This window comes from Conger conger, chromosome 12 (assembly GCF_963514075.1).
Source record: "Conger conger chromosome 12, fConCon1.1, whole genome shotgun sequence".
NCBI lineage: Eukaryota > Metazoa > Chordata > Actinopteri > Anguilliformes > Congridae > Conger > Conger conger.
Genome location: NC_083771.1, coordinates 27,931,323 through 28,074,374, shown reverse-complemented (window position 1 = coordinate 28,074,374; position 143,052 = coordinate 27,931,323). Strand labels below are relative to the sequence as shown.

The 143,052-nt window shown below is 42.6% G+C and overlaps 7 protein-coding genes across 10 annotated transcripts; 5 read left to right on the top strand and 2 right to left on the bottom strand.

The window, feature by feature from the left end:
• Window positions 1-6,789: 6,789 nt before the first annotated feature.
• On the bottom strand, window positions 6,790-10,287 carry LOC133105679 (apical junction component 1 homolog). Its single transcript, XM_061215946.1, has one exon. It carries the CDS (start codon window positions 10,285-10,287, stop codon window positions 6,790-6,792), a length of 3,498 nt encoding a protein of 1,165 aa, XP_061071930.1.
• Window positions 10,288-42,881: 32,594 nt separating this feature from the next.
• glis3 (GLIS family zinc finger 3) lies at window positions 42,882-68,929 on the top strand. The gene is made up of 8 exons (XM_061262117.1): window positions 42,882-43,221; window positions 47,292-47,487; window positions 49,289-50,462; window positions 58,217-58,378; window positions 58,988-59,098; window positions 60,543-60,684; window positions 67,610-67,783; window positions 68,739-68,929. The coding sequence occupies exons 1-8, from the start codon at window positions 42,882-42,884 to the stop codon at window positions 68,873-68,875; spliced, it is 2,436 nt and encodes an 811-aa protein (XP_061118101.1). The 3' UTR covers window positions 68,876-68,929.
• A 4,012-nt stretch (window positions 68,930-72,941) lies between these two features.
• On the top strand, window positions 72,942-81,298 carry tert (telomerase reverse transcriptase). Its single transcript, XM_061262818.1, has 16 exons — window positions 72,942-73,448; window positions 73,776-74,985; window positions 75,559-75,748; window positions 76,148-76,301; window positions 76,392-76,559; window positions 76,920-77,081; window positions 77,222-77,317; window positions 77,602-77,687; window positions 77,766-77,882; window positions 77,993-78,064; window positions 78,161-78,340; window positions 78,840-78,966; window positions 79,072-79,133; window positions 79,561-79,685; window positions 79,881-80,003; window positions 80,339-81,298. Exons 1-16 carry the CDS (start codon window positions 73,230-73,232, stop codon window positions 80,440-80,442), a joined length of 3,195 nt encoding a protein of 1,064 aa, XP_061118802.1. The 5' UTR covers window positions 72,942-73,229; the 3' UTR covers window positions 80,443-81,298.
• A 372-nt stretch (window positions 81,299-81,670) lies between these two features.
• Window positions 81,671-86,341, top strand: ska1 (spindle and kinetochore associated complex subunit 1). Its single transcript, XM_061263643.1, has 7 exons — window positions 81,671-81,802; window positions 82,369-82,460; window positions 83,424-83,548; window positions 84,149-84,246; window positions 84,369-84,497; window positions 84,721-84,890; window positions 85,472-86,341. The coding sequence occupies exons 2-7, from the start codon at window positions 82,370-82,372 to the stop codon at window positions 85,618-85,620; spliced, it is 762 nt and encodes a 253-aa protein (XP_061119627.1). The 5' UTR covers window positions 81,671-81,802; window position 82,369; the 3' UTR covers window positions 85,621-86,341.
• Window positions 86,342-87,017: 676 nt separating this feature from the next.
• LOC133141884 (mothers against decapentaplegic homolog 4) lies at window positions 87,018-100,964 on the top strand. Of its 2 annotated transcripts, none has more exons than XM_061262687.1 (12): window positions 87,018-87,231; window positions 88,820-89,310; window positions 91,199-91,373; window positions 91,921-91,950; window positions 92,370-92,576; window positions 92,907-93,032; window positions 93,402-93,509; window positions 93,940-93,990; window positions 94,096-94,279; window positions 94,691-94,859; window positions 96,066-96,204; window positions 97,237-100,964. In XM_061262687.1, exons 2-12 carry the CDS (start codon window positions 89,071-89,073, stop codon window positions 97,446-97,448), a joined length of 1,641 nt encoding a protein of 546 aa, XP_061118671.1. In that variant the 5' UTR covers window positions 87,018-87,231; window positions 88,820-89,070; the 3' UTR covers window positions 97,449-100,964. The 2 variants fall into 2 exon arrangements, with proteins under 2 accessions (XP_061118671.1, XP_061118672.1); XM_061262688.1 differs by having other exon boundaries at window positions 87,018-87,244.
• Window positions 100,965-104,763: 3,799 nt separating this feature from the next.
• Window positions 104,764-119,762, bottom strand: myo1hb (myosin IHb). Its single transcript, XM_061262357.1, has 31 exons — window positions 119,607-119,762; window positions 118,970-119,085; window positions 118,685-118,883; window positions 118,475-118,555; window positions 117,967-118,146; window positions 117,092-117,190; window positions 116,755-116,868; window positions 116,286-116,357; window positions 115,888-116,007; window positions 115,470-115,537; window positions 115,161-115,266; window positions 114,135-114,215; window positions 113,959-114,050; window positions 113,622-113,716; window positions 113,195-113,241; window positions 112,756-112,836; window positions 112,083-112,188; window positions 111,625-111,742; window positions 110,877-110,990; window positions 110,412-110,488; window positions 110,251-110,319; window positions 109,958-110,042; window positions 109,382-109,544; window positions 108,985-109,068; window positions 108,711-108,804; window positions 108,241-108,296; window positions 107,189-107,324; window positions 106,755-106,825; window positions 105,996-106,093; window positions 105,713-105,812; window positions 104,764-104,859 (listed from the first exon to the last, which is right to left on the bottom strand). Exons 1-31 carry the CDS (start codon window positions 119,730-119,732, stop codon window positions 104,833-104,835), a joined length of 3,075 nt encoding a protein of 1,024 aa, XP_061118341.1. The 5' UTR covers window positions 119,733-119,762; the 3' UTR covers window positions 104,764-104,832.
• A 19,126-nt stretch (window positions 119,763-138,888) lies between these two features.
• Window positions 138,889-142,729, top strand: LOC133105531 (heat shock protein 67B1-like). Of its 3 annotated transcripts, none has more exons than XM_061215688.1 (5): window positions 138,889-138,971; window positions 139,185-139,588; window positions 140,974-141,037; window positions 141,366-141,492; window positions 141,948-142,729. In XM_061215688.1, exons 1-5 carry the CDS (start codon window positions 138,934-138,936, stop codon window positions 142,536-142,538), a joined length of 1,224 nt encoding a protein of 407 aa, XP_061071672.1. In that variant the 5' UTR covers window positions 138,889-138,933; the 3' UTR covers window positions 142,539-142,729. The 3 variants fall into 3 exon arrangements, with proteins under 3 accessions (XP_061071672.1, XP_061071673.1, XP_061071674.1); XM_061215689.1 differs by having other exon boundaries at window positions 138,890-138,971; window positions 141,369-141,492; XM_061215690.1 differs by lacking the exon at window positions 138,889-138,971 and having other exon boundaries at window positions 139,083-139,588.
• The last annotated feature ends 323 nt before the right edge of the window (window positions 142,730-143,052 follow it).

The following is a 143,052-nucleotide window of genomic DNA, read 5'->3' as shown; positions in this document are numbered from 1 at the left end:
GGCTACTTCCTGACCTGAGTGCAGCTTTTGATACAATAGATCTTTGACTGTGGAATGATTATTGGTGACAGACAAGGTGGTTTGAGCGGTAGTTTTGGTCTCAGAAACTGCTGATCTCCTGGGATTTTCACACACAACAGTCTCTAGAGTTTGCAGAGAATTGTGTGAAAAACAAAAAAACATCCAGAGAGCAGCAGTTCTGTGGGCAAAAACATGTTGTTAATAAGAGAGGAGTAGAAGGGCCAGACTGGTCAAAGCTGACAGGAAGGAGACAGTAAAGCAAATAACCACACATTACAACAGTGGTATGCAGAAGAGCATCTCTGAACACACAGCGCATCAAACCTCTAAGTGGATAAGAGTTTTAGGCCCCAGAAAAGGGAGAAAATGTGTACTTTTATACAAAATTTAGATGGTTGTTTTGTTGAATCAAATATTGTAGTGAAATACCTTGATTTTGACTATTGACCCATAAGATTAATGGAATTTGGAAGACACTTTTGTCCATAGCAACTTACAGTTGATTAGACTAAACAGGAGACAACCCTCCCCTGGAGAAATGCAGGGTTAAGGACTCAAGAGCCCTACGGCTGTGTGGATCTTATTGTGGCTGCACCGGGGATCGAACCACTGACCTTGTGGGTCTCATTCATGTACCTTAACCACTACGCTACAGGCCCAGACCTATCTTTTGACAGGCACATAAAATACATATCCCGAGTGGCTTCCTTTATACAATTTCTACATTAGGCACTTTTTATCAGGATGCAGAGAAGTTGATCTATGATTTTGTCTAGGTTAGCCTTGCTAAAGAATCTCCAGCTTGTGCAGAATGCAGCCATACACATCTTGACTAGGACTAAGAAGTATGAGAATAAATTAATAATTTAATTGTTGAAATGCACCAAAGCAGACCCTGCAGTCTTCCGTGACAAGAGTCTGAAACCCCTGCTTTTTAATTTCAGCTTGATTTATTATTCAACCCTGTCAAATGCAGTAGATCCACAAGATGGCGATGTTCGTTCAATAATATAGCGAGCTGCTTATGCCCTAAACTATAATTCTCACATTAAATTATCAAATATGTTCAAACCAACAAAATTGTGTCTTTACTGAGCATACAAGACCAAATTAGGAGCCATTGTGAAAGTTATCATTTCTGGACTGTACTTCATTATTAGAAATGGTCAGTAAGTGGTAAGATGGGACATCCACACCAATTAGAGATTTCTGTCTGGACAGGTTTTGGGGGGTATGTTTTAAGACCCCTTGTTTACAAGACTTTCCCTTGGGCAGTTTGTGCTATGTCAATGAAAAATGAGTGCTGTAATTTGTTAACATTCTGTATTAGGTTGTTTACAATTTGTTGCCACATGGTCTTCCGAATATAGTTAATGTCAAAATGCAGGCTTCCCATGATATTAGACTAGTTTCCTAGTTTCTAGTTCCCAGTATTTTACATAGTAAACAAGTTAGACTGACAGGCCTGTAGTTTCCTAGATCAGTACGGTCCCCATTCTTATATATTGGTATTATATTACTTTGTTTCCAGTCATCCAGTATTTCTCCAGTTTCTAAAATCTGTATAAAAATACTTGCCAGTGGTTTAAAAATGATCTCACTTAACTCTTTGAGCACCCTTGGGAATATGCCATCGAGGCCTGCTGCCTTATTTGTCTTTAGTTTATGTAATTTATCCAATCCTCTATCTCAATATTGGCACTCTGAGTATTGAGTAGACATTCTGGCCTACTAGTAACCTCCTCCCTGGTAAAACTCTCAACAAAGTAGCCATTTAAGGCATCAGCAATATCTTTATTCTTATACAGCAGTTCTCCTTTGTTATTCTAAATGCACTTAACCTCCTCTTTAATTTTCCTTTTCCTACTACAGTATTGAAATTTTGCATTTTGCATCATCTGAAATTTTCCTTTCAAATAGCCTTTTGGATAACCTTAGTTATTGTTTTACCTTGCAATATGCAATATGCAAAGGTAAGCATGCAATATGTTAATCAATTCATTAATTTGTTTATATCCACAAGCTTTGGGATTGTATCATTGCTTTTCACCAGGCTGTCTGAGACCCCTGCACATTAATCATTAAACAGGCACACAGGATAATGGCGAAAGCCCATTAGACCAACCAATCACGACCAACTTACAGCAGACTCAATGAAGACCATGTTTGTTTAAATTGCTGGAATCACTGGGAAGAGTGTGGGTATAATCCTTCTTCATCCTTAATCACTAGCATTGTTGGCAAGGGCATATGTCAAATAATGATTATTATTATTATTATATAATTTCTGATATCACTGTTCCTCACCCTTCCCTTCTTGTTCTCCCTCACTGTCGAGGCAACACAACCTGCAGAAGAAGGCAGACAGAGTATCAGCCATGCCATGGAGCACATGTTTCTTCAAGTTAACCAGAGTGCCTGAAGGAGACTGCGTCAGCGTGCATCATAGCCATTTTTCAATATTTGTATTTGCTTCATGAAGCATAGTGCCTGTGTTATAGTCTATTAATTTTCCCCTCCTTAACTCATGACTGTTCATGGCTCCATTCAAATGGAATTCATGGCTTTCACACTGAGCTCCAATCCTTTTTTTCACTGTGCCGAATATCCTTTTTGAAGACCTGCTTAGTCCCGTCACCCCTCCTCCCCCATCCGTGCTGACGGATGTGACCTATATTTTTGGGACCCCCAGGGTGGTTAGGTTTTCCCGTGAGTGCTGTTATAATAAAGACTAGAAAATCATGTGTAATTATCACCGGTTCGTCTGCATCAATGCATTTCATTTGTTGGAGGAGACGGTGGTTGGGGGGGGTTACATTGTCGACCCCAGCCACTACAATGATATTATATTATATATAAATAAATTGATTCAGGGTTAGGGTTAGGGTTTTTTACATGATTTTTAACACATAGGGCACATGTTCAAATCTTTGGGTGTAACTCTCATTTTTCTGCTTCTTAAACCAGTGGCAGTATGTTGTATGCATAATTGAACTATGTACACGCACACACACATGCAAACACAGCCTTATCACTCTCAAACACACATATACTCACTGCCCACCAACCCCCACTTATTGCCCTAAGAGCATCTTAAAAGGACCCTCTTGTCTGAAAATCTCAAGACACTTGGTATCCAGTTTATGGAGATCAGAATCCATACCACAGACTGACCCAGGCTTCAGTGTGTCTCTTTCTCACTCTCCCCACTCCATTTATTAAACATGATGTATAAACAACACACTCAAACATAGGAGGGGAGAAAAAAACATGAAAATAAAAAACAACAACATTTTGTAAGTCAACAGGGTTTTCTTCAAAATCCCCCTGGTTTCTTATGGAACCTGCAACTCAGGCATCTGAAAAAAACATGATCCCCTTTGCCACAATAGATAAACATTTTAAATGCAATAAATAGAATATATGTATTTTCTGAAACAAAATATTATACTTTTTCTGTTTTTCAAAAATATTAAGATATCAAGCAATTTGTTTCATATTCAGTAAAATAATCATCATCATGATACAAAGTAACATGCAGTCACTGGGGCCACTGCCCTCATTGCATCTGTACAAGGCTGACTTGAAATAATATCTGTAGCATGTGCTTTAAGGGTCAAGCTGGTTTTCTTTCCTGCACCAGTACAGATATATTCATACAGCTGTGTTTGGGAAAACGTTTTCCTTAGTTCTTCAGAGAATTTTTAATCCAAATTTCATTAATTCCATTACGTTTGCACAGTTCTTCATTTGAGAAAAGTATGTGGCATTGTAATCATGCCATGTTATCATACAGGTCTGGAAATGAGTTCATATCTAAGCCATCTTTGATTACAATACAAAATAAAGAAAATAAAGATTTCTTTTTCATTTTTGGTTAAACTGCAGATCTCTTGAAGTGCTCAGATTATGCACAAATTAGTGAGTGTCTCCAGTTAGTGACTTGGCCTTTTGTATAAGATTTTCCCTAGGGGTACGAAGATAGCCGATAGCTGTTTTCTGTTATGTTTATGGATTCACCCTGTCTTTGCAACATTAATTAATATTAAGTTTAATTAACTCTGTAGTAAATACTTTTTCTAACATATACTGTACACTTTTATAGGTTACTTTTTCTAGTCTAATAATGCCTTTCAGAATCTGCCATGTCTCTTGGTATAGTTTGGCACGTGCACACTGAAATCATAGCTTGTTTCAACACCTTAGCTCACACAGTGCATCATGTACAGCACACAGGATTCTGGGATAGCTAGCACCCCGCTAAGCACCTTCCAAGCAGTGTCTGGTAATCCTTCTCCTTTTGCAGTTTTTTCCATTCTAAAAGAGCAAGTTTCCCGGTTTCACCCTATGTCTGCTTAGATTTATTTTTTATTTTTTTGCTTTGAAAGATCCATAAGGTTTGAATCTAAACGATTAAGACATTTGAACAACAAGCACACAATTATTTATTTAAATGTTTTTTAAAGCAAATGAAAAATTGAATCTGATCAATAGTTAAAAACCTTTTTCAGAGCACTTCATTGTTGTTTTTATAATTTGTGGTCTGTTTTTTATAACCTCAAACTGATTGTGCCATACTGTAATCAACCTCAAGGGTAATACACCTTCAGATATTTTCCTGATTTACTCAAAAGTATATAATCTCCTCTGGAATTATTAAAAGTTATTATTTTAAATTTCAGGATGCGTCTAAAATGGGTTCAAGTGAGAATCACCATCTAAAATCACATATGACGGTACAAGTCACGGCAGCCTGTGTAACCTGGTAATGTAGTTCATGTCTTTTAAATCGCAGTTCAAGTTTTCAGGTATTATCACTCAAACCATAACTCTTTATTTTCATTCGGTTGAGCACTTTAAGAGTAAATTCAAGTGAGCGCTCGCAGACCACCTGAATCCCACCATTGACAAGCGCAGGAGCTTCCAAACCTTGTCCTGCCAGGTCTTGACTCATTTCACCCAGCATATTATAGAAAATTAAAGCACAACTTGCCTGAGAACTGATCTCATTAAGTCTTTAAATGAATATAGAATATGAATTAACTGTAACACAAATATCTTTGAGTTACGTAAATTTGGTTTAAAATTTTTTATCCTAATTATAGATTTAATTAGCAGTGTTTTCTCTGCAAATAAAAAAGAAAAGAAAAAAAAAGAATTGTAATTATGGTGGGGCCACTGGGATGTCACACGACCAGGGTTGGGAACAGGGTTGGGTTGAGAGAAACAATAGAGGTTACAGTACAGTACATCAGTCTTGGCAGCATGACAGTAAATTCATTTTAAGAAGATTAGTGCAGCATAGCATTCTTACTTTACTTTCTTAGCTTACTTTATCAGTCTATAAATGCTTACTTGGCATGACCACCAAGATATAGCAAAAACCATTGCTTTTCAGTGGACCTCAGATGCATTTCTTGGATTGACATTATGTTTTCATTTGAGAATACTGCTAAGATGCTTAAGCATTGGTTTTTGTCTCTTATCCAAAGCAAAAAAATGCTTTGTTAGTGCTACCATTACATTCAATGGCTAATTAGCAAACTAAATATGTTTCACAATACAAAATATGCTCTCCCCTAGTAGAAATGTATCATATGAAATGATTTCTCCATGACATGACACAAGATGCAATGTGCATCAATGTTTCCTCATTAAGCTGGAAATAAAGGACTGTAAATTAAAAATATATATATGTTACATGGTTGCGTCAGGCTGGATTAACATATGTGCACAAGTGACTGAATTGGAGGCTTGATCTATGTGTGTGTGTGTGTGTGTGTGTGTGTGTTAATATTGAATTTTGCAATGGTAAAAGCGACCTGAAATTCCATACATTTATCTGTCAGGACTACATTGTACTGCCTGGCTGAGTTTGAAAAATACTACAAAACAAATCTCAGTAAACTTGATCTCTGACTTACCATGTACATGTATGAGTTCCTTACAACAGCAAGAACTACATTTTATACCAAGTTGAAACACAATCAACTGTCTCTGGTAGAGACTGGAAGCCCCACTTGTATGATGGAACAACATGAAATGCTGTATGTAAATTCTAAAAATGGAATGCCCATTCAGTGACCTTTAAATGGAAATATAACAGCAATACAAGATTTTACCTCCCAAATCATCCACAGGGAAATGACCCGCTGTGATATTTTAAATTTTGCTGTCAGTGTTGCTACTGTGCAGAGTGGCAAAAAAAAAAACAGAGTACAGACTAGATCAATAAAACACACTTGACAGATGAGATGAAGGTGAAACTGATGGATATGAAGAAAATTAGGTTAGTGATGTATCTGCAATATCAGTGTGGGCCATAAATCACACAGAACAGTATAAAACCAGGTTGACCACAGCAAACACTGCACTGTGCTTCTTACTTTGAGTGCAGTGTATGATTTTCCTGGTGCAAATAATACCACTCACCCAGGCATGACTACATAAATGTACCTCTTTTTTTCTGTAGTAAAAACAATTTGTATCTGCAAACATACAACAGAATGATATATAGATACGGTATATACATATAACGTACAGTTCATCAAAGGTGCATGTGATTATGAGAAAATAAGAATGCATAATGATGTGAACAGGCCTTTCAGTCTATTTTGACTCACCATTTTCCTACAGTCCAAACAGTATCTGGCACTGTGTCAAGTCTTGAACCCACCCCAAGGGTCTCTGTCAGTACTACATGAACAAGACCTGTCAAGTGAAATTAATGGACAATGTATTGGCAATACTCTTGTCATACTTGGCATACTATATAATGTCATCGAGAAGATTTGGGGTTGCCACCCAGTCGAGTGTCCTGGGCTCAGATGCAGCCATGATCATGCACATGAACTGCTTCCCGGTCCTCTTGTCAATGGGGTAGATAGTGGTTGGCGTGAACCTTTCATTGCTCTCCACAAAGTCACACAGCTGCCGGTAAACCTGGGGGTACTCGTGACGCAGGAACACCCCCCGGGTCCTCAGCTCCCTTTGGATGTGTATGAAGCATACCTCGCGAGCCTTTCGTCCCGCCTCACCTTCCAGATCAATGTTGGCGGTTCCAGGGGGCGGGGTGAGGATCAACGTCTCCATGCCACTATCCTTCCTCGAGGCTGCCGCGGCTGCTACCGCGGCCTTCCGCTCAGGGCTGTAGGAGGCCAGTGACACCTTGGCATATTTCCTGACGGTTGGAGCTTGGACCCGTGGCGAGGGCCTGTCAGGCACTTGATCGCCCACGGCGATGGAGACGTTCAGGAGGAAGCATTCGCTCGGGTCATACTGATCCCCGGCCTCCTGGAGCTCTCTGCAGTATTCTCCCAGGTTGTCTCTGAAGCTGTCCAGCTCACGCAGGGACATGTAAGTCGGGGTCATGAGGAGGCTCTCCAGGCCATACCGGAGGAAGTTTCCAGATGACCCTGCGCTGGGGAAACCCAGGAAGAGGACCCCCCTACCCCGGGAGAGGTAGCCGACTTTGGCAATACGGGAGAAGGCCTTGTGGACATCTGCTGTCTCTCGGCAGAATTTGATGATATGACGGCAGATGCTTCCCACTCGGCCATACAGGCAGCTCTCCTTGTGGATATCCCAGTCCTCCCGTCGGCAGTTGCGGGAGCAGTAATAGGTATAGCAGCTGTGGCAGGACTTGAAGTAGAGGCAGGCGTTGAAGAGGGTCTCGGTACGCTGGCACTTGCTGTTGGAGCACATCATGGTGTCATCCTCATCTGTGCTCTCGTCTGGTGAGCACTCTTCTGCGCTCTTCTGCTGAAGCCCATCGCAGCCACTGTCTGGGTCTCCTGGAGGGCCTCCGGGGATCATCTTTCTGGAAGCTGGCTGGGGCTGTTTCCTCAAAGGGCCCGGGGAGTCCCTGGACAGACCCTTTTTTGACACCGGTGGTCTTGTTGTCTTCACCTCTTCCTCACCAATCAGTTTCTTAAGCTGGCCCAGAAGGTCCTCGCTATGCCTTCTGCTGGCTGGGGGCTTGTAGTCAATGACTAAGTCAGCCAGCAGCTCATCAAGCTGCTCCAGGCTCTGCTGCAAGGAGCTGTCTTGGGTCTTCTCTTTGGTGGTGGAGTCTACTGCAGAACAGGAGACAGGTTGCTGGTATGAGGCTTTAGCAGATGGCCCATCCCCAGAGTCCAGGGCATCCCAGCTTGGGGAACGGGAAAGTATCTCCTCCGCCTTATGCTTCCTGTCAGATTTGCCACCTTGGTGGATGTCGTTGTCTGTGATAGTGATCTCTGGTGTCACAAACCAGGGCTTTGCAGAGCCTGCACTGAGTCTCCCAGCACTCTCTGTGGGACTTCTGTCAATGAGGGAGTTGTCTGACAGGGACAGGGCTGCATAGCGGCGAGGCGAGCTAGAGAGGTTGACCACCACAGGCTGCCGCCTGTCATCGGTAGCGGGGGACAGTGTCTGCTTGCCCTGGTAGAGGAGATCATCATGGCTCTGGCCGCGTGGCTGCTGCTGTTGCTGAAGCTCTCTTGGCTGCTGCCTTTCCACCCGTGTGTCCAGGATATTGTCCCATGACTTGGAGTAGCTCCGGGGGGCATTAGCCCCCAGCTTGGGGGTTTCCATGCAGGGGTTGGCATACCAGGCGGTCAGCTCAGGCTCCTGCCGCACCCTGGGCGGGGTGAACTGCGAGGCCTGGGAGGAAGGGTGGTGGGTGCTATGGCCGGACACCTCTGAGCCATACCAATCATCCACCTGTGGCTGGGAAACACGAGGCCGCTGAACATGGCCCTCTGTGTGATACCCCCTGGAAGGGATGTGGTGTTCAGATGGAGGGGTGAAACGCTCGTGGACATAGAAGATCTTGGGTGGGACAGTCTGGACGGGGTAGGTCCGGGGATCTTCCGTGTAGTAAGTCCGAGCAGGGGGTGTTTGGATGATGTAAGGTCCTGGCTCAGTTGTGGTGTATTGTTTGGGATACGTGGCTTGCAATGGGTATGGGTAAGGGAAGGGGTACAGCTCCATATCACCATAGTAAGACCGACTTGGGGAGGCATGTATCACACGAGCCCTGGGATCCTGCTGCACATACTGCATTTTGGGGGTAAGGGATGGGCTGGGATTGCTATAAAGATCCTCCGGGTAGTAAGTCCTTGGGTGAGGCACTGGCCCTGGACTGGGATAGCTCACAGGCTCATCAGCGTAGAAGAATTTTGTCAGCACATTAGGGCTGGAGAAGGCCCTCCGCTCTCTCCCGTAGTACTCCCGCGAAGAGGGCATCCTCGGCAGGGGGATCTCCATGGGCTGAGCCTGGACATAGCCACTGGGAGCACTGCTGGAGTAGGGGTACGCAGCCCGGTATTCGCTGCCATAGGAGTCAGAGGTGGGTGTGACCGTTCTGGAGGGGGGGGCTTGCCGGGGCACGGTCAGGCTGTGGCCTCCGGCTGTGTGGTAGTGTTGCCAGGGAACCTCTTCAGAACGGGTGGGTGTTGCCGAAGGCTTCCTCCCAGCGTGGTGCAAGACGGCTGCGTCTGGCTTGATGTCCACCCGGCACCGGACATGAGGGCTGGTGGCCGGTTGCTGCTGCTGCTGATGCTGCTGCTGCCTTTCAGGCTGGCTCTCATTGACAAAGCAATCGGGAACATAGAGGGGAGAGTACCGACTGGTGTCTCCTCTCTGAGGCTGCAGCTTGATGGGATGCACTTCGTTAACGAGTGGCCGGCTTGGTGCAGCCGTGTGGATGGGCTCCCGCCGCGGGGACAACTCGGGCCTCCTGGGGGGGTCCCGTGGAGCCCGGCTGACTTCCCGCCCCCTTCTCCCGACGGGCGGGGACGCCTCACAGGGCACGCGGCTGAAGCCGGTCTTCACCCGCGGCGCACTTTTGGAGCGTGCCCGCTGCCTGTGCTCGTGCCCGATCGCCTCGGAGACCATGGCGGCATTTTGGCTGCTGACGGCGGCGATGTACTGAGCGGGAAGCCGGTGACTGATGAGGTCCGGTGAAGAAAACCGCTGTGGGCCCTGCTGGCCCAGAGTGTTCCAGGCCAGGTTTGGGTGAACGGCATGCCTCTCCACCCTCCGGTACGTGTACTCCATCAGGGAAGTGCAATATCTTTGGTCGCTCAGTGACTCCAGGTCAAAGCTACGACAGTGCCTTTTGTTTATCCGCTCCCGGTTATCCTCCAGTGTGCTGGGGAACCAGGAACCATCACATTTTTTTCCGGAAGGGCGGAAGTGCTCAGAACGTGTGGATGCGGGGCTGGGTTCTATATCTCGGTACGCAGTTGATGCCAGTAGATCAGGTGGGTCGGTGCGTGTCATCTTAAAGGGACTCTTCTTGTTTTCCCCATCAAATTGCCTTCAGGTTAAGATGACCCTGGAAGAGACAAACAAAGAAAACATTTATTTTGGCTTAATTCTTGTTTATGGCTGTATAAACAGTATCATACGTTAGTATATGGTGACCTTTGTTCACGCAGTAGATTTGGCAACACTTTCTATGAACACCTTCATTTAAACTATTTAGCTACATCATAAGCAGTACATAGCAATTTCATAATCACTACATTAATGTTCATAAATAATCATGTTAATAGCCTTAAAGAGGAAAAAAGTGTTTTCACCACAGATTCAGAAAATGATATTACCATGACATACCAACCAATTGAGAGATATTTGCTGCTATTGATATAATAGGACTTATGAAGATAGTATGTAGAGCTCATGATGGAGTGATACAAAGAAAGTGTAGCCTAACTGATTTTAAGAATATATATTTTGTCCTGTCAACTAAAAAAACGATTAATTGTAATTATATCCACTGCCAAGATGTGCGTGCTGTTTAGATTACATTAATTACTTTACATGAGAGAAATTAAGAACTCCATCTTTAATTCTCTTCAGACACTTAATTGTGGAATTAGCAGAAAATCCATTTTAATTTTGCCAACCGTAACCTAGACAAAATGGCAGACTTTATACACCAGCTTTTAAAAGCTCTCTCATACCTATACACCCACATACTGGCTGGGTTGTAAGGGAGGGAAACACTAAATTACACAGCTTCCATAAATGTCTGCCTGGCACCAAAGAGAAAGGTAAATGCATTTGAAGGCAGGCTTTAATGGAACTGAAAGGACAGCTCTGCAAGAGAAAAAACCCAATTTAAACCACAAATACACACCGTCAAAGGCTGACAACACCAGTTTACACTGCAATCATCGTTTTAGTTAATAGGCAATATGGGATAACCTGGAAAAATTCAAGAAAATTAACCACAAATGGCTCTAATGAATTTTGAAACCAACAGCCATGCTATTCAAGAGCACAAATTCATGCTTTTGCCAGTATTCAATCAATATTTGGCCATAATTGTGACACACAATTAGGAACGCAAAAGTTCATTTCTTTCTCGTTTTTAAATTAAATTAGCTCACTAAACTGCATTTGTAAAGAAACATTCTCATGCTTTAAATTGGAAAATTGCTAAATTAACGACAAAAGCTGAATGAATGAAAGCAATTATATGCATCGTGTATCAGAATCAGAAGGATGTAGGCAGTAACCACTAGGTATTTTAATGTGTGAACTTAGTTAATGCAGTTTCTAAACCTTAACTAAGTTGTGTTGCACAAAGGTTTGGTTTGATGTGTTCAGAAGTTTACACTGCATGCTTCTGACATAATGTCATGGTCAACAACTAAACACAATAAGTTAAGAAACAGCAGATGTCATTCCTATGATAATACACTGTCATCTTATTTCAACTGTTTAGTTCTAGTGTGAAGAGCACTGTGCAAAATAGATTGATAATACTTCTATCTTGGGAACAGAAATAAGGGAATAATATGTTCAATGTAGGAAAGTACTTGGGACAGTCACTTGCTAACCAGCTTCTTTTTTGAAGTAGAGATATTTAAAAATGAAGCAGAATATAGGCAGAAGGAAGAAGCAGGTGTGTGTATGTGTCTGTGTGTGTGTGTGTGTGTGTGTGTGTATGAGTGATCAGCTGGTCTCACAGGTACACCCTCTGGAGACAGGGTAGACTGCTGCATAGCAACCCCCCTCCCACACCATATCTTTCTCTCATTCCCTCTCTCTCTCCCTCTCCCATTCCCCCTCTCTCTCTCCCTCTGTCTGCAGTAGTGAAGTTATCCCACTGGCTGACATTGCACGCCTTGCAGCATCTGCATCTCCTGCCATTTTCAAGTGCACAGTGACAATGTTAATCACTGGACACAGGCAGTCATATGCTGCCAGTTCGCACTTGGCAGCAAACACTGGGAGATGCCATGAGAATAAAAATCAGCATTTTTTTTCCAAACACTGCAGTCACGTTTCCCAGAATTAGGCATACTTTACCTGCACTGTGGTTGAACGTTGGGGGTGAGGGGTGAGGGGGGTGCCTAATATGTTTGTCTCCAAGTAAACAAACCAACCATCATCTGTAAAATGAGGTCTGATATGTTGCTCAATATTACTGCATCAGACAACATTGTAAGTTGTATCTAGGCTTCTCCAAAATGTGCTAGAGCTCGATTATCTTCTAAGAAAAATAAGCACTTAGCTCCTACTCAGCTTGGTTTTTGAATGGAGTGCGAAAACTAAACTTTTGTGACCACATTCACCACAAATGTCACCAAATCCATCAAATCCATCCATCAAAAAGTTAAAAAAATTAACATGCCTCTTAGGGCACTGGGTCCTGAACTGTCTCAAGATGGGTCAGCAGGGTTATAAGATGCACAAGATGACAATAACACCATAAACTACACCTCCGATATTTTTTGGAAAAACATTTGCAACTTGTGCTCCACCTTGCAGTAACAGTGTTTGCTGAGCCAGCACAAGCAGGGAACATAAAGTATGATGTGGGTAGAGACGCTAGAGTATAGGAAAAATAGCCTTTAGCTGTTTTTTTTTTTCATTGACTCACTGCTCATGCGATAGTTTTGTCCTTGGCTTGCAGGAAAGTTATTACAGAGGCAGTGCTTTCTAGTCGCTTCAGCAGCTGGCTGAAAACAGCTGAGAGCCCTCTTCTCGTGGATGACAGGTTACACAGAATTACAGCAGCTAAAGGCTGTGCTGCTATCCTACTGCACTCTGGAAACAATGCCAGGACCATACGCTTATCAAAGTCATGTAAGAAATCCTCTGCCTGTCATCTGAGTTACATCTGAATATAGATGTCTAGAGGGCTGGAATATGAGGTTGAGAGATATGACATAAATGGACTATGTCAACCACAATCCAGGTTTTACCCAGATATAGCCTGGCTACATCCTAGTGGGCTTTTCAGGCAAATTTTGCCAATTTTTCACCTGAACACCTAGAAGGCATTCCACCAAATTTTCACAGCAAAAATGTTAACTGTGTATTCACAAAGTAAGCAGCAAGCAGTCCCATATACACATTAAGAGGATTTGACAGTGCTTAATTTGTACAAAGTACCAAAACATAAACTCAGTGACTTGGTCTTTTTGGTTTTCTGCTGCTATAGCCCATCCCCTTCAAGGTTTGTCATGTTGCATGTTCATAGATGCAATTGTGCATACCCCTCTCCCATTAACAGTTCTGTTGCCCACAGAACTGCCGCTCACTGGATATCGTTTGTTTTTCACATCATGTGAACTCTGTCAACTCTAGAGACTGAAGTGCATGGAAATCCCAGGAGATACTCAAACCCCCCTTCCTGGCACAAACAGTCATTCCACAATCAAAGTCACTTTTGTCTGAACAACACATTTTTATGCATTGAGTTGATGCCACAATTGGCTAATTAGATATTTGCATTAGGGGTGGTGTGCAGGTCTGCCTAATAAAGTAGTCTGTATACAGATACATAGTATATATATATATATATATATATATATATATATATATATATACTATATATACTATACACACATGCAGATACATAGGCCTCTACTGTATATTTTCAGAACCTAGAAGACCCAAAGGCAGTACACAGTCATTGGTTGTACTACCACCTTCACATCTAAGGTAGGCAAGGTCATATCCCCCCACTACTTGCTTAGAGTAGTAGTAGAGCAACAAAACCATGTCAAGGTCATTGAGCTCTGTTAATGACTAACACTAATATTAAAGAGTTGAGAAAATTCCTCCAAATCATACTGTGGAACATTATATTACATTAATGGCATTTGCCAGACACTCTTATCTAGTGCGACGTACAGTTGATTAGATTAAGCAGGAGACAATCCTCCCCTGGAGCAATGCTGGGTTAAGGGCCTTGCTCAAGGGCCCAACAGCTGTGTGGATCTTATTGCGGCTACAATGGGACTTTGAACCACCGACCATGCTGGTCCCTGTCACGTACCTTAACCACAACACTACAGGCCTAAATCGCATCATAGGCATTCCAAAAAAAGTGATAAAGTGTTCATAGCCCTTCCTTACTGAGTTCCCATTACTTTTAGGTGAGGTGATGTGCTTCAGCCATTATATTGTTGGATAGGGATCCTGTGACCTTCTTGTGACAAGCCAAGCTCTTCAACTCTTCAACTAAATGGCACCGCCATCCATAAACCACAGGTTTCAATTTGGCATCATTATTGCTGACAGGGCCCTGGCTGCCTGCCCCGTGAATGGCAAATTGTGTCCAAATTATGTACTGGTCAGAGAAGGACCATTTCACTTTCACTGCGCTCAGAGGTCAGAGGACAGTCCCACACACAATTACCACACCACAGGTGAAAAATCCAGGTTCAGAAAGTAAAAGTCCTCCCCCAGCATTTAGTTCCAATCAACTGGAATTGCTCATTAGCACAATGCCTCAGCTAGGAGGTAGAACTAATTAGTGAAATCAGCTTGAGGTAACGGGTGGAAGAAACACATGACAGGACTTTCACTTTTTGACCCCTGGGCTGTACCTCTGCACTGCACACCCTGGGGCATGTTTCAAAATACACCCCAATGGGCATTTCCCACTCAGTGACAGGCACTTCCTAGAGAGCATGAGTTAACTTCTTAGCTGCATCGTCCTGCATGTTATTTACCTCAGTTTAAGACCTTTTGCGATTTAAGATCAGAGCTAGACAGGGGTCAAAAAGTTAAAGTCCTACCGTGTGTTTCTTCCACCCATTTACTCAGCCTACCAATTTTACTAATTAGTTCTACTTAGTTCTTCCTCCTGGCTGAAGCATTATGCTAATGACCAATTCCAGGTGACTGGAACAAAATATGGATTTTCCATCTCTAGTTATCATTGCTCTTTTTGTTTAAATGAGCACTAGTATGGAAAAAATATGATTTTAATTAATATATTGCAATTTTATTTTAAATGTTTTTTTCTTCACAAGCACATTTTGGCAGATTTATGGAATTGATTGCTGAAACCACCAAACTGAGGAAGAAAAAGAAACGTAAACATTTGACAACAATTCTAAGAAAAATCTAAATCTAAAAGCTAAGAAAACAACTAAACAGAAAATGAAGAAAAAACCAAATCTTTCACTGAGAAGGTTGTGAGGGAAATCTTTGAGCCTCTATAAAAACGCTGATGAGGAGAGGATGAGTGAAAAATCATGGTTCATGACCAACACTGTGGAAAAATATCCGTGAGGTGTGAACCAACCTTGCCGAGACGCGTAATTAACCGTACACCTCCTCCTATGCGTTACTATAACATTAGCGTTAAACAGCGTTAGTTCACCTATAGCAAAAACCCATTCATGTTAACCCTGGCTGGGACTGTGGGTTTGCTCATGAACCACAAAACGGAGTGCTAAAAACGGCGATGGGATGCAGCGGAAACTAAACCAAGCGATCGAGCAGAAGGAAGTAAGTCATGCGGAAGATTCTGAGGTTGAACGTGGTCGAATGATCACAAGTGTGCAGGCAAGAGAGACTGAACCAAAAATGTGTGTTTTTAAAGGAACAACGGCAATGGAAACAACATGGGGTGTTCAAGTATGAGAACTACATATGGAAGATTAAATGAAATTTTCAGGGATCTTCAGGGATCAAATCTTCCAAATGTACTGTGAAATGTACAATGTGCAGTAATGTTCTTTTTGGGCACAAATGAGTACGTTTTACAAGCAATAAAGGTACACATTATGTATTGCTGGCTAGGGCTACGGTTTTATTCACCTATAGCGCACCACCCTGTCAACAAGCATTTGTACATTTTCAGCCACTTTTCGTACCTTTATTTCTGAGAGTGTGGGCATTCTTTAGGAATGCAAAAAGACCAGAAGACAGGGCGGCCTCTCTCTTCCATTGTAATGAAATGGCAGCATAAATGCCCTTGAAAGTAAACAGAAACGGTAGGAAACAAGCCGCACAAAAGCAGACAGGGCAAAGTTAAAGACCAAAAGACTTAAGGCCTTCAAGGGTACAACTGATGTAGATAAGTTACAAGCGGACGAAACGGACCTGTGCCTTTGTTCAATGTCAAAAAGCTTTGCCTTGGCGTGTAAGAATTCTGAATGCACTAATTCTTTCTTGATGATTGCTTTTCTTGTTCGTGGATTATCGGCAGGAACTATTGTTCACCAAAGAATGGCAGTAAAGTAGACCATCGTGGGGCTGAAAATTGGGTGAACATTGGGTGTGTCAAAATCAAATGACTAAACTGTTAAGTAGCAAGAGCACACTGCAATAGCAAATAACCCGATGAACCATGAAGGACCGTTCTAGATGCCAGAACCAAAACAATAAAAACATTGTGTCACTGTCCAAATACTGACAGACCTCACTGCATATAGTGCAGTCTGTGAGGATTTGGACAGTGACACAATGTTTGTTGTTTTGATTGTGACAGTGCAGGCTGTCAGCTCTAATATAAGGGTATGTACATCCATATCAGGAGAACCATGCAAGAATTGCACCTGTTTTTTTAGGAGCACAGAATTGAGTACCTGGTGACAATACAGCATCTGTGGTGCTGCTCACCATTCTGTATGTGTGCCCTTGTGTTAACAACCCTTACATGACAAGCACCACATGTACATTACCATGACGACCTTGTAAGCTGTTCCGTGTAAGAGCTTCTGGCAAATTAATAATGATAATCACAAAAGCAATAACATAAGGGCTCCACACCAAATCACTGTCATCACAAGGCGGGCCTGAGTTATGTTTAACTGTTGAGATGCCAGTATTTTAGTGATTCTTGAAAATGTTCAAATAAAAACCTGAAAAATGTCAGGGACACAAGAACAGTTTTTGCTCAGAATGAGTTTTAGTGGTGTCTCAAGGGTTAAATAATTTTGAAATACATATTTAACCCCGGTGCAGTCTCCATTCCATGGCATATTTCCATTACATGGCACAACTTCAGCTGGTTACCAAGTTGCTTACTTCTAAGAACAGCCTCAATCAGGGGTGGACAAGCAGGGTTGTATTGGTTTCATGGGGCCTATTCCACTGTCAAAATATTCTGTTATATTTGAAACACTCCTTGTACAGAGCGGACAGCTCACTGAATGGTTTGCTACACTTTGTAATGCTCCTCATGAGGTATTTCATTGGCATGCATAAGGAGCAGAATTGACATTTACAGTATAACTGACAGAAATATTACGGCTGCATGAAATTTGCCTCTCAGCTGCTACTTTCTGCTGTGGGATGCTCAGTTCAAACGTGTTTCTGTGATAAAATGTTCAGAAGCTTGGTGTGCTTGAAAGTGCTTATTGGCAATATGGTATTTGATGGCATTAGGTTCTCCAATACAAACTACGCAGGAAGTAAACTGAAATATATTGAAAGTATATGTGTAGAAAAATAAGGATCAAAGAAAATGCAGTAATGATCAATCAATTTCATTATTGATATGAACACTGATTGGTGTGAAGAATTGAGTAACATTAAAACTCCCCTAATGTGCAGGCTGCAACTGCGAGGCTACTATACACACTCTGTGAATAATTTATTAGATACACCTGCGCACCAGCATGATGATGCAAATATTTAATCAGCCAATCATGTGGCAGCAACTAAATGCATAAAAGCATTCAGATGTGGTCAAGAGGTTCAGCTGTTGTTCAGACCAAATGTCAGAATGGGGAAGTGATTTTGACCGTGGAATGATTGTTGGTGCGAGACAGGGTGGTTTGAGTAAGAAACTGTGGATCTCCTGGGAATTTCACACACAACAGTCTCTAGAGTTTGCAGAGAATGGTGTGAAAAACAAAAAAACATCCAGTGAGCAGCAGTTCAGTGGGCAAAAATGCACCGTTAATGAAAGAAGTCAGATAAGAAGGGCAAGACTGGTCAAAGCTGACAGGAAGGTGACAGTAACGCAAATAACCACATAACAGTGGTATGCAAAAGAGCATCTCTGAACACACTACGTGGCAAACCTCTACAGCAGCAGAAGACCAATAAGTCCAAATACCTAATAAAGTGCTCACTGAGTCTAGAATCTTCAAGCATTACATTACATTAATGGCAGTCGGCAGACGCTCTTATCCAGAGCGACATACAGTGTATTAGACTAAGCAGGAGACAATCCTCCCCTGGAGCAATGCAGGGTTAAGGGCCTTGCTCAAGGGCCCAACCGCTGTGCGGATCTTATTGTGGCTACACCGGGGATCAAACCACCGACCTAGCGTGTCCCAGTCAAGTACCTTAACCACTACACTACAGGCCGCCCCTAGCAAAATTAAAGTCCCAGCTTCTAGGTCTGGAATAAAATGAAAGAATATACTTACAGGTAGGGCTGAGCAATAAACCATCATCATACGACGATCAAATGTTTTCATCACTGCAATATATCATAACTTTCTTTTTTCTGTAATCATATCTGATGCATAGCAAAGATCCACAATTCAGAGGCCATGTGACCTGCTTCTGGGGAAAGAGAACAATATATTATCTGTGAATAAATTGATTGTCAAACTGATTTGGCTGACCGATTTTGTTGCGTGCGGTAATTTTGTGAAGCAGAGCACATCTGGACTAGGGGCCCCTTAGTTTTGTTTTATGCTTTGAGAGGTGTTGACAAGTTTGTGATAAAATGTTTTGTAAATTGTAAATAACGGCAGTCTCTAGGCTAGGAAGTGAATGCACAACCTTGTAGTTACAAGGGCCACTTCTCTATCCGTGCACTCTCTCCGCTGCTGCTGGAAAATTAGCGGATGTTCTCATCTCATCCATCAAGCAGCCCAGACCAGGGCTGGGTTCGATTCTGTTTTAAACACACTCCCTTCCCATGCTGTCTTCCCTTGAGGGAGATACCAACCAAAACGGAACTGAACTGCCCCTCGCAAACCTATAGGAAGTGCTACTCATTACATTCAATTATTTTGCTGATGCCTTTATCCAAAGCAATTATCCCCTGAAGCAGTGTGGAGCCTTGAGACTTGCTCAAGGGCCCACAGCTGCACGGATCTTATACATCACATATAACAGGGCAAGGTAAGAATCCTGCATAATAAGCCTTTAATGTGATAAATGGTATGGGGGGGTTCAGTGCTGAGAATTGATCAGTAATATGGTAAAAATGGCCCTTTATCCAAAGCGCAGTACAAATGATGCTTCTCATTCACCCATTCACACACCAACAGCGATTGGCTGCCATGCAAGGCAGCAACCAGCTCGTCAGGAGCATTCAGGGGTTGGTTGGTGTCTTGCTCAGGGACACTTTGACACACCCACGGTGGGGGATCGAAGAAGCAACCCTCCGACTGCCAGACGGCTACTCTTACAGCCTGAGCCGATGTCGCCCCATGTATGATATACTGGCAAACTTGCGTAGAGCACATTTGCCAAAATCAGGGACATTTGTAGGCTTGCCACCTTTTCTGTGTGGGGAGGGGTGGGTGTGGCTACAGAGCCTGCGGGGTGCAATCAGGTTTCAGCAGGGTGTACGCAGGCTACTGGGTGTAATCAGGTTTCAGCAGGGTGTACGCAGGCTACTCTGTACCAGCTAATTACTGCAATGGCGGACAAGTAGCTACTATGCAGTGAACAAAAAGGACAAACTGGCAAAATGGCTCGTTCAAAGAGTCCATCTTAGAATTGCTTTTCCTTGATGGCAACAGCTAAGTTTACCAAGGGGATGAAAGGCGAGGCGGAGTCGATGTGTTTCCTGTTGGACCTAAAGGCTAAGCAATGCCACCTCTAGCTATCCAGCTAGCTGTCGTTGCTGCGCTCAAGGCTGTTTCCTACCTTCAACAGAAGTGAGTGGGAAGGGGTGAGGATGGAGGAGGAGACTACTTTAAAGTTACAATAGGTAATTTTGGTCAAGAGAGGAATAGCAGCAACAAACATCTTCAGACCACAACACTGTTTATCCCTCCCCCTTCTCTGTAAACGTCCTGACGATGAAACGCCATTGGCTGTGGCAATTCGAACCAATGAGCTTGAATTATTTTACAGTTATGCAATGTTTTGGGACAGTGTCGGGCCGTGAACTGTATATTTTGAAACCCGAATTGAAGGACTATAAACACAGGCAGAGGGTGTCAACATGTCAGTGAGCCTTTTTCAATGATAGGACGGGATTTACAATTGTCTTGTAACAATGTTTTAACACAAAAATCGTACCTATTGTACCTTTAATTATGAACACAGGACCACACAGTAAGGCTAATAATCTTGCATAGTATGCCTTTTACTTTGTTACTAGACCGGCAGGAATATGCACATAAAAGAATCAAACTCAGTTTAACAAATAACCTTGGAGATTTTGTGTCGTAGAGCTCTGGAAGAGGAGAGATTATTTTATATTTATCATTTTTTGCAAAACTTGGCATTTTATGTTCATTTTAGTCTTTTCTTGCTTTATAGGAAGACATCAAGAATGATTGCTTCATTTTGTGACATAGAAAAATGTAATTACTTTTATACTTTTTTAGGTTCATTCCGGTGCAAGGTTTTTGTTTTAGGCCCGGTGTTTCACAAGCACACACACACACACACACAGGCTGTTAAGAAGGGCCTTGATCAGACATGACAGGGGACATTCCCTTAGTGAATAAGCCAGCACAATGGTATGAGTTACAGTGAGAGCTTAACAACGAGAGTGATAAATATGCAATGGTAAAATAAATCAATTGCCTCAGTATGACTCAGAAATGGAAAATTGGCATAATGCACCCTAGTTTTCTGAGTGTTGTTTGTGCTCTGTTTACAGGCTGGAAGGTTACTGGGATTTCCCAAGCTGCTTCCTTTTTTTTTTTTTTTTTTTTTTTTTCTTACTGCATTTCACCCGCTAACCAAATAATACAACTATTTTGCGTTGCTGCGGGAAGCTGTCACGATAAATAGATTTTTGGTCAGTATGGAATATGATATCTGATTTTCTTTTTTCCTCTTTAATGACCTTCTCTGCTCTTTTTAAGTGCATCATTTACAGTTTATTAACCACATACACTATTAATGTAAGTGTAGCTGAGGTTTGTCTGCAACAAGCTGAAAACCACCGCCTTTGCAAAGCACAGGAATTGCAGTTAGCTTGCCATGTTAAAGACCGAGATCGCTGATCTCCCTCTTATTCAGTCTGCAGGGGATGATGCAGCCCACAGGCGTGGTTGTTAATGTGATCCGTACTCATTTCTCTCAGCTCGCTGCACAAGTAAGTTCCCTCACTACGGGCCTTTCAAGAACTATTGGTGAGTTATGCACAAGCAAACTGTGCTATGGTGCTATTTATTTCAGTGCAAACCACTTACTGTAGTTTACATTTTAGTATTATTCAGTTACGGGTAAACGACTAGATATTCTATGCAAAGGCAGAACACACACATTTTTGTTACCACAGCAAATACACCTGGATAGACTGGTAGTATGTTGGCCAAATATTTGGAAAGGGAGGAGAGTGCTGCTTCTGTTAGGAAAAGGGGAACGTGTTCAGACTAACATGTGATTACATTATATATATATAGTTCCTGTTTCTAGACAAGAAAATATTGTTGGACTCCTTCTTAACTGTCAATTCCCTGTTCATTGTTGATCAAGTATCAAGCCCAGGCCTAGGTTTTTCTTGCAAAATGTAACCTTCATTGTATGCGTATTTCTCGGATATCCTTTGAGCAATATCTAGTTTTCTAAACCTTTCACGTTTCAGCATGGTGCTGGTGTGATCCAAATGAATACATTTAATACACAATCTCATCCAACCTAAAAATTCAGAATGTCCAATTCGCAAACTGCATATATGGAAGCATGCTCATATATGGCCCCGCTGCCATCTTGGGAGTATGAAGGAATCTGCGGTTCTCTTCTGTGGTTCTCCTGGCAGCTGCTTCTGTTCACACCTCAGCTACAAGCCGTGCATACGCAGAGCATGGCACAGAGCACCGCTTTTACCACGCTACCCAGCAGCCCTCATTCTGCTGTGGTCCACAGCTGACTCAACATTCGGTCTTGACTTTAGCTCACTGTGTGTTTTGATATTTTCCCCAAAAAAAATGTTCAGCAATCAGAAAAATGACCTTGCAAAAGTATTCTACATGCATATATTGAGGAAGTTAGAGTATGGACAAATATTGTTGGAATCCAGGCTGACATCCTGCATACTGCTGCTACATTTAAGAGCATGCAGTGTCTTTTTCTGCAAGCTGAGGTACCTCTTGTGCTTTCTGAGTGTCAGTTACATAACCAGAGTGATATTTTGTTTCTCCCTGGGTCACCTTATACATTAAAAAAAAAATTAAAGTAGGAGGGCACAGCACTCTGAACCAATTTGCTGCCATCCTAAAAACTAACATCAAAAGAAGAAGAGATTGAATAGAGCCAATCATAATGAGGCACGCCTACAGAGAAAGAATATGCATCATTGTCTGCAAGGTGGTCTCTTGACACAACCTGAAGGACAGCCACTGATGTCAATTGTATTCGTTTGTAATTATTTTATGCTTCATAATCATCAATCATTGTTATTGTTACTCCTATTTTTTCCTGAATTTAATCAATTGAAAGCATGTTAAGTGAGTGAGTGAGAGGATGATTAAGAGAGACTGATATATAGAGAGAAACATTGTAGAGTGTAGTGAATAGAAAGAGCTCTGGGGGAGAGAGAGGAAAGCATCATAGGATATAATGAGAGAGAGTGAAAGAGATGGGGAGTGCGAGAGAAGAATTGCACTGTATGTAATGGAGGATGGAGAGATGGGAGAGAGACATTTTAGTATGTAATAAAAAAGAGAGAGAGAGATTCATATGGGGGGGGGGGGGGCTCATAATGTTATAATGAAGCAGTGTACGGTGTTCTCTGAATATATGGGTCAGTTTTATGAATTTATAAAACAAAATCTTCATGTATGCAGTAATGTACTTTTAACCAAACCACTTAGCACACATCTTGGTCATTGAGGCAGACAGGAAGGGATTAATTTTGCCAGTTAGGAATTTGGTCTGGAACACAACTGTTCCTAAATAACCTTGAATAATTCAGTGCTATGTCATCACGTCATGGCATGCTCAACCCCCCCCCCCAATTCCAATTAGGCTTCAGCTACCGCAAAGGTCTAGCGTTACTGGCTACTGGAAAACTCTCTCGCTGCAACAGCAAACTACTGACTTAAGGGTTGCTTCTGGATATTGCCTGGTAATAGCAACCTATTCTACGTTATATTGTACAAGGGAACTGCAAGAGAGTAATACGCAGCATCTTAAACCGGCAGAGGCATTACGTCATGTTCACAGTATAATCTGGCGCTTGCTTTATGGGATACCCCGTGTATTCCCTGCACCCAATATCGTGCGTATTAGACTACAGTGCACTACGACACAGCATACCGCAGCAATCGGATGTTTTACATGACAAAATTCATCATCACCAAAACATTCAATAACCTTCAATGTTTTTGCACGGGATAATGTAAAACTCCCTTAGTTTAACGCATTCCTAATTATGAAATGTATGCTATTTTCATAGACACAGGCGCGTAGGCTAATGTAGCTGAAGGCACATGCAGTAGCACACTATGTAGATTAAGATAGCCTTCAAATATGTGTTTTGGAAAATATTTTCTTTCGCTGGCATTTAAAATATTACAATGCATTTGCCAGGGAAAACATAAGAAACACTCCAGTGGTTGTCTAATACAGACGCGCATCACCGAGACAGGTTACATGAGGATGCAAACCAGTATGTATTCCTCCAAATTGGCTTTGGGTGAAAACTAAAAAGGTCACTGATCAACAATTCAAATGCTTGCATGACGGATAATAAAACATTGCATAAGCTATAGCAAGGAGAGAGTAGTATACCCTACACTTGTTCCACAACCCACCGCCTTACCGAATCTACCTCCGTTAGATGCTTCGCCTTCAGCAGGCTACATCTGTTTATGACCGGTCAGATCACGACATCCAAGTAGGTTATGTGTAAATGGCACTGCAATCGAATAGCGTAAAACAACAGGTTTTTTTACATGCAACATCGTTCTATTGCGTTCTTACCGTTCCGTTCTTGTCCACAGTCCCAATGCATGTCTGCCCATGCATGCCACTATTAGTTTTTTTAGAGTGACCATTTTTAGGGTGAAAAACAACAACTGTAATCCTCCTTATCGGTCAATCATGTTTCTCTAGCCAGTAAGCTGCTCTGTACCCTGTCGTCTGCATCAAATACGCGAGCTTTACTAGCCGATGTCTCTGCACACTGTAATTTACAAATGCCTATAGCAGGCTATGCATTTCAAGGAGGTATGCCAATGCGCGTGTGCGTGAGTATGTGTGTGTGTGTGTGCGTGTGTGTGGAGAGAGCAGTAGTAGTAGCCGGGTGATTGACACTAATGTTCTACGAATGAAAAAAAAAAATAGACCGTTGAAACCTCTTTGCAATTACATGCAATTAGTATCTGTTCTGTAATATGGCAAGCCATCTTTCTCCCCTTATTCTCTCCGTAATTATCACACACGTTGCCAATAACAGGATGAAGGAACGATTCACGAGGCTACATGTTTACGTAGACTACATGGGCTCCTTCCATTCCATGCTGTACAATCAATGAGCACTTTATTAGGTTTGTATTGTATTTTTAAAGACTTATTGGTCTTCTGCTGCTGTCCACTTAGAGGTTTGACACGTTGTGTGTTCAGGTGTTGTAATGTGTGGTTATTTGCGTTTCTGTCTCCTTCCTGTCAGTTTTGACCATTCTGGCCCTTCTTCTATGACCTCTCTCACTAATAATGCGTTTTTGCCTGCAGAACGGCTGCTCACTGGGTGTTTCGGTTTTTTTTTTGTTTTGTTTTTTTCCCACACCATTCTCTGCAAACTCTAGAGACTGCTGTGCATGAAAATCAGCAGTTTCTGAGATATTCAAACCACCCTGTCTGGCGCCAGCAATCATTCTACGGTCAAAGTCACTTATCACAATCACATTTATTCCCCATTCTGATATTTGGTCTGAACAACAGCTGAACCTCTTGACCACATCTGCATGCTTTTATGCATTTCATTTCAGCCATATGATTGCCTGATTATTTACTTGTATCAACAAGCTGGTGTACAGGTCTTACCTATTAAATTGCTGATTTAGTGTAACTGCTTGAGCAAAACATCATTTAAAAATGTAGGTATCGAGTCATTAACAGTAGGGTCAAAAGTAAGTCTTGATGTAATCGGCAACTTAATTGCTTTGGCCGCAGTCATTCAATGAAATTTAAAATTTCAATTTCAATTTAAGCTATGTTTTTGGCTCAGTTACAATTTGCAAAAAATTTCATTTAAGAACTGTAGAGTCTTATGCGCAGGTGAGTTTAATATTAACCTCTAGAAGAAAGTGTGGAGAAAGAATGCATGAAACATGGTGGAGGTGGTATTATAGCTTGGGCATGTGTGGCTGCAAGTGGAACCACCTCACTTGTTAATGATGGGACTACTCACAACTTACAGAAACATCTTACTTGCTCAGATCCATCCAAACACCTCAAGATCCACTGGAAGGTGCTTCACCATGCAGCAGGACAATGACCTAATACTGCTAAAGCAACCAAATGTTATTGACTGGCCATAGTCAATCACCTGACCTGAATCTAACAGAACACCTGTTTCACTCACTGAAGACAAGACTGAAGCCAAACAGGCCCAAAAAAAACAGGAACGAAAAATGTCTACAGTACAGGCCTGGCAGAGCATCACCAGGGAATATACGTGGCATCGGATTGTCAATGCGTGGCAGACTTCAGCCAGCTGTTTAACGTGACGGATTTGCCATCAAGTGCTAAATATGATGGCTTTATTTAACACACATAAAAAGGGCTGTAATTCCTACACACTGAAAATTGATGTAAATACCCTCAAATTAAAGGTGACCAGCCACATACAGTATTGATGTTTTCAAATCCAATGTACTGGATACAGAGAAAATAAACAAACCAGTAATTTGAAGTTTACTTCAATTCCTGCCTTCGCAAATTGGTGTCATTATTTCTGTGGATCCAATTGAAATAAAGTAGGGCTGCTTTTTCTTTTCATTCACAAATTCAATTTACAGATATAATAAAGACGCCCGGATCATTTATTTTTTCCCTTGAATAGTGATTGTATTGCATCAGCACTAAATTGTGTTTCAGCAGCGCAAGAAGTCATGTCATATTATAATACATTTATGTCTATTTTAGGTGGCTCTCATTATCCATAGGAATTCATAATGCAGGAGAACATGACGTGCAGTCTGCAAGTATTTGGACAGTGACACAGTTTTGTTGTTTTGGTGTTTTGTTACTCCAGCACTGGATCTGAAATGAAACAATGAATATAAGGTTAATGTTCTCACTGTCAGGTTCCATTTGAGGGTATTTGCATGATGTTATCGAGTTGGGATGTCCTGTAGCATAGTGGTTAAGGTACGACTAGGACCCACAAGGTCAGTGGTTCAATCCCCGGTGTAGCCACAATAAGATCCGTATAGCCGTTGGGCCTTTGAGCAAGGCCCTTAATCCAGCATTGCTGTACGTCATCAACTGTATATGGCCCTGGATAAGAGTGTCTGCCAAATGCCACTAATGTATGTAAAGTTAAACATGGAGGAATTACAGCATACATAGTTACCCCTCTAATTAAGAGGGTACACTGCTGGCTACCCTGAATTGCAGTTCACCAGTCTTTATAACACTGGCTCATATTACAGTGGCTTTATACTGTGGCAGAGTTCGCCATTATTTTTCTCAGAGTGATTTGTTTCTGAACTCTTCTGTTCTGTTAAGTCGTTGAAATTTCCATCCACACCATCCTCTGCTTGACCCTATAGCAATAGGTCCATCTGCAGAATCCCACAGTGAGTTGGTAAACTCTCATGGACACAGAATCATTAGCAGTGCCTCAGATTTGGCCTACTTCTGATGTGAATTTCTTCTGAAGACATTTCAGAAAAAAAGTTGTTGAAAATCCACTGTATAGCCAAAGGCTTCACCTCTCTGAGCTGCGAGATTAGTCAGGTTGCTCTGGGTTCATATAAACCCCATGGGACGCCAGTGAATCCCCAAAACAAGTAATTGATCGGGTCCCTACTGGGTTTGTGAATGCGAAAGTGTGTTTTTTTTCTTTATCACTGTAGATGTATTAATCATGGAAATGTCAGGAATGAGGATGGAGGGCAAATTGTAGCCATGGGATATGTGTACAACCTTCAAGACTGCCTGAAGAGTTCACAACTCGAAATGTGTTGCAATGATAGTGGTCTGCATTTATTAAGCCAGTGTATGTTATGTAACCTTCTGAAAACACTGAAAAGGGTGTGTATTTCTTAGGTATAAAAATAAATAAATCTTTTGCAGTGGCTTCCCTCTTCATTTTTTATATTTTGAACTTTTGCCTTTTGGGAAGCCTATTTTCCACTTTTTTGTGTACACAGTGGAGTGTAGTCACCCTCCCTCAAGCCGAAGTCACAAAGCACTGATCCCAGATCAGTATTCCCCTCCCTCTGAGGGGCAGACATTTGGCATTGTGCTTAGCTCTCACGTTGTGTAACAAAGTGATAATTTCCCACTCTGATTACAGCTAACCACTCACTCTTCTATGTTGTTATCGATGCAACAATGCATAGCATTTCTGTAGACTTCAGCCAAAGGTACAGAAGTTCTGTGTTGTGCATTGCAATGGCCACACTACAGATTTATTTGACCAGTGTGAACATGCGTTAGGAACAATCAGGTAATTGATCTCCTCGTCTTCCTGGCTGTAAGGCATTCTTTAATAATTTTTAGTGGTCTATCATTTTAATGTTTTCTTCTCATTTTAATGCCTCAACCTATGATGTTATCGAGTTTAAATAAAATATAATAATAAATAATAATAATAATATAATAATAATAATAACCATGAGTATTGGTCTGACATTATGGTTGAGGATAATGTACATTGTTTACAATTCTCTGGAAAACTTCAAGGATATAGTAAAAGAGATTTTATTTATTTTTCCAACACAAAACTACAAAATGCAGTATTACAATGACGCAAGGCTGATAAAAGACTGACATTACAGAAAGCTTCTCAGTGTTTTTCTGTTTAAGAATACATCCATCCATCCATCAATTATCTAATCTGTCTATTCCTGGTCAGGATTGGAGAAGGCTATTGGAGAAGAGGCAGGAAAACACCCTGGACAGGCTGCCAATTTTAAGAATACATGTTAAATATATAGACATATTGAATGGCAGCGTGCAAGAGCACAGCCCTGTGAGACCTATAATATGCAGACTTAGGTTTGGCCAACCATGCGAATGAGCCAGATGGCCATCATCACAGAGACCAGACTCACAGTTTGAGAGGAGGTGATGATGTCATGGAGGGATGGGCCCCTGCCAGCTATATCTTAGAACAATATCACACATACTTTAGACTCCAGTCTAGGTTTCTTATGAAGCCAAGAGATGCTGCACAAACAAATTGGAGGCACTATTGTATTTACACTGTGTTTTTTTCTCTCCTGTTTTTATTTGATTCTATACCCAGATAAAAAACCATCTGAACAAGCAACAAGGTTATATGGCTGACAAGTCAGTGTTTCTCTAAATAAATTCAGTGGCTAAATCAGTGCTGCAGCTGCTCAGAAATAAAGACTATTTATAGTTATGCTAATTGAAAAAAGAAATAGATGAGTCCCAGAAGGAAGGTTACTGGGCGATTATGTATGTTCATTTAGTCACTTCTTGAACGCCTGAGTGCTGTCAGACTGATTGATGCCAGTGATAGCACAAGGAAGGCAATTCCAGACACATCCACACAGGGATGAAGAAAGCTGTCATCAAGGGTGTCAGTTTTAGCTTTGGACGGTGCTGCAGCAGGGCTGGCTGTGTCGTTGCTGTGGATCTGGGATGGCTGATGCTACTGCACTTTCATAAGCATAAGCTGCAGGGCCTAGTGCCCAGCTGGACCATCTGTAAACTACTGCCCTTTAAATATGGGGTTGTGTGGGAGACTACTCCAGTGGGGTGAATAATCGGGTAATGAATAAAGAGCTCTTAGACGATGACCTCTGCTATCCGCCCCGGGGTCATGGTGGGCCTCCGCAGAGCTGGTTAAGACCGGATCACCACCCCCTACCCCCCATCACTCCCCCAGACTCGGCCCCCTGTGATGTTCTCTCTGTCAGTCAGAGATGGAAATAGAACACACTGCAATTTACTGAAATAAAAATACACTGTCAGAAAATATATTTGAAGAAATTATTTATTATTTGTGTGATTTAAATCTACTGAATTATGAATCAATAAGGATGTATTGCTTGTCCTAATTGTTTTATTGTACTGTATTTTTCTCTATCTTTTTATTTAGGTTGTGTTCATTTGGTCTGTACTTTTTGCAATTTGCTGAAAAATTGCATTATCAATGAAATTGTGATGATGTTGATTATTTTTATAATTATTATCATTTTTATTAAAGTAGACTATGTCCACAACCTGCAAATCAGTGGATTACGTGGCATGCAGACGATGCAGCTATGAGTAGCAATAATGGCGAAAGCAAGTCTTTGTTTAGCATGAAAATAAAAGCCAGCTGCAGTTTTGTATGCATCAGGAATGAAGGAGCTGGCACATTCATCACTTCCTGTGTTAGTGAGCAGAGACAGGCACTCTGAGTCAATCAATGCTACTGCCCACCAGTTGTGCCCGGCATTGATTAAGAGGCCTGGCAAGGGGTGGCCGATCAATCTGACATCAGCAGAGCATTAGAGATTAGCTGTGTTCACACCCCAAATAGGATTATGCAGGTACTGCAGGGTGTGTTCTCCTCAGTGCCGCTGATGCTACTGACTGGGTGGCATTAAGACTCCGGAATCTGTTACACATTAAGAGATACTAATCGGAAGCCCTGATAATTTGTCTTTCAAGATTAAAATCCATGCTAGAAAGCAAAATTAGGCTACAACAGCGGAAGAGCAATAAATAAAAAACATAAGTCTAACAAATACCTAATAAAATGCTGTTTTATAATGCATGTATAAACATGGAATTGCTTTATTTTGATTACTTACATTTTCTTTGATTTGGTGTGGCACTACCAGCATTTAAAAATCTTGGAGCCGACTTGCGGCCCTTGACGAGATTCCGATCAAAGGACACTCGGCTTCGCCTGCTGAATAATTTAGGAAATGGATGGTTGGATTGACACTCAGGAGTCAGGACCCACATTGTTCCAGGCCCACTTGCGTCTAATGATGAGTACCTCCACCCCAGGCATCAACAGAGTCAGCGTTTATTTCCCATCAATGGACACCGACTGTTGGTCCAAGGGAAATAAATTAATCATAAATGAATAAATAACCCCGTGGTGCAATATTTAATCACAACTTGTGTAAACTCAGAGCTCTTGCAAGACTAATGACTAATATTAGACTAATATTTGTTTCAAAAGGTCAGCAGACAGTTCATCTGTGACAGAAGGGTGGCATACACTAAAAGGGCCATCTTGTTTCTGCAGGCTTGGAGGTTTGAAACAGGTGCTGCTGCTCCCTTCAAGAATAGACTACAACTCTGTGGCTTTAAGGAAGCTTCAAGCAATGGATGAAATATGTCAATTACGGGTTATGTAATTCCCCATGGACAAGAGAATCCCCCCAGGCCACCAAATAATATGCAGACTTAATTATCGGGCTGAATCAGTGCAGCTATATTTGTACCCAAGCTGCATCAATATTATCCAATATCAGGGAACATGGTCACAGATAAGGTGTTATGTACGGTGCAGAGAACCCAGACGCAGAGCACAGGATAATCCAAAAATTGTAGTTTAATGTTCAGTGGTCAAAAGCCAAGAGATCCAGTACAAAGCCAAGAACGAAAAGCAAAATAGTCGAAAAAACAAGCGAGGTCAAAATCCAGGAAATCACAGGGTGAAGGTACAAAAGGGCAAAAACAAACTCGTAGTCAAAAATCCAAAACAACACGTCGAAAAACCAGAAGATCAGATGAGCAAACAAAACAAGAGGGCAAGGCAGGTACAGAAGTCAAGGCAAAGGGGTGTCTATCATGAATCTCAATAAAGAGGCTTACACAAAATCGGCACATACTACGATCAACGTTCTGACAAAGAAGCATACTGAGAATGAGGTTTAAATACAAGAGGGAAGGTGACAATCTAGGCGGGGCAGAGAAAAAGGTGGGCTAAACAAATAGACAACAGGTGGGGAAACATAATAGGGTAATAACATAATAACGAGAGGGAGACGAAAACGCGGACTGGATGCACGAAACAAAACATGTAAAACATACGGCTCCGGATTAGGGAGTATACATTTGCATAGTTTGAAGACGTAGTGATAGTTAGAGACAGGTGCGAACACTTCGCTGAAACTAAACGAGTAATCAGGGATAGCATAGGGAGGCGGAGTTACAGAACAGTGCAGAAATACTAAGAGATTGCGTTAGTGAGTTAGTTAAGTGAATATTTCTAAACTACCCAATAAACGTGATTGTTAGTTAGTTAGTTAGACAGACAGTAAGTGTATTAATCGGATTAGTACTGTACAAAACCTAGATTAGTAGTAGTTAGTAAGAATCAACAACATTTAACTACCAAGAAAAAGCAGGAAGTAAGAATCGCGAGTTTTAGAAAAAATGTTGAAAACCCGAAAACTACTGTAACCACCCGAATAGTGGGACACGCAGACAGGGGAGTGACTAGACTGGTAAACATTCAGATGCAGACATAACATGGGAGGACAATAGAGAAATGTAATGGAAAACATAAACCAGGTAACTATGAAAAATGAATAATAAACAAGAATAAACATGAAAACATACAGAACAAATACAGAAACATTACATAAGGTGGACCAAAAAATAAACACCTCAAGATCAGTGTGCCTGGCCACCCCTCTCCTAGCACAGGGGTCCTGTGCAGAAGTGGTGTACAAAAATCTTGGTCCCCCTGGTCAAAAAGCCTTTTACAATTAATATCTAAGTAAACAGAAGTGAACCTGACTTTTAGATAGTACAAAGTTACAAATTACACATGTCATCTTAAAGAAAGATGACATTTTAATTACATTTTTAACAGTTTAAAAATAATAAAGAAAGAAAAAGGCCCTGTGCAAAAGTTTGGGAACCCTGCCAGTTAGTACTTTGTAACACCTCCTTGTGCAAATATAACAGCTTGTAAACGCTTCCTGTAGCCAGCTAAGAGTCTTTCGCTTTTGGAATTTTTCCCCATTCTCCCTGGCAGAACACCTCTAGCTCAGAAATATTATTCGGCCCCCTTGCAGGTACGGCATGTTTGAAATCTCTCCACAGACTTTGTCTGGGGACCATGGTGATTCGAAAACCTTCATCTGTCTTTCCTGGCGGTACTTCATGGTTGAATTTTTTGGTATTTCTGTCTTGCTGGAATATTGAACAAACGTTCTTCAACTTCAATGTCTGGACTGACCGTCAAACATTAGCCTCTAGAATTTCTTGATATTTGGTGGAATTCATTCTTCCTTCCTCTTGTACAATATTAGCTGTGCTCCCAGCTGCCCCACAACCCCAAAGCATAATAGATCCACCTCCATGCTTAACAGTTGGCAAGGTATTCTTCTCTGCACAGGATTCACCCTTTTTTATACCTTGTTAGTGGACAAAATGTACTTACTTTAGAAGGCATGGAGTTCAGAATAAAAAGTTCAGCCCTGGAATTATACTCACCTGACTCATTGAAGCCCTAACGAGTAAATAACCTGGGTCTGTGCCTTGGTAATCATCCTTTTTAAAAAGTAACAAAGAATATTTTATAAACAGTAAAAAATGAAAATAAAAAGCAATCTTGTTTTAAAATTCTCATATTTAACTATGTACCATTTAGAGCTTAGGTTTGCTTTCGATGACGTACAGATTAATTGTAACAGACATATAAACCAGGAGTGCCCAGATTTCTGCACCCCATTGAACACATGCATGGCAAAAAGTTGAAATATCTAGATCTAATATTTTTGCATGATATATCAAACCCTAACATTATGCTAGACAGTATACCCCAGTCTAACGCACTCACAAAAGCAGGGGTGGCAGTGGCAAGGGAAAACTCCTTAGTTGGCGGAAAGACGAACAAACCTTGGCAGGACCCAGAATCAGTAGGGGGAGCCCATCCTTCTCTGGCTGGCTCACGGTGACTCAGATAATTAAGGTGAATCAGTAGGTCAGAGGCAGCATATGTCCAAATCTGTGTTGTCCTGTCGTTATCCCCATTAATCTGCATTAGACAGCTCCATATAGGAAACATCAAGGAAGGTGTGAATTCTGTGATGCTCAGAGATGGTGCCTGCCATCATACAAATACATTTTTCTTGAGTATGGTGAGCACATTTACATATACATCTAGATAGGTTTTTCATGTAGATGGTAAATAAATGGTAAATGGATAGCATTTATATAGCGCCTTTATCCAAAGTGCTGTACAATTGATGCTTCTCATTCACCCATTCATACACCAACGGCAATGGGCTGCCATGCCAGGCACCAACCAGCTCGTCAGGAGCATTTAGGTGTTAGGTGTCTTGTAGTAAGGGACACTTTGACACCCCCAGGGCAGGGGATCGAAATGGCAACCCTCCAACTGCCAGACCACTACGCTTACCGCCTGAGCTAATGTCGCCCCAGATGGATGGGGACAGAGGCACTTAAAAATGGGCAGCGCTGCTGTAAGTGCGGAGAAAGGTGGTAGTAATTCTAGGGGTTGAAAGCTGGGGGAAGGGCTCATGTAGGATCAATGTTTCACTGCCATTTGCTTCATTGATGATGGGGTCCAAAATCATTGGTGGCGCTCCTGTAGATGGGGGGGGGGGGGCACAGCCAAGGGCTACTCTTTTTCTGCCTGGGCTGACCAGAGACTGTGCTTGTGAGACCCAACTTAATATAATATAATAGACCTGGAAAACTTACATTCAAAAAGCAGTAGAAATGGCCTGTAGAAACTGTAGAAATGGCCTGTAGAAACTGTGTCCACGCCAAAGCACACCACACGTGCATTCAGGGCCACAAGTGTTCGCGGCGAACTATGTTTGCAGCAAACACTTAGGTTGTGGCCAAAATGGCTCACTATTCAATGAATAGCAAACTACATTAGCCGTCAGCCATCTTGTTTTAATGTCCAAATTTAAAAATCACATTTTACTCAGATGTGAGGGCACTAGAAATATCCCACTATTTAATTTGTGCTGTACATTACTACAGTGCATTGAACTTGCAATGGATTTACTTGTATAAAACAAAGTACCATTTTCTTTGATATTTACCTCTGGTGTTTTGCCCCAGTACTATAATTACTCTTACAAATCTAGGTATGGCGTACTTACCCAAGTGGATTACATTAGCTAGGTTAGCAGTTTTATAACTTAGGGTATGAAATGCAACAGACCCTGAAAAGAACGGTTCATGCTCAAAAACCTACTGATTTGTCGTAATTTCTCCACAGGAAGGTGAAAGACAGATAAAATTATAGGAAGTGTTTGGTTGCAATTATTGCTGCTATAGGTGGTGAAACCAGCTATTAAATTTAAGTGCTCAATTTTTCACAGGGGTGACATGAATGCTTTAACTTTTACATTACATTACATTATTGGCATTTGGCAGCCGCTCTTATCCAGAGATCTGAAACGATTCACAGTGAAAAAATATGCAATAATATAGGAAATCTGGAAGGGTGCAAATACTTTTTCATCGCATTGTATATACACTAACAAAACAATTATTTTAATGACATTATTCCTTACATTAACATACTATGTTGTAATAGGATGTAAAAAGAAACTGCTTCTAATGGTGAAAGCAATTCATTATTTTTCTCCATGTTTTGACCTTTGAACCATGTGATGATCCTCACAATTTCTGACAATTAAAGCTGCATTCGTTCATTGTTCAGTGGCCTGGACATTAGTTATTGAATTGCTATTCCTATGTTTACCACAAGGGGTCAGAACTTACTAACGTCAGCATTGGTTTCCTTTGCCCCAGAGTATTTTGCCATCTATGCAAGCAATTTAAATTCACAAGATCACTTTATTCCAATCATTTATGTATTCAAATGTATCCATTAAGCACATTTCCTGTGCTCAAGGCACTGCCAGACATAATTATACCTTATTGCTACTGATGTAAGATTTGATTATAGACAAGATTTGATTATAACATGTATGTACATTATAATCCAAAGTTGAAATAAAGGACTTGAAATAAAGGATTAAAATTTGTGGAAAGTTTCGTCAAAATACACCAATTTAAAGTTATTAACATTCAAGAATTCAGAACTACTTCCACTGATAATGCCTCTAAGCTAGAGCTGTTGGTCTGGTGGTCTGGGGATAAATTCCATCCTGCCCCACTCCCCAATAGGCCAAATGAAAATTTTTGCACTTCTCAAGTAACTAGTACAATAACATTTATCTCTTTACCACACTCAATCATGTCCAGTTTTCTAACATTTGAATGTGTGGATACACCATAGGCCCCAAAGAACAGGTCATAGGAGGAGACCAAACCATGCATTATGTCATCTGCTTTTAACTCATAGGTGCCACACTAAGTTCTATTAAAAATTTCTTAAACCTTGCTGGCAGTGCTTAAAAAAAAAAGGAATAATGAAAGATACCATTTTTCGGTTGTGATTGAATTGAAAGCTTAACCCCATAATCACTGCATTTAGACACCAGTTTTTTGGGGGGGTTTTTATAGGCTGAATGGACAGCACACGTGCTTGTGGTAATCTCTACCCGTCTGGCATACAACCAGAGTTCCTCTCCTCTCAGTTTCCAGGCACACTCTGCCACCTTCCCACATCACTATAAAATCAACAATGTGGTTGCCGTGCCAACCAAGTAGAAGGACTGACTGTTCAAACACTCCAGCGGCTCGCAAACATGCAGCACACAATGTGATCTGGGCCGGGACAACCTAAGGAGGGAAGGATGTATTGGGGCAGGTCGCAGGCCAGTGCAGCACTGGCAGATCACCGTTATTTCAGATGGATAAAATTGGTGAGGCACCTATGGGCAAGAAAGGAGATGAAGAGATGTCATGAGAGTATGAGACTACATATTGAGTCCTTAAGGGATATTGTCATATCAACATTTCAACCATAGGCACAGACGGACTCTGAATAATGATTTCACCATACTTTCACTAGGCTACGTCATACCACAATATGTGCAATAATTTGCGCAAGTTCATTTGAAGTTCAATTTCAAATTGCTGTTGCATTTTGGTTTACTTATGGTTTAATATTGGGACAGTAAGCCTAGGATTAACAGGAACAATGGTAGCCTACTGGTATGGCCCTACTCTATGTAATCTATCTTGAAATAAAGTAGTCAACCATACTAACCTGATCTGTGTAATGTAATATGAAGAAAAGTCTAACGAGTCCATGGTTCAATTAATAGTATTATTTACATATGTATTGCGACTTGTCCCCTAATTTTTATTGATTGACCATGCAATTCAAGGATAACAGACTAGGAAACTGGGCAGATTTGGCTGTCAGCAAGCGTGTATGCGGTTAACCCTTTCCACTTTGCCCCCTAGTGGGAAATTTCCACCTATTTTTACTATAAATGTCTCAATATCTCAAAAACGATCTACTGCACACACGAGACATGTACCATTCAGAAATTCAGAACACATTTATGTTGATAACTTGTTAACTTATAACTTACAACAATATTTGGTAATCATACAAGCATTGAAATTCCACAAAGTTTCCCAAAACTGAACCAAGTTGCCCTCAAGTGTTCCCATATCTCTCCAAATACAAAACATATACATATATTTTTGTCTAGACACTTTGAATGATCAGAAAATGCTTATTTTTCTTTTTAAATGAAATTTTTGATGTAACAAAATGTAAAGAGATGCATGTGTTTTATTAATAAATATGAGTATGTTTTTATAAAGCATGCCCAAAGTGTCCAAAAAGCTACGAAAAATGATTTCTCACCCTAATGCTTTCAAATCAACCTGCATCACATTTAAATTAGAACTTTATTTCAAAATTAGCTTAACCAGAGCCTTGTTAGCCAGTACAATTACAGGTTTATCTATAGCACTCCAAATCCTGTAATTGTCTGTTACCACCTTATACTACATGGAAGTGGGGTTGGATTTTAGTAGTACAATATCAAAAGTACAATATCAGAATGTACACAGACCGAAAGGGGGACACTCTTGACTGGCCCCCTGAGTCACTTCTTGGCTGTATAGGTGTCACAGCAGCAGCATGGAGGCGACATTGGCTCAGATGGCAAGAGCAGTCGTCTGGCAGTCGGAGAGTTGCCAGTTCGATCCCCCGCCCTGGCTGTGTCGAAGTGTCCCTGAGCATGACACCTAACCCTTAAATGCTCCTTATGAGCTGGTTGGTGCCTTGCATGGCAGCCAATCGCCATTGGTGTGTGTGTGTGTGTGTATGAATGGTTGAATGAGAAGCATCAATTGTACAGTGCTTTGGATAAAGGTGCTATATAAATGCCAGCCATTTACCATTGGCCATTTGACATCTCTCCTGCACCAGCCTCCATAGAATTGCTACTGGAGCCGGTGCAGAATCTAGTTCCAACCCCTGGTGACCCCCTCGTGTCCCTCCGCCTCTGATATGGCCCTGGTTCAATGTCAGGCAGTGCTCATGTGTGCAGTGGAAGTTCTGCAGCAGCTCAATCCGGCAAGTCATTTGCCCCTATTGGCTCCTTGAATCTCAGGAACCATTGCAGAGCAGCATGTTTGGTACAGACCCGGAACTCCCTTCCCTGTAGGTAAGCCCTGAAATGCTGCACCTCTGCCACCGCTGCTAGTAGATCCTGCCAGTAGTTGCGTTCTGGTTTGTAAATACACATAGTAAGCAATCACTCCCCCCCCCTTCTGTAGTCTATGGCAGGACCCCTCTGATGTCACACTACTTGCATCAGTATCTAAAATAACGTTGGGGTCCACCAGGCCAAGAACGGGGGTTGTGACCAGGGCAGTTAGGAGACGGTGGAGGGCCCTTTTTTTTCTTGCTCTATTCTGTCAACTGTCATCCCACAGAGGTGGGGGGGAGCTGTCTTTGTTTTCTCACCAACACAGCAAGGGGGGCCCAAGGATTTTCAGAGGAGCAGATGACACCTGCTGCTGCCATCTTTCATTTTCTCCACTTCCACTCTCCGTGCCAGGAGCTGGCACCGTGGTCGTCGCCGGGTAGGCGTGACTGTGCCTGTGCTGATGCCGTGCCTGGTGACATGTGTCCATGTGCACTCCCTGTCCTTTGCTGCACACAGATATTGGAACTGAGCCAGGAGAGCACACAGCTGGCTGAACTCCCCTGGGCTGAGCCCCTCACTGCTGCTGCAGTGGGTGAACTCCTGCACTGCTGCACTGGGTGAACTCCTGCACTGCTGTTTTGCTGTCTCCATGGTCGCTGGAGGGAGGTTGGGGCAGGCACCCGCCCTTGAAGATTGTACCAGGAAGCAGCAACAACAACAAAAACAACTATTCAAGTTCAAAAATGAAAAAAAAAAAAAAATCCAATTGCATTCATGCATTTCATGAATTAACCATTGATCAGGTCAAATATAAAGATTGAGTGCAATTCATATGCATTGAATTTGCTAGGCACTAATAGAAGAGAGGAAATAAAGAAATTAAGCTTCCTGTCTGAACAACCTTGAAGTACAGCTGTGGCATGTGTGTGATTTCAAATCCTATGTTGAATTGGTGATTGGAGGACGGTGTAAAAGTGCTCCATAGTGACAGAAAGGACAAAGTGACAACCTTTGTTGCTGCATTTTTTTTTTTTTTTTACATATCCTGTCAGGCAGTGGTTAAGGGATTTTCAATGTTCAAAAATGCTTGTTCTTTGAAAGATATTTAAAGAATAATTAAATGTAACCAAGGTCAAAGATTAATTTCATTTCAGGCAACATCATTTTGCAAAGTCTAAAAATGCTAAATTCAATTCACTGGTATTTGTCTAGCATTTTTTTTAAGATGACAATGTCAAAATGATCCTTTACAGCAAAACGGGAAATTGGAAGAATTGAAGCATGAGCCACTTCAAATTGCTGCTGCTTTAAAAAATGTTTATTTCTGCAGCATTGTTTCTTGCTATGAATAGGCTACTTAACACGAATCTGCCTGCTTTTTTCACTTGTGTATCTGCTTTTCCCTTGCTATCCCTACGAAGACTTGATTCAGGTTGTATGTATGTAACCCTCGGGGCTTTGAAAATAACTTCGCAAGTGCTAAACGGAACGTAATATCCCTCCACTAGTTACAGACTACACGAAGTTTATAAATGACTAAATAGGATCTCATGATTAATACCCGCCCTCTAAGCAGTGAACAGAATGCGCATATTCTCCGGGGCTCAGAAATGCAGACAGGGTTGTGGTTTCCCATCAAACACACGGGGTCACAGAAAACAGAATCAGAAGAAAGCGTTGATATGGAGACAATGTAGAACGCGTAGTTTGGTAGATATGAAGCTAATAGCTGGATGCAGTGAAGTGGTTGACAGTGTTTTAAGAGCCAGTGAAGTGAAGGTACCCTGCGTCTTCTCTTTCCCGAATCCACAAATCGTTTTGACATTTCAACTTTAGAGATACAGAACGCACTACTCATGTTACAAGCCCAGTTTCTGTCGAGGATATAATGGTTACCAGGTGAGTAGCGTGCGTTTGACATGCACACATCGCCAACTTTTTTGGACAGTAGCCTAATCGAGATACAATAAATTGTAACTGACTGACCTATACGGATAAATGAGCTGTCATGTTATTACATGCGTTTTTACATCCTGGTAAAATCAAAAGCCTCAAATGTTTAGCTACCCCAAAGAGAAGAGTGGGTATCTTTTTTTATTTTTTTATTTTTATAGAATCTAAATCCATCGTTCATTTAGCCTAACGTAGTCTTCCCCCTGTAAATTTTTTTTTTTTTTTGTATAGCTATTATTTTTCATAATTGATATGTAGGCATACCCTCTTCCACAGCTAGCCTACTTGATTGCCATGTCCTTGGTGGCCAAATGTTATTCGTTTACGCTATTTACGCTTGGAGTTGCTACGATAAACTTTTAGAAGCGGCAGTCCTGTTCGCGGAATGGTGAGTAAAGCGACTCTTATTTGAAATTAGTGCATTTGAATTGCTTGCTTTAACTGTGTAGTGTAGGGATTCAGAATTGCAACTAAGAAAATAATATGACTGTTGAAATGGTATTGTTAATTAATTAAATTGTAATATCCTACGCAGATTTAGGGCATTTTGCAACATTAATCATGTCTCTGCTAGGCTACGAGTGCTGATTTGCGTCCTACAATTAATTTTCTTACTGCATAAAAATCCATATATTTCCGTATATTATGGAATGCAACTTTAACCCCAAGTCGCCTAACTAATACAAAAAATAAATAACTAACCCAGATATGATGCCGACGTGTAGTGAACAATGCTACTAATGGTGTACCTCCCTTAAGCTTACCTTCAATGCTGCGTTCAAAATAATGTAGCCTACAATGAAATTCTGGAGTGATATGCGGTTTAGGTTATGTTATGATTTATGGTGGATTATTAAAAGGTTACTCTTTATGCTTACTGTTGTTCGTTTTCGTAACCACTAGGGGGTTGGGTGTGCCGTTAAATCAAGTGAAGCAGTGCATTTATAGTGCAACATTGGAGCACTGATGGAATAGTAACCAGTAGAGCAACAAGCTGCACTATACATGCACTGTGTCTTGAGTTCATGGCACACCCAACCCCCTAGTGGGTACGAAAACGAACGGTCTGATTCAGCAGATGAGCTGTGTATGATGGTTAAGATTTCTGGCAGCTGGAGTCAGTGTTGTTCTCCATGTAGTTGGAGAGGTCCTTCAGAGGGTATAGTTTGCCTGGTATCTGGTAAGGCACTGTCGCAGTGTATGTATGGGCCCCACAGTCTGGTATCTGTTAATGCACTGTACCCATCCCAGTTGATGGGGCCCCGTGGTCTGGTATCTGTTAAGGCACTGTCCCAGTATGTGGATGGGCCCCACAGTCTGGTATCTGTTGAGGCACTGTTCCAGTGTGTGGATAGGACCCATGGTCTGGTATCTGTTGAGGCACTGTTCCAGTGTGTGGATGGGAGCCTTGGTCTGGTATATGTTGAGGCACTGTTGCAGTTTGTGGATAGGACCCATGGTCTGGTACCTGTTGAGGCACTGTCCCAGGATGTGGATAGGAGCCATGGTCTGGTATCTGTTGAGGCACTGTTCCAGTGTGTGGGTGGGCCCCATGGTCTGGTATCTGTTAAGGCACTGTTCCAGTGTATGGATGGCCCCCACAGTCTAGGAGCAGTGGAGGTACTGTTCCTGCATGCAGACAGACCAAAACAGACCCATCTGTGCCAGTGCAGGCTGTGGCAGGGCAGTGCTTATTTGGCTGTAGTCTTACTGAGCACCAGCGACCCCCAGTCTTAATTAGACGCCTGCAGTCGGCATGGGAAAGCTGCACATTAAGTTTCCTCCAGAGTCAAAAGGAGTGACTTGACAATTTTAGGGGGAGCATGTGCTTATCTAACCCTCTCCCAAGTTGAAAGAGGAGAAATTCTGAATTCCAACTAATAAAAAACATTATAACTAAAAAAAGACAATGAAATGAAATGTAAATGAAAATATGAAACTAGTGTCCTGTTCTGGTTATATAAATCAAAAAACAAAACACTGAAATGGTGTTTATTCAGGACTGCCTGCTTTAACAATACCAGCGTTGATTAATGTTAATGATTCGTACATTTCTGTTTGGAGAACAAATACCATGAACAAGCTGATGTTATCTTTCTTTGTGTAGGGTGACACATAACACTTATTTATAGCTTCTGCTGTCAGCTATGATGAGGCCATGATGGATACAGAAACTACAGAAATCATATGCACCTGACTGACTTCTGTCCTGACTGCCTGCATTAGCTGGGCATCATTGAGCTTGCTATTAACTCAAGTAGCTTAACTGCGGGGTGCAGAGTGCCGTGGACCCTAATTATATTAAAATGATATTTTTTGTTTTATCTGTTTATTTCTATTTTTTTTTAATCCCTCCCCATTCTTGAGTTCTTCCTAATGTTTAATAAGTGATTCAAAACACAGTTTGTGTTCTCCTATCTCCTGCCAAACACCTACCACAAGTGTATATACTGTTTGGTTTGGGTTATAATATGAATATTATTGGATTCTTCCTGAAACAGGTTTATTGCTGATAATTATAGCTGATAAGTATGCAGTGGTATAGTATAGTGTTTGGGGAGCTGTAGCTGTGTAATTCAGAAGTTGCATTGTTTGGTCATTGGTTGGGGTGTTATACCCCTGACCACAGTACTTATCTTGCATTGCTTTAGTAAATATCTAGCTGAATGAATTGATTGTATCATTTCAAAGTGAAAACATGTAAATTGCTCTGGATTACAGTAAATGTAATGATCCTGTCTGCCCCAGTGTGCGGGCCACTGATGGTGTGACACACACGGACACCGGGAGAAGATGCAGTTTTAAAGGAGCCTCCCAGTAAAGGCAGCAGCTGCACTGGACATGAACGGGGTGACCCCGTCCAGCCTCCCCCTGTCCCTGAGCGTGATCTCTGGCCCGGAGGTGCCCCCCATCAGGGTGCATGACTGCTCCCCGCCCCACCGCACCACGGCCAGCCCCACCATCGCCGCAGCTCTGCCCTCGCCCAACTGCGGGATGTATAGGAACCCCACCCTGCTCCCTACCCTGGGCCTTAGGAAGAAACTGCTGACCAACGGAAAGGACCTGAACATGCTCAGCGTCCCTCCGCTCCCGCGGAAACAGGCGCCCGCTCTTCCTGTTCCCAACTCCTCCTCCCCCACTCAGAAGCTCCAGTCACATTTCTCAGGCAGTTATGTCAAAGGTAAGCCTATTGCTTAGCAACCTTGGAGCATACCATGTCTTTTTATTTTTTATGGGCCTCACATGGTATATTCCAAAAAGTGAATGCACACATATTTGTAGTATTTATGAATCAATACAAATTGAATTGTATTTAAATAACGAATACCTTTTTCAACTAGGCTACATTGCATTATTGTTTCTTTTTGTGTGTCTTTATATTCACATGGGCATTGTTTGGTTACACATCTAAAGTGGACTACAGAGCCAAATCAAGACAAAAAGATGACTTGACCCAAACAATATGGAGCTCACTATATGCATACATGTAGAAGTAAATCACAATTACAATGGCAGCTGCACAGGTCAGGTGAAAATGAATGGCAATTTGGAGTATGTTTCACTTTGATATCTGAGTTGCCAAAGCAACATGAGTTTCAAACAGGACAAATAGTCAGTGCCTGAGGTGGAGCAATGTCTATAAGTATGACAGCCTTCAGCCAGCCAAACATGGAACAGACTGCACCAACAAAGTGAAGCAGTAGTCACAAGTCTCCAGCTGCTGAAACAAAAAAATGAACATTACATTACATGTCACATCATTTGGCTGACACTGTAACCTGTGACTTACAGTTGATTAGACCAACAGGAGACAATCCTCCCCTGGAACAATGCAGGGTTAAGGGCCTTGCTCAAGGGTCCAAACAGCTGTGTGGATCTTTTTGTGGCAATACCGGGGATCAAACCACCAACCTTGCGGGTCCCAGTCATATACCTTAACCACTACGCAGGCCACCCCAGAACCCCAGTCTCAACAAAAACTATATGTTTTGTGAGCTTCTCAGAGCTGGTATTTTTGGCAGGGATGCCAGGCCTGCCAGAACTGTAGTTCCTCATATTCCAAGATTCCCATACACACTGCACAATAAATTAGTGGTTTCATGAACACAAGGTTCCAGTCAAATGCCTTCCTTGACCTTCCACAATCAGCAGATCATCATTGAATCATTATGGGACTTTTTGGAGAGCGGTGTACTTCCTCCCTCAAAGAACTGGAGGCTATCCTTCGAGAAGAATGGTCTTATATCCCATTACACACAGTTCAGAAGTTGTATGACTGCATTCCAAGAAGGATTGAAGCTGTGGCCCTACTCCTTATTAGTTACTTGATATTCATATATTGTTTGGTGTTTCCATTATTTTATCCTATATGTACACTGTATGTGTGTGTGAATTATATATACCGGCCATTCAGTGACTACTTTATTAGGTAGACCTGTGCACCAGATGGTTCATACATTTGTCTTATAGGACAATTATGATGCTATTCAATGCATAAAAGCATACCGACATGGTCAAGAGGTTCATTTGTTCTGACCAAACATCAGAATGGGGAAGAAATATGATCTGCTGTAAGTGAGTTTGACCATGAAATGATTGTTGGTGATGGGAGTGGTTTGAATGTCACAGGAACTGCTGTGGGCAGCACCGAAAACGCCTTGTTAATGAGAAAGGTCAGAGGAGAATGGCCAGACTGGTTCAAGCTGACAGGAATCTTTTTAATTTGACTTAAAATCAAGGTAATTTTCAGTGATCACCTTCATAGTGGTGAAGCCTTTTTGCCCTGATGGTAGTAGTGGTTCTGATATACCTATGTCCCCATTCACATGCTATGACTGGTCACTGAATGGTTTCATGAGCTCCAAAATTATGTTAACCACATGCCATGGCCATGCCATGGCCATCATTGTAATAAAACAATTCACACGTGATTAAAGCGCACATTCTCAGCTTTTATGTACGTTTTTAATACATAGCCCCTCTTTCCGGGGCTTTAAAGCGGTTCTCTCTGCTTGAGGTGTTGCCTGGAAATGTTGAGAATCAATAAAAGTGTTTAATCTACTGTAACACAAAACAAAAAAAAGGTAAGTACCTTGGACCCTGCTATAGAGGTTCTGTCGGGAGGCCGGGGCATTCTGAGCTCTGCTGTAGAAACCGTGGTTGGTGATGGTTCCTGCCCAACTGCATCACTGATTCACACACCCTCCCTTCATACTTCACTTCACTTCAATATGGCTCGGGCAGCTCCTGCCGTGTCTCCTCCTGGCCCTTTCTCCCCATATTTATTGATATTTAACCAAGCAGAAAGCTTGTTCAGAATGAGCCATGGAGGCTAAAAAAAAGAGGGGAGAAAAACTCATCAGTAATTAACAGAGCAGAAAGTGTCTCAGAATTACAGGGTTTTTTTATGTGAATTTGTTTTCATGTGTATTCATGTGTTTTACTTTTACAGCTGTAAAGGGATATTTTGTTGTGTTGGTATCTGTTAAAAGACAACTGTTTCACCAAAAGGGTGCTTAGCTTTCACAATAAATCAGACTGTTCGGGAACTGCTACTAAGTGAAATAATGTCACTCTCCCTTTCCCAGTCATCCACCCGTCACAAAGTTAAATGTTTTTAACTTACTGCTTTAGCCGATAATTAGAACTTGATTATCGGCAAACGCATTATGATCATAACTGGGATTAAGAATCTCAGATGATAATCTGTACAAAATTAACAATAAGGACAGGAGTGTGTAAAGTGTGGTGACTGTTGCACAAAATATTGTTGTGCAAAATATTAATAAAAAAATATTTTGTAAGTGCCTAAATGCTCATGTAAGTGTAATTAAAGCTCTCAAGAGTGTGGAATATAGTGATTCATATTCACTCAATGAGCACTTTATTAGGTATTAGACTTCTTCGGCAAACATTCATTGATATTTACAACAATTCTTACTGTTTCAACTTTGTTTTTAAAATTGCAACAATGCAATTATTGTTATTAAAAATTAAATTAAATTAATTTTAAAATTAAAATATACACCACAGACAGAAAATATGCCAAAATAAAAGTAGTGATATTGTTTTGAGGTAGCTAGACAAAGTGAGCACTCTAGGCCAGTGATCTCCAACCCTGGTCCTGGAGAGCTACAGGGTCTGTTGGTTTTCATTGTCTGTGCATAATTAATCAATTAGAGCAGTTGATTACAGAGTTAAAACACCTCACCTGGTCACCTGGGTCTCACCAGGGTGTTCATTTGAAGGTGAAAACAAAAACTAACAGACCCAGTAGCTCTCCAGGACCAGGGTTGGAGACCACTGCTCTAAGCTAGAGACCATGTTGAAATTCTATTGGCTCATAATATGACTGAATGAGGTAATAAAGCAGTGTTTTGATTGGTGGGATGTTTACTCTTAAACTGCATTATACACTCACTGAGCACTTTATTGGGCATATATTAGACTTAGACTGGTCTTCTGCTGCTATAGCCTATCCACTTAGAGGTTTGTTGCCTTGTGTGTTCAAAGATGCTCTTCTGCATACCACTGTAATGTGTGGTTACTTGTGTTACTGTCACCTTCCTGTCAGCTTCGACCAGTCTGGCCATTCTCCTCTGACCTCTCTCAATAACAACGCGTTTCTGCTGGACTGAACTGCTGCTGTTTTTGGCTTTTCGCTCTATTCTCTGCAGACTGTAGAAACTGTTCTGCATGCAAATCCAAGTCGATCAGCAGTCTCTGAGACACTCAAAATTCCCTTAGATCACATTTCTTCCCCATTCTGACACTTGGTCTGATAAACAGCTGAACCACGTCTGCATGCTTTTATGCATGTAGTTGCTGCCATATGATGGACTGATTAAATACTTGCATTTGCGTGGTCACTGAGCGTATATTTACTGTATATCTGTTTTTTCCTTCCAACCTATATGATGTATGCACTGTGTGTTTCATCTTGTTGTGGGTTTTTCCAAAGTCAGTCTGCAAGACTCAGTGTAGAACCAGTGTGCCAATTGGCATGGTCCCTGCAGGTTTAACATTAACCCGGTTGATGTAAATTAATAAGAAAGGAACTGGGAAGGTGGTTTTTCATATTTCAACACTGCAGTCTTAATCATTAACATTTCACCTGGCACTACTGCAGACCACATTAGAGGTGAAGCACATTTGCTGTTCAGCACTTCTGTTTGACATTTACCTATTTTAGGGAAGTTGATCACGGCATATTCACTGATTTTAAACCTACTTTGCTCTTCCTCCTTGCAGGTAACCCCTCTCTGGGACCCTGTTACCGGATGTTAGGGCATCATGGGGGTGCTGCAAACCTGATGGTGACCAACAGCCCCATGGCAGGACACAGCACTGGGCCCCTCCAGCCTGGCCAGGCCAACGTCACAGGTCCCCAAGCCCCATACTGCCTTGCGCACACCGGAGACCTGGCCCCGCCCTGCACCAATGCCAGGTCAGGGTAATATCAACCGTCTTTCTTCTCACTACCTTTTAATAATAATAATAACATTGTGTATGGAGCACATTTCCTGTTTGACAAAATTATAGAAATGTGATGATTGTTGGGCTTTTCTATTTTGATGCCATGCGCTGGCCTGCTTCTCGGGCATAAAACGATTGTGTAATACTCAATTAATACCTACTTTCAGGATAGGTCTAATATTGCTATACTGGTTATATAACATGGGAGGAGAGGCTGATGAATCACATCTGATGGCTTGTACAAATAGTTTGCAACATTTGCAGCTTGTTTAATTGAGCCTATTATGTATTATGTGGAGAGCACAGGTGTATGCTTAAAGGATGTGTGCTGACATGGCAGCTGGTGTTGGCATTAGAAAGCGACGCCCTCAGCATCACGTTACAGCTTCCTCTTTGATAGTGTTGACATACCCGAGGAAACAACCCAGCTAACATAAAATGTCCTCGCAATGTTACTCTTTTCTGTTAGTTGGGAATACACTAGAACTCATTAGATACAAACAATTTTGATGTGATTTTAATCTTTATGGATTCTGGAAAGGGCTGCTCTGGTGCTCTAGCAATATGACCACTCTGTAAAAATTTAATCAGAGGTGTAGGAGTTGACCACTCCAACTTTGCTCAAACTTTGTGGAAATGTTCTTTATTTATACGATAAAGAACATCAAAAATTGGATTCTAGAGATATTGGCCCCAATCTCCACTCACGAGTGACTTTTTTGGTTTCATCCACCCCTTATTTAAGAGCCAAGACATTATCTAATAGAGGCACAACCTGTTAATATCGCTAGAACGACAACAGTAAATCCATTTAGGCTGTTGGTTAATTAATTACCAAACTAGCAGTAATATGAATCTCATTACTACTTCCATCATTGTTGTCAATGATAACTGCACTACAGCCACCATTTGCAAAGCTGAGAAGTGGTTTACAAGACTTTGCCCATGTGTCAATACTGAATTCATCAGCTCCAATTTCTGGAAATACAAGCTCAGTGCCGATATCACTGTCAACCTTGCTGTAGTAACCTGTACACTGAAACGTCAAGTGCCTTAACAAGGGCCGGCTTATATTGCACATACAACTTTGTTGACATAGCACTGTTTCCCTGGAAAGGGTCAGACAAATGATGACTCAATTAGTTGAAGACATTAATGTCTGTCATATATTAATCCTTTTTGTTCCACAGCCAGGTCAGAGCTCTGAGGAATGTCAAAGGAATGTGAAATATGTTGAAAGTTAATGAGTGTGGCTTCTGGAATTAAATGTAACCAGTCTTATAAAGCACAGAGCGTCTCTGAACATAAAGGTCGTCCCACTTCTCCAGAGTAGGAGGAAGAGGAAGAATGATTTCACTAAACATTCCTTCCCTCCTCCCTGCGCATTCATTTAGCAGACACTCTTATCCTGAGTGAATTTCACAAGAGATCATAAGTGTGTCCGTCTGCTTTTTCATGGGAAACAGGGTTGAACCTGGCTGTGAACATTCCCAGATGACCAAATTAACATCATTAAAGCAGTAAATACAAACAAATAACATCCATAACAAAAACAGAACCATTAAAAAAACAAATGTAATTGACTGGATAAAAATACATAAAAATGCTATGGGATGTACAATAGAGGGGACCCAAGGTACAGTCTTAAGAGGTGAGTGTTCAGCACTGCTTCTAAAGACAGTTTCAAGAGTTGTTGGGCTTCTGATAGGTGGACGCTGGTGGTCCATCATTTCATCCTAATTTAAAATGGCCCTGGCGTTTCTGGCCCCCAGGTCAGTCCTATCCAGGGAGTCCCTGGCATCTACCACCCTGAGCTTGGCAGAGAGCGGTCGGCAGGAATGGCCTTATGGGTACCGTGTACTACCACCCCTGCCTGTCCAGCAGGACTCCAACCAGGGGAGTGGGGGCGGGGAGCGGTCGGGCGCGCGCCCCAACAGCGGCAGGTCCGGGGCCACCAGCATCTCCAACTCCGCCTCCCTGCCCTCCTACCTCTTCAGCGGGGATGCGGCCAGCGGTTCCCTGGTGCCCAGCCCCCGCCTCTCTGCTCGCTCCAAGAAGAGGGCGCTGTCCATGTCCCCTCTGTCGGACGTCATGGCCCTCGACTTCAACTCCGTGATCCGCACCTCTCCCACGTCGCTGGTGGCCTACATCAATGGCTCGCTGCAGTCCCCGGCCCCCCGCCCCGCCCTCTCGCCCCTGCAGCCCGAGGTGTACGGGCACTTCCTCGGAGTGCGGGGGAGCTGCATACCGCTGGCCACCCCTGGTCGTATCAGCCCCGGCGCCTCCGCCCTGCCCAGCCCGGCGCTGGCTCTGCCCGCCCCTGTCGGTGACTGCCTCCGCATGCAGAGGCTGGAGCTGAGGGGGGCGCTGGAGAGCAGAGCACAGCTGGTCAACATGATGGTCCAGCACCAGCATTGCTCTCTACCGTCGTCATCTACAGAGCAGAAGAACACGCCTGCCGAGGCCTTCCCCGCTGCTTTACCGCATCGACAGCAGGAACTGCCCATTTCCAGGATCCCCACCCCTACCCCATCCCCTCCCCTGGGCCCTCCGCCACCGTACCACTCCCACCAACACCTGCATAGGCCGCAAAACAGCTTCCTGGAGCACTGTCAGATGCCTTCATCCGACCTGCTGCTGCCCCCGGGGCTCGCCTCCGACCTGCACTCCCTCCCTCCCTGCCCCCCGCTGGAGGAGGAGCCGGAGGGGGAGCCCGAGGACGCCAGCAGGGGGCACTGTTGCCGCTGGATGGACTGCAGTGCCGCTTACGACCAGCAGGAGGCCCTGGTCAGACACATCGAGAAGCTGCACATTGACCAGCGCAAGGGCGAGGACTTCACCTGCCTGTGGGCGGGGTGCCCACGCAGACACAAACCCTTCAACGCCCGCTACAAACTCCTCATCCACATGAGGGTCCACTCCGGAGAGAAGCCCAACAAGTGCACGGTATGCAGGCGTCGTGGGCGGGGGGCTGGGGGCGTGAGGGAATTTGGGGTGTGGTTGGGTTCAGTTGGTAATCTGAGTTAACTAGCAGTGAATATCATCTTGGTGAATTGGAAATGAATGGGAATCAAGGGTTAAGCCATGAGCTATGAGTTTTTATACGATTACATAACAACATAAGAATACATAAAGATAAAAACAGGCCATGTAAGAGATGGCAGTAGTGCTTTGACCTGCATTACCGGCACTGATTAGAGCTCTACCGGATGCTAAAATTACGGTGGGAAGAATGTAATGGAAAATAAAATCAAACCATGTTGGACAATAATGATTGTTGAAAGGGAGAGTTAAGGCTGTGTGATCCGTGTTGTGGGGGGTCATTGAGTATTGAGCTGTAGCTTCTGTCTGTTGCAAGCTGAGCTGCCAGGGTAAGGGTCTGTGAGTGATGTAGTGCTTTTCAGGCTTAATAAGCACAGTAGGGCAGCTGCCAGTCCTGGGGAAATGCAATGTTGACATATTTTTAAAACAGTTGTTTAAAGTATAGTATTAATCTCATTGTGTGCTGCGATGCTTGCTAACTTGGGTGCGTTTACAAAAAGAAATATAGCGTCATCAGTGCAAGTCTTGTTCTTTTTGAGCAAGCCATCAGCTAATTAGTGCATGCGGTAATTGACATGGGAGCTAACTCAATGATGTAGTTATTAATTCGGGACAAAGGCATTGTGGTTAAGACCTGGCATGCTCTCCGCCTGCTTCCTGCCACAGTGCACATACAGAGGCAGAGGGCTGTCACGGCAGTCAAGCTCACTGATGAGAGAGGCTGGGCTTGTGTCCACTAATAAAGGGTCCTGCTTTGTACTGAAGGGTTGGCTCTGCTTCAACTATTACATTCTATTCTGTTCTGGCTGCTGAACTCAGCTAGGGTTCTATACTGTACAGGAGACTGAGCTCAGGAAGGGTCTACACTGGAGACTGAGCCTAGGTTGGGTTCTACACTAGAGACTGAGCCCACATAGGGTTCTACACTAGAGACTGAGCCTGTGTAGGGTTCTACACTAGAGACTGAGCCTGTGTAGGGTTCTACACTAGAGACTGAGCCTGTGTAGGGTTCTACACTAGGGACTGAGCTTATGTAGGGTTCTACACTAGAGACTGAGCCTGTGTAGGGTTCTGCACTAGAGACTGAGCCTGTGTAAGGTTCTACACTAGAGACTGAGCCTGTGTAGGGTTCTACACTAGAGACTGAACCGATGTAGGGTTCTGCATTAGAGATGCACAAGGCATAGGATGGACCCCCCGCCCCCTACCGAAACTGGTGAAAACGTAGCACGGTAAAATGAGTAGAGACCAACAATTTCCAATCCTCGCTTCATTTCACTGCTCTTGAACTTTCAATCATTAACAGTGCACATACTTGTGGTCAACCTTTTGCTCTAAACATTTACTTATTACTCAGAACCAGACCTGTTTCCATGGAGGCTTAAATCATTGGATGGTTTGGTGCACCATGTAATCGTACACTAAGGAGAAAAATATTCAGAGTTATCACCCTGCCAAAAAATATTAAAACTATGCAGTTAACTGCCTTGGTTCATAGAACCTGATAGCTGATCAGCACAGCAGCTGAAGTCCTTGTTTGGACATTATCTAAAGGATGATGGACTGTAAATCCATAGAACAATGGCTGACAGATAGCAGAACGTGTCACATTGTGCTCACATAGACACACTGAGCGTGCCACAACATGTCCTGCCTGCTCTTACATTTTATTGGTCCCTGAAGTTAGGCTTTCTGGATCTTGGCTGGAATGACAAATAATCTTGCACGGCCAAATAAAAGATTAACAAGATCTTAGCGTTGACATAATTAATATGTAATAAACCATGCAAAATATAACACAAATATAAATGCTTGAGTATATGAGGGACAATAACTGTATGAAAATCAGAGGCTACCGCAGAAGTCTGGCTCATTCATGAATTAAACAAACAGTATCACAGCATGCATACATGAATATGTGTGGCTAGCTCCATTAGACATAAGCAGACCTCAGTAACTTTGAGAGGAGCTAATGTTGAGGTACATTTGGCTGGAATTTAAGTGACCTAAGTTGTGGGGTGCTGTTTGTTACAGGCTAAAATTTGGCTGCATTTTACATTGGATAAAATTAATTTTGGTCTATGATATGTAATCCAATATCATGCACAGAATGCTGTTTGATGGAACAAAATATTTTTTTGTGTACTGAAAGGGCATTTTGTGGAGGAAATGCAACATATGGGTCCATATTTTCTTCAGGCATAGGTGGCTAAGTCTGGAAGTACCATCATCTTTCTGCTCCATGGATGACAAACTAATGCAACCTCTACAGGATCTTCATTAGCCTGCTTGCTAGCGCTAGAAAGTAGACAGGCTAAAGAAAATAATGAGGAATCACTGGGATTAGTTATCTCGCCTTGCTCAAACAACACAAGTACACAATAGTCTGCAACTCAGTATTCCCTTTGCACCATGCAGTGACAATATTATTCAGCTAAGTTATAGTTAATTATAACTATAATTCTGCAGCATTCAATTCCCTGTGGTGTTTACATTGTTAACCCCCTGAAATAGCCAAAGACTGCTTGCTAGAACTAGCCTGACTGAACTTAATAAGCAGCCAGAATCTTTCTCTCAATTGTCCGACCAATTTGAAATGTGAAAGCACATTTATTTAATCAAACTGACAGCTTCAGAAAAAAAGAATCGCTTATTGGTTAGCATTTTTTGTTAAAGGTGTACAACTCCTGTTAAAGGTCTGGGTGTATTTAGTGCTACCCTGTATTTTGTGCATCCCTTGAGCAGATATGTTTGGTGTGCTAAGAAATAAATTGATAAAAAATGTGTGGACATTTGATGAATAAGATAATTGAAATTGAAAGTTGAAATTCCAGTTACTCTCTTAGAGCACTTGTTTATAGCACTAAAGCAGCAGAAGCAGTACATGAGAGAAATAATTATCTGCTGTTGACTGGCAAGAGGGAAATGTAAACTAACCACCGGAACAGAACAGAGTACCAATCCCATCAGTTCTCTAAAGAGAAAAGATATGTTTGACTTGTATGTTTGTTTGTGGTTGGTCCCTTAAAAGTTTACTACTTCAACAGCTGCAAAGCCGCTTCTAGCACCACGGGGGGCAGTGTGGTGAGGAATGCAGCCAGGCTTCTCTCTTACAGTATACCCACTGTTGGCTCAGTTCACCGCATTCTTATTAAACCCCTTTTGTGCAGAGCCAGATTGTGCATTACCATTTTAATTATTATTACCTGGTGGACTACAGTTTTACAGGTTACGTGACTAGAGTACAGGTTGTTGGATATTTCAAAATCATCAGTCTATCTCATCCGAATTACCAGTGTAACCAGGCCAGGCCTTTGTGGAAATGGGTTACATATACTGTAGTCATAATAGGCCGTTAGACCACCACCTTTTTTTTTTAAAGAAACTGACTATATGTGCCATTTGCTGGTGACGACATTCCCTTGGAATTCAATGCTGACATCATCTTTGACACGTTTCACTTTGCTCGTGAAACATTATCAGCTCTGGCCACTGAAGCTGCCCTTTGTCCTCTATGTCACTTCCTATTGGTACAAATGCTGTCCGGTCTTTAGGGGCGAAATTGGCTCCGGTGGTAAGAGCAGTCGTCTGGCAGTCGGAGAGTGTGTCGAAGTGTCCCGGAGCAAGACGCATAACTCCTAAATGCTCCTGACGAGCTGGTTGGTGCCTTGCATGGCAGCCAATTGCCGTTAGTGTGTGAGTGTGTGTATGAATGGGTGAATGAAAAGCATTAATTGTACAGCACTTTGGATATAGATGTAAAGGCGCTATATAAATGCCAACCATTTACAGCCAGATTTGTGGGCAGTGAGCAAATTTCCACTTCTGTCTCTGCAGGTATCCTTATGTGTGTGTTAGTACTCACAAATGACACAATCTTTAAAGGAGGTGCACACAGTTACAGTAGCCTGCCTGTCTGACCCTGTTCATCACTGCATCTTTTCAGTAATGTAATACAGTGAAGACAACCACTGTTGTAATGTGTGGTTATTTGCGTTACTGTCATCTTCAACCAGTCTGGCCCTTCTCCTCTGACCTCTCTCAATTAGCTGTATAAAATGTAAGAAAATATTCTACCTTTTAAATTTTTCTCTTTGATTTATTTGCGGATGATTCTGGTGTCACTTTCCTGTACAGGTGTCAAAATTTCATTTAAGTCAGGCTCTAAAATTAGATGTTTCTCACAGATTTTTTTTTACATTAGACAGTAAGAAGGCAACAGACAAAGTGTGAACTTTTCTATTACAATAAACAAGGTCATAAAACCTCAACATGAGGGTTCAAAGCATCTAGTAAACATTTTGTTTTTACTGGCTTAAATTTTTTTCTTTTTTTCTGGCATCATGGCGCTGAGATGGCAACAGGAAGAGCTTGGTGCCTGTTGTTATTTACTCCTTTTTGAAACTTACTTATTTAACTTTTCATTTTCATTTCACTCTCACTAGTAGGGTATCCATATTTTTTGGTATGGGAGTTTTCACCATTTTGAAGCATGCTTAGAACAGAGTATGCCCTCCTTAGGCAGTGCCATGGCTAATTATGCACCATCATACTACATTTATGGACACCATTGACACAGGCACAGCCAGAATGCCAGGTTGTATTTTCCTTTATCTCAGACAGTCACTATATAGTCTGTGGAACGTATAGGAGGATTGTGCGGCTCTGGGGATCTTTCATCAAACAAATGGGACCCATCCTTGCTCTTAAGTTGTAACACTACCCCAGGGCTGCACTAATCCAATCAGCTGCCTGCACAATGAACAGCTTGAAATTCTGGTCCTGCCTGAGCCCCTGAATACCAGGCTGGTCTCTCTCCTTCTCTGCCAGGAGTTTCAGCGCCACTCACACACTGTGTGGAGGGAAAACTACTCATTTGGCGCCAGAGAAAGCTATTTAATTGGGTTTTTCTCTCCAACATTGAAACATCTCCCCGAGGAGGAATAGAAAGGATGCAACATGTTTGTCCAGATTCACAGAGAGTAATCTTTTCCAGACTGTAGCATGTCAGTGGTGGTCTTTATTGTGTGATACAGAGGGTCAACCAGTGCCTCATTTTTTATACTCGAGTGAAGTGATGGAATGACACAATATGGTTCCTTTAGACTGGGATTAACTCAATTAAATTAAACTAAATTAGAATTGTTTTGCCAATTTCAGTTTTATTTTATCTACAATAATTGTTCGGGGTGCCAATAATTTGCACAGGGTTTTCCATTGTAGAATCCAGGTGATTAATCTCACCTGGGAACTTCCCCCCTCTTCCTCACTTCCTGTCACCCACCCAATCACTAAACACAAAAGATATTTTGTGAATTTTCATTTTATTTATTTCTCCTTTATTTAACCAGGTGAGTCCCGTTGAGATTGTTATCGCTTTTACAAGGGAGCCCCGGCCAAGGGAAGAGCAAGCGGAGATTACAACATAAAATTCAAAACAATACAAAAGCACAACCCATTAAACATTTATACAATCTCAAGTAAAAACAGTCTCAAGTAAAACAGTCTCAAGTAAAATATTTGTGAAACATAAGTTCTGAACTTGTAGAAATAGTTTGAACTTGTTAAAATGTTTTGTGCATTTGCTAAAATATTAATGTAATTGTGAACCCATTACACAAGTACACAAGTAGGTTACAAGTACCCAACTCAATTTACAAACAAAATGTAAATTGAGTGCTTTTCACACAGTGATTTGCTACCCAAAATGCTTTGCGTGTGCATTTAAGAACAGACAATATTGGGAACTGTATAGCAAGAAGGTTGTACTGAAAGACAGAGGTAAAACGTAAATAAAAAAAGGAATTGAATGCAATCTGAAATTCATCATAAAAAAAATCCTTCAGAAATATATTGTTAGCTATTTCACATGCCGACTGATGCTCCAAATCCGCTTGTGTTCGAGTATTCCATAGCATTTGGGGCATAAAAGCAAAACTTCAACTTGTGTTAAGAATGGCCCAGTACTTCATGTTTAGCGGTAGTAGGCTCTGGATCAAGGGAGGCTGAATGCGGCGAGCTGACTCTGCTGGCAGACCGGCGAGGCTGCCTTTGTCCTCCAGGGCATGGACGCCTGCCACAGCAAGCGGCTACCGCACTGAGCTGCACCCAGGAGCCCTGTCCCCACCTATTCAGCCCCTCTGTCTCTAAGGCAGCTAAAGGCTGTCTGAGCTTTATTAAATAAAGTGTATATGAAAGAACAATCTGCTGGCGCAGCTCCGTGCAGCTGGCGGCTGGTCAATCTGATCGCCGTCTATTGCGTATTGCCTGCCTCGCAGTCCTGATGTGAATGCTTATTTATTCGTAACGCTTTCCCTACCCCCGTTTTTTTTTCCTCCCAGTTTGGAATGGCCGGTTGTTTTCGCCGGACCCACGGTTTCTGGATGGTGCGGGCGAGTGTGAGCTCTCCTCCGAAACAGCGTTGGTCCATAGTTTGAGCTTGCACAGACAGGCCGTGTGCAGGTTGGGGGAGTAGACTGTGGGCACCAGACTCACCAGGGAGCAGTGATACACTGTCCCTGGAGGACACCAGGTCTGCTGGTTCATACCAGCCTGCAATAGCACAGTCAGGATTCAATGCCAGACAATGAGGCACATTCTTGTGTCTAATTAAATTAATAAAGCATTTTCACATTTTCCCAAAATATTATATAAACATAGTAGTATACTGTAGGTTTAATCAAAGAGGGGCCATTGGTGATTATTTTAATTGGACTGAGACTGTTAGACTATTGGTTAGCAAAAACTATATCTTGACAATAGAAAATACTTGTATTTGTGATATTCACACACAGTAGGCAAAGGACTGGGTTTTGGACGTGTTACTACTGTGCGTGAAGAGACTTCGAAATGATTCAGGCTTTCTCTCACTCTCCTTAAACAAACAGGAGCTTAATCCTGTCCTCAGACACCAGTCTTCTCCAAATAAACACCGCGTAATGAGTCACAGGGCTGAGGGAGACCAGTTGGAAGCAAAAAGTGTGCGGTTGTTGCTGTGTGCAAGAGACAAGCTGAACGATGTCGTATACAACATGATGGAGGAACCTTCACATGCACACACACACACACACACACACACACAAGACGAGACTCGTGAGTCAGCTCATTATAAAGTTGAATCCTTACATCATCATTAAGCAGGTAGATGTACTGTACGTTCATTTGCTTTGACAGAATGCAGCTTGTGAGGCAGTCATGGATAGTACTAACAGTTCTCTACCCCTGCTCAGAATTCTATCTTCATTTATTAATTCATTTATTCTATGAGCATCTGAGAAGAGCAGATTTATCCAAGTGGAAAATTTGATCTGTAAACTCTTGTTTCCACTAGAGTTTACATTTATTACTATGTGCAGTGTAAGATAATTTGACCCTATAGATACTGTATGTCTTCAATGTCTTGATTTTGACTACAGGGGACAAGTTGATGTTTTAGAAAATTTCACAAACCAGATGATAACAAATCCATCTTTTATAATACATTTTTAAATGAGCATCTTCTGCCTTTCTGTGGAATCAATTTTCTCAACAGTATCAAACAAGACATCTTTAGGAACAACAACACAATTCTCATTGAGAGCAAAGAAATAAAATTTGCAAAGAAGAATATTGATTTCAAGAGTGAAATGGAATGATTCCGTACCCTTCTCCCCTCACAGTTTGATGGGTGTCGGAAGGCCTTCTCTCGCCTGGAGAACCTGAAGATCCATTTCCGCAGCCACACCGGGGAGAAGCCGTACCTGTGCCAGCACCCGGGCTGTAACAAGGCCTTCAGTAACTCCAGTGACCGTGCCAAACACCAGCGTACACACCTCGACACTGTGAGTGCTGTGACACCAAACTCCAACACTGTGGGTGTGATTCTCTGCACACTTCCACATTCATTATGGATGCTGCAGTGAGCTTTGATATACTTGGTGACCTTTATGAGGTAAACCTGTACACCAGCTTGTTAATGCAAATACCATAGCCAATTATGTCAACTCAATGCAAAAAAAGAATGGTCAAGAGGCTCAGTTGTTATTCAGACCAAATATCATAATGGGGAAGAAATGTGATCTTGGTGGAATTCTCTGGAATGGTTATTGGTGCCAAACGGGGTGGTTTGAGTATCTCAGGAAGTGCTGATCCCCTGGAGTTTTCACAGCCAGAATGGTTTAAACTGACAGGAAGGCTACAGTAACTCAAATAATCGTGCGTTACAACAGTGGTATGCAGAAGAAAATCTCTGAACATGTTAAGTTTTGAAATGGATGGGCGACAGCAGCAGAAGATCATTAAGTCATTAAAAAATGAGTCTTAAATATAAATATGAAATAAAGTGGACACTGAGTGACCGTATGTACCGTACGGTATGCACACACAAGGTTCGACATTGTGGAGTAAAAGCATAAAAAAACATTCATGGTGTATGTGCTGTTTTTGTGTAGAAACCTTACACATGCCAGATCCCAGGTTGTGCAAAGCGCTACACGGATCCCAGCTCCTTGCGAAAGCATGTGAAGGCCCACTCCTCTCGAGAGCTGCAGACCAGGAAGAAGGTTCGATTCCCCTCCCTCTCTCTCTCTCTCTCTCTCTCTCTCTCTCTCTCTCACCACCCCTTGCATGGGCTCATGTTGGAGATATTTTAACTTTATCTAAAGGGTTTCAGAATCCAGTCCTGGAGGGGTTCAGTATGTTTCAGCACCAGTGATTCATTTAAGTTGTTGAATGGCTGTTGAATCTTTTTCTAAAAGCCTTAATTGGCCATTGAATGATATGAAACTGTGAATACCTGCAGATGCTGCCATCTGAGAAATACTCAGAATGGGCTGGCCTGTTTCTCATCTGACCACAAACTCACAAACTGTTGGCTGTCCAAACATTTCCAGTTAATTAAACCAGCTTAAACGCCAGTACCAACATGGGCACAGTAGCCTTACACAGTGTGCCCACAAGAAGCTCCTGTGATAATATAATTTATATTTTTGTTTATATTATTCTTTCGCCCCTGATTTGGAATGCCCAATTGTGTATATACTGTTTATATAGTGTTCTTTGTCACAACCTGCAATATCGAGTTTGGAGAGAGCAGGCAATCATGCCCCCTGTCCAAAGCAAATGATTTCACCAGCTGCTCAACACCACAGTTTTTATTTTGGCTGCTGGCCATAGTCAGCACTGGCATGGTCTCAGTTTGATCTGTGCACTTGAACAGTGCTTAACAGGTCGAGCCACCAGTAAAGTGAAGTCATTTTTGATGTGATTCAAATGTGCTCTGAAGGTACAGAGTTAATTCAACAGTCTCAACAGTCTTGGCGTCAGGTTTGAGAAGGTTCTTTTTCTGATCACTTATTGCTTCTAGTGTTAGCAAGTCTGTGTAATAAGAGACTCTCGGTTCCTGATATTGTGAAAAATATGAAGTAAAAGTTCTCTATTGCAGGTGTTTTTTGGCGTGTTTTTCTAAATGTCGCTGTCTGATAGCGTAGTGCAGTGTTTCCCAACTCCAGTCCTCGGGACCCACTTGCCAGAAGCTTTTTGTTGTAACCAGTAGCTCACACACCTGATTTAACTAATCAAGGGCATTTTTGTGGTTTGATTGGTTCAATCATTAAATCAGGTGTGTGAGTTACTGGTTACAACAAAAACCTTCTGGCATGTGGGTCCCGAGGACTGGAGTTGGGGAAACACTGGCGTAGTGGTTAAGGTACATGACTGGGACCCACAACGTTGTTGGTTCGATCCCCGGTGTAGCAACAATGAGATCCGCACAGCCGTTGGGCCCTTGAGCAAGGTGTTGCTCCAGGGGAGGGTTGTCTCCTACTTAGTCTAATCAACTGTACATCGCTCTGGATAAGAGCGTCTGCCAAATGGCATTAATGTAATGTAATGTAATGACCGGGGCAGGAAATCTGTGGAAAACATGAAAGGATTTGAATGGACATGTAGATTGCACAGAGTCTGTGGCCTTCTGGGATTGAAGCTGTTGTTGCGCTCTTTTTGTAGCTGAGGTCCAGTTCAGAAGTGGAGCAGGATGCGCTGACAGACTGTCTCACCATCCAGCCCCTGCAACTCAACACCTCTCCCCAGGACACGGGGGTCAGCCTCCTGGATCACTCCCCAGGACCAGCCCATGACATGTACACAAGTAAGCAACACACAGACACGCAGTACATACAGGAATAACAATATCTTCAGTGGTGCCTCATAAAGCCTGATTCATGCTTGATCCAGCAACCTCCAAAAACAGAGAGTCCATGCGTCGCCAAAGGCTCCATATTGATCCAGATTCTCAAACAAAGCTATTTTCACTCCCTGTATCTGTGTGCTGCTGTCTGGAATGGACTGAAATGGTTGAAACTATGAATACAACCACCATATGGAGTCTCCGGGCATACTATGCTGTACGTCCCCTCCGTAAGGAGGCTGCTGGATCAAGCGTGAATCAGATTTAATTTTCCAAAAATGTTTGTGTACAAGTCCTGTCATGTGTTTCTTCCACCCATGAACCCAGCTGACTTCACTCTTTAGTTCTACTATCTCCTGGCTGAAGAATTGTGTTTACTGTATTTACAAGTCCAGGGGATTGGAACAAAATGCTGAGGAGGAGCTTTACTTTCTGAATCTGGATTTTACACCTGATTCTTCAGCTACTTCCTCCTGAGGCCCAGATTCTGTTTCAAAATATTGCACATAATGGCAAGAATTTTCCACATGCTATTTATTAAACAAAGTATAAGTAAGATGTGCTGCATGTGTGTCTTGTTCTGATAATATACATAGCTGCTGCTTATTCTTCTGTGGGAAGTGGGCAATACACTGACCTGCCATTTTTGACGCATCTACTTTTTTCCCCAGTGATCAAAGGACCAAGAATACACATGCGTTTGGCCCTTGGGCCTTCAGATGAATGGCCCTCATGTGAAGTAGTCATGTTCTGCCTGTGCCCGGTGATTCATGACTTCATATCTCATCATCGCAGGCATGTTCCCGACAAACCAGTCCAGCCACGGTCATACAGTAACTGGGCACGTACCGACTACTGCCTCAATGGGACACCCCTCCCCAACCGGCATAGTCCCTCTGCTGCCCCCTCTGCAAGACGCCTGCAGGTACAGCTGCCACACTGATTCGTAGTCATACATCACTGGAACTTGCAGTTGGCAAGGGTTTAGTAGCAAGCTTGCTTCCTGTTTATTGTTTGTCAGTAAAGTAGTGCTGTCAAGATTATACAATTTAGGTTAACAAATAATTCAAGGGAATGGTCTTATCGGAGTGACTGAATACTCGCTCTCACGGAGTGCTTGTTGCAAAAATGCAAGTATATTTCCTTGCTTAAAGCAAGAATCTCACCATAACAACAGATATACACACTTGATTGTTGTAGGGCTACAAACAAATGTTCAGATGTTCACTGAATCTATGTGGTCTGTCTCATTCATATCAGCATTGAGATTAGTTACAGCTTCATGAACATGAACTGAGCAGGGGTAGAGAACTGTTAGTACTATCCATGACTGCCTCACAAGCTGCATTCTATCAAAGCAAATGAACTTTTCGTTCATGTTCAGAATTCTGTCACTATTTCCCCACTCTCTCTTGCTAGCACCAACCAGTCTTCAGGTTCACAATGCAGGCTACAACTCCTGTCGAGAAGGCGCGAGGCCGGTGTGAAAGAGGGAGCATGTTTTAGAGGTTACAGATGGAAGCAGAACACATTCCTGTCATTGTCTATAGGGCGGCCTGTAGCGCAAGGTCGCTGGTTCGATTCCCGGTGTAGCTGCAATAATCACAATAATATCCATGTAGCCGTTGGGCCTTTAACCCTGCATTGCTCCAGGGGAGGATTGTCTCCTGCTTAGTCTAAAATCAACTGTAAGCATCTGCCAAATGTCATTAATGTAATGCAGACACACAACTACTTTGTAATAGGCAACATTTACATAAAATTAAAAAAAATTGTATATTAGAAATTATGAAACGTAGAAATTTGCCCATGTGGATTTTCATACCCGTCAGTACGCTATGGCAGTTCATGGCAGCCCAAAACTGAAAGTGAATTTACTGCTTCTGGTGCAAGTTTCATCACAATGACTAGGCCTGAGAATCTGTTCCAGTCTGCAAGAGAGGAAGAGTGGCAAAGCTCAGAAACATGAAAATAACTGTATTATCTCCTTAGTTAAACAAGGAGCAGGTTCCCCCTCTTTCTCCCTCTTTGGAGTAGGTTGTGTCTGATATTGCATTCCAGGTGTGTAGCAGTTCTAATGACCTGCCTGTGTCTTTCCTTCTGCTACTCTTCACTCTTTTATTCTTCGCATTTTCCTCTTTTTCTAACTGCCATTTGTATTTTCATTATCGTTTTACTGATATTGAGTTTATGTACCATTTTTATTGTGTTGCAGCTCTGGTAAAAGATGTGCTTTACAAACAAGTGTCAGAGCTTTAAATCAATAAACATGGCTGCTGTCATTTCTGTAGAAGATATGTGCAAGATGAGATTTAATAACTGGAGAAATATTAAACTGATATTATGGAGCTGCGCCCATGTACATATGGTAATTATGTTTAAAATACCCCACTAAATAAACAGAACCTTTTTTTGTAAGTTTGTGGAAGTATACTTTTAATCCATGGAGGTCCAAGTATAGGCTATGTACTGGTAAAACATTGCTTGTTGCCTCAGCATCAGCGTTATCATGTGACTGAGCAGGAAAAATAGGACTCTTGCTGCTTTGTATTCTGTCTCTCAGAAGCTTATAATTATATTGTCTGTTTTGTTGCTGCTGTTGCTACGATGGGTTGAACAATATGCTCTTAGCAACCAAAGTGGGATATGTTGTGGGTTGTTGGGAACTTTGTTCACTTTTAACTGGGGCTTCATTGATTTTACAGTAAACTTTCATATACTTAAACTTTAATTTCCAAAGTTGTGCATATGTTTGAAATATAAAAAAAAACTAAGACCAAAAAAGTTGCTCATGTTACTTAGTGGTGTGTCTGTCTCTTAGACACCAGGAATATATTAATATCAAATAAACTTCAGTTTGAACCCACATAAATGTGCTTTATATTTGCTCAATTATAGCCTAAATAGATTCATTATTTAACTATCCTGCTATTCATAAATCACGACCACATTTATTAGAAAACATAAATAATTTAACAAGGTTGTACTTGGTTGGTTTTATGAAGAGAGTTAATTAAATATACACTCAATGAGCACTTTATTAGGTCAAGCTGTACACCAGCTTGTTAATACAAATATTTAATCAGCTGATCATGTAGTAGCAACTAAATACATTAAAGCATGAAGACATCAAGAGGTTCAGCTGTTTTTCAGACCGAATGTCAGAATGGGGGAGAAATGTGAAATGTGAAAAGTGACTTTGACCGTGGATTGATTGTTGGTGACAGTCCCTAGAGCCTGGTCTCTAGAGTTTGCAGAGAATAGTGCAGAAAACTAAAAACATCCAGTGGGCAGCAGTTCTGCAGGCAAGAATGCATTGTTAATGAGAGAGGTCAGTGGAGAAGGGCCGGACTGGTCAAAGCTGGCAGGAAGGGGACAATAATGCAAATAACCACACATTACAACAGTGGTACGCAGAAGAGCATCTCTGAACACACATTACAACAGTGGCGTGCAGAAGAGCATCTCTAAACACACATTACAACAGTGGCATGCAGAAGAGCATCTCTGAACCCACATTACAACAGTGGCATGCAGAAGAGCATCTCTGAACACACATTAGAACAGTGGCATGCAGAAGAGCATCTCCGAACACACAACGCGTCAGACTTCTTATTACACAGACTTGCTAAGTGGATAGGCTACAGCAGCAGAAGACCAAGTCCAAAAAAGACCTAATAAAGTGCTCAGTGAGTTTAGTAGTTATAGTACTGTGCAGTAAGCTCTGTGGAACAAGCCCAAACAGCAATGTATCTGCATCTGAGGCTTAAAGGATTCAGCCAAATGGTGACTCAGTAACTGGAATGTGGATGCAACTCATCTTATCAGGACCCCAGTTCTCTCTAGATTGCCAACTTGCCAACAAAGTATGACTAAAAATACCACCCTTGAAAACCGGACACTTGGAACATAAATATTCTGTTTCACTGCAATTTTCTGATTTGGCAGCAGTCACATATCAACACTCCTCTGATGAATCTGTCCAGAATTTCTTTGATTGTTTTGATGAACTGCTTTAAACCACAAGACATAAAATGGATTTATGCATGCTCAGGAATGGAATGACAATATAGAATGACACTATGCGATACAGTACTTGCGCTTCCAGTGATTGTATTAAAATGTAGAAATGTTTAAAACAATAATTTTGGAATAATTGACATGACATTAGCTAAATAATGGCAGTTTACATGTTCATGTAAATTGGCATCAAATTATCTTGTCATTCTGAACTTTCTATTTTTCTTTTTGTGTTCTGCAATAAGTAACACACTCTTTAAGCATAAGTAATCATTGTTTTTAATTTTTTTTAATTTAAACTCACAGTCCAAATAATCCCATATTTTGAAAAGCACATATCGGCTGTGGAGAGCCGTTTCGTGGAGCTGGTTTCCAGGTTTGGAACAGACAGTTCTCCTGTCGTCTGGTCAAACCGAGTAAACGCATTCCTTCATCACAACACATCAAAGACAAAAACAGAACAGTTTCTGCAGTGTTACTCTCAGTGCTGCTGGCTGGCTCTGATTGTTCCTCTAGCAGCGGTGGGCACACTGTTCACCGTGGGATTGAGGGAAGGCCACTGGGCAGTGAAAGCAGGCAGGCTTTAGTCTGTCTCACTGGTCTGGAGGGTCGCATTAGCTGATGCTATAGCCACCAGTCGGGATGGTCCAGGAATTCCGTCAGTGATTCATAAAATCTAAAAATACAAGTCTGAGAAAAGAGGATTGGTGGTAATTTCATTTTCAATGTTAAATGAATTGTTAAATCCCACTGGCTCTTTTCGCTGTTTTTTCCTACATAGTTTCATTTATTCTTGGAAGTCTAGTGAAAGAAACAGACCTGCCAAATCAGTGTTGTTACCTCGGATCAGTTGCTATGATTTCTGCACGCTGTGTGTGATGGTCTGTGTGAGTCTGTCTCAGAGTTTCCCTGCTGTGGACGATAGAATAAGACAGGGGCTTCTTAAACCCAGACCCCTCTGTGCAGATCCTTCCCTGGGGCTCAGTTTAGGGGGCAGATGAACTGTCACAGACAAGCACAGTTAAGTTGTTGGATAAATTTGACAATCCGATATTGTATGAGTGCTGAACTGTAAAGGAGGTCACATACCTCAGATCTATTATGTCCTGAAGCAGGGCTGTGCGCAGACTTTCTGTGCAAAATAATCTGATAGGTGCTTGCCTCAGGTTGGCTGCACGTGATGTCGCAGCCTGTCCTGCATATAATCATATAAGGCCTCCCCATAGCAACGAGCCTCTGTATATGCTGGTTTTTGTTCCAACCACAATTGCAACTCCTAAATTGTAAAGTTCATTCTTTCTTAATTATCCCTTTCATTGTCTGTTCAGGGATAGATCCTCTTAAGGCAGTCAGATCAACTAATACCTTTCCATATAGTAAATGATATGATGAAATGATGGGGTCCTAACTACCTAAAGTAGCCTATGGGTAGGCTTACATGACAATTGAAGCTGAACTACATTTTGGGAAATAAACAGTTAAAAGAAAAATCCATTGGAAATTTGTCAATCTGTTCAATTCTACCTTTACCTCATGCCCCAACCTACTGCTTTCTCCTGCGCTATATTAACTACTCAGTCTCATCAGCATCCAAGTCAAACTGCAGACACTATAATTTTGTCTTTTTACATTGTTGTCTTTTTACCAGTGATATGCCCCTGTATTCATATATCTCCAACACATTTATAATGGAAAAATGGCAAGTACTTAAAGTTACATACTATACAGACTATAATGTCCTTGCATCCCCATTTAATACTGTATTTGCATTATGCTTGCATCATGCCTGATTCAAGATAAAATTCACTGAAGGGAATAATTATTTGTTATATGAAAACACTTGTACATGGTTATGTACCACAGAAGGTGCAGTATGCACCCCAGGTAATACATAAAAGCGAAACTGTGTCAGCCTGTAGCCTAGTGGGTAAGGTAAATGACTGGGAATGCAAGGTCGGTGGTTCTAATCCCGGAGTAGCCACAATAAGATCCGCACAGCCGTTGGACCCTTGAGCAAGGCCCTTAACCCTGCATTGCTCCAGGGGAGGATTGTCTCCTGCTTAGTCGAATCAACTGTATTTGCTCTGGATTAGAGCATCTGCCAAAATGCCATTAATGTAATGTAATGTAATTCTGGCTTCTTTCTTTGGCAACAGGTTTACATCCATGTCACCGCACCACCTCAGCCTTGAGACACACAGAATGCCTCCTCTGCCAAACCCTTGCCCTCAGAACTCTCCGATGGCACCCCAAAACACCAGCATACCCATGGACCATTCCAGCCACCCATCCACAGCCAACAAAATGCATCTGCAAGGTGGTTAAGTTCTCCCATTGTTTATTGTTGTCTTTATGATGATTTACAATGTATTATTTTAGAGCTTAATGGCTTAGCTAGATTATCCATGTGAAGTGTTTGTGTATTCAGCCAATGTCACTTGATTTCTGAGTTGAGTTGTGAATCTACTACCCTTTCATGCAACATAATGTATTCCGTCTAATATATTTGGTGTTATGCGTAGAACTGACATTCTTTGCCCAGAACAGTTCACATTATCCCTTCTCTTAAATGGACAAGATAAGTAGTAAAATAAGTAGTAGTCAAATAAAGGACAAATGGGCTAATATAATTATATACATAATTAAACCTAGTGAAACATTTATGTCATTGTCGGTTCTCTTTGTGTGTGTGCGTGTGTATGTGTGTGTGCGTGTGTGTGCGTGTGTATGTATGTGTGTGTGTGCGTGTGTGTGCATGTGTGTGTGCATGTGTGTATGTGTGTGTGTGTACGTGTGTGTGTGTGTGTGTGTGTGTGTACGTGTGTGTGTGTACATGCCTGCACACGTGTGTGCCATTGCCTTTCAGGTTTCAGTCCTCAGGCCCAGACGGTCTGTCCGCTGCCCTATAGTGCAGCGGCCACACCAGAAAAGCCAAGCCCCTCCTGTGACATGAGGTTCCCCAGCGTTCAGGATGCCCCTCCCCCAGTGCCCTCTCAGCACGGGCTGGATGCCTTTCGTAACACTCTCACAGGTATCGCAGGTGAGCACGTTTCCCTGGCAGAGGACAGCCCTTGGCCCAACTAAAAAAGTCTTTATTTCATGTTAGAGACAGAGAACCCCATCCGGGCAAACCTGCTTCTGATCTGTGCTAGTGCATATTAAAGTGAGATAATGTTTTATTTCTCAAACTAGAGCATAATTACTCACTGAATTCTGCCACTCTTTTCCTTCCCGTCTTGGGGTGAGGTAGTTTAAAGGTAAATGCAGGTGTGCTGGGTGGCAGAACTGAATTAAAAGCAGTTATTATATGTTAGGGCAACGTCAATTTTTTTAAGAGCATCTGGTCAGCATGTGATGACATAGCCATTTTAGGAGAGGAGCGAACAGGACGTGTACAGATCAGATGATATTTGGACGATAGAGTATAGTTATTTAGTCTTGTCCAAGCAGACTTACAGACAGATGCTGCTATAGAAGGGTACCGCTTTAATAGCCAAGGAACATAAAGGCACCTAATGGTGGTATCATGATGGTCATTTCACATTACGATCTAATTTCTAAACTTACACTGCCGTTCAAAAGTTTTGGGTCACCTTGTCTTTTTCTGATTACATTTTTTCCAACTCAGCTTTTATTAAAGGCTATTTCCAAATGAGCTTCAAACCATCATGCTTCTGCCAGATATGCAGTAGATACTACAAGAATTGTTTTATAGCGTAGTTGTTGGATGTAAAAAGGACAATTGTGTTGAACTGAAGCTGAAACTAGCAAGGACAAGGACACTTTCGTCACAGAGTCCAAGATAGAGTCCGTAGTGTTTCTTTCCTGGATGTTCTATGCACAAGTACTGTGTGGTGCACCATTTCTTAACAGTGACTTCTTAAAAATAAATTATCTGGAATGCTGGGTGGACAAAGTAGTGAGCAAGGCTGAGGCCTCAAGCTCTCCCATCTGTACGTTCCACAACATCATTCTTCATGTGTGTGTTTTCACAGTATATGACCTCCAGGGAGGATACCAGGATTTTTGGGGGTATCCGATGCAGGGCGTAACAGATGACAGCAGCTTTCTGCAGGTCACAGCATTGGACCGCTGCCCCAGCCAGCTCTCCTCCATCTATACTGAAGGATGACAGCTTGGACCTGCAAACCGTATACCAAAAGCGTACACTGTCTGCACCATTTAATCAAAGCTCTGTGGGTATTAAGTATTGAAAATATTATGCATTCCCATCTGTTGTATCTGTTGTCTAGTCAGATCAGCCTAAAGACAAATGCAACGCTATTTATCATTGGCAGCCTCAACTTTGAGGGAATCCAGTGAAGCAGTTCCCAACAGGCATACTACAATGCTGGCCATGATTATAATGGCATTATAACTTCCCAGGTGAAAACTGAGGACCAGATTAATGTCCACATATAGAAGTTGCAACAAAAAGGAGTCACAAACTGTTACAACAAACAAACTTATGACTTAATTGAAAATATTTTTTATAAGGTGGTGATATATAGACCTTGTTATGAACCATTGAAATGATAGTGGTACTGTATATGGTCCTAAACTCCTGAAATACAATACTGTATCAATGTGTTGGTTCTGTTAAATATTTTTGAAGTATTATTAATGTTTGAATTCATACATTTTTCTTGTGTTTAAAGTTCTTCTCTATGATATTATCATAAATAATTACAGATAAGGAACATAAAATGAAAACACCACTTTCAAGTCACTATCATTTTTCATACAACTGGCAGCATTCACCACGGGCTGAAATTTGCAGTCAATTGATCAGCAGTTGTTTGCACGCACATAGAACGCTAACATCACAATCTGATGCCCACTGATATTTTCTGCTAATGATGTCATTCCCCCTGAATTCCAATACATTCCATGCAATTGCTCCAACAGTTTGCGCCATGCTTGCCGTAATCAGAGCCAAGTATGTCATTGGCAGAACTCCGCTCCTCATGTTGATCAATGCCAATAATAGACTCCAAAGGCAACCAAAACCCTAGAATCAAGATAAGATACTGAAAGCTTTCTTATACCTGCACTAAGGAAGAGACTGAATACACCTGGCTAATCAGAAATAGCAGAGAAGCCAACTGTCCAATTATGTTTGGTCCTCCAAAATGGGGGGAATATGTATAAGAAGGGATATAATTCCAACATGGATCACCCGACATGGATGTAAATAAATTAAAGGTGACTGTTTGAACTTTAACCTCATATTCATTGTTTCATTTCACATCCAATGTGATGGGAGTACAGAGGAAAAAAAACCCCAAAAAAATGAATCAGTGTCCAAATACTTATGGATTGAACTGTGCATGTGTATTTTTGTTGCAGCTGAAATGTTTGTGTTCCACTAATGTCATATTTTGGGTTTATTTAGACACAACGCTGACCTGACGTGAATTACAAGAAAAGTAAAACACGCAGGTACTCATACACACTGTAGTTTAGTCAGGAAAAAAACCACCAATGTTGGAATTTGGACTTTTTCCCTAAAAAGGGAATACCACAACAGTATGCCTCTGAAAGATATTTTTCCACCTAGTCTGAAAGGAATTGTTTTTAGAGTGGACTAGAGCGCCCCCTCCTGTATCTAGGTGGACAAAATCATCAAGTGCCTTCTTGATTAAATCATTTTAATTTTAATGAGAAATGTGTTTACATTCAGTAGCTATATGTTATGGTGCACTATTATAGCCAGCCAAGGATCAATGCTGTCTTGTACATTTGTAGATATCACTGCTGGTCACACAATTCTTCTATGTGAATGCACTTCTTCTGCAAAGATTCACTACACACCTGTAATAATGCAAATACAACCTGGAAAAGTGTAGCCTTTTTGTTTTTTATATTGCATAAAATATTGTTTTTGTGTGTAAATGTAGCCCAGCGAGTCCAAAATTGAATTTAATCAAATGCTTTTGAGCTGATGCACTTGTAGAGTATGTATATACTGTATGTACTGTATGTTTCTGTTTGTTTCCTTGTGTATTTCTGTGTACCAGTACTGCAACAGGATACAGCAATTAAGTCTTTCCCCAGTGAAAATACTAGGAATGAGTTGTCACTCTTTTATTTTGCACTGTTACAAATTGTTTTTATGTATTTACATGGATTGTATTGTACCTGCTATAACACTGAATACTGAGAGAAGTGGAGTGCTAAACGAAGAGAGATTGTGGTTGTTTATCCTCAGATGGATCAGATCACAGGTTTACTGTGGGATATTGTACCTGGCTGCCTCCACTGGCTGCCAGCTTCATGCAGTTAAAGGGGAAAATATCTTCTCTTTAATTTCTCATACAGAAGCTGGTATTCTCAAAGTAAAGCCCTTCCATATGTACTGTATGAGCCTGTGTGACCGAGAGAAAAATCAGTGCATATATAACAGGGGTTGGTGTGCTGTGGATTTTGCACATGATAAACATTTAGCCTGCTGAGTTAAAGACCAATGTCCACAACTGAGGGAATTAATCATACTCTCATTGCTTCTCAAGTGGGTGATAACTGGGCTAACTGACAAATATACAATTGATTGTTCTCTGATTGCTCATCCCACATAGATTATATGCACAGTGCGCTCCATATGTCTTGGGACAAAGGCATATGGTGCTCACTGTATGTAGATGTGTATATGGTATAGGCACTGCACTTTGTCTCGTGGTGGCACTGATAATTGGATTTGATTTTGGAAGAGTGAGTTTAATATTATGAAAAGCGGCTAAGAAAAAGAACTGGATGCTTTAAGGGTGAGGATCAATGTATCAAATGATCATTATTCAGCTTGTGTTCTTTAGACCCTTCTATTCAGCACATAGTATCTACGTATAGATAACAATGTGTAGGCATATTATTAATGGATGTGATCTAACATTATATGAAGATAAATTGTAGCCTTAGTTAGATGATGAAAGTCTGACAAACAGTAAGTTTATTGATATTCAAGTCACCAAATGTGCACACAATTTGGAGCACTCTTAATAGTTAGAAGTGAATGTGTACTTTTTTTAAATGTGAATGTTAATTCATATGAACATCTGGAATGTTATCAGCCCTTTTTTGAAATGTTATTGGCCCTGTTTCTGTTCTGTATACAACAACTTTAAAAGTGCGGTAAGCAGGGAAATCCAGCTTCAGCTGATAAAAACCATCTTTATTAAAGATGTTCATTGTTAAAATCACACAATTTTTGATTTTTGTATTATAGTTTTTTTTTTTTACCTATTACAAATTATCTGCTGTTTTGATACTCTTTAACTGTTTTAACAAAATTTTGGTCTGTGACTAATGGGGAATAAGAAATGCATTTTGTATTCTCATAAAAACAACAACGAAAAAAGATGTTATCTGAATCCGTGTTTTCTTTGATTTGGGAAAATAATGAACTTCAATAGTAGTTATTCTTTCATTCAGTCAGAAACACTGTGGTCAAACTTGGAATCTTTATTATGAATTTGGTGAATTGGTGGTATGCCTCTGTTCTAAGGCAGGTAGGGCAGCAGCAACCCCCCCCCCCCAGAGGGGTACTTTAAGGACAGATCCAGCAATCCAGGGAGGATTGTCTCCGGCTTAGTCTAAATCAACTGGAATTCACTTTGGATAAAAGCGTCCACCAAATGACATGACATGCAGGAAGAAGCACCCAAATGAGTAGGAAGAAGCTGATTAAATGGACCACCCCTGTTATGTGAATGGATTGCAATAGTTGAACTTTACTACTGTCCAGACATCAGCTGATTCAGCTAGAGCCAGTGTAACAGCACAGTCTGTTCGGCATGGTGTGTGTGTGTTATGTGTGTCTGTGTGTGTGTGTGTGTGTGTGTGTGTGTGTGTGTGTGTGTGTGTGTATAAAGCCTATGTACACTTGAAAGATTCATGTCTGAATTAACATTTCATTACTTCAAATAACAATTATCTAAAATAAAAATGAGTACAAACACCAGTAACAATTTCTTATGCTTAGAATAACGTGTTTAATTGCCACATGAACCACAGAATGTGCCTTGAAATACACAATTTATTTGATTAAAAACATGAAGGCTCCAATGAGATATCTGTTTTACCGCTACCAGCCTCTAGGGACAATATACTTCTTTACCGGACATTTCGTACGAACTGCAGGAACCTTATACTCTATGGCACGAACATGCCGGCGCTCTCGTTGTCCAAAGATGAAAGAGCAACTAACAAGCTAGAGCGATCACAAGCAGGTTGTTCAGTACTATGTTCTGAAGCTCTGCGTACACGGGTACACAGACAGAAAATGTAACGGCTTGATACTCTCGTGGTTTCTAGACCCTCCTCTTTGGCGAGATCTGCGAGTTGATTGGAAGTTTAGGCAAAATACTTTATGGTTGTAGTAGATTGTTAGAGCGCGTAGGGAAACGTTGCTTAGAAGAAAGCTGTATCTGCTTGTACTTAACGACAATGTGCCAGTACTCGGAACATTTCATTGAATTACTTTTAAGAACATGGTAGACTGCGACCTGTCACGCGTGCTTTGTATTCTGCGATCAGTTTATCCTGTTGTGCTGACCATCGAGGAGTTTTCGCAAAGCATAGTGTTCAAAGATGGAAAGAAAGCTGTTTTAATTCAGCCATCTGACAGCAACTACATCAAAACATCAGCAAGAAAAGTATTTATTTGTACAGACAAATTGTTGCACCAACGGGTGGCAAGCACACAACAAGTACGTTTCTAAAAATTTAAACTGAATTTTGGGGGACGCTGGGGAAGGGATGCATCAAAAGTTTCATTCAAACTGTCATCTGAACTGTCGTCGTTGACTTGGTCCCTCCTACATTAGGGTATAATAAAATAAAATTCAAACAATTACGTTTATTTAAAAACTTTTTTAGCTTTTCTCGCAATTGTATTGGTATCGAAACTAAAAATGTATAGCCTGACGTTAATTATTTGGGATTTAAGTTGCAGTCCGACCTGAAAGTTTTAATCCTAATAGATTTACCTCTGAATGTCAAGTGCTTTAATTTAGCGTTGATTTCTGTTTCTGTAGATCTCAACACTGTCGGAGCTGCTGGCCTTTGTGTTGAACAGCGCTAAGAAGAAGAACAAGAGCAATGTTCTGTGTCATGGATATGCCCTGTGGGAGCACGAGTACAGGGAAGCCGACCAGTTGCGCTTCCAGGGAGAGCTCACGCAAAGCGCCGCCTTCATCAACAGCAGCAACTTCTGGAAGATTGTTAATCAGAGACTGGGCACAGACGCCACGAGGTACCTGTTGGAGAGCTGCGCTGTGTTCATGGCGGTGCCCCCCTCCTGCCTGTTTCAGGTGTGTGGGGTGCCCTTCTACAGCTGCCTCGCCATGGAAACTCCTTCAGCATTCCATTTGGTCAACCAGAGATCTAAGTTGCTGCCAACACTGCTCCCGTACAGAACAGGTCATGTGAGTAGTCACACACAGAAGGGGAGGGCTGTCAGAGCCTGTGATAGGAGGAGGATGAGGAGGAGGAAGAGGGTGCTGTGGAAACGGAAAGGCAGTAAAGAGAAAGAGGATGGGGAGAATGAGGGCGAGGCGTCAGACATTGGGCCAGTGCCGAAACGGGTGAGAAACCAGAGCACGGTAAACGGACAGAGGGCCGAGGCTTGCTGGAAAGGGACCGCTGAACAGCAGGAGGTGGGTCCATGTTGGAGGGGGGAAGCATCTAACCCCCATACCCCTTCCCACAGTTTCATCTGCACCCGTGGCCTGATGTACGGGGGGAGGGGCCTGAAGGGCTTCCTACTCAACAGGAAGCTGAAGGGAGGAGCTGAGGGTTCAAAGCGCCTGGGAGGCCCAGACCTGATGCGGCTCATCTTCTTCGACAGGTTGCCTTGCTGGAGCAATCACGATGGGCCTCCAAAGAAACTGCCCAAACGCTTCCACGGCATGGTGGACACCTTCAACCAGTTCCTCCTTCGACACAAGAGGTTTTCTTACATGGGCCTTCTGCAGAAAGCCTGCCCCGTGGCTGTCGGGCGAGCGGAAGACCTGAGCAGTCTACTGGCTCTGCACTGTTCGCCCTTCAGGGTTTACTGCTTTGTCCGGCAGTGCCTCTGCTGGGTGGTTCCTGAGGAGCTGTGGGGCTGTGCCCACAACCGGGTTCACTTCCTGTCTCGTGTGAAGGCCTTCCTGTCCATGGGCAGGTTTGACCGACTCTCCCTCTCTGAACTGATGTGGAAGATGAAGGTGAAAGAGTGTAACTGGCTCAAGATCAGTAAAACGGGTAAGAGCAGTGATGTCTGCTTAAGCAGATATGCTGCTTCACATTATATTACATTACATTACATTACATTACATTACATTACATTACATTAATGACATTTTGGAAGATGCTCTTATCCAGAGCGACGTACAGTTGATCAGACTGATCAAGCAGGAGACAATCCTCCCCTGGAGCAATGCAGGGTTAAGGGCCTTGCTCAAGGGCCCAGTGGCTGTGCGGATGTTGTTGTGGCTACACCGGGGATCGAGCCAGCGACCTTGCAGGTCACAATCATGTACTGCACTACAGGACGCCCATCATTATTCTTCACAAAGAGTAATAATGGCATCAATAATTGTTCGCGATTTCACAAGAATGGTGTAGCATCCACCTTCAGTTTTTGCATAACAAGGAACTAAATTGCAGGTGAGTAGACAGACAGACAGACCTGAAGTGTCTCTAGCTGTTTTGTTTAAAGTAGACTTATTTAAGAAGTCCTTGAAAATGTGCACAGATTATCCATGAAAGGTATGTACTTACTGTACTCACTGTACAGCTGCCTGATGACTGACTGAGGCCCTCTGTGTGTGTCAGGCCGTGTGTTGGCGAGTGAGCACCGGTACCGGGAGAGGCTGCTGGGTCGGTTTCTGGCCTGGCTGCTGAAGGGGTACGTCGTGGGTCTGGTCCGGGCCCTGTTCTATGTCACGGAGAGCGGTGGCCAGAAGAACATCTTGCGCTTCTACAGGTCCAAGGTCTGGAACAGGCTACAGCAGCTGGGCTTCAGGTAGCACAGACTTCAGCCTGTTTCTCATCAGAGCTAGACTAGTGAAGGGTGTAGATCAGCGCTTCTGGACTCCACGTCCTGCGGGCTGCAGTGTCTGCAGGCATTTGCTCCTACCATGTGCTACACCACCTGATTTCCCTCGTGAGGTTATTATCTGAACCAAGCCGGTAAAATAATTTGTGAAATGAGGTGGTGTAGCGCACGTTTGGAGCAAATACCTGCAGACACTGCAGGACGTGGAATTGAGTGTGTGTGTAGATGTTTCCCTCCAGATTTAGTTCCTTTCAGTTGGAAATGTTCTGTGCCATTACACCATTGTATTATTCCACTGAAGTATTTTCTGAAGTGGACCATGGGAGAAAGTTGAAAATGAAACAGAATTATGAGTTTTGATTACAGCAAGCTGCTTACAAAAGGGCAGTGGGAACCCCTGACTGCGGAGCAGGGGTCGGCCCTCCCCAAAACCACAGTAGTGTCCTGTCTGCGCTGCATCCCCAAGCAGGACGGCCTGAGGCCTATCGTCAGGGTTGTGAGGATGGATGCACAGGCACGGGTATGAGCCTGGTTTGTTTTCAAAACTTGAGGTCAGTCTTGACATCCGAGAGGCCCAGAACGTTTCACCTGTGCTGTTGTGTGTGTGCAGTGGTTCCAGGCTCGTGTGAAGGACCTGCATGCCGTTCTGCGGGTGTGTGTTGAGGAAAGACCCTCCTGGCTGGGAGCCACGGTGTTTGGGGTTCAGGACATACACAGGGTCCTGGGTCAGTTTGCGGCAGCACAGAAGGATAATCCCCAACCTCTTTATTTTGTGAAGGTGAGATGTTCTTAGTGTTCTAAGACCTATATGACCAATCACTTAGCTACAGGCTACATCACAATCAGTCCTGGGGACAGTGTAGTGTGGGGCCTTTCAAAGCTGATGCAGTATGGTCTACGGCCCTTATGTTGGTGCAGTGTGACTGTGTACAGTGTTGGTTCTTTCTTAAATGGTTGTGATTGGTAGGATCTCTGTCAGGTTGATGTGATTGGTTGGTTCTCTCAGTTGGATATGAGTGATTGGTTGGTTCTCGCTCTCAGTTGGATATGAGCGATTGGTTTGTTCTCTCAGTTGGATGTGAGTGATCAATTGCTTCTCCCTCAGATGGATGTGAGTGATTGATTGGTTCTCCCTCAGATGGATGTGAGTGGGGCCTATGACAGCCTGCCCCATGACAAGTTAATGGAGGTGGTGTGTGAGGTCCTGTCTCCGGTCCTGGATGAGGTGTTCTCAGTGCGCCGCTATGCCCAGGTGTGGGCAGATTCCAGCCAGACTTTGAGGAAGGTCTTCCGCCGTCAGGTACAATGCCAGGACTGTTGTCTACCACTGTAATAAAAATCAGAAGAAATATCATTTTCAAATGTATATAATTTTTCAGTGTTGTGTGATTCCATGTAACTGTGAGTATCACATTGCAGACTTATGTGTGTTCATGTTAGGCAAAAACACTGGCCAACACGGAGCTGTCCATGAAGGAATTTGTGATGGGCCTTCAGAGGGAGCGGAAGATTCACAGTGCCATATTGGTGGAACAGGTGTGAGGGAGGGCCCACTATACATGAAAATCAGCATCCTTGTCTTGGGGTTAGCCTAGGTTGTGTGTAAAACCAGGTGTCCCACTGCGTGGAGAGTGGCTGGTCTTTCATCAGGAAACTGATCATTGAATGCTGACGGTAACAACATTTCTCAATAATGATGACATATAAAGAAGCTTTCACTTTAATGATGCTACATAATCGGGACAGGTCTGCTTAAATTGGTGGTAGGTTTGGAAAAAGTCCAACGATGGACATGAACATTTTAATTCAATGTGTTTCAGAATTTCTCATCAAACATATGTGGCAGAGACGTCCTGGAATTCTTCAAAGAGATGCTCTCGAACTACATCATTCAGTTTGGAAAGGAGTGAGTGCCTGTTCAGAACGCAGAGCGTTTGGGATGCACGATTCAGCGGGTGCTGATGGGCACTGGGTCTTGTTGCAGAATGTTCCGGCAGTGCCGTGGGATCCCACAAGGGTCGGTGGTGTCTGCACTGCTGTGCTGCTTGTGCTACGGGCACATGGAGAACGCTCTCCTGAGACCTCTGGTGGATGGAGGAGGGTATGGTTTTCACCTTCATATTTTGAACTGGCATGAATGTATATGGGTGTTCATATTTCATTTTAAAAACACTACACTTAATTTTTCTCTCTCTCTCTCTTATATATCAGGTGCTTAATGAGGTTGATCGACGATTTCCTGCTCATCACTCCTGATCTCGGGAAAGCACAGACCTTCCTCACGTGAGATGGTTTTTGCGGTTTATTTCTGATCAGTTTTGGTTTGATCCCACCTCTTATCTACTTTGATTCATGAACCGTTTTGCTTTGTGATAACAGGACTCTGCAAGGGGGTGTGGCGGAATACGGTTGTTTTGTTAACCCTCAGAAGGTGGCAGTAAATTTTCCCCTGGAGGACGGCTACCCAGATGTCCAGGTGCTTCCCTCCAGATCCTTGTTTCCGTGGTGCGGCCTCTTGGTGGACACTTCCACTCTGGACGTCTACACTGACTACTCCAGGTGAGCGCCCCCACTCTGTACGTTTACACTACTCCAGGTCAGTTCTCTCACTCTGTACCTTTACACTGACTACTTCAGGTGAGTCCTCACTCTGTACGTTTACACTACTCCAGGTCAGTTCTCTCACTCTGTACCTTTACACTGACTACTCCAGGTGAGCGCCCCCACTCTGTACGTTTACACTACTCCAGGTCAGTTCTCTCACTCTGTACCTTTACACTGACTACTTCAGGTGAGTCCTCACTCTGTACGTTTACACTGACTACTCCAGATGAGTCCTCCCACTGTACGTTTACACTGACTACTCCAGATGAGTCCTCCCACTCTGTACGTTTACACTGACAACGCCAGGGAAGTTCTCCGCCTGTGCTCAAGTAATGCAAGGACAAAACGGCTCATATTCATTTAGAGAAAACAGAAAATCTTAGTGTGGATGGGCCCCATGGTCCATCAGCTCCAGAGTCCTTCTGCTTTGTGATGTAAGCCTGCTCTGTACTAGTTATGCTGGCCTATCACTGCGCAGTAGCCTGACCCTTGGCTCCACCCCACACGCCGGGCAGCAGATGAAGAGGAAGCTTCTGTCGGTCCTCAGACTTAAGTGTCGTGCCATTCTCCTTGATTTGAAGGTGAGAGAACCCTAGTTTGCATGTCCTTTAATGAACTTTGTATCACTTGACCTGGGATTTAATAATGGGTCAATGGGTAATGATCATGCACCTCTGTTGCTACAGATGAACTCCCAGAAGGCCGTGTGTCAAAATGTTTACAAGGTTGTACTGCTCCAGGCCTTCAGGTACTGAACAGAACCACATGGTCTGATACTATTCTACGGGAAATGCATATCCAAATGGTCAGTCAACTGTAACAGCACCATACTGTAATACAGCACAAATATCATATTGACTCGGCCAGGTAATTATCAAAGTGTTTTCAATTGATTTTAGATGCTACATGTCATTTGGCAATCTTGCCTGCATCTTGCCTGCCTCTGTTCAGCTCTGACCTCCAGTTACTTTACTCTGTTTACCTCTGGTTGCTCGGTTCATAGTTCTCCATTTACCTAATTTGACTTGAATTCACTCCTCTCCCCTGTTCACTTATTTCTATTCATTTCAGACATTCATCAGTTGAAATATGGCTGCCATGGTTTTTGCTAGATAATCGCAGATTTAATTTATGTGCGTGTGTAAATGCTGCAGATATGTGTGTGTTTACTGCAGATTTCATGCATGTGCCCAGAACCTGCCCTTTGGTCAGAAAGTGAAGAAAAATCCTCGCTTCTTTTTGCTTATGATATGGGAGATGGCCAAGGTCACCAGCCTGCTCCTCAGGCAGAGCAACCATGGTAAGCATCCTGTTTGAGTGCCTTCATTTGCCAATGAGGTAAGAATTTCATTAGTCAAGCAAATGGTAACTTAAGACTAGCTAATATGTAAAACAGGGAAAATTTAAGTCTCATTACAACACAAACACTTGTTAAGACAGACATTTTCACTCTGTGCCATGTTACTGTGAAAGTATGATTCTCTCTGTTTTTCAGGAGTACACCTACCCGTGGACCTCTGCTATGAAGCAGTGAAGCTAATGTACTGCGTTTCCTTCCTCTATGTTATGGCCCGTCATAAGTGCCTCTACAAGCGCCTCCACTCACACCTTCAGAAGTGTATGTATTACTTCTTTAAAGACCTCATACTTAATAGAATAGGAGTTAAATGGTCTTGATGTCACCTAACCTTATGTGTATGAAAAAAGCAGAGGAGGTTCACCAAAACATGTTGCTAACAACCAATAACAATGTCAGGTATGTGACTGGTGGATTCTCTGTGGTTATAGTGCTGAGATTTCTGTGCTAGTTGCCAGGAAGTAGCAAGTGCTCTAGCCATTGGAGAGCTGCAAGATATCTAAATATATATATCGATACATTCCTGTGGGTTCCTTTTGAAATGCCTTGTGAATATACGGCTGTCACAATGTGAATCATTCTGCTCTCCACTGTAGGCAAGGTCCACTTGGAGAGGAAGCTTGGAGGCCTGAAACTAGCCCTTGTCCAACGTACATTCATGCCTGTAATCCCTGAAGACTTCAAACTCATTAATGTGTAGAGGAACTGCCCTTTCCACTGTGAATCTAAACACCAATTCTTACCTCTCTGAGAATGCTTTCTTGTATGGACGGAAATCCAGCAGCCATCTGAAATCTTTATAAAACCCTGTGTTGTGGAAGACTTGCATTAAAGGTATGATAGGTAAGATTTTTGTCTTAAAACATTATTACAAGACCATTGTAAATCCCTTCCTATCGTTGAAAAAGGCTCACTGACATGTTGACTCACCCTCTGCCTGTGTTTATTGTCCTTAAATTCGGGTTTCAAAATATGCAGTTGATGGGCCGACACACTGGACCAAAACATCGTATAGCTGTACAATAATTCAAGCTCATTAGTTGAAAATTGGTTCTAATTGCCAGAGCCAATGGCTTTTCAACGTCAGCGCGTTCACAGAGAAGGGGTGGGATAAACAGTGTTGTGGTTTGAGCGTGTTTATTGCTGCAATTCCTCTCTTGACTGTTAGAAGTCCGAAATTACCTATTGTACCTTTAAGTGTTCTGCAGGGACTGTGCAAGGAAAGGTTTACATTGTTACACATGCTTATTATTGATTGCATTTATTGCACAATAAGCCGGGTTCTACAACACTCCCATGCATCTTTTTGCCACAATATATTTTGTCTGTTCTTGTAGAACTGAACTGAATTGCTTGTAGAAAATTTGTTTCATGTATGGTCAGCTGTGTATGAATTTCAGTGAACTTTGGTTAACAGAATACATCATAAAACACATTACAACATCAACAATACATTATAAAATCTGATGTGCAGTTCATTGTTTTGATCATTCAGAGCTTTGTATTCTGCCTTTGTATGTTTTCAGCCATGAATTACAGTATTTCCTTATTCTGCATTACTTTTTCTTATTTTACAACACATTAACAAATTAACTTTTGCCTATTCAAAATAAAGATTATCCCAACACCGATATCGTTTCCAATTTGGGTTAGCATATAGGAACGACCAGCCGCTCGAACCACAGAACTGACGCATCACCTACACCTCCACATAGATCCCGCAACTAAAAACGTATATTTTTGCTTTTAATAAATTGTTTTTGATAGTAGTTTCAAATGTTTTGATCCCATAATAAAGACACAAATATTACTCGTAGTAGGCGTTCTGCCTTGCGAAGTGTCTATTGGCTTCTTTTGGTCACATTGCGAAGGATCTTGCGTCGGATTGGACTAGTAATTGTCAATCAAATCAAGCAAAGCTGATTGGGGCGAGTTTCTCTGCTCGAAGTTTCAAATGTGTGCGACTCCCGCGACTGCTTGAGGAAGCGACTCAACTGTCTCGTCTACTTGCTTATTTCAATTAAGCGAAGCCTCTAGATTTTGGATGTAAAGACGTATACGTGAGTAACTGTTAATCAAGTATCAATCTAGCGAGATAGACTTGGAATACATCCGTAGCCTAGCATAACTCGATACACTGGCTTTACAGATTGGCTTTACATTTAGCCTAGCTAACGTTAGCGAATTCATCCATTCATCAAAATAAATCAAGCTTATGCAAGTCAATACATGTGCTGTTTGCAAATGCTAAGTACATAATGTTAATTCGGCTGACAAACATTAGTCAAGATCTTGTGGTAATTTCTTGGAGTCCAATGGGTGAGTATAGCTAATGTAGCCATCATAGCCTGCTCAATGAACTAACTTCCCTAACGTTGACGTCGACTTCCAGAAGCAGGGAATGACCTAGTTGAATATATGAATCTCAACCAAATAATTTTCGACGTTAAGACATAAGGTACTCTGATGCACCTAACAAAACAGTTCTTAAATCTCTATACCATTATTGTTATCAAAATGATGTGAAGTTACGTATACACACCCAATGGTTTTATTGGCCAAATCAACACGTTTAAGCATAACAAATAGCAACGTCTAAACAGTTTTTATGAATATTATTTTTCAGAATGATGGACTCTTCTGAGCTGGCAGAACTGTGCCAGCAAATAAATGACAAAATATTTGCCACCAGAACCATCTTGGAACTGCGCACAGTAGGTAGGGTAACAGTCCCTGTCGTGCGTCTATGAAATGCTGTTTACAACTAATAACTTTGCTATGCAGTGATGAATGACAGAAGATGCTACAGAACCGTACAGCATTTCCGCTCAAAGACGATATCATTTTATCTTTCATCCCTGCATTATTTTGCCGAGTGTCGATCAAAATTGTCTTAATTGTCGGATCCTGGCATTCTTGTGTTACATCGCAACAGCACATTTACACACTTCAGTGCATAGTTTCCACTGCTATCCACTTCTACAACCTCACAGTATGCGAGAAGATGGAAAATTATTAAATCATAAATGAAAAATGAAAGTGAAACGTAATTGTTCAGTTCAGTTATTGTTGCAATTTTGAAAAACTTATGGAGTGTGGGTATTATAAATTGAGCTACGATGTATGTGCACTGTTCATGTTTCCATTAAGAAAACCAAATAAAAAGTCCAATAAAATATTGCTTAATATCCAGTCACTTATCGGATATCATATCAAAATAAAGTATGCACTGCTTCTAAGAGGTAACTTGCCACACATCCTGTTGTCTTGTGAGGCCAGACAACTGTTGTAACATTTAAGTTTTGTACAGACCTACTTAGGTTAGACAACACACTTGGGAATTAGGTGACTTGAAGGCCAAAGACACTAAAGGAAGCAGGAAATTCGATGGATCGTTTATATAAAATGCATCCCATTTTATTAAGAATAATAATGTCCTATTATTGATTATTTCTGATTTATCTTGCATCTATCATTCTGAAACAAATGCAGTGGCTCCATTTAAACATTCAGACATTCAACCACAGCCTTTCCTACCGCTCCCAAAGAGAGAACTTTGTGATTCCTACATTACTGTAAAGGCACATGCAGAATTTGAACTGGAATGGATGGGTGTGCTTTTGCATTTACTGTTACTGTAATGGAATTGACCTCTCTCCTATATCTGTGTTCTACTTTTAGCAAACGAAGAGGATAAGCAGAACATTTTGGTGAAGATGGGAAAGGATATCTTTGCCATAAATGGACTCCTTGATACGCTTGAAACGCATGTTTTTCAACAACAAGACCTGCTGAATGGCTTGAAGGTATAGCATGCAAAGGATTCGATTCATACGCCACATCCATTAATTACATATTGGACCAGTCTCACAGACACAGACAGACACAGGCTTAGTCGTGGATTACATTGAGTTTTGTGTGGAGAATCTTGAATTTAGACAAGGACCAGATTTGATCTGTATCTGTGAAACTGGCCTTGAGCAAATCATAGATGCTGTCTAAAAACATATTTTACATGCATAAAAAACACATTTTGGAGGAGTTACAAAGAACTAACTGGCAGGGTTCTCAGACTTTTGCACAGGGCCTTTTTCCTTTTCGTTATTTTTTATTATTATTTATTATTATTGAAAATGCAAAAAACTTTAATGACAAGTAATCTTGCTTTTAAATGTGAAGAAATGTAGAAATGTCATGTAGCATTTAGAGGTCCGTTTTGTTTTGTTCACTTATAATTGTAAAAGGCTTTTTGACCAGGGGTGCCCACATTTTGTACATTACTGTACAACAATTATGATGCTGGGAGATATGGAGGCGAACTGAGCAAGTGGCTTCATGACCTTAGCTTCTTCAGTGGTCTAGCTTCAGGATGGCGAAAGGCAGTGATTGGTAACTGGCTCTTGCAGGAGCTTGAGGAGTTCTTCCAGGAAGACTTGCACGATGGATATCATCTCCGTGACAACATGCCCCTGCATATGCCAAGGAAGGGTCTTCAAACTGCCAAGTAAGCAATTTTAAGTTTTGCAGGTTTACACTACTGGAGGACCGGAAAAGGTGCATTAGATCACAATGTTAAGATTTTGCTGTAATTTGACTCTCCTCCCGCACTGACCCTTGTCTTCACAGTACTTTAACCCAGAGCCAGCAGGATCAGGTCCATCATGTCGAGGAGCAGAACCTGCAGAAGAAACCCACTCGCCCCCAGATCCGTGAAATGGTGTACATCACCACTGAGGAGTTTGAAAGCATTCCACAGTGAGTCCTGCCAACGGGATTAAAGAATAAAGTGAATTTATTTGGAAGTCAACGGTACAGCCAGTTGTCACTAGTGAGGAGTCACTAGGTCAGATACGCTTACAGACTACCGGTGTATATTGAAACCCTATTGAAACAACAACATTGAATTGTTTTAAGCCCACATTGTATGGCTTCATCCCCAATAGTTCTATGAGTATTTGGCCCTCTTGTTTTGTTGCAGATACATGAAGGGTCGTATGACATACAGCCAACTTAATGCAGCAGTACAGAGCATCAACACCGCTGTGAAGGAGAAATACAGCATCGTGCAGCAGCCAGCCAAGACCCTGACTAATGTCACTCGCAGGCTTCACCAGCGCTTTAAAGACGAGGAGACCAAGGACACCAAGGGTACCCCTTTCTTCCTGAACTCATTGCGGTCATCAATGCATTCCACGCTTATGCAATGCTGCTTCTCAAAAGGAGCAGCATGAAGACATAAATGGGGTGGCCTGTAGTGTAGTGGTTAAGGTACTTGACTGGGGCCTGCACGGTCGGTGGTTCGATCCTCGGTGTAGCCACAGTAAGATATGCACAGCCGATGGGCCCTTGAGCAGGGCCTTTAACCCTGCATTGCTCCAGGGGAGGACTGTCTCCTGCTTAGTCTAAATCAACTGCCAAATCAACTTAAAAAGTCTGCCAAATGACATATAATAATGTAATGTAATAAATACAGTATTTGTGCACTGATTGTTACTGACCTTGATATCCGCTGCATTTTCTACAGAGGCAAGATCTTAACGGCTTATTGCTTACTGGTGATCACTTAAGTTCCACTGTATTCTTGCATGTTAACCCTAGGTGTTTTGTTGCTGTACAGTGTTTATATTTAAGGGACAGTAAAATGTATATTTGATGCGTTTGCATACCATGTATTAAGTTTGTTGCATTTGCAGGCTCTTTTAAGGGACTGTGTTTTTGTGTGTTTGCAGGTCACTTTTTCGTGGTGGAGGCAGACATTCAGGAGTTCACGCAGCTGAAGTTGGACAAGCGCTTTAAGGGCATGCTGAGCATGCTGCGGCACTGTCACCGTCTGCGTGAGCTGCGGGGAGCTGGCCTCACCCGCTACATCCTGCTGTGACCTGTACTACCACCCCACCCCAAACACCCGCTACGTCCTGCTGTGACCTGTACTACCACCCCAAACACCCGCTACGTCCTGCTGTGACCTGTACTACCACCCCAAACACCCGCTACGCCCTGCTGTGACCTGTACTACCACCCCACCCCAAACACCCGCTACGTCCTGCTGTGACCTGTACTACCACCCCAAACACCCGCTACGTCCTGCTGTGACCTGTACTACCACCCCAAACACCCGCTACGCCCTGCTGTGACCTGTACTACCACCCCACCCCAAACACCCGCTACGTCCTGCTGTGACCTGTACTACCACCCCACCCCAAACACCCGCTACGTCCTGCTGTGAGCTGATAGCACACCACCCCAAACACCCGCTACGTCCTGCTGTGAGCTGTAGTACAACCCCACCCCAAACACCTGCTACGTCCTGCTGTGACCTGTAGCACCACCCCACCCTTAACACCCACTACATACTCCTGTGAGCTGGATAGCACCGCCCTACCCCAAACGCGTGCTACATCCTTTTGTGCCTCTGCTCTGATGCAGTTTTCTTGAAGGACTGAGAAATAGCCTGGTTAGTTAACTGGCTTTCTTACTAGCTGTCAAGATTTCTTTGCTGAACATCCACATGCTACTTGAGTATTTGTGTAAATATGAATATATTATGATTGTTTGGTTTTAACACGTGTACCATAAACTCCCAACTTCCTGATTCCAAATTGGGGTAATTTTTCTCTTGACTGCTATGCTAAAATTTTGATCTTGTCATGTGCACACCATCTTTGGCAAAGCACAAGCTTTCAGGCCCTTCTCTAGGCCTGAGGGTGCAAGTTTACCATTGGCCTTCCTTTGTATAGTTTTTTACTGACCATCCATACATTGTTTAGGGTTTTAGGATTTAACCAATAACCACACTTGATACAATACAAATAATTTTCACTTGCTTAAACTATATAAATGTAGTGCGAAAGGACTGCAACACGGTTAAATAAAACAAATAAAAAACGTGTCATTTTCTCTGAATATGTAGTCACTCTGTGGTAAAATGAAATCAGAAGTGATGATTGCCACTTTGAAACAGTATATATCATGATATATTTTTGTGCTTTAAAGAATACACTTCTAGAATACACATTTACCATTCGTGTATTGTCATGATTCACAATACAGGTCGTATGCAATGTTTTGTAAACAAAAGCACCAAAATAAACAGGGCAACTAGTCGTGATAAAGAACAGTTTACCATCGTTTTCATCGAAGGTTTCCATTCACTTTTTCGCAATTCCATTGACATGGTTGTAAAAACAACACAGAGAACGACTTTAACATAATAAACATTTGAACGTCTTCCTGCGCATGTGCGGTTCGCCATATTTGTACGACAAGCTGGATAGCTTGCGGAGCTCTTTTAGGCATTAGCTCGGGATTTCTCCCTCTAGCCTGCTAGCTAGCTTGTTTAGAGGGAAGTCGTGCAGCTAGTTAGCTGTTCTTCGTTCGTTTTTTGAATAAACAACTACATTATTTCAGCATCATAAAGTCTTTACTGAAGAAAACATCTGAACAAGACACAGACGAACAGGCTAGCTAGCGGATCATCTTTAAATCGGCGGTAAGGGAAACGAGTGAGTAAACTAGCTAGCTAGGCCAAGTGAGGAAAAATAACTAGCTAATGAAAACAGTATAAGTAACTTACGTAATGTAGCTATCGATATTGGGACAGTTGTGTTCTCGTGGACCATAAGAAAAGAACTAGGAAAGTAATATAGTGCTGCTATCGAGAATGTTACGTCGCGAGCCAAGTTTGTTTTGTTTTACGTCTGCTGTGTTAGTCGGCGACAGGGTGGAATCGGCTAGTTAGCTACCTAGCTATCTTGTCGCATAACGGCAGATAATGGCATGTTTCAATCAGCAGCAGCATTGCAAATGACACGCATCTACTGTGCCGTTTTGATGCGATAGATAGCGCATGACTCTTGAATTTTGCATGCTTTGTTTACAAGGTTTAGCAAGCTAGCTGACGTTCGTTTGAAGTGAGCATCACCCACAATTGGGCATTGATGTTCGCTGCCAACGTTGTAAGTTAGCTCATTGCTAACGTTGCCTGGCATTTGAACTGCTTAAGTTGCCTGGTAAATAGTTGCCAACATAGTTTATGTAGGCTCCAGAACTCCAGAAACTACTCATGCCTGTTCATATTGCAAGTGGCATCACCAGAGTGATATCCAACTGCTGTCCAGGAGTGCCGCAGCATATTTTAGATTTCGGTGTGTATCTCTGAAGCACTTTTTTTGCAATCACTAATTGCAGATGTGTCCGTACATCTTCCCTCCAAAGTCTCAGTTGGCTACTGGTTGAAGGGAAATTACTTAAACCTGCAGATACTCCTGTCCTTCAGAATCCCCACCTAAAACAGGTTCTCACAATGAGTAGTGTATGCTGTAGTACCGTCTTGGGCATCGGTCTGTGCTTCATTGCTCCTTTTCCGATTAATGAGATCCGTAAACATTATCATAAGTTTCAATGTTTAGAATGTTAAATATACAGTACTGTGCAAAAGTCTTAGGCACCCTAGATAAATACAAATTTGGTCTTGGATGTTTGTTGTTTTCTGCATCAGTGTATAAGTAGAAAAGAGCATATTTGAGATTTCCAAGCATTGTTTCCAAAATAAATTAAATGTTACAGATCTTACAGAATACAGATTTTTGCATTGTATTAAATATAGTAAGGTAACACGTAAAGTAAAAGACCACTTTGGGGCTTCCTTCTGGGATTAGCTGGAGATCTAGAAGAAACTGAGATGGCCTAAGCCTGCAGAATAACTCTGGCAAGTTCTCCTATATGTTTGGAGCAACCAACCTGCTGATTTTTTTATAAATGATAATAATTATCATTGAGAATTGATGCAGATTTAAAGGTGAAGGGTGATCACAACCATGTTGATTTGATTTAGTTTTTACCTGTATACTGCTCTTTATAGTAATGTGATATTTAAAAAACATTTAATTTCATTATTTGAAATACCATGCATACCATGTGCCTAAGACTTTTGCACAGTACTGTATGTTTTGTGTAAACCATGCACCCTTACTAATTGACCATAGCTTTTATTTATTGTAAGTTATTGGTCGGAAGCCGTGCGCTGTAAGGTGCCGGGAACATAAGGATAACAACCTCCCTGCTTTCCTCCCTCACAGCCTCCGTCACACACTGCCCTCGCCATATTCCTTCTGGGACGCCCTCCAGAACTCTGAGCAGTGGTCGAAGACAAGCCTTCTCGCTTATTCCAGTCTCATGGGCCGAGAGCCTCAACGGAAAGGGAGACTTTCCAAACCGCACAAACCTAAAACGAACCCAACACATTCTAAGGCTGTTTCCTGGGGTTCACTCACCGCCGTTTGAGAGAGAAAGTACGGAGACATAGCTCCTCAAGGCCACGGTCCTCACCATGTCGATCACGAACACTCCCACGAGCAACGATGCTTGCCTGAGCATCGTGCACAGCCTGATGTGCCACCGGCAGGGCGGGGAGAGCGAGTCCTTCTCCAAGCGCGCCATCGAGAGCCTGGTGAAGAAGCTGAAGGAGAAGAAGGACGAGCTGGACTCGCTCATCACCGCCATCACCACCAACGGAGCGCACCCCAGCAAGTGCGTCACCATCCAGCGCACCCTGGATGGGCGCTTGCAGGTAGGGAGCCGTAAACCCGTCCCCTCCCTCTGGAACTTCCTCCCTAAATCCATCTGTGACTCTTTCCTCTCTTTCCATTTAAAAATCCCTCAAAACTCATCTTTTTAAAGCTGCTTTTAATGTCTTATTTAATGTCTCTGTTTATTCTTTGATTGTAATGTTCTTTTTTTGTTGTTGTACCATTTAATTGTATTTTAATCATTGTATCACTTTTATGGAAAGTGCCCTATAAACAAATGTAGTATTATTATGATTATTATGATTATTATTATTATGAGTGCATAGAAGTGTGAATACAGGATGTCTTAAGTATAATGGCTGGTGAGGCGAGAAGTTTGCCTGTTAGTTTAAACTGGGTCTGAGGGCATATATCACTGCCTAATTACTTGGCATTCTGTAATTTGCAGCTGGGGTTCATTGTGGACCTCCAGTTTTCACTATCTCTGATGTAATTCTGTGTAATGGTCGGAGATATGTGGCTTAGACATGTATTATGTATTATTACTTGCATTATTAACTCTGTATTATGCATCTCCTTGCATTGCCTCACTAACTGGATGTCAGTTTGTTCATTCTCCTGTCATCAGAAATACCGCCATGGGAATGTAGTATCTGCCCATATTACAGATCAGATCATGGGTGTTTGCCACATGGGGGGGACCTTTATAAGGACCCATTCTTTTGTTCCTTAGTTTGTACGTGAGGTCCACAAGGTCCACAAACTATGTAGTGTTAACAGGAAAATCTTTCTACTTATGCCCAGATATTGGTGAAATATTAAAGCAAATATGAATGAATTTAGTATGGAGTAGGATGGGCAGTAAGATGTATTCAAATGAAATGCTATTAAATGCTGTAGGATACCGTAATAGCATGCCAAACTGCTTTAATATGCAGTCCCAGCCCCGGAGTGAACATGATAGATCTGCATGTGGCTTCCCAGGAGACCATGTTCATGAATGTTTAATTGTAGTATCTAAAAATATGCAAGTGAATTTTACTGTGTGCTAAGTTGCTTCATTTTGCTCTCCTTAGATCTTGACCTTGGTCTCCACCGCATCTTTGATATAGAATATTTTAATGCACTCAAAAAATATAGAATATTAAGTGCATTAATGATCATCGCCACCATGCGCTCTATGTGTGATCCTTTAATATACCTACTCGCTAAAAACATTAGCTAATAATTATTGTTGAGGTTTATTGCCCATCCCCATCTGCTGGCAATATTTCAGGTCTGCTCTGATGTCAAAATTGTACTGTACCAGTCCAGCATAATCGAACAATGCTGACAAGCCATTTAACTGAAGAGCACTGGTAGCATCGCAGTCTCTGTTATCCCAAAACTGAGCAGCACAGGCATGTAAATATAGATAAGCTAGCCAAGGTGCCAAGCCAGGGATACTGTTTTTAGTCTTCATTCTTCCCCTCAGGATCATGTCTGAGCTGTTCTAAACCTGCACTGTCTGAATTATTGCTTTAGTCTCTGAAAATAATGTATGAACAGTATTAGTCAAAGTGTGTGTGGAAAATGGTCAAGGCACAGTACCTTGACTATAAAGCCCTGTTGGAAACACTCCAGTAAAATAAATCAATCTTAACTTGCATGTACAAAATCAGGTGAATAGATGGGGAAATACAGGGTTTATCCCTGAAAAATAGATAATGGAGGGGGAACTGCCTGGTGGAAACCCTGAAATAAATGTCTACCATGTGTTTTTTTGAATGTGTTCCATTGACCCCTGAACACACCAAAAAACATGCAGTGCCATGCCCTGCGAACCCATAACATGACGGATGGCATGCCTGCCGTCTCCCTCTGACTGTGACTGGCTGTTTTATGTGATATGTCTGATGGCTTTGCGCTTTCTCATTCCTGTGTTCTCAGGTGGCCGGCCGGAAGGGCTTCCCACACGTGATATATGCACGCTTATGGAGGTGGCCTGACCTACACAAGAACGAACTGAAACATGTGAAGTACTGCCAGTTTGCCTTTGACCTGAAATGCGACAATGTCTGCGTGAATCCTTATCACTACGAGAGGGTGGTGTCTCCAGGAATTGGTGAGTCAGTTAGCCTACCTTGGCTCCTGGAAAATGTTTATTTTCCAGGAGTGACCTCAGGGGCTTGCTGGGTGGCTCATCCTGTTACGGCACTCTTCTTGTTTAGTGCATGGGTGGGCCCCACGGTCCGGGTTTGAATCCTGATGCCAGTAGTCCCACTGGGAAATGTATAAATCGGCCTAGTTTACTAAGACATTTAGCACCTGCACCTGACCAGTGGCCACCGGATTTGTTTTGCACCAATCATTGTGTGGTTGTGGTTGTGGTTGTGGTTGTGTTATTAGTTTTGCATGTGCTGAAAGGTTTTGGTAAATCAGTCCTCTGTGTGTTCCTGCCACTCATCTTGGTGTACACCGGTGGCTTGCTGGCTATGATATGATAAGAAGTGGTGCTTGGGTGATTCAGGGGGTAGCAGGCGCTCGTCTGCCCTCTCCAGAAGCTCAAGTTATAAGCGCTGGCATACTTTTAAGGTTTGACTTTCAAAATTGTAAAGAAAAAAAAATGTGAAAGAGAGAAAGTGACCCTCTTTGTCACTTGTCTTTTACAGACCTTTCAGGACTGACTCTAACCAGCTCCGGTGAGTGAAGATTCTTCATTTTTGTTGTTGATTTTACTTTATTTTCCCATTTTTTTTAATTAATTTTTTTTGTGTTTTTAAAAAAATTGATTTTGTAAAGATTCTCATCCATCCCAGTATTACCAAAACAGGGGACTAATTTGTACGTATTTGAGTTGATTATTCATTGAGAATGGGCATGCTGTGTCAATATAAAACAATGCTTGGTATGGCAGCCCTGTTGCAACAGTAAAATACTGGCACAGTTTTCCACTGTTTACAAGCTGTGGAGGTCCACACACAGAGGGGCTTTTGCCGTCCACATTTATAGTGGCAGCTGTGGCCAAGGCTTTTGTTCAGAGCGGGGGATAAGTTTATGTTTATGTATGCAGGGTATGATATAATCGGATAAACTGTGATCTGTGATGTTCCCTTCTCAGTTCCCTATGGTCTGACAGTGAAAGACGAGTATGACTTTGAGGGCCCATCCTCGCTGCCCAGCGTTGAGAGCCACAGTCAGACCATCCAGCACCCCCCTTCCAGACCGGCGGCCTCGGAGGCCTTCAGCAGCCCCGCTCTCCTCCCTCCGTCTGAGGCCAGCAGCTCTGCTTCCTCTGCCTTCTCCAGCATCGCCGTGGGCCCCGCAAGTAAGAGCCCCGTCTCCTGTCCTGTTCCGCTCCTGTTCCGCGCTCCTTTAATTTGGTCTGTCTATCTCTTATTTAGTGCCGTTCTACTTTCAAAATTTCAAACTATACGCTATACAAGCTGTACTCTCTGGTCGAGCTGGGCTCAATGGAGCCATTAATCTCTCCCCAGAGTCCTCTCTGTTCTACCTGTCAGTGGGCTCTGGGGGAGCGATAACGAAAAGTGTGTGTGTGTGTGTGTGTGTGTGTGTGTGTGTGTGTGTGTGTGTGTGTGTGTATGTGTATGTGTATGTGTATGTGTGTGAGTCTGACTGTGCTGCTCACTCTCCTTAGCCCAGTCCAGTGGCCTTCTATCAGGGGCAGCCAGTGGGGAGGCACTGCTGCAGACAGCCTCAGGAACAGGACAGGGCTCGCAGCAAAATGGCTTCCCCTCTGCTCAGCCTGCCACCTACCACCACAGTAAGACCTGCCCTCTTAGCACTGCTCCTGCTCACTGCTCACTCAGTTCTGCCCTCTTAGCACTGGTCCAATAGAGGATTCAGGTTTTTAAAAGCATTCATATTAGTCTGCTGAGTTTGACTATGAACTGTATATTACAGGAAGTCTTTTTGCAGGCCCTAGTCCAGAATGGTTAGAGTATCTCGGATGTGTCAGCTTTGACAAACCAAATAACATGTCCTGTTTGTAGTAATTATGCTTACTTGTGGCCAGCCTGACGCCATTGGGCCTTCGCTGCTAATTGTTTAAAGTAAATGCCAGGTCATGGAGAATGGTGGCAGGCGGTGTGTAAGGTGTGTTTGCTGTTCTAACTGAATGTTTACCCCACAGGCGCAAACTCAACATGGACGAGAAGCGGCAGTTTCACACCCAACATCCCTCACCATCAAAATGGGCATTTACAGCACCATCCCCCAATGCCTCATCCAGGACACTACTGTAAGTGTTTGGGTATACTCACAGTGCACTACTGTAAGTGTTTGGGTATACTCACAGTGCAGTACTGTAAGTGTTTGGTTATACTTGCAGTGTGCTACTGTAAGTGTTTGGGTATACTCGCAATGCAGTACTGTAGGTGTTTGGGTATACTCCTAGTGTAGTACTGTAAGTGTTTGGGTATACCCGCAGTGCACTACTGTAAGTGTTTGGGTATACCCGCAGTGCACTACTGTAAGTGTTTGGGTATACTCGGAGTGCACTACTGTAAGTGTTTGGGTATACTCGGAGTGTAGTACTGTAAGTGTTTGGTTATACTCGCAGTGCGCTACTGTAGGTGTTTGGATGTACTCGCAGTGCAGTACTGTCAGTGTTTTAGTATGCTTGCAGTGGTGTAAGTGCTGATTATACGCCTTTTCCTTTTCTCTTCCAGGGCCAGTACACAATGAGATCGCATTCCAACCCCCAATCTCCAACCATCCTGGTAAGTCTTTCTAAGGAATTGTATGTATTTCTGAACATATGCTGTGTTCATTCATCTTTGAGATATGGTGTGATGTGATGGTGGTTCTCTTCCTCTGCCCTACAGCACCTGATTACTGGTGCTCCATTGCCTACTTTGAGATGGACGTCCAGGTGGGTGAGACCTTCAAAGTGCCCTCCACCTGCCCCATCGTGACAGTGGACGGATATGTGGATCCCTCGGGCGGGGACCGCTTCTGCCTGGGGCAGCTGAGCAACGTACACCGGACTGAGGCCATCGAGAGAGCCAGGTACGGGCCTCCCTTAAAGTCAGTTATTGGAGTTTTGCCTTTGAAAAGTCAAGGAAGCGATTATGAGGCTGAGAAATAAGAAATAAAACTACCAATCAAAAGCCTAGGATCAAGACTAGATACGGAAAGTCTTCTTATACCTGCACTAACGAAGCGATTGAATACGCCCAACTAATCCGAAATGGCTGAAATGCTAACTGTCCGATTACTTTTGGTCCCCTAAACTTTAACCTCATATTCATTGTTTCATTTCAAATGCAATGTCCTGTAGAACCGAAAGCCCAAAAAAATTGTACCACTGTCCAAATACTTATGGGCTGCACTGTATATACTTGTGAAATATCACTAAATGTTGTTTTGGCTTTCTGTTCTGCCACTCACTCGGGTCGCTCTTGTTCTTGTTGCTCTCAGGTTGCACATCGGCAAAGGCGTCCAGCTGGAGTGTAAGGGGGAAGGGGACGTGTGGGTGCGTTGCCTGAGCGACCACGCTGTTTTTGTGCAGAGCTACTACCTGGACCGGGAGGCGGGCCGAGCCCCTGGGGACGCAGTGCACAAGATCTACCCCAGCGCCTACATCAAGGTGGGCCTTCCAGCCAAGCGTCTGTTCGGTCCAGTGATAACTTCAACATCTACCATGAATGCACATCTGCGTGGTTTGGGATAGCTTCTGCGTGTCTCTAATAGGTGTTTGACCTGCACCAGTGCCACAGGCAGATGCAGCATCAGGCTAGCGTCTCTGTGACTCTCACTGTGACTCTCACTGTGCCTCTGTCTCTCTCAGGTGTTTGACCTGCACCAGTGCCACAGGCAGATGCAGCAGCAGGCTAGCGTCTGTGACTCTCTCTGTGACTCTGTCTCTCTCAGGTGTTTGACCTGCACCAGTGCCACAGGCAGATGCAGCAGCAGGCTAGCGTCTGTGACTCTCTCTGTGTCTCTGTCTCTCTCAGGTGTTTGACCTGCACCAGTGCCACAGGCAGATGCAGCAGCAGGCGAGCGTCTCTGTGACTCTCACTGTGACTCTGTCTCTCTGTGACTCTCTCTCTGTCTCTCTCAGGTGTTTGACCTACACCAGTGCCACAGGCAGATGTAGCAGCAGGCTAGCGTCTCTGTGACTCTCTCTGTGTCTCTGTCTCTCTCAGGTGTTTGACCTGCACCAGTGCCACAGGCAGATGCAGCAGCAGGCTAGCGTCTCTGTGACTCTCACTGTGACTCTCTCTCTGTCTCTCTCAGGTGTTTGACCTGCACCAGTGCCACAGGCAGATGCAGCAGCAGGCTAACGTCTCTGTGACTCTCACTGTGACTCTCTCTCTGTCTCTCTCAGGTGTTTGACCTGCACCAGTGCCACAGGCAGATGCAGCAGCAGGCGAGCGTCTCTGTGACTCTCACTGTGACTCTGTCTCTCTGTGACTCTCTCTCTGTCTCTCTCAGGTGTTTGACCTACACCAGTGCCACAGGCAGATGTAGCAGCAGGCTAGCGTCTCTGTGACTCTCTCTGTGTCTCTGTCTCTCTCAGGTGTTTGACCTGCACCAGTGCCACAGGCAGATGCAGCAGCAGGCTAGCGTCTCTGTGACTCTCACTGTGACTCTCTCTCTGTCTCTCTCAGGTGTTTGACCTGCACCAGTGCCACAGGCAGATGCAGCAGCAGGCTAGCGTCTCTGTGACTCTCACTGTGACTCTCTCTCTGTCTCTCTCAGGTGTTTGACCTGCACCAGTGCCACAGGCAGATGCAGCAGCAGGCTAGCGTCTCTGTGACTCTCACTGTAACTCTCTCTCTGTCTCTCTCAGGTGTTTGACCTGCACCAGTGCCACAGGCAGATGCAGCAGCAGGCCGCCACAGCGCAGGCCGCAGCCGCTGCCCAAGCAGCCGCCGTCGCTGGGAACATCCCTGGCCCGGGCTCCGTGGGGGGCATCGCTCCTGCAATCAGTGAGTGTTTGGTTAGCGCTGCCGCTAACGCTGTGGCTGGTCATACTGTTCTAGTGTCTTTGAGTTTTGCACATTTAACAACAGTAAGTTTGCGGTCAATTCAAACAATTAATGAGATTAATTGAAATTCAGTTGGTGTATTGAAAAATGAACTGACCTTAAATCTGTACAGCGAGTTTAGTTTGAGTACCCAGACATTCCCATATAACAGTTAATCTGTTGAGCTTTTTGATATGATTTTGGTTTTGATGTATGTTTGGTATGATGAATTATATTTTAGATATTTCATATTTCTGACAATCTGCTGGCTTCTTAATAGCTGTTATAGGAGCTTATTTGTGGTCTAAAATAAAATATTTGTGGGCAGAAAATACACTTCAAGTAACTTCAAACAAACTATAAATAATCAGGTAATAAACAGATGTCACTACACACTGCTTTGGAGTTAAAATGTGTTTCCTTACTTTAAACCACAAAGCTGTTGATATCCTCATATCAGCCATTATAAAGCCAGCTGCTTGTCAGAAACTTGTAAATCTGTGCCAATGGAAACATAAATTGACTAAAACTGAAATAATTTAAAATCTCCAGAAAGGTAATTATCTTCTTAAAGGTACGATGGGTAAGATTTTTGTGTTAAAACATTGTTTTATCCCTTCCTATGATTTAAAATAGGCTCAATGACATGTTGACTCACCCTCTACCTGTGTTTATAGTCCTTAAATTCGGGTTTCAAAATATACAGTTCACATATACAGTTGACGGGACGCATAGCTGTACAATCAATCAAGCTCATTGGTTGAAAATTGGTTCTAATTGCCACAGCCATTTGCGTTTCAACATCACCGTGTTCAGAGAAGGGAGAGGGATAAACAGAGTTATGGTTTGAGTGCGTTTGCTGCCGCAATTCCTCTCTTGACCGTTAGAAGTCCAAAATGACACATTGTACCTAAAACTTTACTCATAACTGCATTTGAGCTGTTATAAGGCGAGTGGCGGTAGTTACTACAGTACCGGTGTTGCCGTCCGCAGGCCTGTCGGCTGCCGCGGGCATCGGCGTGGACGACCTGCGCAGGCTCTGTATCCTGCGCATGAGCTTCGTGAAGGGCTGGGGTCCTGACTACCCCCGGCAGAGCATCAAGGAGACGCCCTGCTGGATCGAGATCCACCTGCACCGCGCCCTGCAGCTGCTGGACGAGGTGCTGCACACCATGCCCATCGCAGACCCCCAGCCCTTAGACTGAGCCCACTGCGCCTCCACCTCTGTGGAGTGCATCCACTGTTCCATATCAGCAACAGGGACAAAGACTGACGCATCACTGTTTTCCTCGTTGATTTTTTTTCAAATCTTTTTAATTTCTCTATTCGGTATTATTTTTGCTTATTTGCCCCTCCCCTGTTGTTGTGTGGTCATGTCTCTGGTCAGCAATGAAATAGATTTTTTTTGGGGGGGGGGGGGCACGTTTTACTCATTGTATTAGTTACTGGGAATTGGAGCGGTCTACTTTTCCAGCTGAAGAAAAAACGTGTGACATCCTGGTGTAGCCCAGCAGTCTACCGTCTGGTCAGCACACCACAATGGAGAGAGCAGCCGTGAATTTGCCCCATGGGAAAGAGGGGTAACTAGCACGATCTAGTGGCATTTGACATTTTATTATTATTTTTTTTTAAACCCAACAGTGTTTTGTGTGGGGATCTTTTGGTTCTAACATGATACCAGGGAAAAGGACTTTGATGGAATAATACAGAAATGCCATTACTGCATGCAGTCTCGTTCACTGTGACCTTCTAAAGAATGTTCTAGAATATGGCCATATGTGTGGCTAGTGTACTGCCCAGTTAATCTCTGGAGCACTTTTGTGTAATTAATCATGTAATTAATCTTTCAATTTTTTTGCTAAGTGGCCTTTATTTGAGCCTGCAATACAATGCAAACATATTCATGTCATACTGTATATGGCAGTATGTTAAAGTTATGACTACTTTTTTCCCCCATTTTGTGTTAGGTCTAGGAGAATGTCAGTTTTGTGAACTACATGTACAGTAGATATTTGGCTGATCCCCTTCTTGGATGGGTAAGAAAGGGAATCTGTCACTCAAGCAAATCTAATAGTGCTGGGGTGATTGCTGGCCCAAAGGATTTTCCACAGGAATCCAGTTATGGATTTCAGACTGGCCATTGTCTAAAAGCATTTCCATGACATGCTGTGTCTGGTTAACATGGTGTCAGGAGACCCAGACGTGTTTCAGTTACCTTTCATAACCCTATGAAAATGGGCTTTTGTAATAGAATCAATTAAAAAATAAATGTTGTGTTTGTCCAACCCCTGTACTTCCAACATAATGGATTATCCCCCGTCTGGATGCCAATGCCTTTTCATTATCGTTGAGTAACCTCCAAAATGGACTGTGATGACCGTGAAATGACCTGAAATATTATGAAATGCTTTTGATAATCCTGTACAATATTAGTTCATCTAAGATATCAGGCAAACGTCATGAAATGCTGTGCATACTATTAGAAAAGTGTGTAAAAAGGTACAGAAGCACAAACCTCTGGGCGATCCCCCCAGAAAAGGAAGTATTTCCTCGCTAACGTTTCTGAGGAGCACTCCTGGTCGCATTTTACTGCTGGGCTGGTGTCGTGCTGGTTTGCCGTTCCCATGGTTCTTGGGTTTGGGCAGCCGTGTCCCGTATGTGCCGTGATCTGTGCGTACACTTCTGCAGCACTGTTCCGGTCTGCATTTGGGATTGGCAGTTGTGCCTCTGAGCCTTTGGACCAACTACCATACTTGTGGAGAGGATATGTGGTGAAGATCAAACAAACAAACAAACAAAAGGTTCAGTGGAATTCTCTATAGCATTGTACTTGTAGGTCACGTGAGAGGGCATTTAAGAGATTGAAGAAGCACATTACATTACATTACATTACGTTATTGGTATTTGGCAAACGCTCTTATCCAGAGCGATGTACAGTTGGTTAGACTAAGAAGGAGACAATCCTCCCCTGGAGCAATGCATGGTTAAGGGCCTTGCTCAAGGGCCCAATGGCTGTGCGGATCTTATTGTGGCTACACCGGGGATCAAACGACCCACCTTGCGTGTACCTTAATAACTACACTACAGCACAGATGGAGGGAATTCGTTTTTAAATGGCATGAATCTGGCTATATGTTGATCAGATCCCATGAAATGGCCATGATGACTATGTATTTTTTTTGCAAGCAGTCCTGTGTCTGTAGAACAGTATTACTGAAGCAACTCAAAGTTAACCAAAAACAGTTATTTCCTGAAGTTTTAACCCAGAATATACAGCGCTGTGAAAAAGTATTTCCCCCATCCCGATTTCCTTTATTATTGCATATTTGTCAAACTATTTTTATTTTCTCGTTTCCCTTTGTTTAATATTACATTTTTATCAAAAGATGTGAAACCATTCAGTGTGACAAATACGCAGTAATAGAAGAAACTGGGAAGGATGCATATTATTTTTCACGGCACTGTAATGTATATTAAAGTTTTTTTTTTTCTTCTTTTGTTGGTTTTTTTCAGTTATGTATGAACTGGGCAAATATAAAATAATTTTAGACTCACTGTATAATGGACTTCATGCTGAAACACTCTGCATTCTGTACAGTTAAAATGTGTATTTTTGGAAATTGAAATGTTGTGCTTTCTAAACAAGTATTTGAAGGTTAATATAGTGGTTGATGACACTGTTTGCATCATACATAAATACATCGAAAGTGAGAAATTCCTGAAGGGGTAATGATTTGCAGCAATACAAAATATAATTTATAATAATCATTTAAAATGTATATGGTCAACTGCAGTAGTGGAAATATAAATGTGAGATTTGGTCTTTGTGGTTGTTTTACATGTTGAAATGTACATGCTAATCCTGAAGGGACAAGTCCTCCTGAATAGGGTCCAATCCCATCCCAACATCATACAGTATGCTCCCATGTATACTAAAGACGTTGCATTTTGTAACGCAGAGTGGTCTATTTTAAAACTAAGAAGCCTATATTTTTAAAGTTTTTGCTTCTCACTTATATTCAGTTCAAGTAATTGTATGGATAGTGTGCTTTCTGTTGATAGTTTTCTCTTTTTTTGTTTCTTTTTTTGTAAATACAATCGCTAGGGTTCATTATTATTATTTTTTTCTTTTCCTTCCTTCTAATCTCTTATTTTATTTTTATTGCATGCCTGTGTTTGTTAGATCCTAGAGGAAAGGTTTGGGGTCATTTCTGCATAACCTCACCCTAGACATTTTGCCTAGACCAGTCCTAAAAAAAAGAGTTCAGATCAGTGTTCCAGAGAGTCTGGATTCACAGTTTTAAGATAGATTTTAAACATACAGCACTGTGTAAGTCTTGGGCTCCTAGATGATTTAATATAAATTTGGTCTTAGATGTTTTTTTTAGCCGTTCAGTTTTCAGCATTAATGTGTCCTTAAGAAACAAGCAAATTTGAGATTTTCAAATCTCTGAATCTGACTATAATTCTAATGTGATGTGGTGAAAAAAACTTTTTTAAATGTCATGTTTTTCAGTCATGAACTCTTCTCTACCCAACAAAAATGTTACTAAATATGGAAATATGCATCATATTAATTTATAATTTTGGCCAGTGTTTGGATTTCTGTTTGTAATAGTATTATATAAAAGTCCCTTCCACCTGAAATATCTTTCATATTTAGAAAATGGGGGGGGGTTAACAAAACATTTAAATAAAATAAAAAAATTAATGAAATGCAACCATTGGAATATTTTATTCCGGCATTATCCATATATAGTCGATATGTTTTATTTTGGTAGGGTGCAGTTGTACGGCATTATGCATTAGTATGCACTCACCGAGTTAATGTTCACATCAACCATCAGGTTGGGGAAAAAATTGGGGCAAAAATGTGACCTAATGACTTTGACCGTGGAATGATTGTGGTGGCAGTCAGGATGGTTTGAGTATCTCAGAAACTGCTGATCTCCTGGGATTGTCACGCACACTAGTCTCTTGAGTTTGAAAAGAATGGTACAAGAAACACAAAATCCAGTGAGCAGAAGTTCTGCAGACAGAAACACCTTGTTAATGAGAGAGGTCAGAGGAGAAGGGCCAGACTGGTCAAAGCTGACAGTAAGGTTATCCTAACGCAAATAACCACACATTACAACAGTGGTATGCAGAAGAGCATCTCTGAACACACAACGCATCATAACTCTGAAGTGGATAGGCTACAGCAGTAGATGTCTTAAAAAAAGTAAGTCTAGTAAATACCTAATAAAGTGCTCACTGAGTGTAAATTGATGTATACAAAACAGTTGGTGTCAAATGTAGTTTAAATGTAAGGAAACAACATAAATATTACCTTTTGTTTATTTTTGAAACTGCCCTTCTTTTCCTTGCTCTCCCGAGAGTGGATCATATCGGTCCTCCTTTTCTATTTCTGCTTTATTCAGTCGGAGAAGGATGGTTTAATGCGGCAATCATCAGATCTGGCCCTGTAATCCAAATCCAGCCCTGGTTTTCTGTCTCTGGTTAGTTCACTGAGTGTTCCCTGGACCCAGGCTGACAAGGGCCCTCTCATCTTTTCAGGGAGACCCAATTCAGTTCTAGACTTCTTCAACAGCATGCCCCGTTGTCTCCATCTTGTGTAGGTAAGCCCATAGTGAGTTCAGTATCCCGAGAAGACGTCAAAGGTAGGCCCTGACAGACCTTGGCCTTTGTGTTTTTTGTTGGCTATATGGAAATGTTTTTGCTATGTTAGGCTTATAATACACCATGCAAGACTCTTTTGTCTTCATTGTTTTGCACAAGATTCTGTTGTCACCCATCTGCTGCTGGGAGCTATGCTGGCTGCAATGAACCATGATCGTCCTCGGAAATCTAAATATCTGGCATAGGATTAGGTCTTCACCAAGCTGAAGAACACCAGGTTCGGAGCTCAGGTCAAGGTACTGACTGTAGTCTCTGTTCTCTGGAGTGTGCTATAGTCACTGTGTTCTGTTCCATTTTCTATTGGTTCCAGATCCATCAAATGACTTTGCATTGGTAAAATCATCAGGTAATGCAGGCCAGCAAAAATAATAAAATAACATAAATAATTAGCAAATGAGAGGAAAAGCAACAAATTTGCCATAACTGTCCCCAATATTTCACTGCATACTGAGAAGAAACTACTGTTTACTTTGCTGTTATGAGAATTGAATTTCATGGAACATTCACAATCCAGGAAAAACTGAAGCAAAAGACAGGTGGTGACTAGCGAGAAAAAAACACTCAAACTTCCTCTCATCAAATTTTGGAAGACAATACACTTGCCTTGGCTTCCATGACGACACGCTACTGCATCCATAAACACAGCTACTCATTAATGGTGGGTTTGTGGCGTTGCTCACTGTGTGCAAGTATTCTGTAACCTAATCATAGGGGAGCCAGGTTTCTTGGTTCTCATATTATGTGGAGCTACAATATCAAGGCCCAAGAGTACCACATAAATAACTAACTTCCTTCACCCACCTGGAAAAAATTAGGTGGGCTTGATTTATGGGTTTTTGCATACCCCAGCTGCATATGGGATAGGTGACTTTAAATGGAAAACTCCAATCAGTTTCTAATGTTACAACTGTTAAAAAAACAGCAAATGTTTCTGCAAAACATACATAGCCATCTATTCTACTGTAGGACTCATACACAATGCTTTCTATAAAACCTAGTTCAGAAGTAAATATTCAGAAGCTAGATCTTGGTTAGTCCCCTGGGGTATGTGTATAAACCAAGCCCACCTATCGTTATGTCTTAACCAATCATTTATGTTATTTGTTTATTATATTTATTAGGAAGCTTGCTTGTATGAAGCTTTATCTAGTGATAGTTTATGGTATTGTTGTTCTTATAATTGTCCTGGATTAATGCATAAGCTACATTATACAGAGGAAGTAGTATTCTGGTTTTAAGAGAGTCAATGAGCAAGGTGTTTAGCCTGAATGACTGCGGAAAATACCCAGCTGTGTATATGGTATTTAAACAAAAAGAGCAGGGGGGTCTAATTGGGACAGAGAGGAGAGACTCGAATTTGGGGGGGGGGAGGGGCTGGGTTAGGGACAAAAAAGGCTTCTCACGCAAATGTTTTTACATTTTGTTTTCATCAACATTACATGTAAATAGCATGGCTGCAGTTAGGTACCGTCTACTCACAACTAATTATAATTTTCATTCTAAGTTAAATATTAGCTGGCAACACTACCTATTGACAGGCTATAACACTAGAATATATACATATTTTAAAAAGAAAAAGGACATATTGATCTTTCAGAAAACTTTGACACGTTATTTTAAACAAAATCTGTTTAGCTCCCGTGTGTTAGACGACTGAAAGCCAATGGTTATACAGGACAATGGTGTGAAGCAAAATGGCATTGAGTGCATGTTTTGTCGTGAAAACAACCCATACTTAAAAATATACAGCTTCACAATAAGGGTTTCAAAGTTTTTATGTGCTCAATAATTGCTATTATAGTTTATTATTTTATTAGACATCTGTGTGTGAGTAAATATAAAAATTATATGGTACATATGGCTTTAAAGTCACAAAGTCATCAATGAAGCAATGCTTTCAAATCCTCACACTTCTGATCACAATGATGAATCCTGACCACCACCCACCCCCCAAAACAATGACACACATATGACCTACAGCAGTGGTGGACAATGAGGGCCGTATCTGTTTCTCATTTTCATGCCAACTGCTGGCCCTAATTACTTAATTGGCTCTAACATTTATGCCATCTGACATTTTAGCTACATTTCTTGATGAATGCATGAATGCCAGACAAAGACTGTCCTTGTGTCCCTGTATGATATGGTTTTCCTGTGATCTAATCTCAGTGAACTAGTGTTGGTGTGTACAGCCAATTAGCTAATTTAGCTAGAGTAATTGGTGGAAACAAAAACCTACTTACACACGGGCCCTCCAGGACCGGAATTGCCCACCCGTGACCTACAGTGACCTTCAGATGCACAGCAAAGATGAGCACTACAACTCTGAGCTTAGAACTGTGCAGCCCTCCTGTCTGTCTGTCTGTATGTCTGCCTGCCAGTAATCAGCTTGAGCTTGATTAATAGTTGGGTAAGGAATCTTTTTCCCTGCAGGGACAGGCCTGAGATCAGCTTTGACCTTTTTTGAGGTCAAATGGAGACTGATCGTGGACACACCACAGGGAATGTACAAAGGCAGGGATGTTAAAACAGATAAGAGAGAAGCTCCACCAATCACAGAGTACATTGGCAAGAACCGGAAGAGCAATGTAGACAGTGAGTGATGGATACTTTCTCACCATTATCTGTTCATTCTCTCAGGGATCCTGGAAGTGACACCAGAAAGTATCCACCAATAACAGTCTGCTATTTTACTGGTTGATACCCCAAAGTATTTTGTGACTGCTGGAGCTGTTCTCTGTTTTTTTTTTACCAGACAAATGTTATCTCTACTCTATTATCCCTGTGTTTGAGGGGGAGTTGTAGATGCTGGCACGTCCATGTGGCAGAGTGTGCAGGATGGGGGGGGTTTGAACAGATCGAGGGCAGGTGTAGCTCATCCTGTGTCCAAAGCATGGTCTGGGTCCCAGATCACCGGGACTTCGCTTGAGTTGATTCCTGGAGTTAAGGACATGGGACAGGAGAATGAGAGAAGGATGTTAATCTCATACCCTGAGCTCACATTGGGCCTCATGCAAGAACCACTTGTATAAACAGATTTGTGATTAAATCGCTTAAATCTCTTAAAACAAGTGATTTACCAATTGGAAATTTAGAATTTTTCCTTGGGTAGGAACGACATCTACGAGTGGCCCTGACCTGTCGTATGAGTCATGTAAAAAATAACCTTGCAGTGCATGTCAGTGCAGCTCACCAAGCACACAGAACTCTGATCAAACTTTCAAACTGGGCATTGCAGGTTAAATCGGAATCAAGATTCAGAAACTGCATTGTTGAATGTGTATGCTGACACCAGGGGGACGTGAGAGAGAAGAGAGAAAGGGAGAGTGAGAAAGAGAGTGCTGTAAGGAGCGGAAACCCAAAGAGATGGGTTGGCCTGCTGGTGGGAGGATACTGAATGGATGTAATTAAAATTTTAATGGAAGCTTTATTTGAACAGTGTTGGGTGACTGAGCATGTATGCTCATTTACAGCATTTAGAGCCTCTTTGACCGTGAGGAGTGAAATGAGAGTAGTGGACAATGGACTTTTCCAATTGGACGACATTACATTACATGAATGGAATTTGGCAGATGCTCTCATCCAGAGTGACGTACAGTTGATTAGACTAAGAAGGAGACAATCCTCCCCTGGAGCATTGCAGGGTTAAGGGCCTTGCTCAAGGGCACAACGGCTGTGCAGATCTTACTGTGGCTAGACCGGGGATCAAACCACTGACCTTGCGGGTCCCAGTCATGTACCTTAACCACTACACTACATGCCGACAGCAGTGTGTGTATGATGTACTCACCACCATTAGATGTCCATTCTTGGCCTTGTAGACAATGGATTCCTGGCCACTACAGAAGTCCACAAACCCCTCTCTTCCTGGCTGGATATCAAACCTGACACTGCAGAGAACCACAATTCAGCTTCCCCGACCATAGGCCAGAACTACAGAGAACAGAATCCCAGAACTACTCACAGTAGAACTACAGAACCACAACCTGGAAATGTTCATAAGCAAACCGCAAAACTACACAGAACTGAGCTACAGAACCACAGTGGACCAAACTCCTGGTGCAGTCTCTCACCTGCCCTGTACCACTCTGATCCAGGTCTGCTTGTTTGCCAACACGCACAGCTTGGTCAACGCCTCAAATAGGTGTTCACACTGCAGCACCACGTCACCCTAGAAACAAAGGTGAGTGCGGACACACAGGTACAGGTTTGTTAAATAAGGCTTTTTTCAGTGTTACATTTTATACTGTTCCACTTGATACATTTTACAGTGAAATGCTTAATACACTGTACTTTACATAGCAATTGATTTTACATCAATATGCAGGGGTTCACGGTTATGTACAGTATGTTCTGCAGCATACATCGTTTTACACTAAAGCAGGGTTTTACAGCAGCATCATTGGATTTTACCGGGTTTTTACTACAGTGTAGTGCGGTTTTAGAGCAGTCCAGTGTGTCTTCTTCTCACAAAAATAACTACAGCCTAACCAGATGGTCAACTTGTGTTCCTTCCTTGTTCAGTTGAGGACAGGAGACTTAATAACAGAGGTTTAACCCCCTCAGTTCAATTATTAGTAGATCCCTGTGTCTAACTTAAATGACTGCTGGGGTTATTTGTAAGAACGTGCTGCATTTGTTCATGACAAGGCAATTTGAGCCTCAATGGAAGGACAAGCATACTGGTTATGAATATGCAGTCAACCAGCTGGTCGATCTATAGTAATATCTGTGTTTTTACAGCATCGGTAGTGGGTTCTATAGCAATGTAGCTTGGCTTTATAATTGTATGCTGAGGTTTGCACAGGTAGTGTAGCATCTGGTAATTCTACCTTCTGTTTGATGTCATCACACATGACATGGAGGATCATGAAGTTGTCACTCAGATTGCTCACCGACACACCTGTAAGCACAGAAAAGCATTATCAGCCCCTTTCTCTCTGTCCCTCTGAAACACACCCACACACACGTGCACACAAACTCACGCACAAACACTGAGCATATAAGAAAAAGAAAAGGGAAAAAACAAGGAAACATGAACATATAGTACACATGCAATACGCGTAAATACACACAGATGCACATTGTGCACACGTGAACACACTACATTCACACACTGCATACACACACTATACACACAATAGACACGTGTGCACACAGGCACTCACATTACATGAACAGACATATACTGTATACACAAACATACATATTACATACATACATACACACACAGAATGAGATCTGGTAGCACTGCATAGGCGACAACCTTTCAGTATATTGTACTCCACGCGCTGTTTGACCTTGGCCTCCTCCACCAGATACAGTGCAGCATGAGTCAGCAACATCACCCTGGGGCGTGGCCGAAAGCCCTTCCTGTCGTACTTTACCACCCGCACACTGTACTGCAGGGGAGAGCGAGAAAGGGAGAAACAGGGAGAGGGAGTAGGAGAGAAGAAGAGAAATAGAAGGAGAGAGGCAGTATGAGAGAAGAAGAGAGTGATGGAGGTTGGATTAGCTTTGTATATGCCATAGATTATAATGACACTTATATATAGTTGTATTATATTAGATATTGTATTGCTGTACTCAGGGTATTCTAGCTGCCAACCGTGGTATGCTAGTTCATAAGTTGATGTATTCTTCAAGGGTTCCAATTGTATCTGTATGGTCATGCTAGGACTCTGAACCATACTGTCCTCTAGGGTCCTCTTCACACTTGTTCCTGTGTTCGATCTGTGTACGTCGATCTGGATAAGAGCATCTGCTAAATGCTTTGTAATGAAATGTAATGTAATGTAATGGGGAGAGAGTGATAAAAGTCAGTTCCTGTGGATTGCTTCTGGCAGGCACAACTCCAGGCTGTTACAATCCAGCCATCGTGTGGTGTTTGCAAATTTAGATGTGAATGAGCCAATGAGACAGAAAGGGGAGCCATGTGAGACAGAAAGGCCATATTTAAATCCGTCTAATGGCTAATACTCGGCTAAATTGGGGTTTAAAATGCCAGGCCTTGGCCCAGCTGCTCACTTTTCATATATGTGACTAAGCAGTTGGATGTGATTAATCACTGCCTTCACTTAAGCGCAGCTGTCAGCCTGTCAGTGTTCGAACAGCAGGGAGCCCGGTTGACCTGCAGACCTCCAGCACAAGTCAATAAAAAACCCATGCAGACCTGGGGCCTGTTCCAGGATTACTGTATTCGCCGGATAACTGCATTGAGTAAAAATAATTTTACTTTGGGCAGCTAACTAAGAAATCCAGCTTTGTGGAATGAGCCCCTGTAGTACTAGCTAATCAGAAGTCTGTGTTTTAGTTTACCTGGATGCGTTCATGTCGGATCAACTGTAGGACCTTCATGTTGATATCCTGTTCCCCTGTAAAAACACACATACACACACGCCCACACACACACACACACACACACACAGACAGACACACATACAATTATGTCATTAATTCAACTATTCTATAGCCATATTGGCCTACCTTTATGTTTAAACTTTCATTTGATCCTGAACCATGCTAGGTCTCTCTTGCTCTAGTTTTAATGCCAGACCTGATAACTTCCGTTAGCTAGGGTTCAGACTCCGGAGATGCAAATTCAGTTTTCATTTTATAGCTGATATATTCTAGTGCTTAGGGTAGGCTGCTACGTAATCGCTAACATAGGTCAATAAATATGTCTTAATATATATTAAATAGTATATTTATTATACTAAACATTTTTAACATGGCAACATCATATGAATTCAGAAAGCATCATGGGTAGTCAACACTTTTGATCTTACCTATTCTAGTGTCTGCAAAGGGTCTGGGCACGCTTTGGGGATAGTTCTCTTTCTTGCCCTTAAATAAGGCACTGGCCATGCCTTTCAACTGCAGCTGGGGGGGCACACAACCACAGCATGAACATGGCAAAACATATACAAGCGGTTAAAAAAGTACAAAAAAAGGCAACTAAACTAGTTCTTGGAAGGAATGTAAAAGTTACAAGCAAAGTGTCAATGAGTCTATAATTATATCTCTGGTACTGTGAGGAGAGGTCAAAGGTCAGGGCTATACCTGTGCTTTACGCTGTGCATTGATGCCTCGCACATAATGGCGGACCAAGTGGCGTGTGTAGAGTCTTTGCAGGATGCAAGATGCCTATACAACACAACACAACACAACACAGCACAACTCAATAAAATACAAAACACAAATCCATTAAAGGCACTGGATGGAAGGCACTAGGCAGTCTGTAGCCTGGTGGGTAAGGCACATGCCTGGGACCTGCAAGGTTGGTGGTTCAATCCCCGGTGTTTTGCCCTTGAGTAAGGCCCTTAACCCTGCATTGCTCCAGTGGGATCGTCTCCTGCTTAGTCTAATAACTGTAAGTCACTTTGGATAAAAGCATAAGCTAAATAATATATAGTGTAATGTAATGGATGGACACTCCTTCAATGATATGCCGTCTTACCTCGGCCATTATAGGGGGTGCGGTCAGCCAGCTGTTTCTGTCCAGGACAGTTTTGGGCAGATTGTCTTTCAGACGGAGGAGGTAGTTCTGTCTGACGAAGGCCAGGTATTCAGAATTATCCACACAGGCAGGCTGGTTTCTGGTCATGAAGCCCTTGATGAACCTGAGGCAGGGAAACAGAAGCAGGGTTCCAATCAGAGAGATCAGGGCACCAGGTCCCATAACGCAACATCAGCATGGGGCCCTCAGAAATTGAACGATTGACCAAAGATCATAGTGTTTTTAACGATCAGATTATTACATTTCATGTTTTCACATTTATGTTCTTCATCCAAAAGGTCAATGTCTATCATAGGGCAGCCTGCAGCATAGTGGTTAAGGTACTTGACTGGGAGGTGGTTCTATCCCCGGTGTAGCCACAATAAGATCCACAGCCATTGGACCCTTGAGCAAGGCATGGCTCCAGGGGAGTATTGTCTAATCGTATTGGCTTAGTCTAATCAACCGTACGTCGATCTGGATAAGAGCGTCTGCTCAATGCCATTAATGTAATGTAATGTAATCATGTCCTCTGACCTCTTTATGACCTTGACAGCCCAGGCTCGTTTTTCTCTTTCTTTGCGGGCCTTCAGGCCCCTCCAGCATGTCTCGATCTTCGTGGCTTAAAGAGAGAAAGAAGCAAGAATTTCCAAAACTCAGAAACACAATTAAATTATTTATTTCAGACTTCAGTTAAGCAGAGAGTAATGGAATCACATTTCTTTTTTTTATATCTGGGATGTAGATGTATAACTAGGGACGCTAGATTATCTAGGGCAGTTTAAAAACCGCATTGGTTGGTCGTTTAAAACAGTCTCCAGGTGACCTACCTGCCTCTCTCTGCCTCTGGAACACTCCCTTTCCACGGTAGCCTTTGTACTTGGCCTGGATTCGTGTGGCTGTGATATGACAGGGAAAAGAGGGACAGAGTGAAATAGACTGATCCCCAGTACTGCCCACCCCCTCCACTGTGAGGCAACGGGGTCCTTACCCAGTTTGTGCTTGCACACCTCAAAGGCATCTTCAGTAGCAAAGAGGGTTTTGGGATGGCGGATGAATATCTTGGTCCTGAGGGAGGTGAGAAAGAGAGAGAGGTCAGACTGGTCTGTGATCTATATTGGGAAAAGTAGTACACACACTTGTCCCTAGGTAGGTTGCTCCTGAGATTTTCAAGTAGCTCTAGCAGCTAGCAGGGGTAGGGGTGTGCAGAGAATGCTATTTTATGAAGTATAGTGCGTGAACTATTGGATTGCTGCGCTCAAACTACTGCACAGCAAAGTCTACACAAAAAGTATAGTAATTTGACAATTGACAATTCCTAGACTCTAAAGCGCATGTCCCTCTGGGCATTTAATTGGCTACCCAAATCTGTGCATTTCCTCCCTTCCCTGCTTTGTTTCAGTAAAACCCAGCTCCTTTTCCCTCCCTTTCCCTCCTCTAAAAGCAGGGCTCTTACCTGCCCATCTTGTACTCATCAGCTGTGTACCCCAGGTGTTTGACTAGCAGCTCTACTCCCTCTGAAGGGAGACCCTTCCAGTTGGGCCACGTGTCAGGGCAGAGGGCCTTGTACCTAGAGGTCAGAGGTCAGTGCAGTGGTTCTACAAGGCATCCTTGAGTATCCTCAAATGCTCAGAAGCAGAGGAGAGAATCAGGCCTTTCTGTGGTTGTTAATGCTGGTGTCTCACCACGCAGGGGGCCTTCACACCATCACATCGAATAGAAGGGACATCCATGGGTCTACATTGAATTGATCATTTTATGGAATACGAAACGCACTACTGTGCACGTCATAATTGAACTTTAATTGCCACATATTATGAAGATAGGCCTTCACATTCAAACCTTCATCCAGGTCATTTTACAAAAGTCAAGGTCACTTACATTTTAGTGCCATGGTCAGTTGCATTTTACAATGTTTGAAACTTGAGCAGAAGTGGTTTGTACTGTTGTCAAGCTCTTGGTTGTGTATACAAAAGTCCAGTCTCAGAAATTAAAAGTCCTCCCCTGTACTTTTTTCTAATCACTTCGATTTGTTAATTTGCATGATTCTTCAGCCTGGAGGTGTCACCAGGGGAACTAATTAGTGAAATCAGCTACTTTCATGGTTTATGGGACTTCTCCTTTCTGACCCCTGGACTTTACACCGCTGTTATACTGTACCTACCCCAGAACATTGTAAGTGAGAAATGAGCAGAACGTTGTACCTCTGCAGGAAGACCTCGAATCTCCTACGGTAAGCAAAGCCAGCCCGTCTGACCCGCAAGTGCTCCATCAAGCCCAGGTACTTCACCTGGTGTCTGACCAGCACGTCATCAAACCGCCCTGCGGGCCAGAGGTAAGCAGGATTTCAACACTGCGATAACATCCCACATCAACACACAATTAGTATGTCATGTTGAAGTCTGTGATTTGTGATTTTGCACTCAGTTGTAACCATGCATTGCACAGTGATATCACGTTTTGACATGACATCACTGTGCAATGCATGGTTACAACTGAGTGCAAAATCACAAATCACAGACTTCAACATGACATACTAATTGTATGGAAATCCCATTACATCAATCATGTTTGAAATCACATAGCACCAGATACAAATTGTGGGATCATATGACATCAAACGGTGTGAAATCACATGACATCATTGATGCCACGGCCTCACCTGGCTGCTTGGAGTCGTTGGGCTTGAGGCAGCGGACGTACCAGGGTTCTTTGGCCATGAGGATGTCAGTGAGCCCCGCCAGGCTGTTCTTAAACTGAGTCGCCACCTGCAAGTGCAGCCCAGGGGTCAGGTGTCAAACCGGGGGACACATTCCGCTAGGTGGACATTTAAGTGTCACGGTACGGCATAGCCGTCTGATTTTAATGTGGTGTTATGACATATTTGTGTGTTTAGTGTGAATTTAACATCATGGTATGGTATGTCCGTGTGGTACATGTCATTTTTAACTCAAACCACAGGTGCCCATTGATCAGGTAAGGGTTCACCAGTTCATGCTAATACACTGTCATCCATGCAAACTGAAACACTCCCTCGCTGGGCAACACTAGCACCAATTTTGCATAGCCCTGGTGGCTGCTGGCCATAGTTAGCGCAGGCACGGTCTGAACACTGCTCATTCATGCTCTGAAAGAGTGCCTTAACAGGGTGAGCCACACAGCTGCCCCAGATTAGTCAGATTATATGATGTGATGGTGGGCTTTTTCAAACAAGGTGCCATGGAAAGGGTCCTGCATGGATGAGTAGATATTTATTCTACATGGATCACCTGTATGTTAGCAGCAGTATATTGACTAAGTAGAAATAGGGCACGATTATTATGGTCTGTCTTTACCGTCTCTGGTCTCTTCTTGGTGTCTGGCTCAGTGGAAGGGAAGCAGTGCTTGATGATTACATTCTTAGACTGACGCATCACCTGAGGGTTCAATCAATCATCAGTCAGTAACTCCATAAATTAATCAAATCTATTGACCACCCTATACAATCAGACTGTATTCCATTACAAAAATAATCTGACAGCATTTTCCACAGAATATCACAGTCTGCTATCTGAAGAGAAGTCTAATGGCTGATAATGGTGCATATATAATTCTCAGCAAATTAAATACAATTGAAAAAAAATGTTCTACTATGTTCCCCAACCAAAATGAATTGTAAGCATGTGTAAAATCACAGTAATACCTCAAACAGTCTATATATGTGTGTACATATATGGAGCAGCGTGTGAGTAGCTAAGGAACTAATTTGCTAGAGAGAGATGTTGCCGCACTTACTTCTTTGATGTTTCTGTGCAAGAGGTCATTGTTTTTGTCCAGGAATCCTGAAAAGAGATGGCAGAGAGTCAGGACAGATCACTTTCTGGGTGTGTGTGTGATTGTGTTGCAATTGAAATGGAAAACTGGCACTCATTCCCTTCCACTGAACCAGAAAGTAATATTCCTTTAAACTACATTTAAACTACATTTCCCTGGATCTCAAAAGATGAGCCTGTAGGCAATGCACTTTTAAGCAATTCACTGTATATCAATCAGAATCAATAATGTTATTGTAAAATATTATACACCTCTCTGTCTCTCTCTCTCTCTCTCTCTCTCTCTCTCACACACACACACACACACACACATACGCACACTCACACACACATGCATAAACACATACACACACACACACACACACATAAACACACGCACAGGACATTACCCACGACGCAGTAGGTAACCTCGCCGGCATAGTGCAGGAGGCGAAAATCTCCTCTTTCCAGGGTTTTGCGTGTTTTCTGATCGGCCAGCTTGTGTCTGTGGGCCATAAGTGACACAGAAAGATATAGGGTCAAATGATTCTGAAATCATTTATGAATAATTTATGAAATTGTGTGAATGAATGTGCCTGTTTGTGTGTGTGTGTGTGTGTGTGTGTGTGTGTGTGTGTGCATGCGTGTATGTGTGTGTGCGTGAGAGTGTGTGTGTGGGTGTGTGTCTGTGTCTGTGTATGTGTGTGTATGTATGTGTGTGTGTCTGTGAGGGTGAGAGTTACTTACGTTATAAAGTGGGGATGACCGCCCACCTTCTCCTCTAGTCCCTGTAGGAAGGTGAGGTCAGTTGCCTCTCCGGGCCTCAAGCACTCCTCATCCTGGGCAGTAAGGATTCAGGATTATGGGGGGCACACCAACAAACACACTAGGCGTGTATGTGTGTGCATGGGTGTGTGTCTCACCAACACTGAAATGATTCCTCTGTGCTTCTCCTCCACCAGGTCACAGATTATCTTATTGTTGAAGAATGGCACTGTCTCCCACTGCAGAGAGAGGGGGGGGGGGGGGGGAGAGAGAGGGACACAAACTATTCTGAAACTAATTTAGGTTATCCTTCAAATAATAGTACACATGTTCAACCCTACGGCACTAAACACATAACTGGATCTGTCACTGAGATCAGACTGGTCTCTTGGTAAAGTAGTACACACACTGCCCCTTTGGTAGATTTTCCCCCATTTTCCAAGTGGCTAGCTGACTGAGTAGCAGGCTAGGAGGGGTGCAGAGAACACTCTCAGCCAAAACATAGTAGGATACACGGAAGGGGTAGGTATCTGATGTCACTGTGCCGCAAAATGTATTAATGTATTCATTTTGCACAACAAATTACTGATGTTTAATTTCCCATTTAGTGCTCACTTTTTCTACTCATCACATCTCATATCTACATCAGCAATGACTTCTGTCTTACTTGTGTTAGGGATGATCAATCGTGTCATAGCTTCTGAAGAAAAGGGTCAAATTGGCTGTGATGTTTTTCCTGTGATACAATTGGCTGTGATACAATACTGCCCCCTCCTGCTGGGGGGTTGTCAACTGTTTTCAACATTTTCAAAGCAAAGCTGCACAACATATGTATGGGCCATAGAGGTGGTATATTTATGGCCGTGTATAGAGCTATAGAGTGGGGCCAGAGGTGGTACACACAGGTGAATCTTCAGGGTGATTTCGGGGGCATAAATGGACATCTTTGGCAAATTTTTTCACACAGAGAGTGGTCCCTGTGTGGAATATCTTGCCAGACCATGTAGTGGAGACAGAAACACTTGGGAGTTTTCAAGACAAGGTTTTGTACGCGGCTAGATAGGTACTATTTAGCTTTTAGGCAAGCTAAGCAGTAGGTACATTTATGTTATGTTATGTTATGTTGTGTTGTGTTATATAGAGGAGAGTCACTAGATACACACGATTCATAAGTGAGCCTTTACCTCAATACCCTCCGTCTGGTATTCCTCCTGTTCAGACTTCAGGGTCAGCTGGATGAAAAGCTGCTGTAACTTCTCATTGCAGTAGTTTATGCAGAACTGTTCAAAACTAACACCAACACATAGAAAAGCAAACACACACGCCCACAGAAACACGGAAAATAAAATTACATAATACATTAGCAGAACAATACGACTTATTGTTTTTATTATTGATATTATTGATATTATGTATTTAACATATTGTTACAGTCTGCTATTTTTATTATTATTATATATGTATTACAAAGTATAAATTGTTAACACACATACCTGTTCACATTGAAAACCTCAAAACCATAGATATCCAGTAGTCCTATAACAGTCATCCTAGAGTGGTCCTGTAGAATAGAGGACCACTAATTGTCCAGTCATTTCCCACCTTTCAATAATGCAGAGCTTTTCAATAGACTACCATAGACATTCAATAGACAAAAGACTAAAAACTAGCACTGCACTGCGGACTAGCACTGCAGGAAAGACTAGCACTATGTTAAAGACTAATTATGCTGTGAGTGTTAGCACTACACTAATGACTCGCACTAGGTGATATCATAACACATTGGTATTTCATATGTAATGTCATTATATAACTTTGATATCTCTCAGATGACATTTTTCAAATGTGAATGGCTACACCAGGTGTGTGTATGTACTGTATGTGTGTGTGCCTCTGTCCAGGAAGACTCACCTTGTTAGCCAAAGATTCGTTAATTTTGTTGACAAGCCAGGTGAAGGTGCGTCCATACATAGCTTTTGCCAAAGCATCTCTGGCGTACACCGCATGGTCTGTGGTAAAGGGACTGAGTACCTATGGGCCAGGAGAGTCACCTGATCATCACTCAACCAATCATAGTAGCCAGAACTGAGTTCATCGCTGGGTACAGCTAAGGAACGACATGCATGTTAGCGCCAGCTACAGCTACAGGTGCCCGGCCTGGGGTCTCAGCAGAAATATTATACTTCTTGTGGAATTGTAATAAGCTTGTGCTTTTGCTGCTTCTTACGATTAAACAACCATTTTCCATCTAAAATATTATTTTCTGCATGCTTTCCTCACAGTCAGGTCACATGACTGGCTGCTCTCACCTGCTCCTCTCTGGCCTTGATTTTCCTGTGAGTCAGACCCTCCTTCAGCAACTGTGATTGGATCCCCAGCAACTGCACAGACAAGCAGCAGCCAATCGCATGTCACCTGCACTCCCAGTAACATAAGCAAGCTGACAGGTCCACAGGGGAGAAGGGCTTGTGTGGTGAAACACACACAGTGTAGAGGAGGGAGGAAGGCTTTACCAGTGAAAGACTGAATCCCAGGTGAAGCGTCTGGGTTCTGTTTGAGCTGCAAGAGTCTGATGTGTCTCATAATCATTTGGGATCAAGTCCTATTTAAAATGAACTCAATTCAGTAAATTAATTGAAATTTAATTTGGTAACTGAAAAACACCCTCGTGGAAATGAGGAACCCACTTCCTGAATTCACTGAAGTGAAATAAATAGTTAAATGTGGAATATGGAGTTTAACATGGGCGGACGGGTCACAGGTGTGTGTGTGCCTTACCTGGGAGAGCCAGTGCACTTCTGAACTGCTGTTGAGCGTGGCGTATCCATGGATGTTAGCGTCGAAGCAGACGTTGCCCAGGTGAAGAACACTGCCGATAATCCCGAACAGGTGCTGCAGGGATTCAGTGAGAGAAATGCAGGTGTGGGATCAGCATTCGGACCCAAGCCTTACACGTTGACCCACTCTCCTGCTATGTCTCAGGCTCTCTTATTGGCTAGTACATTATACTGGCCAGCCTCCAGAATGCCTTCCAATAGGCAGATCATCATGCTGCTCCCCCTCCCACTCTTTTCCATTAGTGATAGTACCTTATTTTCAGGGAATCCAGACTCACCTCAATGTCACTCTCTCTCAGGTCAATGACAGCGAGGGCTTTCTGCACAGTTTTCCAGTCATTCTTATCATTGATTGAGCTCACTTTGGCACAGTCCCCCTGGAGGAGAAAAGGCAGAACAGCAGAACACGGTTTGTGCTAGGGGTCGTGCTGTGGGTTTCTCTCACCTGTACCAGGTATGTGTAGTGCTGTGGGTTTCTCTCACCTGTACCAGTTATGTGTAGTGCTGTGGGTTTCTCTCACCTGTACCAGGTATGTGTAGTGCTGTGGGTTTCTCTCACCTGTACCAGGTAAGTGTAGTGCTGTGATTTTCTCTCTCACCTGTACCAGGTATGTGTAGTGCTGTGTGTTTCTCTCTCACCTGTACCAGGTATGTGTAGTGCTGTGATTTTCTTTCTCACCTGTACCAGGTATGTGTAGTGCTGTGGGTTTCTCTCCACCTGTACCAGGCAAGTATAGTGCTGTGGGTTTCTCTCTCACCTGTACCAGGTAAGTATAGTGCTGTGGGTTTCTCTCTCACCTGTACCAGGTAAGTGTAGTGCTGTGATTTTCTCTCTCACCTGTACCAGGTATGTGTAGTGCTGTGGGTTTCTCTCCACCTGTACCAGGTAAGTATAGTGCTGTGGGTTTCTCTCTCACCTGTACCAGGTAAGTGTAGTGCTGTGGGTTTCTCTCTCACCTGTACCAGGTATGTGTAGTGCTGTGGGTTTCTCTCCACCTGTACCAGGTAAGTATAGTGCTGTGGGTTTCTCTCCACCTGTATCAGGTAAGTATACTGCTGTGGGTTTCTCTCTCACCTGTACCAGGTATGTGTAGTGCTGTGGGTTTCTCTCACCTGTACCAGGTAAGTGTAGTGCTGTGGGTTTCTCTCTCACCTGTACCAAGTAAGTGTAGTGCTGTGGGTTTCTCTCAAGGCCTAGCCATCGCAGGAGCTCATCCTCTCCCCCCTCCACCAGCTGGTAGAAAATATGAAAGTTCCTCTCGCCGTGGTTCTGGTGGACTACCCTTGATTTTTCAAGGAGGTAGCTGAGGATGTGTCCTCCGACTGCTTCACCCTGAGGGGCCGCAGAGAGACCACAAAAAACTCATCATGACCACAACCACAATGTTCCTGACAACAAGTGCAAAACAAATTGTGACCACAACCTCAGACCTGCAAATCACATCCTGATCAAATCGCTGCCTAATATCCTATATTTCACAAAAATAGAAATGCTCATGAAATGAAGCTCTGTTAGGGATATACAATAGATTCTCTCTCTCTCATAATAGCTCTGTCATATTCATAGAATCTATTGGAGTAACTTTGAGTAAGGTGTGAGTACATTGTGAACAGCCCTATTGGAGGAAAGCTGATATTATGGTATCACTGTGTGTCTGCACCTGGTAGTCAAACTGGATGTCCATGTACTTCCCAAAGCGGCTGGAGTTGTCATTCTTCAGGGTTTTGGCATTCCCAAACGCCTGCCAGACAGGATAAAAGGCTATCAGCTGGTGAGACTGCACAGGTGCGCAGGTGTAGAGAGAGGCTGGTAAGACTGTGCAGGTGTAAAGATAGAGGCTGGTCTACTCTACGTAAGGATAGCGGCTGACCTCCAGCACAGGGTTGGAGAGGAGCAGGCGGTCCCTGACGTTGTCCAGAAGCTGGGTTCGGGGGCAACTGGCTGCGTAGAACTGCAGGATCTTCTTGGACGCCTCAGTCTTCCCTGCACCGCTCTCCCCAGATATGAGGATGAAGTGGTTGTTAGTCTCTGCCAGCATGGTGCGATACGCATTATCAGCCAGAGCAAACCTGCAGGGCACAGCAGTGTATGATTACACACACACACACACACATGCACATACACACACACACACACACACACACCGTATACTCACAGGTGTGGAGGAAGCTCATAAAAGTTGACTCCCATGTAGACGTCCATTTGCTTAGTGCTGTAGATGCCCAGCTCTCGGTAAGGGTTGATTGACACTAGCAGAGTGCCAATGTACGTCTGTGGAGAGAGACGGGAGAGAGGGACAGCTGCTCAGCAGGCAGGGCAGGGCAGTGTGGAGCAGGCAGGGCAGGGCAGGGCAGTGTGGAGCAGGCAGGGCAGTGTGGAGCAGGCAGAGCAGGGCAGTGTGGACCAGGCTGGGCAGTATGGACCAGGCTAGGCAGTGTGGAGCAGGCAGGGCAGGGCAGTGTGGAGCAGGCTGGGCAGTGTGGAGCAGGCAGAGCAGGGCAGTGTGGAGCAGGCAGGGCAGGGCAGTGTGGAGCAGGCAGGGCAGGGCAGTGTGGAGCAGGCAGGGCAGGGCAGTGTGTAGCAGGCAGGGCAGGGCAGTGTGGAGCAGGCAGGGCAGTGTGGAGCAGGCAGAGCAGGGCAGTGTGGAGCAGGCAGGGCAGGGCAGTGTGGAGCAGGCTGGGCAGGGCAGGTCTCATGTTGATGAGCACCCTGCTGAAGCATATACAGTGTGCTGGTGGATGGGAGCAGGGTTGCGGGCAGGGCAAGACGAGGTTGGCCAGGAAGGGACTCACATAGATGAGGTTCTCGCTGAAGCGCTTGCGCAGGTTGCCGAGGAAGGCGCTCTCGCTGGTGTACGCGTCCAGCAGCACAAAGTCCTGGATCCCCACCCGGTCCCGTGCCGTTAGGGCCCCCTCCATGTCCAACAGGATCTGGTTACACCGCGCCTCCAGGTTCTACAGCCAGTCACAACACAGACACATACACACGCACACACGCACATACAACACAACCTATTGTTAGTTTGAATATAAAAGATCCAAAGCACTCTTCTTTCAGGATATTTCTTTTTACAGTTCTCTTCCCAGTTTCTAAAAAGTATCTTAGACTGTCATGCTGAAAAAAACAGTTCAAGCTAGGTTTTGTAACAACTGGTAGCTGGTTGACCAGTTCATACCAGCTCCATACTCAAAATGGTTTGACCAGCTGGTTTCTGGTCATTTAAAATGGGTCATAGCTGGACTTTACACCATGGTGGACTTTATATACCCATACAAAATAGTTACTCTGTTATTCTGCTATATGAGCACTGCAGAAGGCCAATGCACCTGCATAAACTGCAGCCCTATGAAACCTAGAAAATAAGCTAACTGTATCCTTAATATTTTGTATTTCTCATGTAGTAATTAAAAAAGCCTTGATTAAATTAAGCTCCTGAACTATCAGAAGAAACACAAACACAAATTATGTATTTACTATAGGAAATTTTGGTTTCCAGGTAAATAAATTTGAGGTCAAAAAACAAATCAAACCAGAAGAAATATAGTTGGTTCTAAAATATTGACACGTTGTAAAATTCTAAAATTAATGAAGCTTTGCTAATATACTGCAAATTTTATTAGGCTGCAACTGATGATGGTTCTAAACTCAGCTCTTTTGGTAATAACTCTTTTTGTCTAAACCGAGGCAGGATAGAATAATGGGCCAGCAAGTACACTGCAGTAGAGATACAAGGAAAACATGGGCTGGAGTCCAGTTTGTTAAACATCCCAGCAGTGCTACTGTAACTACACTTGCGCATTACATTACATTACATTAATGGCATTTGGCAGACGCTCTTATCCAGAATGATGTACAGTTGATTTAGACTAAGCAGGAGACAATCCTCTCCTGGAGCAATGCAGGGTTAAGGGCCTTGCTCAAGGGCCCAACGGCTGTGTGGATCTTATTGTGGCTACACCGGGGATCGAACCACCGACCCAGTCATGCACCTTAACCACTACGCTACAGGCCACCCGGTCACACTCATAGTTATGGAGGGGAAGAGAAAGGGTACTGCTTCAACTCGCAATAAGAGCACTACTCAGATGCCACCTATTTAGCTGTCCAGCCAACAAACTGCCAACAATCTGGGTCACCTCATTGTAATACAACAGCTAGCGAGCTCATTGTCACTGTTATGTCAATGTGAAGGTGGCAAGCTGTGTGAAAGTACCTAGAATACGCTTAATCGACTACAATTTTTTTTTTTGGGGGGGGTCAACCAAACACTAAAACTGGAATAATAAATAATATACCTACAAAAACCCAGAAAGAGAACTATTAATTTAAATCTTACCATACCTGTTCGCTAATGTAATGCCTTTACCATGTTATGCATATTCATCAACGCATGTCATATATTATCCATTACATACTTTTTCATCAACATTTTTTACAGAATTCCTTCTGGAATTCCAAATTCAGTTGTCTTTTCCGTTATTTTTACTGTTTTGTCATTATGGGATAAAAGTCAATGTTGAATCTATCTCTGGGAAGGTAAGGCACCATTCAATATATTCTAATAACATACACCTAACAAGTAACTGTGCAAATTAAATGCTCAATGTCTGCATAAATAACATATTTACATCTACTGTATATTAGAAACATTATGTTGTTTTGAACTAGCACACTGAAACACATTGGTTTTGTTCTTCATTCAACCACTTAAATTTGCTTCAGGAGAAGACAATAAATACATTACCAGTGACTCCAAGCTTCTATGCTCCTATAGTCTCATATGCAGCAGTGGATAAAATACTAATCCCACTGACAACTTATCCCACTGGTAAAATACTGTACACTCACTAATCACCTTTCACACATTCTCACACACATACACTCTCAAAATAGACTGACATGTACTGTGGATATGTGTCTATGTACGTGTGTATCTATATGTGTGGGTGGGCGCTTCAGAGTTTCTCTATCTAATCTAACTCCCTATTGTGCTGCTCTGAGCCCATCAATCAGTGCAAGGGCAGCAGGAGGATGCTCCACATTTTTCACTTTAGACAAAACATATAAACACATCCGACAGCATCTGCTACAACAACACCAAGATATACTTTATTCAATTCCACTCAACTGCTGTACCAACATATACTGTATTAAATTCCATTCACCTGCTACACCAACGTGTACTGTATTACATTCCATTCCCCTGCTATACCAACATGTACTGTATTAAATTCCTTTCTACCTCCTGTACTGACACACACTGTAAAGTTAAATATTAAATATTAAAGTGCATAAATTATTTTTGAAATGAACTATATTGGTAATTGTATGAGTGCAAATTGTATGAAGACATTAGGATATTGCATGCAAATACATTACATTGTGCTCTTTTCATAGACACGGAATGATATTTAATTGTAAATATTTACCTTGGACTGTTCCAGCCCCACTGAAACATTTAATTTAACATTATCAAAACAGGTAAAGGATATGTAAATCAAATATCACTCAAACAATCACATCACCTGCAATCCTAGGTGTGAGAAGCAGAACTGCAGTCTGTGAAATAGATGAACCAAACTTGGAAAATGGGCTAAATACAAGCACGCAAATGATGCAAATGAAACACACAGGTCAATCTCAAAAGTGTACAAGATACAGAGCGTAATGTGCAAAGTAACCCACTGCTCTCAACATCAGTAATATCAGCAAAACAACATCAACTACAACCCAAACTACATTAAACACAGCTTACCTCACCACTCACTCAAACCTGCACTACACATAACTCCATTACATCAACACACCTGAATTCCCTCCCATCAATCTGAAATTCACCACAGAATCTATAAATGAGGTGTATTCCTCTGTCCTTTGTATCTGTCTGTCTCGGTAAAGTTGAAGTTCCCTACCTGGAGTAAGCTCCAGCTGTGTGTTCCAGCTGTGAGTCCTAATCCTTTTTAAAAAAAGAGTGTTTCATGATTATTTAAAGAAAAGCAAACACCCTCAATATGACAGGAAACATTGACATATGAACCTGGGACTTCCACCAATAGGAAACCCCAGTTCAGCAGAGAGGGATGGTGAGACAGGAAGGAAGGGAGATAGTGTTTTTTGGAATCACCAGGAGGATCAGGAAGCTAAAAGCTCCAGCTATTTCATCATGCTTTTTTTTTTTTTTTGGAAAAGGCATACGAACGCCTGATACCTAATAAAGTAAGACCTTTCTGAATGGCCTTTTAACCTCAATGTTTTTCATAATCTTTAGTGACCATTGTAAAAAGGAAAACGGTGTGTGAGTGTGATTTGCTGCATATGAATGTGTGAAACTCTAACTGTGCCACCTGTAGAGTGATTTACAGGAGCACAGGGAGCTGATAGTCTGGAATTTTGGGGGAAAACAGGGCTATTTTCATCCCTGAGACACAGGAAACAAACATACTGTACCAAGTTCCAAGGGCACAGAGGCACACAAGCACATTCATCATGAACCAGTCTGCATTTACTGATAATAACACACACACACATACACACACTCTCAGTTCAATATGCTGCTTTCTTGGCATGAAACATACACTGTAATTATTGATATGCATGCAGTTTTTAAATAATACTCTAAACATTTTTTTGACTAAGGAACATCCCATTATAACATTGCTAAGGAAAATATGTCAATCTTTCTCTCACACACACAAACACACAAACTCTCTCGCACACACGTAAACTATCCTTATATACCTCATGCACACAAATAAACACACATGCATTCCTGCATACACACCTTATTTTACAAATCCTTATTTTACACACAAATGTACAAGCTGCCGTGACACTGCAGCAAATGTGATTGACATGTGAGGACTACTCCCACTGGGGGGAAATGAACAGGCATATTGACATGTGAGGATTACTCACACTGGGGAGAAATTAACAGACAGAGGGAACGGGAAGGACAGGGTGGTGAGGGTAGGGGGAGCTAATTTGATGGCAGGAAATCGAAGCTGTCTCATATGACATCACTTGAGAGCCACTACCATTGTCCTACGGCTCTCTCTGGCCTACATGATCAGATTACACACACCCGCACTGGTTTGCGCACACATATATACACACACACGCACACATGCATGCAGGCCCCCATGCAAATGAATGGGATTGTGGCTTTAGCTGTGGATGAGGTCAAGAACATGATAGTCTAAAACACTATTCATTTACTTTAGTTCAGTTAAAAGGTATTCTGATAGACAATATCTGCATAATTGAGTATAGGTAGTAATAACTGTGTAGTTTATGGAGCAATATAGTATAATGAGGTTAAAATTAATTTTATTTGTAATGTACTCAATATGACGCTTAAAGGTACAATATCGGATTTCTAACAGTCGAGAGGAATTGCAGCAATAACACCCTCAAACCACAACACTGTTTATATCTTCCCCTTCTCTATGAATGCGCTGATGTTGAAATGACATTGGCTGTGGCAATTAGAATCAATTTTCAACCAATGAGTTATTGTACAGCTATACAATGTTTTGGTATAGAGTGTCGGTCCATCAACTGCATGTATTGAAACCCAAATTTAAGGACTATAAAAACAGGCAGGAGGGTGAGTCTGTGGCATGTCAGTGAGCCTTTTTCAATTATAGGAAGGGATTTAAAATGGTCTTGTAGCAATGTTTTAACAAAAACATCTTACCTATTGTACATTTAAAAGAATGTCAATCCAGAGGCTGAGATATTTAAAGGTATCTACTTTCACAAATCTGGGTGTTCCATCATTAAAATAAATTGGCAAGTCATTTTTTTTGTTCAACAAAAGTTTGTTGCGAGAAAGGCAGTTTTGAATAGCAAACAATTCAGATTGAAAGGATTCAGATATTGATTGATTTCAGATAGTCTGGCCTTGGACATGAAAATAACAGTATCGTCTGCATACAATTAAACAGGATAGTCAGAGCAAATTTGTGGAAGATAATTCATGAATATAGAGAAAATGAGTGGTCCTAAGCACGACCCTTGTGGTACACCTTTTTCCGCAATTAAATACTTATATGGAAACTGACACACTGACATCTATTATAAAGGTATGAAGCAGAAAATGATTTCAGTCAGACAACTCACACTTGAATTAAGCAATATTTAATATTTAACTTTGGCGTCAAGGCATGATTCAGGAATAAGCAGGATAATTCAAGCAAATGCAGCTAGCAAATGAGGCAACCGCACACGATATGAGCAATGGCAGCATATGACAGCATGCCAAAACGAGCAATGCAGCAGAATGAGCCAGGCAGGACAATGGTTTTATCATGCAGAACGAGCCAGGAAGCAGGGCAGCTTTTGCATAATTTCCAGAGCAGGGCAATTTCAGCAACACAGCAACAGCTAGCAGGCAGCATAGTGTCACAGAGCAGCAGCAGAATGAGCTGTGAAGTTGGTGGTTTATATAACCCCTCCTATTAGCTTCATGAGAGTGGGCGACGCCTTCGAGTTGTCAGCGCAAATTAGCTCTGAAGGCTTTGCATCATTTACATACTTTGTTTACAAGCAAATGATCACTGGGTCAATCATTTTATACTGAGACCATACAGTAGGACAATATCGATATACATTTTACAACTGAAATAAATTCACAAAAATGACACATTTGCTCCTTACACCTGGTGAAACTCACTGACCTGAAATCTGACCAATCCTGCTCCCAAGAAGAGCAGAGGAAAAATGGGTGACACTTGCAGAACTGTTAATTGCTGTAAAAACATGTGTGGAGGAAACGCCTCTACAGGAAACACCCCAGTGTAAATTACTCTCTACACCATACTGTATTTGGTGCAGTCAACACCTGTTTTGTTGTTTTTGCTCTGTACTCCACAAAAAAACTGTTGAAATTAAACAATCACTATGTGGTTAAAGTACAGACGTTTAACTTTAAGTTTTTTTTACATTGATATTGGGAGAACAGTATAGGAATTGTAGCCGTTGTTATACATAGCAGGAGGTCTAGAGTTGATTTTAGGATTCCTCAAATCTGATTAGATGACATATTGCAACAGGACAATGATCCAAAACTATAGCCAAACCAACCAAGGAGTTTTTTCAGTACAAAAAGTCAAATATTCTCAACTGGCCAAGTCAGTCACCTGACCTTAATCCAATCGAGCATGCATTTCACTTGCTGATGACCAGACTGAAGGCAAATTGCCCCTGAAACAAGCAGGAGGTGTTGACCAGGACCAGGTCGCCAGTCCATCGCAGGGCACACACACCATTCACTCACACACTCATGCCTACGGGCAATTTAGACTCTCCAATCGGCCTAACCTGCATGTCTTTGGACTGTGGGAGGAAACCGGAGTACCCGGAGGAAACCCACGCAGACACGGGGAGAACATGCAAACTCCGCACAGAGAGGCCCCGGCCGACGGGGCTTCGAACCCAGGACCTCCTTGCTGTGAGGCGGCAGTGCTACCCACTGCACCATCCGTGCCGCCAGTAGCTTCCATAATACTACTAATTCCTTCTGGAACATTCTTGGGCCTCATATTTGTTGGCCACCCTTTTGCCACAAAAGGGAAGTGATCAGAGAAATACAGACTACAGCCCGCAGTGCAGCCCTAATAATGGGTGCTTCTAATTCTGCTGCAGCGATGGCACCTTCTGGCACTGGGCTCTGGGCAGAGTTTTGGCAGCAATATCAGCAACACGGCACAGCACCTGTACTCCACTGAGATTCATGAGGAGATCTGATATCCCAAGGAGTGAAGTTTGTGTGCAGAGATGGAACATCAGAGAGGTAAGCCTGGGAAAACTGAGAAAAGTTTGTGATGAAATGCCTTGGTCTCATTGCCACTTCCCATCTGATCGTCTCTTTTCCCACGCTGGGGAAGTAGCCTGCTACAGATTAAGTCCTCTGAAGCCCTCCGGTGTGAACCAGATTCCCTTCCCTGAATGCTTCTTCCAAAATATACCTTTCTGTAGTAAACCCTGAAAACCACTGAACTTACAGCAAATATTTCAAATGGTTACATACCTCATCAGTCTATTGAGTGATACAGTTTGACTTGATGTTTTTTTATTCACGAGTATCAGTCGGAAATTGATTTGTTTTTGTTTGTTACTGAGGTGGAAATGAGTTTGGTCTTTGTTACTTTTTAAAAGATTTGAACCTTTGAACTTTGAAATCTCCTCCTTGGTCAGAATAATATGGTCAGAAGGCATTTGTGTCAATTTGGTCATGAAGTTATATTTGTCTTCACACATTCACACATCCGTAAAATCTTAGCATCATTTTTTGTTTTAACAATATGTTAGATTTCGGTGTTTTTCAAGATGTAACAGCTAAAAAGTTGACACGCAAGTTCTGCTCCTATTCAATTGCATATCCCCACAATCACCCTGTTTTCCCCCACTCTATTTACATTTCCTTTCCTGGCGTTTATTTGAGGTCTAGGTGCCGACAACCATTTGTCTGCACAACCATTTGGCCTAACCAGGAAACCTGCCAATAGACATTATCATATCTAAAGGAGTGTTTTGTCACAATGGATGAAGCACTTCCTTTCAGATACTGATATAAACTGTGTCATTCCCAGTAATGAGTGTGTAAGATTGGTGAAAGCTCCGGAGAACGTACACACTACCTGGAACCACTAATAAAGAGCTGAAACTTGTCTTACACCCTCGAATTTCAAGTAATGACTCTTTCTTTCCTGAAATGAGATTAGAAGTACCAGCAGCGAAACAGTTATAGTATTGAAGAAGAAACAAGAAGTTCTTGACTTTTTTCAACAGGTTGCAATATGCACTTATTGGGGCGACCTTGGCTCAGGTGGTAAGGGTTGCCGATTTGATCCGACCATGGGTGTGTCCCTGAGCAAGACACCTAACCCCCATATGGTCCTGACAAGCTGGTTGGTGCCTTGCATGGCAACCAATCAACGTGGGTGGGTGAATGAGAAGCATCAATTGTACTGCACTTTGGATAAAGGTGCTATATAAATGCCAATCATTTACCTTTTACCTAATTTCCTATCCTCTGTTTAAATACAAATGTTGTTAATAAAACATCTGAGTGAAAGTTTTATGCTATTAACACTATTATTCATGAACAGTACTAGGTATTGTAATACCAGCGTAAACCGGATCCAGAAATGCTTTGTATTATATGGAACTGAAATACAGTATCACTCGTTTCACTCCCAATCTCGGTGAAAGAATGGCCTTGATTTTTTCGTCCTATTTTATGACAGGTTGAGTGAGGAAACTGGGTAAAGGGGCTGGAATGCTGTTTCAGGTCATTCTGGCCCAATTCAATCCCTGCCTTCATCCCACTATAAATTATGCAGAAATATATTACCATATACCATATTACTGGCAGTGTATTTCATTAGAATCGAAGCACTACGCCATGGAAAATTGAGCCCTTTTTGGACAAATGAGCATTAACTCACACATCACTTAACACACATATACACATCATCCAAGCCACACATGAACAGCATCACATTACCCACACATGCACAATATCACACAACCCATGAATAATATGTACGACATTGCACAACCTACACATGTACAGCATCACGTCTGCTTTAGGTGGTGTTGTCATCCACGATCAATAACATGACATAATGCTGCAAGGCAATTCTGATCTTTTTGTCACTTGCCAACAGACATTTATTGTCTTCCAATATGACAAGAAAACCCACCTCACACATATACAACGGCATGTTTATACACGGCACACATACACATTTATGGACATGCACACACACACACACACACACACACACACACACAGACACTTACAGACATGCACACACACTTGCAGACATGCACAAACACACACACACTTACAGACATGCACAAACACACACACACGCACAGACATGCACACACACGCACACACACACACTTACACACACAGACACTTGCAGACATAAGCACACACACACACACACACACACTTACAGACATGCACACACCAACACACACTTAGAGACATGTACAAACACACACACTTACACATATACACACAGACACTTACAGTCATGCACACACACACAAACTGACAGATATAGACACATACACACACTTACAGACATAACATACTCACACTTACAGACATGCACATACACACGCACACACACACTTACAGATATGCACAAACACATGCAAAAACACACACACACAGACACTTACAGACATGCACAAACACACACAGACACTTACAGACATGCACACACACACTTGCAGACATGCACAAACACACACACACTTACACACAGACACTTACAGATATGCACATACACACACAAACACTTACAGCCATAAACACACACACAAAATTACAGACATAAACACACACACACTTACAGACATGCACACACACACACACACACACACACACACACACACTTACAGACACACACACACACACACACACACACACACACACACAGTTACTCACATGAGCACAGACGCATGGGAAAGTGATGGGAAATACCTTAATGTCCAGAGCCATGCGGCTGGAGTGTTTTCCGAGTCCCTCAGCAGTGCCGTTCTCTCACTTTGTTACCCACAGTGCTTTGCTGCCGGACTCTGACTTGGTCACATGCTTTCTATGTCCCCCTCTGCGCTCCTGCAGTTCCCTCACCCGCAGGAAATGCTCTCGCAGGTGAGCTGGGTGTTAGGCTCTCGCAGGTGAGCTGGGTCTTGCGCTCACACTGGTGAGCTGGGTGTTGCACTCTCGTGGGTGAGCTGGGTGTTGCGCTCTCGAGAGCGAGCTGGGTGTTGCGCTCTTGCAGGTGAGCTGGGTGTTGCGCTCTCGCTGGTGAGCTGGGTGTTGCGCTCTTGCAGGTGAGCTGGGTGTTGCGCTCACACTGGTGAGCTGGGTGTTGCACTCTCGTGGGTGAGCTGGGTGCTACACTTGCGCAGGTGAGCTGGGTCTTGCGCTCTTGCAGGTGAGCTGGGTGTTGCGCTCTCGAGAGCGAGCTGGGTGTTGCGCTCTTGCAGGTGAGCTGGGTGTTGCGCTCTCGCTGGTGAGCTGGGTGTTGCGCTCTCGAGAGCGAGCTGGGTCTTACGCTCTTGCAGGTGAGCTGGGTCTTACGCTCTTGCAGGTGAGCTGGGTCTTACGCTCTTGCAGGTGAGCTGGGTCTTACGCTCTCGCTGGTGAGCTGGGTGTTGCGCTCTCGAGAGCCAGCTCGGTGTGGAGGCAGTTTGGCCTGACGCTTCAGCATGCAGTCCAGGAAGCACTCAGGGCTTAATGATTCATGCACGGCACAGAGGGGATCTTATTCAGTGCTCACCTGAGTGTCTACAGACCCTGTGTGTAACACAACCACCATGAAACCTGATCCCCGTACCCCCCCCCCCCCAGAAAACTGGCATCCGGTTACTGATCTTTGATTAGGTGGATACATTACTGACTAATTACAACCTACTCATCAGGCCAGTGCTGGCCGAGTTGGGCCTGGCAGTGTTGCGGTTCCTCTAGTACGACAACGAAAGCTTTCGTAGCGCAGCAGCAGCTGAGCTGCTCAAACCCGTCTATATAGCACTAATGTATATTGAGGGTCAGCGACAGGTCAGCTTCCTGAGAGTCTGACTCCAAACCGACAGGTGCTCACCATGGAAACACTCACCTGCACTGGTCATAATAAATGTTCCCCATTTACAGAAACCACTTTCTCATATGGGATATGGGTTGTAGTGGTATATGTTGCGATAGGGGTATACAATGGGGGTCTATGATGTCATTTGGTATATAATGGGTATACTATGATGTCGGTATATCATATGATATGGGGTATACAATTCTGATGGAGGAATATGATGGGGTTATAGGATGTTGTCTGTCTGGATTGACAGGCGGATGTTCCTGCATGCTGTAGGTCAAACAGAGAAAGGTTCAGGGTGACACTCTCATTCCCTCTGTTTAAAATTTAAAGGCGAGCATCCTGTACGCATTAACGGAGTGTCTCCAGTTTCACAGATTAAGATGGAAGAGTTGGAGCCGTCACAGGAGAACTACAGGCCAGGCCTGGGGTTGGCCCTCCACCTGGGAGTGCCTTAATAAAATGGTAAATATCTGTGCTTATATAGCACCTTTATCCAAAGCATTGTACAATGTATGCTTCTCATTCACCCATTCATACACGCACTCACACACCAACGGCGATTGGCTGCCATGCAAGGCACCAACCAGCTCGTCAGGAGCAATTGGGGGTCTGTGTATCACTCAGGGATACTTCGACACACCCATCAAACCAACAACCCTCTGGCTGCCAGACGACTGCTCTCACTTCCTGAGCCAATGTCGCAAGTGAGCTTGGCTGACTTGGTCGTCCTTTGGTGAAGACTTGGCTTGTTCTTAATCATACTACACAATATTTTTTCTTCACATTACATTTAAGCCATGAGACAAAGATTCAATTGTAATTTCATGTGAAATCGATGTTGTCAACGCACAAAAAATGCCCCATAAGGGCACACATACTGCCACACATTGACACAGATGCACACAGACAGCATACAAATAGGCACACGCACACACACACACACACACACACACACACACACACACACATACTCATACGTCCCACTTGACCTTTCAGGACCTGATTTAGTCCCAACAAATCCCATTACCTTGTAGTCAGGGGGTGATTCTTCCAATTAAAGATATTGCAGAGTCAAAGGACACATGATATAATTGATAAGTTTGTATTAAGCAACTTTCTCTCTCTCCCTCACTTTCCCTCCCCTGGTCTCTCTGCCTCCCTTTTATTGTGTCATTAAAATGGGGGCTGATTGCTGAGTCATCACTTCCTGTGCTGGTAGCACAAGGTGAGCAGCCTATGTCCCTTGCAGTCAGAGCTCAGAGATATTACCCCCCTGTGTCTCTCACAGTTACACAGAGTGATATTACCCTCCTGTGTCTCTCACAGTTACACAGAGTGATATTACCCTCCTGTGTCTCTCACAGTTACACAGAGTGATATTACCCCCCTGTGTCTCTCACAGTTACACAGAGTGATATTACCCCCCTGTGTCTCTCACAGTTACACACAGAGATATTACCCTCCTGTGTCTCTCACAGTCACACACAGAGATATTACCCCTTGTGTCTCTCACAGTGACACACAGAGAAATTTCCGCTCTGTGTCTCTCACAGTCACACAGAGGTATTACCCTCCTGTGTCTCTCACAGTTACACAGAGATATTACCCCCCTGTGTCTCTCACAGTTACACAGAGATATTACCCTCCTGTGTCTCTCACAGTCACACACAGAGATATTACCCCCTGTGTCTCTCACAGTGACACACAGAGATATTACCCCTTGTGTCTCTCACAGTTACACAGAGATATTACCCTCCTGTGTCTCTCACAGTGACACAGAGATATTACCCTCCTATGTCTCTCACAGTCACACACAGAGATATTACCCCTTGTGTCTCTCACAGTCACACACAGAGATATTACCCCCCTGTGTCTTTCACAGTTACACAGAGATATTACCCCTTGTGTCTCTCACAGTCACACACAGAGATATTACCCTCCTGTGTCTCTCACAGTCACACACACAGATATTACCCCCCTGTGACCCTCACAGTCACACACAGATAAATTTCCCCTCTGTGTCTCTCACAGTGAAACACAGCGATATTACCATCCTGTGTCTCTCACAGTCACAGTCATACACAGAGATATTACCCCCCTGTGTCTCTCACAGACACACACACAGATATTCCCCTCCTGTGTCTCTCACAGTGACACACAGAGATATTACCCCCCTGTGACCCTCACAATTACACAGAGATATTACCCTCCTGTGTCTCTCACAGTCACACACAGAGCTATTACCCCTTCTGTCTCTCACAGTGACACACAGAGAAATTTCCGCTCTGTGTCTCTCACAGTGACACAGAGATATTACCCTCCTGTGTCTCTCACAGTCTCACACAGAGATATTAGCCCTCAGAGATATGGCCTAAGGCACCTGTCTGTCCATCCATCCAAATCTTGAGCATCAACCAATCACACTGTGTTTACATTGCTGCTAACAGACATACTGCAACTCAGTGTACACAAACACAGCAAACCATTGAACAGGAGAGGCTTTCCTGACTCCAGAGAGGAGTGGAGATCTATGTCGTGTCAGTTAATTCTGGGACTTTATTTTGCATTTACCTGGGTCAGCAAGATTACCAATTACAATGTGACTTTTCAAGGAGTAGGACCATACATCTTAGAGGTAATTAGGCTTCTGTCTACACAGCCTGATGAACACTTTCATGAAGGAAAGAAAGAGACACCGACTTGCAGGAACATTTACTCTCTCTCTCCCACGCACACACAGCTACACTCATGCACACACGCACATATATATATATATATATATATATATATATATATATATATATACATACACACACACACACACACACACACACACACACACACACAAAGCACTGTCTATCATAGTGGTACTGCTCAAGTTAATCAATTCTATATCAGGTCAAATAGTGAAAAAAAGACAACTTTAAAAAAATCTGGCAGAGAAATCAGAGCAGTTAAGATTCTATAAAATAACAGCAACACAATTCTGCCTGAAAAATACTATAAGTATGAATCGTGTGCTAACATTGCAAAGAGATGTTTCATATATTTGAAAATTATAATATTTAAAGACATGCCTATATATGGAGAAGAGAGGAAAAGGGAAGAGCAAGGGATATGTTGTAGAAAGAGAGCAGAGAAGAGAAAGGGATATAGATATAGAATAGATAAATAGAAATAAGAAATAGTAAAAGGATTATACCTTAGAATACATTCTTCTCTTTGGTGCTTTATTTAACAGGTCCGTTTGGCTGAATCAGGTCAATTTGCATTGAATCCAGGCCGTCTGAGTTGAGTCTGGTGCGTTTAGTTTGAATCCGGTCTGTTTAGCTGAATCAATTCTGCTTAGGTTGAGTTGTGTCTCTTTGGGTTGCAGTCCGTTTGGCTCAATCGGGCATTTTCAGGTTGAGTCCAGTCTGGGTAAATCGTGTCCGTTTTGGGTGGAATCCAGTCCGTTTGAGTTGATCTGATCTGTGTGGCTTTTATTCGGTCCGATTGGCTGCCTTACGTTTGTCTCTTTGCTCAGAGGAGTAAAAAGGACAGCCAGAGGAAAGGAGCGAAAGGGAGAAAGAAAAAAAGATATGAATTAGGACACCACTCCTTACCTACAGCATATTAGTTGCGTGGATTTATGGCCGTCCCATAATGCAATTGGCTCTGCACACACTGCAGTCAAGGTGTCCTCGTTTCCTCCTTTAAACACTCAGTTTCCCCTGTGGTGCTGCACTGAGACCTTTGCTTGTGAATTGGTTTAATCAGTTTCTGTAACTGATTTCATAACTAAAGGTTGTTTCTTTAACTGATTTCAGAACTAAAGGTTGTTTCTGTACCTCATTTCTGCACTGAATATGGTTTTTGCGCCTGACTTTAACTCCAAATGATTTTTTCTGTAAGTGATTTTATCTCTGAATATGGCTCTTTCTAGCAAGATGTATTACAGCAGACAAATATGATGTTTATTCATCTCCCTGTGAGGCTAGCCTGGAAAAGGATCTAGTTTATCTGCCTGTGAGGCTAGCCTGGAAAAGGATCTAGTTTATCTCTCGGTGTAACTGTTTATCCTCCCCTGCACTTGTGTCATTTATATTTAGCCAGGGCACAACATAGAATACATTTGAATGGAAGAGAATGACTGAAAATAATTTATTTGCATTCATATTACATGTGCAATATATAATAACATATTTAATAGACAAAACATTTTAAAAAAGAGATGATGCTGTTTTTCCATACTAGTAATTAAAATAAATGGCAACAGGTTTTCCTGTGATCTTCCTATGGTTGATGTATAGTCTTTGCATAGCAAGTCTGCAGGCTTTATGTAGTCATTCTTGTCTGGGTCTGTGGCGAGGTGAGGGTTGTAAACATTATATACAGTTGATTAGACTAAGATTAGATTAGATTATTAGATTAGACAATACTCCCCTGGAGCAATGCAGGGTTAAGGGCCTTGCTATAGGCCCTAGCGGCTGTGCAGATCTTATTGTGGCAACACTGGGGATCAAACCACCGACCTTGCGTCTCCCAGTTATGTACCTTAACCACTACACTACGTACCTTAATCCACCATCACTCTAACAGGATGAGAGAAAAAACTAATTTCTATGTCCTGTATAATGGCATCAACCAAGAAAACAATGTACCAAAAGCATGTGGCATTTTATTTCACTGCAACCATGTTTTTCCACTGTTTGTAATAAATAGTGATCCATTTGTTTCTAAAATATGTGCATTTCAGGTCGACGGGGTGTCGGCCATGAGCTCTTTATGCTGTGGTCTTTACATGGTTGGTCTGTGCTCTTTAAAAGGTTGGGCCTGCAGTCTTTTCAGGATCAGTTTGCAGTCTACAGTCAGTCTGTAATCTTTTAAATGGCTGTTTTGAGGTCTTTACGCAGTCCGCTCCTGGTCTTTAGGCAGTGAATGTTTGGTCTTTATGCGGTTGGCTAGCACCCGACAGCACTTTCACACGTGAAACCAAACAGGAGCCAGAAGTCATGACAGGTTTGTCACCCACATCGCACGGTCATTATCTGTTTCAGTGCTCAGGTATGCAGGTATGAGAGCCAGGTGCAGTCCCAGGTGCTCAGGTGTGGAAGAAGTACAGAGTGACACCTCCAGTAACATGAATACATAGTGGGTTAGGATGCCAGCTCACTGTCAAGATAAGCACATTTGGCACAGAAATGGAGCCTGAGACGATTCCTGTTTATAAACATGATAGGTGGTGCCTGCGAGGGCTTGACAGCACTGCGTGAACACACTACCAAATGCCCTGCAGAATAACTCACCTTTTCAACTGGGCTTAATGTTTTTATTGTCCAATATGAAAGAAAATGTATTTAAAATATATTATCGTAAATACATATATTACAATATATAATTTTTCAACATAAAAGCAATCCTGAAACATTCATTTAAAAAAATGAAAATGCATTTTAGAAATTTCAGAAGGCAAGCAAGAAATAGAAATTCATTGTATCATTGCATGCAATTTATAGCAATTAAAATAGCACATCCAATTCTCACTGTATCTCTTGCAGTACCTACAAATTAATTTGATGCTACATATCCTCAGTCCAGTCAAAAGGTCAGGTTTATATATAACAACATAAATTATCATATCCAAAGTCAAGGACATGATAGTATATGCTGATAGAAATGAGCTCATGTGGGCTCTTAAAAAGGCAGAACAATTGCAAAGAACTAAGAAAGAATACTCATAATCTAGGTGAATATGCAACAATTAAATTGGTTTCCTTTAGTTTGCAATGAAATTCCAAGAGTCGTAAATGTAAAACAGGTAAAACTATACATTTCCTGGATCATAAACTCCTTGAAAAGGGCAAAAAAATATACACACTTGTAATATGATGTAGAGAACTTCTAAAGTTCCATGAATCAAAATGTAAGCAGTGCATCCTGGTTTCCATTAGTGTCTCCAAATCTATCCAGTTACTAAATTGTGCATTGCAAGTGGAAATTATATTTTCAACAGTAATGGGTATATGATAACATGGGGTCCAAAAACCTATACAAAAAAGAATTAAATGCTTTTTGTCCATTATACTGTAAAGCATATATCATAACATAACACATGTGATGGTGAGAACAGGCCATTCAGCCCTGCAGTGTTCGCCTTTTCCTACCCCTAAGTGTACCTTCTGCTTATTTTGCCTAAAAGCTAAATAGTATCTTGCACCATTCTGGCTTATGGTAATATTCACATATATGAGAGTATGTTTTTATAAAGCATTCCCAAAGTGCCCAAAAAGGTCTCCAAAAAGGATTACTCACCCTAATGCTTTCTAACCAAACTGCATCACATTGAACTTTATTTAAAAATTAGGTTAACCAGAGCCTTGTTAGCCCCATTAGTCTGTAGAATTACAGGTTTATCTAGAGCAAGTCCAAATCCTGTAATTATCTGTATATTCATTCTGCAAAGGCAGTGATATTCCTAAACTGTCCATCACCTGAATATGACTCATTATACATCATTGGGATGGGTAGGAATCCCCGTACATTACATTACATTATTGGCATTTGGCCGACGCTCTTATCCAGAGCGACGTACAGTTGATTAGACTAAGCAGGAGACAATCCTCCCCTGGAACAATGCAGGGTTAAGGGAATATTTTTAACAATCTGGCATCGCTGTTTAGCGTTTTTTGTATGATATAAATATGAACGCAACAATAATTTGAGACGTTCGACGACTCAACCACAAGGGAACAAAGTGGATCAGGTTAAGAAATTGAATGAGACACTACAATGTCCTGTATAATGGCATCTACCAAGAAAACAATGTAACGAAAGCATGTTCACTGCAACCATGTCTTTCCACTGTTTGTCATAAATAGTGATCCATTTGTTTCTAAAAATACGTGCATTTCAGGTTGACGGGGTGTCGGCCATGAGCTTGTTATGCTGAGTCAGTCTGAGCTGCACCAGGCTGTGATCACTCTGTGCGCATTCAGCAGTTTTCACATATGATATAAGCTTCATAACACCACACGGAGAAGGAATGTTTCACATGTAAGGCACATTACCACATAAGCATTCACACTCCAGTGAAGTGCAGTGTGAAGCACTCAAAATAGTAATAAGGTCTATATAATTAAAGACTTCACACATGGAGAAATGTATACATTGTACGATGGAAATGGGATATCAATTGTATGTTTTCTGCTGCACGTAAATTAATTGACATCCTTGATAAAAAAAGGAGGGCGGTTTGCTGACTATGTACAGGATATGGTTCACGGGGGAACAGAATCTATGCACTACAGCTATCACATACCTCAGTAGAGTTCATTACCACTGATGACTTGAACATTCTGTCTTAGCTATAATGTGGCAGGGCCCCATGTGAAAAGAAGGTATTTTTAAAAAACTTTTTAAAGCTTGCCTATTGCACTTGACAACTGAAGTTGTCTGTGACAGGACTTCATTACATAGTGTTAGCAAGGCTTTAGCACATTCCTCTACTGCTTGCCAGACCCAGCTCATATAATGTACATACAATGTAATTGGGTGGTGGGGGTGGGGGTTGGGGATGGAATGTGTGTGTATGCCATGGTGGGATTTGAAGGAATGGGTTAGACATTAAACCAATAAACATTTAACAAACCATCAACCAGTTGAATTAAGTGGGATGTCAAGCTTGCTGAACATGAGCAAGCATGCTGCCCTGACTTAGCTTCTATGTGGAAGAATCACATTTGTGTCAATTGAATGTAGACTACATGCTATACTGTTAGTAAACTCAAACCAAATCGATGAATAATGAATGAATCAGTGGGCAATATTTAGCAGGAATTGATTGAAATGATGGCTACCACTACTGATTTAACTAATGTGCTAGCTGCTGGGTGCTAGGTGTTATAGCACTAAGCTCACTGTGCAGTGGTGTTCCATGGCCATGCAGTAGCAGAACAGGTAAGAATGCACGTGTGCCCTCCCAAGCAATTCAGGGTAATTCAGTGTACTTACTGTATGTGAACAAACGCATGTTTATATTCATATACTGCTAACACTGTTATGTAGTACTTTGTGGATATCAGTTCATGGCTATTGGCAAATGGCAGCTCATTCTGTTTTTTACATTACATTACATTATAAGGTATGTAGCAGATACTCTTATCCAGAGCAACAAAAAACAAAGTGAGTTTTTAACCTCCGTTAGCTGACTTTCACACAATTCAGTCAGACTGTGTGCGTACCTCCTCTAACACACAAATTACTTTACTTACAGTGCAGTATTACAGTAGCTTTTTGTACAAAGTCCCAGTCTGATTATGCATAAGGAAAGAATAAACACAGTTTTTTTCTGTAGTTAAGAGATAGGTCTGTGTTGTTGAGATGTGACAGGATTACAGATTGCTCTCACCGTGGCGCCTCTGCTTAGCCGCCAACTATTTGCCGTTTTCCCTCCAAAACTATAAATACAAACAATTAATGTGTCTCATGCCACATTACGCTTCAGAATGGTTACAGCCCCATGACCAACACCTCATTCCTACCTCCTCATCTCATAGGGTAAGTATTACTGCTCCATAGGTGTTAAAACAGATGCCCTATATAAAGAGCAGCGTGTGCCCCAGCTGCATAGAGCTTCTGTTCTTTCAGCTCTTGGCTTCCCAAGCTGTTCGAAAGCCAGACAAAGGGGCTTAGAATCAGGCTGCCGTTGTTCTCGACGTGTTGTTGTTTTTCCAAAGCTGAAGTTGGCAGTCACTTCTCCGTTGGTTCCAGACCGATCTCTACTGCAGGTGTTTCAGGAGCCATGGCAGATCACAGCAGGTTTTTGCCTCGTCCCTTATATCGGCGCGATGTTCGCTGGGAGCCGTTCTGCGAGGAGACCCTTCCCAGCCGCATTTACAAACCGGACGCGGGGCTGCCCCCGTTCCTGGAGCCTGGAGATCTGAGCTGGATCCAGTGGGCCCAGAGACGACTGGCTGCTTCCGCCTGGCCTGGGTACATGCCCCCCCCGCTCTTTACCCCCACATCTCCCTACCCGAGCCCTGGTACCGAGCAGCCGAGGGGGGTCTCCGAGATCAGAACCGGTCCTGAGAGCTGGAAGATCAACCTGGATGTGAGCTGCTTCTCCCCCCGGGAGATCACCATCAGGACCAGGGAGGGCTACCTGGAGATATCAGGTAGGACTCACTCTCCTTCGAGAACTCAGGGCCTCGATAGATTTTATTGTCAACAATTGCCTGTTTCAGAAGAAAATGTAAATATCAAAACATGTTAAAATCTGTTGTCAAATATCAAGTGCAAATAGTGTTTTCAGAAAATATTTGCCCCCTTGAACATTTGGCCCGATACACTTTTAAAAAATATAATGCGCTAAAATATTAGTTCCCATTCTCTAGCACAATACATTGAACACATTTCACATTTCCGGGGTGGCCTCTAGCATAGTGGTTAAGGTAAATGACTGGGATACGCAAGGTCGGTGGTTCTAATCCTGGTGTTGCCACAATAAGAGCCGCTCAGCCGTTGGGCCCTTGAGTAAGGCCCTTAACCCTGCATTGCTCCAGGGGAGGGTTGTCTCCTGCTTAGTCTAATCAATTGTTCGTCGCTCTGGGTAAGAGCGTCTGCCAAATAATGTAATGTAATGTAAGGCAAAAGATGACATTTCTCTTCAAGTCTGTGTGAATACATCAGGGCCTTTACTAGAGCAATAATTGCAGCTCTGAGTCTTCTGGGGTAATGCTGTATGAATGTACATTTAAATTAAATTTTACCCATTCCTCCAAGCATTTTTGGCCATTTGCTAAAATTCTGCCAATTTAGATGAAGAGCATAGTTAGTGGACAGTGGTTTTGGGGTCCTCTCACATTTTCAACGGAATTTCAGTTTCAGAGTTTCTCAGGTCTTCAGTCTAGCTGTTCTTCTCAAGAGACCAAACCTGTGCTGAAGAGATTGTTAATCTCTGGACAGTTTCTCCCAGCTCAGCCAAGAGCTTGGCAACTTGTCGGTCACTTATCTGACTTATTATTTTTCTTGTCAAATTTGGTAGTGTCTAGATTGAAACATTTCCCATTTGGGTGCAATGGATCTAACTGAAGGTTCAAAGCCCAATATTTCTGCTTTAAGGCTTAGGCTTCATTACAGTGTGACTGATGTGATCCGCTGTGTCTCACAAAGTCAGTGATATTAATTCTGCAATCATGCGATTGAATTTGTGGACTTAATTCAGCATATAGTAGATGGAGCTCATGATGTACTTGGTGTGTTTGCTGGAGAGATGGAAATGCACCTGGGCTAATTTAGATTGTTAATACAGACAGAATAATAATAATTCAGCTATAAATAAAAAACGAAAAATTACGGAGTAAGATTGGAGTAATTCTAAAGACTTTCATTTCGATATTGTAGTGACTTACTTATATTGGATTAGAACAAATCCCATTTGAAATAAATTAAATAATTGTGACTTTGCAGGGGAGCCCATAGAGAAATAATCACTGTGGGGTGAAACCCTTCTGAAGGCCCTATGCTGTAAAGCTGAATATATTTCATTTTTACTTCCAAGGGAACCACGAAGATAGACAGGATGAATATGGACTTGTCTCAAAATGTTTTTCAAGAAAATACAAGTAAGTTTTCCCTTTCCCTAAAATATACCCTTTGGCACATAATGAATAGCTTATCTAATTTCGGGGCTTTCTCATCCAGAACTGACTGCAAATTTCACCCAACAATTAAGCACTCAACACTCCTCTGTTCAATTGGCCACCTACAGTCTAATGGACTGTGTTCCCTGTGCCCTGTTCCCTGATTGGCTGTGTCAGACCTTCGACACATCCACATTGCTCACTGTAGTGAGCACCCCTCAAATGTGACGGGGTACACTATAACATTATAACTATGTTCCCTCTGGCCTGATGTCCAATGGACTGTGTTCCCTGACTGGCTGCGCTCTAGCAGGCTGCCTGCTGGGTCGGACCTGCGGCACATCCGCTCTGCTCTGTCCGGCGGGGTGCTGTCCGTGGAGGCCCCGCACCCCTCCATGGCCCAGGAGATCCCTGTGGAGATCATCATACCTGTGCAGGTGAGCACCCGTCTCCCTGGCAACCACCCCTCACAGGCAAGTTTGAAGTAAGTTTTGATGTTTTACTCCTGAAACGGAATTCAGCATCCGACTGATCTCTCTCCATCTCTCTCTCTCTCTCTCTCTCTCTCCCTCTCTCTTTCTCGCTGCTAGAATAATTGACATTAATCAATATGAAAAGTAATATACTCAGCATATGTGATATAAATATTTGTTATACTTCAAGTATTTGTGCATACTATTTTCACATTGAATAGTTTGTCTTCTTGTCTCTTCTAGAAACAATAATATGCAATATCTTGGCACATGATTCATATAATTTTAGAGTTTAATTATATTTTAATTAGTAACAGGCTATCCTTAAGCTTTTAATACAAATAAAAGATGATACTTTCAGGCCTAGTTGATATTTATTGTGGGCTGTAATGTAAAAGTTTACTTTTTTTTACAAACAGATAGAGAAGAGGTCTCCGGAGAGCAGAGAAGAGACTAAAGCAGGGGAAACTGTCCCCCCTGTTGTTAGCCAGGAAAATAGTGTGGGGGCACAAGCAGCTAACGGCTTCCCTGCCGGCATCCAAGAGAAGAGCAATGGGCCTCGTGTCACTGCCATTCCCCTGACTGGCATCCAAGAGAATAGGGAAGTACCAAGTGAAGCTGCTACTCCCCCTGCTGGTAACCAAGAGAATAGCGAAGGGTTAAGCAGTGCTGGTAACCAGGAGACCAATGGGCTGCTGGAGAAACAGACCGCAGTGATGGAGAGGGTGAGTTCCAGTCCAGGGGCAGAGCCAGTAGAAGATAAGCCTGTGGGAGGAGAGGACAACGTGGAAGAGGCCTCTCAGGAGGAGAGAGCACAAGCCAATCTGGATGGCGTGGGGCAGGAAGGCCAGGATCTTTCCCAAACTGCCCCGGAAGGCCTTGCCCATGAGGCGCAGAGCTCGGCACTGGACAGCGTGCAGTCAGAAGAGAAGAAAGTGGAGGCCCGGTGGACACACCGCGACACCAAGTGGATGACCCGCAGCACCAAGTGGCCCTCCCAGCAGTACTGAACAGAACCAGTGGTGTGGCCAGTGCCCACTTCCTACACACAGGCCTATCGAGCCCAAGGCTCAATATAGAGAGTGGCTTCGATAGGCCTGGTACACAGGACACGTCTTTCTGTTGTAATGTGGCGTATAACTAACTGCTTTGAGACTCTTGTGTATCCACGGTTCTGTCAAAAATAAAAATTAACATGTCTCAGTGTTTTAAAGATATATTTCACCTTACAACAATCTGAGGATTTAAGACCATTTTAACATGGCTAATTCCGCATTTTTTATGATTATTTTACCTAATATACCACACACACACAACACAGAGACAAAACACACATGCACACACATACTAACACACCAGATTTTCACCATGCTGTTAGATATGTGGAATTCTCTCTGTGACATCAAAGAGAAGAGCCAGGAAAATTATGAAAAAGAGAGGATCAAATATTTTTCAGTTTTATATAATGTTAAAACAAGCTGGCTAAAATAGTGTTATTTACATACTGCTCTCTGATTGGGATAT

Bases quoted from the DNA above. Each gene is read 5' to 3' on its own strand.
- tert (XM_061262818.1), top strand. From the start codon at position 73,230: ATGGTAGACTGCGACCTGTCACGCGTGCTTTGTATTCTGCGATCAGTT. The intron at 77,082-77,221 runs GTACAATGCCAG...TGTTCATGTTAG, and splicing joins GGAAGGTCTTCCGCCGTCAG to GCAAAAACACTGGCCAACAC. The intron at 80,004-80,338 runs GTATGTATTACT...TCTCCACTGTAG, and splicing joins CCACTCACACCTTCAGAAGT to GCAAGGTCCACTTGGAGAGG.
- LOC133141884 (XM_061262687.1), top strand. From the start codon at position 89,071: ATGTCGATCACGAACACTCCCACGAGCAACGATGCTTGCCTGAGCATC. The intron at 91,951-92,369 runs GTGAGTGAAGAT...TTCCCTTCTCAG, and splicing joins ACTGACTCTAACCAGCTCCG to TTCCCTATGGTCTGACAGTG. The intron at 94,860-96,065 runs GTGGGCCTTCCA...TGTCTCTCTCAG, and splicing joins ACCCCAGCGCCTACATCAAG to GTGTTTGACCTGCACCAGTG.
- ska1 (XM_061263643.1), top strand. From the start codon at position 82,370: ATGATGGACTCTTCTGAGCTGGCAGAACTGTGCCAGCAAATAAATGAC. The intron at 84,247-84,368 runs GTAAGCAATTTT...TTGTCTTCACAG, and splicing joins AAGGGTCTTCAAACTGCCAA to TACTTTAACCCAGAGCCAGC. The intron at 84,891-85,471 runs GTACCCCTTTCT...GTGTGTTTGCAG, and splicing joins GGAGACCAAGGACACCAAGG to GTCACTTTTTCGTGGTGGAG.
- myo1hb (XM_061262357.1), bottom strand. From the start codon at position 119,732: ATGGAGGGGGCCCTAACGGCACGGGACCGGGTGGGGATCCAGGACTTT. The intron at 114,216-115,160 runs GTAAAGGCTCAC...CTCTCTCTGCAG, and splicing joins ACCAGACGGAGGGTATTGAG to TGGGAGACAGTGCCATTCTT. The intron at 105,813-105,995 runs GTGAGAGACTGC...GGTTCTCTGCAG, and splicing joins ATCAGAGTGGTACAGGGCAG to TGTCAGGTTTGATATCCAGC.
- glis3 (XM_061262117.1), top strand. From the start codon at position 42,882: ATGAACGGGGTGACCCCGTCCAGCCTCCCCCTGTCCCTGAGCGTGATC. The intron at 47,488-49,288 runs GTCAGGGTAATA...TCTGGCCCCCAG, and splicing joins CCGCCCTGCACCAATGCCAG to GTCAGTCCTATCCAGGGAGT. The intron at 58,379-58,987 runs GTGAGTGCTGTG...GTTTTTGTGTAG, and splicing joins AGCGTACACACCTCGACACT to AAACCTTACACATGCCAGAT.
- LOC133105679 (XM_061215946.1), bottom strand. From the start codon at position 10,287: ATGACACGCACCGACCCACCTGATCTACTGGCATCAACTGCGTACCGA.
- LOC133105531 (XM_061215688.1), top strand. From the start codon at position 138,934: ATGACCAACACCTCATTCCTACCTCCTCATCTCATAGG. The intron at 139,589-140,973 runs GTAGGACTCACT...TTTACTTCCAAG, and splicing joins GGGCTACCTGGAGATATCAG to GGAACCACGAAGATAGACAG. The intron at 141,493-141,947 runs GTGAGCACCCGT...TTTTACAAACAG, and splicing joins AGATCATCATACCTGTGCAG to ATAGAGAAGAGGTCTCCGGA.